Source organism: Procambarus clarkii, chromosome 7 (assembly GCF_040958095.1).
Source record: "Procambarus clarkii isolate CNS0578487 chromosome 7, FALCON_Pclarkii_2.0, whole genome shotgun sequence".
In the NCBI taxonomy this organism is placed as follows: Eukaryota; Metazoa; Arthropoda; class Malacostraca; order Decapoda; family Cambaridae; genus Procambarus; species Procambarus clarkii.
The window spans coordinates 41,789,440-41,933,618 of NC_091156.1; the positions used below are offsets into that span (position 1 = coordinate 41,789,440).

Consider the following 144,179-nt stretch of genomic DNA (forward strand, 5'->3'; position numbering starts at 1 on the left):
GGCGTGGAATGGAACACCAGTACTGACAAGATGAACGTCAAGTCAGTACAAACTGATAATTCAACCCTTACCATGAGAACACTGCTCTCGTTTGTCAGTTAACCATTTGACCCTTTAGGCCTACTTAGTCCTATATTAATAAGGGGCAAACTCCTAATGCAGGAGTGCTGGCAGAAACATATGGGATGGGATGATCCGTTACCAAGTGAGTTACAAGCTAAATGGCAAATACTCTCAACGGATTTTAATCAGTTAGGCGTTTTGAAATTTCCTCGTAATGCTTCAGGACCAAACTTACCCACCAATTTGCACGTTTTCTGCGATGCCTCTGGCAAAGCATATGGCGCAGTAGCCTATTTAGTTAATAGTGCACAATCAATTTTGCTCACATCTAAAGCAAGAGTTGCTCCCATTAAAAAGAGATCTTTACCTCAAATGGAAAATTTAAATTTTTAAATTTTGCCCCGAGGGGCGAGTTTATTGGGCAGCGCCACTCATCTTGTGAGTGAACATACCGCCATAGCAGAATGTACAACACTCCCCAATAGGAAGAAAACCCGCTGGGTTGTTCATCCTGTCACTTGTACCCAGACACAGCTGGGACTTGCTTAACTGTCTCAAGTGAACAGCTCCTCAAACAAGAAGATTAACATTTATCAACCCTTAAAAGCTTACGTTATCTTGCGGGTGCAAAATGGGGAAATCTTTTAAGAACAGTATCAATATTTGACAAATAGTGTTTTCCTAACTCAAACAATGTGGGGTTTATTATTCTACAGTTATTCCTAATGTCTCTCAGGTGTTCACATTCACGTAGATAGTGGTCAAGGCGGTGTCCATCACTCTCACCACAGATTCTGCAACTTCGCTGATCAACTGTTGTTTCCATTCCAAATCTCCATGGATATTTGTATCCAAGACGGATTCTCGCTATTACAGATTCTCTCACTCGTCGTCCTCCTCTTCGGCCATACTGATTGGGATTGCCAGCTGCAACCATGTTGTACCATCGTACAGATTCACTGGTTTGTGCTTCTATCCTCCTTTCCTCAGTTACCTTGTCACGGTGATGTTGCCTGATAATACCTCTAATTTGTAGTTGAGTCTTGGGTATGAAGTATTCAATATGGTCTCCTTCAGCGCCTTCAGCAGCCAGCACATCTGCTCGTTCATTCCCACATATTCCAACATGGGAGGGGATCCACTGAAACTTGATGACTCTTCCCTGATTGGTAAGTACTCTCACAGCTCTCTTGATTTCAGCGACTATTGCAAGATTTTCTGCCTGATTTTTACTTAGGCTTTGCAGTGCTGCTTTTGAATCGGTGCAAATCACTGCACCATTAGTGTTCCGTTCAAGAAACCTTAACGCCATAACAATGGCAGTTAGCTCTGCTTGCGTTGAAGAGGCATAGTTCTCAATACGTGCTTTTTCTTCATTTCTGCGTTGGAAGGTATTATCCTTGATTACCGTGTATGCTGCACCAGCCCTGCCATTGATAGGATTAGATGACCCGTCAGTGTAGATTTGATCTAGTTCATCTCCGGCTTCTTTATAAATGTCCTCGAGATACTTGTGCCTCATTTCTTGTGGTATCATGTTGGATTTTTTCATTGCCATTTCATTGATGATGATCTTACATGAGTCATCCTCCCAGGGAGGTAACCTCTCTACAGGCAGGAGCTCACGGGCTTGCTCAAGCAGGTGGAGCTCTTCAAGGTAGCAGACTGCTCCCTTGATGCCATTTTTTGCTTCTCCTGTTTCCCCCTGAAAGTAGCACAGAGCTCAGTTTTTTCTTGGCAATATCATTGTAATGGGGATCTCTGGCTATCCTAATTGCAAGCTTAGCATTCAGCTCCTGAATTCTGCTTTTAATACTGGGAAGGGACAACTCCTCTCGTAGATTAGACGTTTTGGCAGTTCTTGGGACTCCAAGAATGATTGTCATGGCTTCATTTTGAATGCTTTCAAGCCTTTTCATATCGGTTTGGGAGTAGGTGCACAGTACTGGTGCGGCATAGTCTATGACGGAGCGCACATAGGCTGTGTACATCATTTTGAGCACGGCAATAGAGGCTCCATGTCCATTCCAGGTCATAGCTTTCAGTGCCCTGAGTCGACTTTTGCATGTTCCTATGAGTTGATTGAGCTCCTCTTTCTTTCCCTTGTTAGAGCCGACAGTGACGCCAAGGTACCGGTAGTGGTCAACCCATTCAAGTGTTACACCATTAATTTGCAGTTCTTCATTTGCTCTCCGCTTGTGATGGGAGTATGCCTTCGTCTTGTTTGTGGAGAGAGTGAAACCGAGCTCAATACATTTCCTTCCGAGGAGTTCAATGGACTGTTCAATTTTTCCCAAGGTGGGAGCTTGTATTAGGACATCATCTGCATATCCCACTTGTTGTGTTCCTTCCGGAAAATCAATATTTGCAATGGCGTTCATAAGTACATTGAATAGTGTAGGGCTTAAGACTCCGCCTTGGGGGGTCCCGAGTTCCATACTCATTGTTCTGGAGACTGCTCCATTGAAGCAAACCTTGGCTTTCCTTCCTGTGAGGTAGTCTTCAACCCATTTCATGAGTCTCCCCTTGACACCCATGCATGCAAGCTCGTCCAGGATCGCAATCCCCTGTGCTTTGTCGAAGGCTCCTTTGATGTCAACAAATACAGAGTACCTAGCCGTGTCATTAACCAAGTAATTAACTATACAATTTGCTGTGCTCCGTCCTTTAACAAATCCATTGACCCCCTCCCCTAACCTGCCTATTTTGTGCAACAGTCGGTTTAGGATGATCCTTTCAAGCATCTTGCAAGTGCATGACACGAGGCTGATAGGTCTGTAATTACCAGGGTCATTAGGCTTCGGTATGGGAATAATTATTGCGTGTTTCCATTGTGTGGGCAACACTCCACTTAGGAATGACTTGTTAAACAGGTGGAGTAGTGGATTCCCAGACACTTCACACAGTGCATTGAGTATGTCGTAGGTGACGCCATCTTCACCAGGTGCTGTACTTTTACCCTTTTTCATAGCGCCCCTTACTTCTTGGGCTGTGATTGGTTCCCCATACTCGTCATCACTAGACAGTGCTCTTGTTATCCTAATTCTTCTGTCATCATGTCGCAGGAGCTGTTCCCTGCTGATTTCTGCAGGGAGGGAGGAGGAGGATGCTGCATCACTCCACTTGTGAATTAGTTCCTCAGCCTTACCCTGGGGGTCTTTGTGAGCCGCAGGCCGGGCTCTGCCCCCCTTAGCTATCTGAATTTTTGCCCACACTTGTCTTGCAGATGTTTCCCGTCCAATAGAGCTAGTGAACTCAAGCCATTGTCTTTCCCGCTCTTTAATCTTCTCTTCCCTGGCTACTTGACACACTGTCTTAAACAACTCTTGGTTACTTTCAGTGGGATGTCTCCGGTACTCTCTACTCATGACTCGCACATTTGCGTTAAGCATCTTTATGTAATCATTCTCATACCATTTTACTTTCTTCCTCTGAGGGTTACTTCGCCCAGGCGTACGGCGCGGAACTCTTAGACAGCTCTCAATTTGGTGGTTAAGGTCATCAACAAATGTGTTAATGTCTTCTGGGATTTGGTATTCCGTGAACCAGTCACTCATCCTGTTTATGAAGTGCGGCCTCATATCTGGTCCGAGTGATAACCTTTTTCTTTTATTTGTCTCTTTCCTTCTCTTGCTCATGTCGACGGTGGTAATCAGTGCCCAATGGTCACTACATAAACTGTGCACAATGTGTGTACTGGCATCCGTGTCCTGTGCATTCAGCAGGAGAACATAATCTAATCTTCCTCCTCTGAGGTGAGTTGGCTGTTCATCACCCAGGACCCTAAGGTTTTCACTTCCCCTGACAAAGAGTGACAGTTTCCGTCCATTGACATTGGGCTGATGACAGTTGGCACCAAAGTGTGGGTGTCTGGCATTCAGGTCACCAACCAGCAGGGTAGGTTCTTCATTAACAAACTCAGGCAGTGCGTCAAGGTCAAGTTTACTCTGTGGCACATATAGGTTGATTATATGTAGAGCATTATTGTTTAAGTAAAGGGTTACTCCCAGTGATTCAAACTCATCCCCCATGTGCAGGTCATCAATAATCTGTGCGGGAATGTTGTTATTTACATAAGTGATGAGACCCCGTTTCCTTTCCCCATGTGGCAGGGAGAACTTGCGATAACCGCTGAACCTTGGGTTGAAGTCATCACCTACCATTGTCTCCTGTAGCACTATGACTCCTGTAGCACTCCTGTAGCACCTCAAATGGAGTTGACTGCATTGCTGGTGGGAGTAAGATTGGCTCGTTGCCTGGCAATGACACTCAATAATATACACTTTGGTGGGATTGTAGTGTGGTCAGACAACGAGGCAGTCTTACAATGGGTAAGAAACAATAACAACAAAACTCCCTATGTCAGTAATTGTGTCAGGGAGATTCATGAGTTATCTGCTGGATATAAATTTAGACATGTTCCTACTAAGGACAATCCTGCAGATTATTTATCTCGAGGGTTAACATTAAAACAACTTGTCAAGTCTTCGCTGTGGTTCAATGGACCTTCATGGCTTGTTGGTGGTCAGTGGCCCAAACAAAAGCCACAAGTCATAGTGACCAATATCACCACTCCCATGAAAGAACCAGAACCTCAACGAATATTAGCCATTGATCCTCACCATTATTCTAACCTAAGCAAATTATTACGAGTGACTGCACATGTTTGATTTTCTTGCTAAGGTAGGAATTCGACATAAGTTTCCCAATCCTATCCTCTTCTGGATCAAACGTGCATAACAAGAGACATATGGAGGCGAATATGAAAATCTTCCAGATAAATTAACTAAGTCTCTAGGTATCTGGTATGATGCCAACACTCATAACATACTAAGATGTGGAGGACGTTTGCTTCATGCAAAAATTGACTTGGACACAAAGAATCCAATTCTTCTACCTCGTCACCACATCATCACTAAACTTCTTGTCTTACATCACCATCAATATGGTACCTTACATGGTGGAGTTTTAGATACTCTCACCGACCTTAGACAAAAGTACTGGCTTCCTCAAGGTCGTCAGACAGTTAAGTCAATTATTAAATCTTGTGTAATCTGTAAGAGATACGACGCTAGAGTATGTCCTTACCCAGGACCTCCACCACTCCCCGAAGAGCGAGTGGTTCATCTTCGTCCTTTCGAAACCACTGGTGTTCATTACACAGGAGCCTTACTTCTCACTGGTAACCCAGATAATATACCAGTGAAAGCGTACAATTGTCTCTTTACGTGTGCTACAACCAGAGGCGTACATTTAGAAGTCACTTCAGACATGAGTGCTGAAGCCTTCATCCAAGCCTTCCGCAGATTTGCTGCTCGCAGATCTTGTCCCAAATTAATGATATCGGACAATGGTTCCAATTTTGTGGCAGGAGAAACTTGTTTGCGAGAAGTCTGGAACCACCCAGGAGTACAGTCGGTCCTACAGAGACGACAATGTCACTGGAAATTCATAGCACCGAGAGCCCCTTGGCAAGGTGGGTTCTATGAGCGAATGGTAGGCACAGTCAAGAAGTGTCTAAGGAAAACTTTACACCGACAAAAGGTCAGTTACTCCGAACTCCAAACTATTGTTGTGAAAATCGAGGCGCGAGTCAATAACCGCCCAATAACCTACCTGTCTGATGATTTCACCCAGAGAGAACCTCTGAGCCCCTCACACTTGATCCATGGAGGTCTACTGAGCCCTCTCATCCCTTTAGCCGAAGAGGACCCTGTAGACCCGTCACATGTGACCAGAGGAGACTTGGTGGAAAGCTACCAGCATCTCTCCAGAGTTATTAACAGGTGGAATGAGGTGTGGACTCGAGAGTACCTCACAGCTCTATGAGAGTACCACTACGGAGCTTCGAGTCCTTACAATAAGGTGCAATTAAAACCAGGGGACCTAGTACTAGTCGACAGTGATGGACCAAGGTCAGAGTGGCCTCTAGGCAAAATTGTTACCATTCATCCAAATCATCAAGGTGTCCTGAGAGTAGTTAAAGTTTTATGCCGAGGCAACACTACTCTAAAAACTTTAGAGAAGCTGGTTCCCCTTAAATTGACTGAGCAAGAATATCAGCCAGATCCAGTTTCCCCAGTAATTTCCGAGGACAATAATCCTGATCCTCCAAGCAACCGCCCTACTAGAGCTGCTGCTCAACAATGTAGGCGGAATTTGCAAGCCTATTACAACTCTGAACAAGAGTAATTCCCTTTACATCCCACTCAGATAACTATGATGATGCTGCGATGTGATATCACGTAACAAACCATTACAAGTCACTATGACCCAGGATATTCCCATCACAGTAGATTCTGTTGTTTAAATTGTGTGATTTAAAATCTTTAATTATTGTGTAGGCTATAAAAACATGTTTCATTTGACATGTAAATAGCAAGACTTGAGTTCTTGTAAGTCCTTGATAAATACGGGACGTTCGTTATGTGTGTACTAACATACTAACATATTAACCTACTAATATACTAATATTAATCTCAACTTCGGGATAGGTCAGTACTCCACAGTACACTACGACCTTAGAATCCTCCCCCCGGAGTTATGTTGGAAATTTCCAACATGGAATACAACCCTGTTATATTCTCATTAATTATTACTAATTCTACTAATTATTGTAGTAAGTAAAATTAACACAACGTAGAATTCACATGTACTAATAATCACATCTGTACAATAGGCTAGAATTCTTACGTCACCCGACGCCAGTATTGCGTCAGATTTCATTGTAATAAACACATTTATATCCAATGTGCCTGAGAATTGAATTCGATTCTCTATAACAAATGGTGTTCTGTGTGATAATTAATTACAGATAAATTGACCTCCAACTAAAGCCGAATAGAGCGTTAAAGTCATAACAGTTATCTAGTAATAAAAATTAACGTCACACGTGAATGCCCTGGAGAGACATTAATTCTTCTCCATTATCTGTTTACTCTCACTGAACTGGCAAATAATAATATTTAACTCTTCCAAATGATAAACCCGTCCTAACTCGAGCATTTCAAGCACAACCTCGAGAAATGCTAATATCCATAATAATAACTTGGTTAATGAAAGCGAGACGAGGAGCGGGGAGAGAGAGGACGCCAGTGCACGTGTTGAGACGCTCCCGAGCGGACCTGTTCACGTGGTGCTCACGAGGAGACGCCATTACCCAGCCATCAGGGTAAACGCTATCCATTCTCCCGAAGAAAGTCGCCACTGTGAGGCGTGAAGAGCTTTGCAGACAATATCTTCACCTGGTGTCAGTGTCATACAAGGAACCTATTTAATCTGGTTCTTTGTGACTCCACGTGATCGGCCAGTGAAGCGCGTCATTATCCAGGATAGGCTAAGCCAGAGCCTGGGACGCGAATTTCGGCAAACTTAAACTTACACAGTGCCCATATTAGCTAAGTATCTTATCCTTATTTGATGCATCTGATAGGGTGTAGAATTATAGCTGGGTAGTTTGTCGTGACGACGCATAACAACAACAAATCACAGGTCATTATCCTTCACCTATTATTAATATTAATTTATTGAACATAGAAATTCAGTAGTTTAATTAGTTGCTACTGTAAACATTTATTTTGCAGCATGTGAGAAGAATTCTCCTAGCTGCCCACTCCCATGTTATCCAGTTCCTAAGGGTTCCAAGCCGAGCCCAGGAGAATTAGAGGAAGCGTCGTGACTCACTTTAAGGAATCGTCATTAAGCTAAGATTCCTTTGTATTCCTCTAATTTATTATTTGTAATTCTTTACATGCAGAACTCTGTTTATTGGATTGACATGTGTTTATTATGATTCTCTTTATTATATTCATAATCTATGTTCCCATTAATGATAATGACAATGATTTCACAATTATTCATAGGATTAGATTATTATATCTTGGATTAGTGAACGAACCACACTAGTTCCTGGACGTACTGAGTTCCAGTAATAACCCCCCAATGTAGGTGTTTGAGGTTTGATTCATTTAATTATACAGCCCATTAATTATTTCTATGATCATATTCTCTAGTATTTTATCCATAGTTACTGGTTCATCTAGGAATTATCTAATGATCATAATTTCTCAGTTTCCCTCTTTACTATAAAAGCGGGTGGTCCTTCGTAATTTATTTTACTACATTAATATTTAAATAATTAGATTCAAGCCCCAAATGTCCCACAACGCCAACAGCCTGAAGGGCACTCAACACCACACAAACAAGCGCACGAACAGCATCATACAACCATAGAACCACAAAGCGTAACATAAGAACATGACACCCACAACCAGACACACACAAACCAAACCCCGGACCGCACAGGAACTGGACACACACACACAAGCCACACAAAAAACCCACAACCACAAACCGGAGCACGCAGGAACCGGGAAACAAACCCACCCCACCCACTCACACACACCCGACCCGCACCCCACACCCATGCACACTAATGGAAACAACCCACAACACACAAAGGAATCACGAGTGAGGAACACATTCCTCAGAGACAAGACCATACGTCTCTGCAGCCCAGGGATACCGTCGCTTGTAGGCCTCCCAAATCATATATTCCCTGTCGGTAGGGGGACAATTCCCCTGCCGCCGCGGGCCCTTCATAAACTCGGGAACCACCAGATCAGGTGGAAACGGTCACTCCTTAAGCTCACTGACGCAAGTCGCATAACGAGGCTGGGGAGCGCAACCCACGTCCTTCGAGGTAGCAGACGACACCGCTGAAGCGTACGAGGGCTGCCGAGACGGCCGCGTCGCCGTGCGCACAGGAGCAGGGGACAATCGACGAGATGGCAACTCCACCGAGACCGCAGGAGACACTGAAGAGACGGCCGGAGACGGAAGAGGCGTCGAGACCGCAGCCGATGAAACGGGGACCGAGGAAGGGGTTACAGAACCCCCAGAACAAGCAGTCTTTTTCAACACCATCACCAGGCCACCCCGCTCACCACGAACCTCGGCAGGGGGAACCACCCCCCATGAAAAACCGGAGCCATCCGATGCAGGCGACGCACTCGAAACAGGAACCTCAGTCACCATATCTGCAGTGAAGGCCGAAACACTGGCACGGGCATCCTCAGGCAAATGCACCTCCGCCGTCACCGTAGTACGCAACATAACCGAAGCCACCCCTCCGTCGCCGGCAGATTCACAAGCGACGAAGTCGCCAACATCTGTCCATGCCGAAGACGAACGCCGAGAACGCTTAGGCTCGGGCCGCACATCATCCGACCCGGAGGCAGACTCCGAGACACGCGCAACACAAGCAGGGCGAACCGATGCACGTCGCAGAACGGCAGCATCCTCAACCACATGGGGCACCAGGCCAGGCACAGGAGGAAGCGCCGGATCCACCCCAACACCCAGCACAGCCGGAACAGACGGCAAGGGTGCAGGGACAGGGTCAGATGCAGCAGAGGACGAACTGGAAGACGAGGGAAACGAGCAGCAGGCAGTCTGAAGAACCCCAGGGACAAGTCGGAGCAGGACGATCAGCCTGCGACGCCACCACCTCTTTAGGAGAGGCGACAACAACAGGGGGCGCACCAGGCGGCGCAACAGGCGACACAGGGGGCACATCCGGGGCTGAAGAGACGGCCACATCCACTGAATCCTCCTCCACAGGAAGCGGCGGAAAATCCACCTCACTGAAGAGGTTCACGGGTGCAACGGCAGGCGCAGAACAGTCAGCAGCCTGATGGCCCAAGAGGCCACAACGATAACACGTCCGAGGCTGGCGGGCGTAAAATACCCGAACGTTGTAGCCCATAAGCCGCACAGAGGACGGAATATCTTCTTGGAGCCTCATGCCCAGGGTGCGAATGTTGGTCCTCACACCCTTAAGTGGACTGGAAGACACCACGTTCACCCGCACACTAATCACTGCGCCATACCGGCCGAAGTACCGCCGTAGCAGACTCTCTGGAAACTCCAACGGAGCCCCATGCACACTGACGTACGTGAGGGCACCACTCCGATCAGATAGTGACACAGTGCCCGCACCATCCAGCAGGGGAAATGTCCGCCCCTCGTAACGACGGAGAAACTCGCGATATGCCAATTCCTCGGTAAACTTCAATATCGCTCGACGAGCCGTCACCAGCTCGACACCATAAATGTCGATCACAGGGACATGAAGCACCTCACACACCAGCACTATCTCTGGGTACCCAGCCCGGCCGGAAAATTCGAGGCCCACAGACTGAGCCCGCAGTACAGGGGGGAGGGGGACCCCCATCGTTAACTCCACGTCAGCACAGGCAGGCAGAGACACACCCGCCCTCAACCGGCCAAATTGGTAAACACCACCAACAGCCGGAGCACAGATTCACCACGTCCTTCCCCTACCGAAGCTAGGGCTAGACTTCCTGTTCTGATGTACCTGGTACTGTTTAGCTGTTGGAGTGAGACTCTGGAAGTAACGTAACGTAACATTGTTATTGCCGTGTATTACTAAGTTTTGTTGAATAAATTGTTGTTACAAAAGTATCTTTTCGTCAACAACCTTTGAGTACTGCTCCATTATTTTGCTTTGCTAGAGCAACTTCCATTTTTTTTAATTTAACGGGATTAAGCTCTTTGATCAAGCCCAGAGTTTCAAACATTAAATACTAAGTTTGGTGTTAGAACCCATTTGTTACCCCTCTAGATTGATTATTCAATTGAGGAGCTAACGACCTAGGGATTGGAGAACGATTGTTGGGCCTCGGCGTTTGCTCTCTCCTCCTAAACTAACATTATCACATGTGGCACCCAATCTGGAGTTAAGACTTGTGGAGGGAAAATTTAGTAGTATCACATGGAGGCAACTTCACTAGGACGACAGTTACAGGGAATTGGGGAAAGAGAGAGAAAGAGAGAGAGAGAGAGAGAGAGAGAGAGAGAGAGAGAGAGAGAGAGAGAGAGAGAGAGAGAGAGAGAGAGAGAGAGAGAGAGAGAGAGAGAGAGAGGGGGGGGGTGAAGTGAATTATCAGGAGAAAGCGCCAAGCCATTACAACTATATAGCACTGGGAAGGGATCAGGATAAGGATTTGAGATGGGACGGGGGAAGGAATGGTGCCCAACCAGAGTGAGAGGATGTCACTGAGGAATGTCCCACCCTTACTGTAGTCTCCGTGTCTGTAGATTGTCATATTCTTTAGCATATTTCTAAACAACTAAACAGACAAAAAACATACTAAACAACAGGAGGCCTGAAAGAAATAGGAAAAGCAGCCATGGTGGTACGAGGAGCGAGAGACAGAATGCTAATACTTGGGGATTTCAATCACAGAGAAATAGATTGGATAAGTAAGAATCCCCATGGTGGTGAAGAGACATGGAGAGCAAAACTGGTAGAAGCAGCAGATAAGCACTTCCTGAAGCCACATATTACAGAACCAACAGGAGTAAGGGGGAGATAACCCACCATCAACACAAGACTTGGTGTTTACCCAAAATGAGGCACATATGGAGAAGATAGAGTATGAGATGCCTGGGGAGCAAGTGACCACTGTATTATTTTGCTGCAGTACATATTGAAGCTAAAGAATCTGAATAAACCAAGAAATATGCTAAGGAATATGAGAATATACAGACATGCAGACTACGCTAAGGTGAGGGACTTGCTGAGTGATGTCCAGTTGGGGAGGGAACTGGACGGTAAGACAACAAATGAAAATATGGAGGTTATTGCTCAGAAATGTACATATAAAACGGAGCTGTACATCCCACTCAAGAAGGAGGTTGATGAAATAGGAAAAATAAACCCCAGGTTTAATAGGCATTACAGAGAAGAAAAAGAGAGGAACAAAAAAGCATGGAAAAGTACCGAGAGCTGGAATCAGAGGAAAATAGAGACTCACTAAAGAGAACCAAAAATGATTATAGAAGAGTCTGGAAAGAAGCTGAGAGTCAATTTTAAAATTACATAGCAGCAAAAGCTAATGGCCAACCAAGACTCTTTTATAGCCATATAAGGAGAAACACAAATCAGAGACCACGTGCTAAGGCTAAAGAGGCGTGGTGTAAGTCTTATGGAAAACGACAAGGTGGTGTGTGAGGACCTAAACAAAAGATTCCAGGAAGTACACGCAGAAATCACAATAGTGTGATGCATCAAATGTGATGCATCCTCATCACAGCCCATGTGGATTTGTTCATTCCAGGAGGTGTTTTCAATGGAACCAAGGTGGAGACCAGAGTTTTGTGATGAAAAGTCAGAGGAAACACTGGATGACATCACCTGGAAAAACACCTGAAAGACCCAGAAGTAACAAAATCAATTGGGCCAGATTTAATATCACCATGGCTACTGAAGGAGGCTGCAGATTTATTATGTTGCCCACTAACGAGGTTTTTATTAAAACACTCGAAACAGGAATTCATCCAGAATTATAGAAAAGGGCAAATTTTGTCCCAGTATTCAAGAAGGGGACAGACAGGAGGCACTAAATTACAGACCAGTGTCACTAACAAGTATTCCTTGTAAAGTGCTAAAGAGAGTCATCAGGTTGAGAATAGTGTACCATCTAGAAGGAATAAATTCTGTAAGAGAACGGCAACATGGATTTTGAAAGGAAAAGTCATGCCTGACAAACTTGATCGAGTTCTATGACAAAATTACGCGTAGTTCACCTCTTCGAGTCTGTGGCCGAGGAGATGAACTAGTACCTATAACTTCCTGTACCACATCCCAGGGAATGGCTCCGAACTATGAATTTCTGTACCACATTCATTTGTAAGGTGCCGACCTATGACTGTCTGAACTACATCCCCGGGTAAGACGCCGAATATAATTAAGTATCCATGTTGATGGTAGTGGGTGTTGTCAATCAGTCTGGATAACACTGCTTAGTGTACTCTGTTGACGCTAGACAATTCTCTGCTTGATGCTCGTTTGTCTAACTTCTAAAACCTTCACTCTGCCACTTTACCTATTGATGCTGATGCTGTTTAAGATGAGAAAACCTACAAATTTACACGCTTGTATTCTCTATAAAGCATGTTAATGTTTACATTTCCTTCCATAGTGCACATGTAAAGATTCATTAATTGTTAGGTCCGGTTTTGGTGAGATCGCTGCACAGTTCCCTCGTTCTCACACGTAATGACCAGTGACCCGCACACTATAGATACCAGCCACCAAAATGCGTCCTCCAATTACAGGTCATTGTTCTCTAGAGTTAAGGGTTTTACACTTATTGTGGAGTAAACCCCTTTAATTTATACGTTTGTTCAAGCGTGAGAACGGGCGAGATTTTGGGAACCAACCGGAATTAATGCTCACAATTATTTAGACGAAGCGTTCTACTGTTCTTCCTTAACATAACTTTTGTGCCTCATTTTGCTCTATGTCCACTTACAGCTGGTTTATTATCATCTTTAAAATAAAGACTAAGCGTTAATTTTTACACGGAATTATTATCTCTAGATGGATGCGAGCACTTCATTAGCCGAGTTGGTAACACTGGGGTGTTGACTTGGGTGGAGCCTCAGCCAATGGCAAGTCATATGTGTTGCTTGTGTTGGTGTGATCTGTTGTGCTGCTGCTCCTCCTCCCTCCTTCAGTGTTACCTTCAGTGTCCGACGATGAGCTGCAGTGTGTAGACGTATTTATATGATTATTCTTCAGGGAAGACTATAGTTAAACTGATCATAATTTAGGGACGGTATAATTAACTGCTTTAATAACTTTTTGTAGATACAGTATTAGCCAAGTGTAGTAGTTCTCTTGGGGTGAGCAGAATGTATTTGCATTGTATTTGTTGCGAGAGGCACTGTGATTGGTGTAATTATGCAATATGAGTAAAGAAATTTACAAATGGTTGTAATTCTTGCCAACACTGTTAGGAGGGAATATTATGTTGAAGGGTCTGAAAGACCGGGAGCGTGTACTGCTCATCGCGGACAATGGTTCATGCACGCTGTAAATACTACCTTCCTTGTCATATGATCTTCCGCTTATTATGTAGAGCAACTCGTTGGTGTTTGGTGTCGTGCAGGAATAGGATAACAGTACAGCGGATGGCACATTTAACCCGGAGAGAATGTAATTTTGGTCCATCTCTATTATGGGTTAAGTTGACTTCTGTGAGGACTTCAAATAACGCAGCGTGAAATCAGCAACGTAAAAAAATTGCTGGTAACGAGCCTCGCCAATGGCGGAGTTTATACTATTTAAAAAATTTTATATATATATTTATCGCTGCCATTAAGCAAATTCTTGACAACGTGACTTGTGTGTGTTTAAAATAAATACCACCTCTTGATCGGTCGGCTTGTGATAGTAGGTTGACTTTAGTGTTGTGAAGGTAATATAGCAACTGTGTAGTTGTAAGTAGGAGTTCCTCCTAATAAAGTTTTGGCAGAATTAGTGAAGCTACTTGTACCTAATTCATCCAGCTTGTCGAATTTTGTTTGATATATCTAATAAATATTTACTTGTATAAACTTTTATTGGCAAGTGCGGCATTTGTGTACATCGATCATATTATTACTTCGGATTGCAGTGTTAACTTGCCCGGCATTATTTAGATATACTGTGACTTTGTGACACTTGCACAGGCAAGTGTTGCATGCATTGTTCAGTATTTAGTGTGGTAGTTCTGGTGACGGATGTTTAGTAGTTTTCTCTCTGCCCAAACATTCCCACTCCGCGAGTGGTGACTGGTGGCGTTGGTGACGCTCTATTACCTATTTTAAGATTTTATTTTCAAATAACTACTCGAATTACTTAGTGTTTGGGTAGAGTAGTCCTATTGTTATAAAATCTGAACGAAGTGCAGGAACCGGCTCATAACTGGTGGAGCTTTGACTCCTCTCCCCCCCCCCCCATTCCCCGACCCTCGTAATCTATAAATCTTCCATAATATTCCCCACCTAATACCCTTATGAGATAATTAATACAGCCCGTCCTAACAAAGACCCAAAAGTGATTCCATGCACCCGACAAACCCCGTTTATTAATGGAAAAACGATTTACACAAGACTTTCAACTGGTGACATTTGAACACTTCTGAACATGTTTACAAACTGATGGCGAGGATGATGAAGGGTTGAGCATAGGTGATATGACTAGTGGTCAGGGCTGTGTCGGTAGATTTCCTGTGTGTTATACGTGTCCCCAGGGAAAGGGGATACGAAAAATATTAATTCAGCCCGTCCTCGACTCTAGTCCATTCCATCCAGCAGACGACCCCAGACACTCATTTTTTTTTACATATTGTTCATTCAAACTGTGAGGACGGGCTGAATTAATATTTTTCGTATCCCCTTTTCCTGGGGTCACGTATAACACACAGGTAATCGACTGACACAGCCCTGACCACCAGTTATGTCACCTATGCTCAACCCTTCATCATCCTCGCAATCAGTTTGTAAACATGTTTAATAAAGTATTGACATTATACCTCACTGTTGTAATGCCTGACATAGACGAGGAATTTTAATGAGTTGACCGCTATAACGACCCGTTTAGGTGCATCTATGCATACGAAGCTGGCTAGTGGTCACTGGGTGGAGGCCATGAGCGAGGAGTGGCTGGCCAAGATGGAGGAGGAACAGACGCTCTACAACCATGGTATGGTCCGCATCAGGCCTGGAGGCTGGCTCTACCCGACGCTCTTCACCAAATATGCTGACACCATTTACAACTTCAAGGTGTGTTGTCATTGTTACTCTGATGACCCTTGAATATGGTTAATGTACGTGGTCGTGGGGACGGTGCTTGGATCCCTCGCCCCTGGTATATATGTGGGTGACAAATGTATACACTTGTGTGTTCTCTAATGTATACTACAATAAGGTTTCTCTCCAGTTCACTGAAGGTGACGTACTTGTGATGGGAATGCCCAGGTCTGGGACGACCTGGATGTTGGAGTTAGTGTGGACGATGCTTCACAACCCCGACCTGGACAACCAGAGGGCCGACCTGCCCATCTTCATCAGAGCACCGCATATAGAGTATGACATTTATTATTAGTTTATCAGTGTGATTGTCTTCGTAACGCCCGATATTAGTGGTATAATTATTGTAGTCTGATTGCTCCTAATAAATCAGTAGGCAAAAAAAAGTTAGTGTTAAGGGGGCGTCTGAGGATTATAGATGAAAGTTGTTCAATGTCGACCAATATTAATTTTTTAGTTGTATATGAAAAGTGCTGAAATTGTCAGTTTCAGTACTGCAGCGTAAATAGAATGGAATTTTTTTTGTTTTTTTCCCTCCAACGTTTTTTTTACACATTTTAAAGTCTACACTTTTTTTTTTTTTTTTTTTTTTATATATATACAAGTTGTTACATTCTTGTACAGCGTTTATATCTGAAACCCACGTTTCAGATATAATTATTGTGACACTTTTCTGACACATTAGTATATAATAAAGGATTTGGGGCTTTAGAATTTCCAAAACATCTTTAGTTTTCCTAATACAAATGTTCAAAGTTCCCCAAATTTTTTTTGCAAATATGGCATGTTTATTGCTATTATAAAATCAATAAATGAACTTAGAGAAAAATGAAAGCCCCCAATGTAGAGACATGCCCTCCACATATACTGTGTAAGTTTCATGTAAATTGAATAAAAAATGAATCGGTTTTGTAAACGTTTGTGTCAATTGAAAAATAAAAACAGAAATGAATAAAGTCTAAGGTTCTAAAATCTTTGGCTGAAGTTGACATCAACCAATTTTCTCCAAAATTGGCATCCTTACAGATAGGCTTACGTACAGTCAGGTGTGTAAGTTTGATGCAAATCGCCCGAAAAAAAAAAATTCCTTTTTTCTTAATTTTTTCCAATTAAACTAATTATAATTATTTGTTTAATATATGCTATTGTGATAGCAAAGAGTTATAGCTATGATTTCAGTTGACACTTTTGATAATCGATTTTGACTATTTTTGGCATAATTTTCACAACTACTTCAATATTTTTTTTCTCCCTTCCTATTTATGCTACGATGCTGAAACTTAGACCAGATGAAACACTTTTCATATAGAACTTGTCAAAAAAGTTTGAAATCGAACGAGTTTTCATTTTTGCATTTTTGGACCCAGATGCCCCCTTAAGCTGCTTCGTTTTAAACGAACCCTAATTTGGATCGCTCTTTTATGGAAACCAATTTTTTCGTAATGCTAGTTTAGCAAATGGCAGTAAATTGGCTGATTTGCGGACGTACCTTAGAATAATTATCATTTTGAAGACCAGATAAAATTAGCGAAGATTTTAAGTCTGTATGACTCCATCCTGTGTGACTGTGTGATGGGGATTTTTTAGCATAAAGTAGTTACATTTTTTTGACACTCTGTACTCCACTTCATATAGTATAGGGTAGCTGCACTAAGGCAGATGTACCTCGTGTATTAATACAAAAAATAATTAAAATATGGCAACAAATATTTATGAACCATTTTATATCTTGACAAAAGATATAATGTCTTGGCAATTTTTTAAATTTTTTAGATTAAATTTCATTAAACGGTTAATCTTGCATAACATTGCGCCGGGTGTGGATGAAATGTAGTGTTGCATGTTTGAAACCCAATCTGAATCGGATTGGGTTTCAAATCGGTATTATTCCTTGTAGCATTTCCTGTGTTTGTACTTTACGTTGGTAGAATACAGACCTAAGCTGGATTGTTCGATGGTTGGTGGTTTTGGTTAGTGCTAGTTATATTATTTTTTATTTTTGAGAGGGGGGGGGGGGAAAGGGAAGAGATTATTTTGGAAAAGCGCAAAGCCATTACGACTGACTTGGGAGGGTTCAGGATATATCTTGAGAGTTTGTGCTTGTTTGTAATTAATAAGGCATCGCCCTTGTTTGACTGTATACTTGGGTAATGCATTATGCTCTAATACTGTTTACCTTTTAACTTTATCTTGTATTACACGGCATAATTTCTTCAGCCTCTAGAGTTGTGTGAACATTGCAACTGATTTTTATTAGTTGTAAAACGGGGGGGGGGGGAAGAATTGTAAGTCATTAATAGGTGAATATTTCTTAAAGTGGTGCTGGGCGAGGCAATATGCCACATCATAAATGTTCCGTGGACACAAGGCCTGGCAGACTAAATACTTGTAGTTGCAAGAAATAAATACATCACAAATTTCAAGCTATGTAAATACTGGTAGGGGTGCTAACTCCGTCAACAGGGTTAAATGCATTTGTAAAGTCACTAGAAACTAATACCTTCCTTATGTGCTATAGTGAAAATTTTTGGTTCATTACCAAATCAATATTTGAACCAGTCATCTTCATGATTGGTCCAAATACTTTGGCTCCGTACTGTAGTTAAATAAATTCAGGTCTTTCCTGTGAAGCAATTGCTTCAGATGTCTTGGAAAAATATTTCTCTGCCCTCTAACACGTGTCTTGTGTAAGCAAGATTATCATGTCTCTAACTCAGGTGATTGGTTCTCTTATTAGTCATTCGATAATTTACCATTGATGCCAAACTGTCGAATTTACTTTTCACTCTCACACCAAATTATTTTCAGGAAATGGGACCTTTTGACAATTAAACCCATTCCCCCTGTATTGAGAGTACTTGTAACGTAATTAGACAGTAGGAATCGGTGCTATTTGAATTTCGGAAAAAACTATTTTCTACTTTAGTTGCAAAGTAAAGCTAACCTAACCTTCCCTTGACCTAATACACGCAGTCTGCGGTTTAATATTGTAAATGTGTGCTATACTAGGCGTTGGCATATTTGATTTTTCTTTAGTTAAATATTTTCAGACTAAAAAGTGAGGTAGAACTTTGTACTATTAACTGCTTAGAACGCCAATCTTTGTGCTATGGTGCACAGTTACAAAAACTGTCTTAACAGGAGAATGGGTTACACAATAGTGACTGATATCCTATGGCAGAATATAGGCTGTGGGTATAGATCATATTCCAGTTGTAAAGTGAAGCCTAATATTGTTTTCGGATAGTGATGGTTTTGTGACAATTAGTGTTTGGTTTAAATGTCTTTTTATTACCTCATATGTAGAGCGCATGTTTACGCATGTGATATTGATGCGTGCTTGAATGTGAAATTTAGTGTAAACTGAACTATCGAGTGCAACATGTCATGTGATTAGTAAAATACCATTCGGGTATGGGTTGCAATGTATGAAGGCTCATTATATTGGTGCTGCTGGATGGTTTATATGAAGAAATATATTACTAAAAGGTATCGCATAACTGGTGACCGTTTAAGAAGTTACTCTTAATGTATTTATTCTGCAGCAATGAAAGATACGTATTTCTGCTGTGGGAAGTGTAGTAATAACAAACATTCCAGCTTTGACATGATGCTTGATAGCAAGACCATAAGAAGCACTGTTGAGAATCCTCAGCAGATCACAGAAATGTTTCGCCAAATGTGTCCAGGGAAGAAGGTAGAAGACGGAGTGTTTCTGCAGATTAGCGAGGCTTTACCTGCTCCTAGAGTGATGAAGACCCACCTGCCCAGCACCCTCCTATCGCCTAGCCTTCTTCAAACCACAAAGGTCAGAGTTGGCTACTGTTCTCTAATGGTTTAATGGGAATAAAATGGTTGGATTTGCAATCTCTGCTTCATGAAGCGTACAGGAAAGTCTTGGACTGTTTGGAATCAAACGATTAAATTAATAATTAGTTAAAATAGTTAAAAAAGATAGTAAGTAAAATGTTGAAAGTTCCCTAATCCTGCAGGTTCTAATGCTTCATTTAAAGATTAATATTAGTCTTAATCTAGATACTGACAAGACTGTTTACTTAAATAATTGGATCAAATTTTAAACGTGGGAGCCATGTGTAGTGGACATGTCGTGACCTTTTCCTTTCCCTCCTTGAGCCGCCGCCACCACCATCTGTGGTTTACTTGTTGACAGGTTCCAATAACCCTGCTCGGCACAGAACCAGTATTTCTTGTTGTTGCTCGATAAGGTAGTGGGTAGAAGACTCCCCAGGCCTGCACGCACCCAGATTATCTTGCCGTAACCTGTACAATTTTGGATAAACTTTTACCTTTTTTCTAGGGTTGGAAAATATGACTTGTGCAAGGAAGTGTTTTACGTCTATATATATATCGGTCCCTCCACTCTTCACTGGGCAGACCATCCTTCGAATAGACAGTACGGTTTAATACTAAATGTAATAAGTACAATCCTGACTATTGGCATAGTACATACACTTGTGCTACATTTACCTCCCCATATATTCTCCTAATATCGTGTTGATACACTCAAACTTCTTAAGTTGAAGTTTTCATGTTCAATTCTATATACATAAGTTTAAATTTTTTTTTCAATTTTATTCAGCAATAGATTTTATACAAAATTTGAATATCCTGAGTTGCTTTATAATTTACTGAATAGTTTTGTTTTATTAGTTTTATAAAATTGTAATATCAATATAGCTATAGGTTAAGTACTAATTGTAATTAAGGAGCAATAGATGCTATTTACATGCTTGTCCTCCCATACTCCCAAAGTTAGGTTAGGTAGTGGTTTTCTACAGCTTTGCAGGTACTCTAATATTCACTATTTAGGTGTGATGCTGGCGATTAAGTGTTTATGTACTATGCCGATAGGATTGTATTTATTACATTCAATATTAAAACGTATTCTCTATTCGAAGGATGGGCTGAATTGTGTATCTTGTTTATCAACCTGTCAACTGAGGCTTTAGTTTATTGGTATTAAAATGTTATGTGCTCGAAAGTGTCGTCCACAACACGTAATTTCGTGGCTAATTAACCATATTAGTTTCCTCCAGCTCCACAATTCATGCCTCCCGTGTTACCTGGTCTAAGGTGCACTAAATTATTGAAGTTATAGCAGACATTATTTTCCTCCTTTGTCTACATTGAGCACTTGAGGTTATCTTGAGATGATTTCGGGGCTTTGTGTCCCTGCTGCCCGGTCCTCGACCAGGCCTCCACCCCCAGGAAGCAGCCCGTGACAGCTGACTAACACCCAGGTACCTATTTTACTGCTAGGTAACAGGGGCATAGGGTGAAAGAAACTCTGCCCATTGTTTCTCGCCGGCGCCTGGGATCGAACCCAGGACCACAGGATTACAAGTCCAGCGTGCTGTCCGCTCGGCCGACCGGCTCCCTATCTGTACCCGGCCACACGTTGTTGTGGTTCGGCAACACGACCGCTTTGGTGAGCCTCGGCAACCCCCCCCCCCCCCTCCCATCGTCCTCTCCACAATTTCCCACTCCCTCGTTCAATGCGTTCCCAAATTATCTGATGTTCCCATTTTTCTGATGAACATAAAATAATCTGATGTTCCCATCACTGAAAAAAAAGTTAAAATAACGAAATGGAAAGGAATGAAAAATATAAAATTCTCACAATGAACGGTATGGTAATAAACACGGCTCAATTCAAACGCAACGTCACACACAATTAAATAAAAAAGTAGAAATCTATGAAAATTCAGTTAATCAATGCAATCGGAAACATTGAAATGGAATTATACCATTAAGTATAGTGAGTGTTGCTTTTATGTGCAACAGATGGCCCTGTTTTTAAAAAAAAACGTTTCTTTACCAGTCACAGGTGTGGCATCTATAGAGTAGGTATATAAAAACCATGTGCGTATTCAAATGAAACTGTCAAAATTTCATAACAATCGGTGAGGAACTTTCGGAGATTGGCGACTTTGAACAGACGAACATCTATGTTTTTGTTGTTGAATATGACCGAAAGGGCATGATTGATTCTAACACGAATCTTCTTTGTTTTTTCTTTAATGTCGAGGGTACTTGAAAAATTTACTCTGCAAAAAGTTCCTATTCACACTTTATTTATGATCCGACGCCTAGAAGCTTTTCACAAGAACTTCTTACATTTTCAGACAATTGTACGTTCTCAGATCGTGTTTATATTCGTTTGGGTGAGGTGATAGGATGCATATCAATGGGAAAAGACAGAACATGAAACAGTGGGTATATTACGTGTTTTATCTTCTTGCTTCTGTGCTGGTTCGGGGTCTTCAAGTGCGTAGAATGTAATTGTGTTAATTGGCTGTTGATTGCTGGTTTTGACTGTGTAGGGCCTCGCTGATGTCTAGTCTCCTGCTATCGTTGTACATGTCGATAATTTTTCTCTTAAGATTTCTCTGATGGTCTGGTTGTGTGAGGAGATATGCTCCTTGATGGAGTCCTGTTTGTGCATTGTTAATTGCCTAGAAAGAAACGTTGTCTTGCCTATATACTGAGATCTTTGAGGCTGACAGTCCCAAAGTGGGCATGTGAAGGCATAAACGACGTCGGTTTCTTTCAAGGCGTTCGGTTTGGTGTCTGGAGAGTTCATGAGCAGGTTGGCCATTTTCTTTTGTAGTTAATTGTATCTTCTGATTCGTCTGTGGGGATAGCGTTCCTATAAATATCTTTCAAGAAACTTTAACTCGGTTTTATGAGTTATCGAAAACTTCCTGTAAAAGTCAAATAGGAGGTAAAAGTGTTCTGTTATTTGACTCTTCAGAGGTTGCCTGGCGTTTCACTTTTTGATGTCAACATAACCGTTAGAGAAGCCATTGTTGACTAGGACCTGCCTTACTCTAGAGTTCTTCGTCGACCTGCTTACAACCAGAGCAGTGAGCGAGAGCTTGGTTGACACAAGCATTGGCGACACTCCTTTTGTACCTGTCTGGGCAGTCACTATTGGCATCGAGACACATTTCTAGGTTTCCTTAGTGTAGACTGCCGTGTGGAAGCCACCATTCCTTTCAGTGACTTACAGCTAAAAAGGGCAGCCTCCTATCACTCCATCTTGTAAGTGAAAATTGATGCCAAATTTTGCCAGAATGCCTCCTTCAGCTGCTGCAAACATGACATCGGGTATCTGCATAAATAACCATACCTGCAGTATATGGCGGGCTTTAAAGTCAATGTCAATTAAGTCGACAAATTTTATTTATATAGATATCGATGGTACATTGTTAGGGCTAAGTTTGACATGGCAACCAGTTTTTCATCTTAAACTGAATTTATAGTTAGATAAATGCACAAAGTTGTCTGCCGAATGTGTACTTTGTCTTGTACACTCGGCGTTGAGTGTATAAAGTGCGTGAAGCTAAATAAGAATTTCCAAATGGTTCGGTTAAGGATAATTGCTTTCAGACTGTTAATCACTGCATACTTTCGGTGATCACCTAGATTGTCCCTCGCAAACCTGCAATACACTTTACCCCACACACTTCGTAAGCAAGTTTGATAGCTTCTTAAACTGTGTGTGTGTGTGTGTGTGTGTGTGTGTGTGTGTGTGTGTGTGTGTGTGTTATGCAGTGCTGGCAGCTTCCACTTTTCCTTTAGTACACGACCACTATACAATGCCCTCTGCCAATGTTTTTACAAAAGTTGCTTTTACACTTCCTACAGCCCTCTAAAAGCCTGCAGATGAGATTAAAACACCCCTTCCCCCACGATTATTCCACCTGTCTTGCATAAAAAGACTGACCCAATGACTACTTTGCCTAATACTATTCCTTTACCGTAATCGTATGCAAAGCAGTGTCAATGTTTATGGTTATTTCTTTATTATTTTTAGGAAAGTGGTTTACATATGAATAGTGCCATTGAATATTATTACAGCAAAGTAGCCACTGGGGTCAGCCTGAATATGTAAGATGGGTGAAAGTTGATTTCACCTCTAACCTGCCAGTCAGTATTTGCTACTCTTGCCAGTAGCAGTCCATGGGGAGAGCCCCCCCCCCCCCTGTATTCTCCCACCAGATCCACCTCCCCTGTCTTGTGGCCAAATAATGTGATCACAACAGAGGTTATTAAATTTAATTTAATGGTTTCCCTGAGGGCTGAGTTTAGTAGGCACCGTCATTTCAACGAGTCTCCGTACCACCATACCAGCATGTAGACCGCCCCCCCCCCCCCATCAATAAGAAAACCCCCGTGTGTTATTCCTGTACCAAGACATCACTCGAGACGGTTAAAGTCCCAGCTAACATCTTCTCAAAGATTCTCATAATTTGTCATTACTTAAGATTTTAAGTTTCTATGCAGATGTAAAATGTGTGGAGGGATCCCAACATCATATTTTCCTAACTCAGTGATGGGCTTATTATTCAACACATTTTTCTAATGACTTAAGATACACATTCTCTTGTAGTTGTCAAGGCGGTGTCAGTCACTCGCCACAGATTCTGAAACTGATGTTCATCCATTTCCATCCCGAATCTCCATGGCTATTTGTATCGGATGGATTCTCGATATTACCGATTCCCTCCCGCAGCCACCTCTTCGTTCATAATGATGGCGATTGCCAGCTGCAACCCACATTGTACCAGTGTACAGATTCACTAGTTCTTCTGTCCTCCTTTTCTCGGTTACCTTGTCACGGTGATTTTGCGTGATAATACCTCTAATTTGTAGAAGTCTTGGGTATGAAGTATTCAATATGGTCTCCTTCAGCAGCCAGCACATCAGCTCGTTCATTTCCAGATTCCAACATGGAAGGGTCCACAAATTTGACTACTCTTCCCTGATATGTTAATACTCTCGCAGCTCTTGATTTCGGCGACTATAGCAAGATTTTCTTCCCGATTTTGACTAAGGCTTTGTAGTGCGGCTTTTTGAATCGGTGCAAATCACTGCACGGTTAGTGTTTTGTTCAAGGAATCTTAACATAATAATGGCAGTTAGCTCTCTTTGAATTGAAGTCTTTGTTCTCAATTGTTGCTTTTTCTTAATTTCCGCGTTGAAAGGTATTATTCCTAATTAGTGTATGCACAAAGCCCTGCCATTGAAAAGATTAGATAACCCAACAGTATAGATTTTATCTAATTTTAGTCATGTAAATTTTCTAAACATACTTGTGCCACATTTCTTTTGTTAAACTATTTTGTGGTGATCTCATTGATATTTCCAGCATGGGTCATCCTCCCAGGGAGGAAACGCTCTTCTACAGGGATGACCTCACGGGCTTGCTCAAGCATGTGAAGTTCTTAGAGATAAGTTACATTACCTTGATTTTTTTTCGGGGTTTAGCGTCCCCGAGGCCCCATTGTCGACCAGGCCTCCTCGTTGCTGGACTGGTCAACCAGGCTGTTGGACGCGGCTGCTCGCAGCCTGACGTATGAATCACAGACTGGTTGATCAGGTACGCTTTTGGAGGTGCTTACGAATTCTTTTGAACACTGAGGGGTCGGCCAGTTATACCCCTTACGTGTAGTGGAAGCGTGTTGGAGTTTTTGAACCTCTGATGTTGATAGTTCTACCTATTGCAACTCTGCTATACATCGGGTATTCTGCGCTTCCTACAATGCCTTCTGGTTTCATGTGATGTTATTTCTGAGGTAGCAGATTGATCTAATGAAAGGTTTTTGCTATTTGTCTTTCTGTAAGCACAGAACTAGTTTTTTTTCTTGTCAATATTATTGTCAATGTAAGCTAGCCAAAGATGCACAAGCTTGCATTCAGTTCCTAAACTTCTGCTTTAACACTGGAGAGGGACGACAACTCCTGTAGATTACATATTTTGGCAGTTTTTGGGATTATGACTCATGGTTTCATTTTGTATACTTAACCTTATTCATATTGCTTTGGAAATAAGTGAAAGACTGGTGTGGCATAGTTCATGACAGAGTGCACATACTGTTTTAATTTTAAGCACGACAATATAGGCCCCAAGCCCATACCAGGTCATGGCTTTCAATGCCCTGAGTCTACTCATTCATGTTCCTATGAACCGGTTGAGCTCCTCTTTCCCTTGTTAGAGCAGACAGTGGAGTCAAGGTACCGATAGTGGTCATAACATTGCGTTTCACCATTAACTGTAGTTCATTTTCTCCGCACCTGTGATAGTATTCACCAAATTTTTATAATGGCTCTATCGGAGGCCTTGCTTACAGGTGTTACCATTAGTTAAAACAGACTAGGGCCACTTTGCCTGGTGATTTTTAACTGTAAACAGTTTGTGTAGGATTAGTTACCAGTCTTTCCCCTACAACTCCCCCCTCCCTTCATCCCCTTGCATAACTATTAATATAACATACAACATGGCGAGTCTGGATGTGGATCAATCTTGAGTGGTGTGGTTTGAGTGGAAGCCTCGGGGAAACACTAGAACTCAGCAGCACTGCACGTTGCAATTTTTATTACCCTGTGGTGGTGGTGGTGGTGTAGAGCGTGTGCTTGGGAACGCCCGTTTGTATAGGTTCCAACCCTTGTCACAGCTCCTCCAGAGTTTCTCTGATACATAGTTAGTGAGCACTGTCATCTCTTCACTATGCTAGTAGTATTTAAAATCTAATATAGTAAACCTGCACGTTCATAGTTCTCGCTCAACCCTTTGTCTTGGGTGACATGCATGTCTTCTCTTGTGGGTCATTATTACCTCTGCTACGTTCCCGCCAAACACACACCGGAACTACGACATTGGTACAACGTTCGAACAAGTTTTAACACTTCCTAACCAGTTATAAACACCAATATAGCAAGTTGTAACAACGTTCTAATACGTCATAAACACGTTAAGCAAAGATATAACAACTTTATTACAAACTAGCAGTACCCGGCCACGCAACGCTGTGGCTCAGCAACGCACATGCTGAGCCACGGCATGCTGCTGAGCCACGGCAACCTTTCCTGTCCCCCAGTCCTCCACACCATTCTCTCCTTGTCCGTCTCCTGTGCTTCCCAACCATTTGCCACTCCACCCTCCCCCCCCCCCCCCATTCCCCACTCCACCATCCTCTCTTCCTTCCCACCATGCCCCACTTCCCTATCCCTTTGCCCTCTCCACCATTCTCCAATCCCCCATCCCCTCGTCCCCATCATCTCAAACTCCCTTGTCCCCTCATGCTCCCCACCATCTCTCTTCTGCCCCTCGTCCGATGCCTTCCCAAATGGTCTGATGTTCCCATCAGAAAATTGGGAACATAAAGTGATCTGATGTTCCCATCACTGAAGTATAAGAAAGTTAAAAAAAATGAAATTAAAATATGAAAAAATAAAAAAAATAAACCATGCTCACGAAATAAACGGTATGGTAAACACAGTTGAATTCCAACGCAAATCACATAAAATAATCAAATGGAAAATAAATAAAAATCTGACAATTCAATTTATCAATGCAATCAAACATTGAAATGGAATTAACATATTTAGTATAGCGTGTGTGTAGCTCTTACATTTAACCGATGGCACTGTCAAGAAAAGCATAGTTTTACCAGTCACACCCTCTCACTGTCTGGCTCGTTGTCGTCGTGAGGGGGCTTGGTGGGCAGCTGCCGGAGTGTGATGCTCCATGGGTCAGTCCTCTGTCCTTTTACAGCCGTATGCTCCTGCTGCGGCCTTTACCAATTTTGCCAGACCCCTTTTCCTTTTACTCGTGTTTCGTTTTTCTTCCCCCTCTTCTATCAAATTGTCATTTCCTGCCGACCTTTTGCATGTTTTGATTATTCTTTCGACCTTCTTTTGTTTTGATGCCCGGGTGTTTGAGAAGGTATACTCATGCACCCGTAGAACTGTAGTACCCAACGTCTCGAGCAAGGGGACAGACTCACGGTTCTTAAGGTGGCGTTTGTCGGGCGTATACTCATGATGCACCCCTGGGGGGCCCTGGCAAGATTGGCGATAGCTTCTTGTTGGGTGTCCTGCCTCTAATTGTGGCTCCATGGTGGGTGTGGGGGCACATTCGTGAATGAAAGTTTTCCCTCGTTTTCAGGGCTGATAATGTTTCCCTTGTACTTTCTCAGGCTCGTGGGGTGGGCGACCAAGCCCCCGAGTCAGACTGTGTTGGAAGACCAGGCCCTGTAGCCCCTGCTGCATTGGGCCCCGACGACCTGACTACTCCCCCTCAGCTCCCCTCCGTCTGCGGTATGGAAGAGTCCCCAGCCCCCAGTGGTGACCACCTCGTCCCTTGGCACGGCTTCGTCTCTCATTGTGACTACTGCGCCTTTTACCCCCCCCATGAACTCTTGGGGGTTCTCAACGCCGTTCACGCCACGGCCCCACTCGCACGATCCCTTCCCGTAATGCTACTTACAACACCTTGTTTGGTCCAGCTACGTGGGCTAAATACTTTGATCTCCTCCATCTGGATTCAACTCCTCCTGACGATTTCTCCCTCCATAAAAACCTTGTTGATTCGGCAGATGCCTCTGTTACTTTTAACTCCACCAGTTACGGTACGCATGTCGTCGCTGCTCCCTCTTGGGATGCAGCTACTCGCTTAGCCGCTTTGTCCTGCATTGGAGAGACCCCTGTTCGGGTCTTCAAAAACGCTCGGTTAAATGCCAGTTATGGGACTTTTCTCCTCCCTCACCATGTTGCAACTGGTGTTTGGGACCACAAAGATTGTCATGAGGATATTAAACATATGCTCGAAGCCCAAGGCCATTCTATCCTCCAGGTGGATACGTTTACTCGACCCCCTCGTGGTCGTCGCCGTCAGCCCCTTCGAGTTGTAAAAATCAACTTTGATAGTAGGACCCTTCCGTCCTCTATTATTCTTGCTGGTGCCAGATGCTCCGTTCAGGAGTACATTCCCCCTCCTAGACTTTGCAATAAGTGTTGGAAGTTCGGGCACGGTGTCCTCAAATGCACCAGTACTGTGTATCTGTGCCCTATGTGTGGAGACGATAGTCATTCTAAGTCCGAGTGCACTTCTCCACAGGCTCGCTGCCTGAATTGCAGTGAGGCCCACCCTACCCTCTCACGCTCGTGTGTACACTACAAACTTGAAGCCCCCCTCAACTTGAAGCACCGTGATCGTCTGTATTTTCCTGAAGCGAGACGTCAAGTTCGTCGTCTCGCCTCTTTTGCGGGCGTATCCTACGCTCGCGTGTTGTGTTCTACCTCTCCTCGTTCTTCCCACCTTCCTCAGTCTCACAACCTATTCCAGGCCTTAAACCTGACCACACCCACCACCTCCTCCCCTATTCCTTTGCCTCCTGTCCCAGATGGTCTCCCTCCTGGTTCTCCATCTGGGGTTTCCCCCCCCCCCCTTCCTATCCAATCCACCATATCTCCTTTGTCTTCTTCCCCATCTCCACCCCCCCCCCCTCTTTCCTCCCAACCCTTCCCCAGTCTCTTGACCCTCCACGCCACCTGTCTGTCCAGGCTGATATCCATCATCCTCCCAGCAGTCTTCGTGTTATTCGCTCTCGCTCCTCTTCTGCTGGGACCATTGAGTCTGTCGCCCGATATGTTGCTATGAAACGCCTGTCTCTTCGTGTCAGAAACGTAAGCCTGGCTCCTCTCCTTCCTCTCCAGCGGGTAAGAAGGCTTCGCCCTCTTCCTCACCCCCTCCCTCTGACTCTGTCACTACATCCCATCCCATTTAAGTGGTCGAACTCCCCTGTCCCAGATATGGAGGTTTCTTTCGCCCCAGATTCCCTCTCGGTTGCTGCCCTTGCTGAGGCGCACTCCCTGCCTTCTGTCTCCCCCCTCCCCTCCTCCAGCTGTCCTTGCCTGCCCCTCTCGGTTGTCTCCTCCCCATCCGGACCCCGTAAGTCCGCCTCTGGTCTGTCCTCTTGCTCCCTTCCCTCTATACTTACTAAGTTTACCCATGTCCCTTAACCTTGATTTTGCCAACCCTGATCCTGAGATTCTTTAATAAACTGTGTTCTTCTATACCTTCATTTCATTTTTTGTTCTGTTCCTGTCCTTTCTCTTTGGTAATGTCTATTCTTCAGTGGATTCGTGGATTTTATGCTAAATTCCATGAACTCCTACTTCTATTTACAGTTTTCACCGCTTTGTGTTTGTCTCTAGGAACCCATGCTTGGTGCTCGTCCTGGTCACTTTCGCGGTTATTCTTTTCTCCCCCCCCCCCTCCAGCTATTGCTGGGACCCGTAACTCTACTGCTCTCTTATTTCGATTTGATATTACCTTCGTCCCCCTACTTCTTCCGTCACCTATCCATTGCTCTGCTGCCCGTGTTTTTGTTGGTAAATGATAGTCTGTTCCATTTATCTCCCCCCCCCCCCAAATGTCCCGCTTTCCCTTCCTGATCTTGAGCACCTCCTGGACTCCTTGCCAGTGCTCCTTTTGGGTGATTTAAACTGTCGACATTCCCTCTGGGGTGATGTTCTGACAAACACCCGAGGCTGTCTTCTCGAACCGTTCGTCCTCGCTTCTTCTCTCTCTCTTCTGAAATCTGGTGAGCCCACTCATGTGAACTCTCGAACTCGCACCCTTTCCTGTCTTGATCTTTCTCTCTTGCTCGTCGTCCATTTACTTAGATTTCACGTGGCAGGTTTTTGATGACCTCCATAAGTGATCATTTCCCTATCCTCGTTTCCATTTTCTCTTTCAACCCTCCCCTCTCCTTCCCTAGGTGGCAGTTTGCCAAGGCTGACTGGTGCCTATTCACCCTCCGTGCTACTCATTCTGACCTCTCCCTCTCTGCCTCTTCCTCGCGCCCTCCTCCTCTTTTATGACACTGTCTTTAGCACTGCCCTCCACTCTATTCCTCGCTCTTCCTCCCGGGGCACACGGAAGTACGTTCCCTGGTGGAATGCGGAATGTGCTCGGGCTGTCCGCTGTAAGCGTGCAGCCTGGAAGAAACGCCGCCGCCGGCAGACGCCGTCCAAAACAGAATAAAAGAATCAGCCAAGTGCGGTGGCCTGTAGGACCATCCGTACAGATAAACGTGAGAGTTGGAAATCTTATGTTTCCACCATTACGTCCGATACTCCTCTGCCGCAGATCTGGAAGAAGATCCGCAAGATTGCAGGCAAGTTCGTTCCGGATGTCTTGCAGGTTCACTGCATCCGTGGTACACTTGTGGCGGATCCAGTGCAGGTCGCGACCGAACTGGGTTCCCACTTTTCTTCTGTTAGCTCTGGTTCTCATCTTCCTCAATACTTCCTTCTTCATAAGCCTGTTCTTGAATCTTATCTTTAGATTTCCGCACTCGTCTCCGCCTTCCCTATAACGATCCTTTCTCTCTTTCTGAACTTCAGTCTGCCATGGCCCTCTGCGGATCTACAGCGGCGGGCTCGGATGACGTTCATTATGAGATGCTTCGCCATCTCTCCGTGCACGTTTCGGTATTTACCGAGTCTTTATAACCAGGTCTGAGAGTCGTCGTCCGTCCCTGAGGACTGGCTTGATGCCATTGTACTCCCAATTCGGAAACCAGGGTCTCTCGGAACGTCCCCTAAAGACTTCCGCCCTATTGCTCTAAAGAGTTGTGTTTGCAAGCTCTTTGAACATATGGTAAATGACCGTCTGATGTGGTTCTTGGAACACCATCGCCACCCCTCTCCTTCTCAATTTGGTTTTCGTAAGTGCCGCAGCATGACTAATGTCCTGGTGAACTTGGAGGTCTATATTCGTACTGCTTTTGCTGCGAAGTCCTCCGTTGTTGCTGTCCTTTTTGACCTTGTTAAGGCTTATGACACGACTTGGAGATACCATATTCTATCCCAACTTCGTTCTTTTGGCCTTCGTGGTAATCTCCCTCTCTTCCTTCAAAGCTTTCTCTCTCGTCGTACCTTTCGAGTCAGGCTTGGTGCCACTCTCTGCCTCTTTTCAGCAATACGAAGGTATGCCCCAGGGTGGTGTTCTGAGCACTATTCTTTTTCTGGTTGCCCTGAATGGTCTTCTTTCCTCCCTTCCTTCTGGCATCTTCTCTGCTCTTTATGTTGACGATCGTACTCTTTGTTGTCAGGGTGGTGATTCGCCTCTCCTTCAACGGCGGCTTCAACTTGCGATTGATGCCGTGTCATCTTTTGCCACCAATCATAGCTTCAAGTTCTCTAGTACTAAGACTTGTGCAATGACGTTTACTCGGAAGTGGGTTGTTCTTCGTCCCTCTTTGTCACTTTATGGTCATCTCCTTGAGTACAAAGATTCCGTGAAGCATTGGGGTTATTCTTTGACACTCGTTTGTCTTGGTCCCCCCCATGTCTCTTACTCCGTGTTGAATGCTCTAAAGCCCTGAACCTACTTAAGGTTTTGTCTCGTACTACTTGGGGAGCGGATAGGCGCACACTCCTCGATTTGCATTCCTCTCTCGTCCTGTCTAAGCTAGATTATGGTTGCCCTGCATACTCTTCTGCTTTTCCTCCTACTCTTCGCCGTCTTGATCCTTTGCACCATACTGGGTTGTGCCTCAGCTCTGGTGCTTTTCGTTCAACTCCTACCCTCGGCTTGTACGATGACACTGGCTTTCTCTCCAGGATCTCCGTGATCGCTACAGTCTTCGCTATCTTGCACGATCCTTACTGCATTCCCCCACTCGCTTCTATCGTGCTTTGACTTTTACCCCTCCTGTATTTCCTGTTCCTCTTCACTTCCTTCCTCTTTCTGACCGTTTGTCTCGCTTACAGGGTTCTCTTTCAGCTAACATTACCAATGTTTCTCCACGTATTGTTCCATCCTTGCCCCCCGTGGAGGGTCCCCCTTCCCAAATTTTGTACTTCTCTGACCCGCATCACTAAAGTTTTTACCCCTCCTTCAGTTTTGAAACGCCTCTTCCTTGATCACTTTTCTTCTCACTCCCACTCCGTTCCCATATTCACCGATGGGTCTGTCTGCTGACGGTGTGGGTTACTGTTGTTTTTCCTGACCACTCTTATATGCGTCGCCTTCCTCCGGAGGCTAGCATCTTCACAGCAGAACTTTGCTATTCTCTATGCTCTTTGTCTCCTGCTTTCCCAGTGTCAATCCTCCTTTGTGGTGATAGTTTACTCTCGTAGTGCCCTCATGGCGTTAGGGTCCTTTAATCCGGTCCACCTGGTGGTTGTCGAGATTCAGCATTGGCTGTTTCGTATCTCCAGTAAATTTAAGTCGGTTGCATTTTGCTGGGTTCCCAGCCAAGTTGGTGTCTCAATAAATGAGCGTGTGGATGCTGCCGCTAAGGAAGCTATCCGCGCTTGTCCCATTTCTCGTGAAAATATTCCTTATTCCGACTTTTACCCAGTTATTCATGCCTCCGTCCTTGCACGCTGGCAGAGTTGTTGGTCTTCTGTTATTGGTAACAAACTGCGTACTCTTAGAGTCGTGTGTCCCAGTGGCCTTCCTCCTGCCACCGTAACTGGCGGTGGGAAACGGCTCTGGCTAGGTTACGTATTCGCCATACCCGTTTAACTCGCGGTCACTTAATGGAGCGCCGCCTTGCTCCTTATTTTCCACATTGCATTGTCCCTCTTACGGTCGTGCATATCCTTGTTGAATGTCTCGATTTCCAGGACGAGCGTGTCTTGTTTTCCGACCGTCCCCCACGGTCACTTGTCCCTCGATAAAATTCTTGGCAACTTGGATACTTTTGATATCGTTCGCCTTGTGCGTTTCTGTTCCCGTATTGGCATCCTTGGTGATATTTAGCGCCCTCTGATTATCCCGCACATTTGATTGTGATACATAGCCTTCCCGGTTTGGTGCCTTCTATTGATACACTTACTTTACCAGTCACAGGTGTGGAATCTGTACTTACGAAATGAATGGTATGGTAAACACAGCTCAATTCCAACAAAATGTCACACAATAGTTAAATAACAAATTAAATAAATAAAAATATGAAGTTTTTTTTTATCAATGCAATCGGAAACATTGAAATGAAATTCGTGACATATTTAGTATAGCATGAATGTTGCTATTATGTGCAACAGATAGCGCTGTTTTTTTCAAAAACGCATGTTTATTACCTATCCCAGGGGTGGCATCTATATAGTAGGTATATAAAAAGACGCGGGTATTCGAATGCAATGTTGTATCAAAATTTCAAAGCAATTGAAGAACTTTTGGAGATCAGTGTTTATTGCTCTTAGTCCAGGCGTCATCTACGTTAAAATCCGAAAAAATTCGAAAATTTACGAAATTCTGAAAAATACTACAACGTTCTGGCAACACTGGTGCAAACAGTTTTATGTTATCTTGAAAAATAACGTAATTAGTCAAATTTCCCGCTGCAAGTTTCCCCAATCCGGTTCTCGCGGCCTGGGTGCGCCGTGGGGTATTGTCTTACATTGTAGAAGTCTAATATTTCGTAATAGCGTGGAAAATAACGTGTTATGCATAAAACTAATATAAACTCGCTCATTTTCAAGAGTCTCGTGTGAGAGAGGGGTGGGCTTGCTGGCTAACAGTCAGTCACCCTTTGTGTCCCTCAGCTGGTGGATCTATCGTGGAAGCGCTCTCACAATTTGTGCTATTTTTACTGCAAAATGACGTACAAAACGAAGATGAGGAAAACTATGAAAGCTGAAAGCATGCTAGCTGCCCGTAGAAGGTGCAAGCTGGCTAGAATCTGTAGATTACGCACTTTGACAAGTGAAGATCGAGGCGGCCACTTGGCCCCAAGTGTGAGGAACTTGTCGCAGCCCGCTGCCCCCCGCCCCCCACAATCCCACCCTCTGCCACCGCACATTTTCCACCTTCTACTCCAGGTCTTGCACCTGCTACTCCAGATCTAACTGGACTGGTACTTGAACAAAAAGGACAAGGATATGCAGAGACCAACGAGACGCACAACCAAACCAAGAAAGGCCCCTGAGGGAGCTGACCCCAGCTATGGCGCAGGTGCCTACTAGTGCCACTCCAGTGCCACCTTGAGGACCCATATTTCTGACCAATTATATTAGGTTAGTATGTTTTAGTGTTATATTGTGATATTACTTCATAAATATTTGTACATATAAAACTGGTGGCAAATATATAATTTTATTTTTTTATATTTTTTTTTATTTTTATTTTATTTATCAGGCGATCTGCATGTAACTTGCACACCTTACTGAACCCATGCCTATCTACAAGGGTGCAAATTTTGAATGATATTGGTCAACATCAACCTCAGCTAAAGGTGGCTGAACTTACCTCCGTTTATGCAGGTAAATATTTTACAATTTTATCTGATTTCAGACTTTATTTATTATTCAATTTACATGAAACTTGCACAATATATGTAGAGTTTATGCCTCTAAAACATTGTGGTGGCTTTTCTTTCTACGTAGATTTATTGATTTTATAAATATAAATATCATATTGTTGCATAGGATTTTTGGGAAATTTACAAAATCTGTATTATTGCACTAAATACATCTGGGATAAAAATCTATCAGACAAATCTTTATTATATAGTAAGGTCATAGCTAAGTGTCGTAGAACTGATTTCGGTTCACAATTGTGGGTTGTGAAATGATTTGAACATTGTTGAAAAATTGTCTAAAAAAAGGTTATTTTTTTTTCTCCCTCTCTATTTAGGCTGCGATGCTGAAACTTGGCCCAGTTGCAGCACCTTTCACATGTATCTGGATAATAAATTTTCAATGCCCTACAACAACTTTCAATTTTCATCTAGCCAACTCCTTAGTCCAACAGATGGCGCTTTTAAAAAAAAAAAAAAAAAAAAAAATTCCTGTCACAGGTGAGGCATGTATATAGTAGATAAATAAAAAGACGCGCCTATTCGAATGCAACGTTGTCAAAATTTCAAAGCAATCGGTAAAGAGGTTTCGAAGACTTCCCTCGCATGGAAAAAGTTTTTCAGAAAAAAACATGTTATTTTACTGTCACTGATGTGGCATCTATATAATATGTATGTAAAAACCTGGCCGGATACGAATGGAACATTGAGTGAAAATTTCAAAGCAATCGGTGAAGAACTTTCGGAGATTAGCGATTTTGAACAAACGAACATTTCCATTTTTATTTATATAGACTGGACGTTCTTGATAGATATGTCTGTAGTATGAGTTTGAGATATTTGAAAGATGTGGGTCAATTGTGGACTCGTGGACTCGGAAATGGTGTCGCTCCCGGCTAGCTTGGCTCTGGGTGGTCACTCTTTTGATCATCTCAGTTGAGCACATGTGTTGGCACTACGGTCCTAGTTTTGTGACCTTATTTGTGTTGACTGCTAGGATATTTGTCATGTTGCAATAATGTATACTATGGATATTTTCTTCCATTGTGCATCATTTATACCAGGTGGTAGGTACTTTTATGTCTTTGTGAGGTGTGTACCTGAGAATCTTAAATGTCATTATGCTGAGTGTGATATAGATTCCTCATACCTCATTTGCTAAAGATTGTGACACCACCATCCTGTTCTGGTATTAGCAGCATAATAGACGCTAGTGTCCTACTGCGCCAGGATAGAGCCTGGTGTCAGTGTTGATTGTATGCAGTTTTGAGACCTGTTGATGATCATGCCCAGTTTTGAGAAGCTGGACAGTTTCGGTTTGTTTCCAGGGTTGTGTGGTCCCTCCGACACGCCTTCAGATTACAGAGTAATCTGGACCGCTGCCCAGATTGTGAACCTTGATTGCAGTCTATAGTATTTCACTGGATATTAGACCATTACATAGTTTACTTTAGTATCTGATTAGCTATCATTTAAGTAATGATATGCATAGCCTTGAATGTCCTATCCCCATTACCCGTTTCCTACCCCAGTAAGAAGCTGAGAAATGGCTCTGGCTAAGAGGAGTATTGGCCACACAACTAAACTCGTGGGTCATAATATAGTGTGATCCAATCTCTAAACTGCATTCCTCCATTTACTGGTGCACATGAAGGAAGTTTCCCAGCAGGTAGATAAATAAAAAGTATTTGATAGTGGACCTGAAAAAATGGGCTATGTTAAAATTCTGGACTTAGGCTGTTACCCTTTATACACATCTTGGAGGGGAGGGGGAATTCAGTGGTAGCCTATCTATCGATAATTCTCGATTGATGGGAAAATGTAAGTGGTTAGTTAACTATGCCATTGGTATTTTAAATACTCAAATGGCCTTGCCTGTTTAGGTTTCAACAAGAGTACAAATGGATATTGGCTTAATCAACCGAGTATGCAGCTCGTGGCCTATGGCAGCTGTCCCACGTGTATAGACTGGTTGATGTCGTCAGGGTACCTATTGATCACCACAGTTCTAACAGTTTTACAAATGTAACTACTGCAAATATTCCCCCTCCCCATCCGGCCCGTTGGCGTCGTGAGGGGGCTTCGTGGTCGGCTGCCGGAGTGTGATGCTCCGTGGGACAGTCCTCTGTCCTTTTATGGCCTTGCACTCCTGCTGCTGTCTTCTCTAATTATGCCGGATCGCTTTTCCTTTTCATTATGTTTCGTTTTTGTCCCCCCTCTTCTCCTATCTGCTTGTCGTTTCCTGCCGAACTTTTGCTTGTTCTGGTTCTTCCCTTGGACTTCTTCTATTTTGACGCCCGGGTGCTTGGGGAGGCATACTCTTGCACCCGTAGAACTGTTGCACCTAACGCCTCAAGTGAGGGGAACCTTTTATTGACAATCCCCCTTTCGTCACTGAACCCGATCTCGACGGACTGACGGTTCTTAAGGTGGCGTTTGAAGGGCGTATACTCACGACGCACCCCTAGGGGGCCCCGGCATGATCGGCGATAGCTTCCTGTTGGGTGTCCTGCCTCTAATTGTGGCTCCATGGTGGGTATGGGGGCACATTCGTGGATGAATTTCTTTCTCTGCGTCTCTTTGTCGATGAATGTTTCCGTTGTACCCTCTCAGGCTCGTGGGGTGGGCTACCAAGCCCCCGAGTCGGCCTGTATTGGAAGACCAGGCTCTGTAGCTCCTGCTGCGTTGGGCCCCGACCTTGCTCCTCCTTTGACCGTCCTGACTTCTTCCCCCAGCTCCCCTCCCTCCTCTGTGGTTGGGTCGAGACTCCAGCCCCCGGTGGTGACCACTTCGTCCCCTGGTGCGGCCAAGTCTCTCGTTGTGACTACTGCCCCTTTTGACCCCCTCTCTCTCTAGGGGTTCACAACGCCGTTCGCGCCCCAGCCGCACTCGCTCGGTTCCTTCCCGTGCTGATGCGTATCAGGCCTTGTTTGGTCCTGCTTCATGGGCCAAATACTTTGATCTCCTCCCTCTTGATTCTGCACCTCCTGACGATTTCTCCCTCCATCGGCATCTTGTAGATTCCGTGGATGCGTCTGTTACTTTCAACCCCACTCGTCTCGGTACAAGTGTCGTTGCTGCTCCTTCTCAGGATGCAGCTTCTCGCTTGGCTGCCGTATCTTGCCTTGGCGAGATTCCTGTTCGGGTCTCCAAGAACGTTCAGATGAATGCCAGTGTTGGCACTATTCTCCTCCCACCCCATGTTCCAACCGGTGTTCGGAATCTGCAGGATTGCCACGATGATATTCGGCATATCCTTGATGCCCAAGGCCATTCTGTCCTCCAGGTTGACTCGTTTACTCGTCCCCCTCGTGGTCGTCGCCGTCAACCCCTTCGCGTTGTGAAGATCACCTTTGATGGTAGGACCCTTCCATCGTCTGTCATTCTTGCTGGTGCTAGGTGCTCTGTCTAGGAGTATATTCCTTCTCCTCGAGTTTGTAACAAGTGCTGGAGGTTTGGGCATGGTGCCCTCCGCTGCTCTGGGACTGTCTCACTGTCCTTTGTGTGGGGGTGAAGGTCACTCTAAGTCGGAGTGCACTTCTCCCCAAGCTCGCTGCCTCAACTGTGGTGAGACCCATCCTACCTTCTCCCATGCCTGTGTCCATTACAAGCTTGAGGCAGCCGTCCTCAACCTGAAGCACCGGGAGCGTTTCTTTTCCTGAGGCGAGGCGCCGGTTCGCAGGCTCCCACCTTATAATAGCATCTCTTATGCTCGCGTGTTGCGCTCTTCCTCTCCTCGTCCTTCCCTCCTTCCTCAGACTCACAACCGTTTCCGGGCCTTGGACCCTGATACGCCCACTGCCCCCTCCTCTGTTCCTTTGTGTTCTGTCCCGAGGGGTCCCCCTCCTGGTCCTCTGTCTGGGGTTCCCCTTCTTTCTACCCGGTCTGTCATGTCTCCTGTGTCTTCTTCCTCGTCCCCCTCTGATCCTCCTTCCCATCCTCTTCCTCCATCTATCGGCTCTCCCCGCCGCCTGTCGGTGCAGGCGGATGTCCATCGCTCTCCTAACGGCCGTCGTGTGTGCTCTCGTTCAGCTTCTGTTGACACTGGAATCCGTTGCCAGGTACGTAGTTGCTGGGACACCAGTCTCTTTAAGTCAGAAGCGTAAGCCGGGCTCCTCTCCTTCCTCCTCCCCGGCGGGTAAGAAGGCTTCGCTTTCTTCCTCAGCTCCTACTTCTGGCTCTGCTGCTCCTTCCCCTCCCGTTTCAGTGATTGCGCCCCCTGTTCCTGCTATGGAGGTTTCTTTGGCCCCTGCTTCCCTTTAGGTTGCTGCTCTTGCTGGGGTGCGCTCCCCTCTTTCTACTCCCCCTCTTCCTGCTGCTGTCCTTGACTGTTCCTCTCCGTTGTCTCCTCCTCTTCCTCCTCCTCCTCCGGACCCCGCCCGCCCACCTCTGATCTGTTCTCCCGTTTCCTTCCCTCCGTCTTTGCTCAGTTTACCCATGCCCCCTAACCCTGACTTTGCTGATGCTGATCCCGACCCTGATATTCTTTAACGTGCTCTGTTGCTCTTTCGCCTTTGTTTCTTCCTTGTTCTCTGTTTTTGTCCTTTCTCTTCTCGTCGTTGTCCATTCTTCAATGGAACGTTCGAGGTTATTACGCCAATTTCCTCGAACTCCAACTTCTGATTTCGCGGTTTTCGCCCCTTTGTGTCTGTCTCCAGGAGCCGATGCTTGGTGCTCGTCCTGATCGTTTTCGTGGCTATTCCTTTCCCTCCCCCCCCCCCCAGCCGTTGCTGGGGCTTCTAATTCTTCTGCTCTCTTGATTCGTACTGATGTTCCCTTTGTTCCTTTATTTTTTCCTTTGCCTCTCCATTGTTCTGTTACTCGTATCTTTGTGGGGAAATGGTACACAGTTTGTTCCATTTATCTCCCCCGAGTGTCCCGCTTTCTCTTCCTGATTTGAAACACCACCTAGACTCCTTGCCGGAGCCTGTGCTCCTGCTGGGTGACTTCAATTGTCGTCAATCTCTTTGGGACGTTCTGACGAATACCCGAGGTCGCCTTCTTGAGCCGTTTCTCCTCTCTTCTTCCCTGTCTCTTCTGAATTCTGGTGAGCCCACTCACTTGGACTCGCACCCTTTCTTGTCTTGATCTTTCTCTCTGCTCTTCTTCTTTCCTTGGATTTCACGTGGCAGGTTCTTGATGACCTCCATGGAAGTGATCATTTCACCATCCTTGTTTCCTTTTTCTCTTTTCGCCCTTCCCTCTCTTTCCCTAGGTGGCAGTTTGCTAAGGCGGACTGGACCCTATTTACCCTCAGTGCTGCTCTCTCTGACCTCTTCCTTCTGCCTCTCTCTCGCGCTCTCCTCCTTTTTCATGACACTGTCTTCAACGCTGCCCTCCGCTCTATTCCTCGCTCTTCCTCTCGGGGTCCACGGAAGTGCGTTCCCTGGTGGAATGCGGACTGTGCTCGGGCTGTCCGCTGTAAGCGTGCAGCCTGGAAGAGGCACCGCCATAGGCAGACGGCCGATTCTTTTCTTTTCTTTCGGAAAGCGAGTGCGGTGGCCCGTAGGGCCATCCGTACGGCTAAACGTGAATGTTGGGCATCTTATGTCTCGACAATTACGTCCGAAACCCCTCTGACCCAGATTCGGAAGTGTATCCGCAAGATAGCGGGTAAGTTCGTTCCCAATGTTTCACCGGTCCTTCACCTCCATGATACTCTTGTGGCGGACCCGTTGCAGGTCGCTTCTGTACTGGGTTCCCACTTTTCTTCTGTTAGCTCTGGTCTTCATCTTCCCCAATCTTTCCTTCTTCGTAAACCTGTCCTTGAGTCTCGTCCTTTAGATTTCTGCACTCGTCTTCAGCTTCCCTATAATGATCCCTTCTCTCTCTCTGAACTTCGTTCTGCCCTGGCCCTCTGCGGTTCTACGGCGGCAGGCTCCGATGGTATTCATTGAGATGCTTCGCCATCTCCCTCCGTGCACGTCTTGGTATTTACTGAGTCTGTATAATCTGATCTGGGAGTCGTCGTCAGTCCCTGAGGACTGGCTCGATTCCGTTGTCCTCCCTGTTCGCAAACCGGGGTTTCTGGGTACTTCCACTAAGGACTTTCGCCCTATTGCCCTCACAAGTTGTCTGCAAACTCTTTGACCGTATGGTTAACGTTCGTCTGATGTGATTCCTGGAACACCATCACCTCCTCTCCCCTTCTCAATTTGGTTTCCGCAAGTGCCGCAGCACGACAGATGTCCTGGTGAACTTGGAGGTCTATATTCGTACTGCTTTTGCTGCGAAGACCTCCATTGTTGCCGTCCTTTTTGACCTTGAAAAGGCTTACGACACCACTTGGCGGTATCATATTCTATCTCAACTTCATTCTATTGGTCTTCGTGGTCGTCTCCCTCTCTTTCTCCGCAGCTTCCTCTCTCGTCGTTCCTTTCGGGTGCGCCTTGGTACTGCTCTCTCTGCCTCTTTTCGGCAATACGAAGGTGTGCTCCAGGGTAGTGTTCCGAGCACTACTCTTTTTCTGGTTGCCCTCAATGGTCTTCTTTCCTCTCTTCCTTCAGGTGTCTTCTCCGCTCTCTATGTCGATGATCTTACCCTCTGCTGTCAGGGTGGTGATTCGCCTCTCCTTCAGCGCCGGCTTCAACTTGCAATTGATGCAGTGTCGTCTTGGGCCACCGATCATGGCTTAAAGTTCTCTACTTGTAAGACTTGTGCCATGACTTTTACGCGGAAACGGGTCGTTCTTCGTCCCTCTTTGTCACTTTATGGTCATCCCCTTGAGTACAAAGATTCCGCGAAGCTTTTGGGGTTATTCCTTGACACTAGTTTGTCTTGGTCTCCCCATGTCTCTTACCTCCGTGTTGAGTGCTCTAAGGCCCTTGCCCTCCTTCGGGTCTTGTCCCATACTTCTTGTGGGGGCAGATAGGCGCGCACTCCTTGCTTTACATTCCTCTCTCGTCCTGTCTATGCTCGATTATGGTTGCCCTGCTTACTAGTCTGCTTCTCCTTCTACTCTTCGCCGTCTTGATGCTTTGCACCATACTGGTTTGCGCCTCAGTTCTGGTGCCTTTCGTTCGACTCCCGTCCTTAGCTTGTATGTTGACACTGGCTTCCTGTCTCTCCAAGACCGCCGTGATCGCTACTGTCTTCGCTATCTTGCGCGGTCCTTACAACATCCTTCCTCTCGCCTATGTCGTGCTTTAACTTTTACCCCTCCTGAGGTTTCTGTTCCTCTTCACCACCTCCCTCTTTCTGTCCGGTTATCTCGCCTACAGAATTCTCTCTCCGTTCGTATTTCTAATGTTTCTCCTCGTGTTGTTCCTTCTTTGCCCCTGTGGAGTCCCTCTTCCGCGGTTTTGTACATCCTTGACCCGTATCACTAAAGCTTTTACCCCTCCTACGGTTCTAAAACGCCTTTTCCTCGAGCACTTTTCTTCTCACTCCTGCTCCGTTTCTGTCTTCACCGATGGGTCTAAGTCTGCGGATGGTGTTGGCTACTGTTGTTTTTCCTGATCGCACTTTATGTGTCGCTTACCTCCGGAGACTAGCATCTTTACAGCGGAGCTTTATGCTATTCTGTATGCTCTTCGTCTCCTGCTTTCTCGTTGTCAGTCTTCCTTTGTAGTTGTTGTTGACTCTCGTAGTGCCCTCATGGCTCTCGGGTCCTTTAATCCGGTTCATCCAGTAGTTGTCGAGATCCAGCATTGGCTGTTTCTTGTTCACAGTAAATTTAAGTCGGTTGAGTTTTGTTGGGTTCCCAGCCATATTGGTGTGTCTTTAAATGAGCGTGCGGATGCTGCCGCCAAGGAAGCTGTCCGCTCTTGTCACATCTCTCGTAAAGGTATTCCATATTCAGACTTTTACCCGGTTATCCATTCCTCCGTCCTTACCCGTTGGCAGGCTTCTTGGTCGTCTGTTACTGGTAACAAACTACGTACTCTTAAGTGTTGTTTCCTCGTGGCCGTCCTCCTTCCACCGTAACCGGCGTTGGGAAACGGCTCTGGCGAGTTTGCGTATTGGCCATACTTGCTTAACCCATGGTCACTTGTTGGAGCGCCGCCCTGCTCCTTATTGTCCTAGTTGCATTGTCCCTCTTACGGTCGTGCATGTCCTTGTTGAATGTCCTGACTTCCAGGACGAGCGTGTGTCTTGATTTCCGACCGCCCCTCGCGGTCACCTGTCCCTCAATAGAATTCTTGGTGACTGATACTTTTGATATCGTTCGCCTTGTGCGTTTTTGTTCCCGTATTGGCATCCTTGGTGATATTTAGCGCCCTCTGATTATTCTGCACATTTGATGGTGCTACATAGCCTTGCCGGTTTGGTGCCTTCTTTTGATAATTACTTACTGCAAATATTACTTATTACAGATATATCGCGTTCAGTAGAATGTTATTTAATTATAAGAGGCTCGCCATGATTTTTGGGATTATAACTTATAATAGCTTGTCATCTAGCAATTATACTATTAAAAGGCCAATTTACAAGAATAGACTAGATACTAGACAAACCGATATGGGGTTCACTCGTAATTTGAGGTCGCAGCAGCTGTAGGACACTGTAATGGCACGGATGTCATAGACGATCATAGCTGCTAAGTTCGCTGCCTCACGAGATTGTATCTAGATAAACAATGTCTTCTCTTCCTCCCCAGGGCCTCGACACGTTTAGTCACGCCACTAATTTCTGCCCATTTAATAACGGACGGGGAGGTGTTATTTTATGCATGACTTTATTGGTTCCAATCACAGAAAAGTGTTTGTAACGCTGGTTTGGACGTTTCCAGGAGTAAATTGTTTATATAAAGTTTATGGCGTGACCATTTCATTTCAAATTGACTTGACTACTCACGTCGGGTATATTTCGCCTCGGAGAGAAAGTTGCTTAGTTCTAGCTAAGCAATACCAAAGTTCAGTCTTGTGAAATATTTTAAAAGTGTAATTAAATTGTAGATTGAAATTTCTCATTCTTTTAAGTCATGTGGCAGTACTCTGTGCTTTCCAGGAAGCTTTTAGACCTTTCCTCACTGGAAAATTAATGCAGTTAATATGGCTACTTTTCTGACAACGAATTTAGCTTATTATATCAGGGGGTTAGTAATTGGGGTGTTGGAAATTTCAGACGGCACCACCTTGAACAGTCTTGATTTAAGATTAAATTTTCTTGCCCAGAAGACTATTATCACTCGATGGGATCTTTATAAAGTGACAATTGACTGCTGTTGCTAGAAAGTGATAATTCTGACTCGTAGCTCTTAACAATTGCTACATTTCCCTGCCACACCCTTTGAAGTATTCCTGTGACAGGGCCCACGCACGACTTCCTAGGTCTGGTGAAGATTACCTTGGTGCCTTCTACCCCTCTTTGGGTGTTGTACATTCAAAGGTACACACCCATAGAGACCTTTGTTCATTTCAATGAACCCCCTGTTGGAGGGGCCGTATGAGAGGGGGGGGGGTCCCCCTTGATGGATGGCCGAGTATCCAGGCAGGGGAGAAGGAAGGCTTCCCACCAGTGTGGGAGAATGTAGGAAGCTGTAGGTCTGTTTAAAAGGGGAAGCACTGCTGAAGACGACGCACCCCCTCCTTCACTGGCCAGCACTTAGCCTCTCTAGCTGCCCTGGTAGATAGTATCCTTTCGCTCACACCTAGGCTTTTGAAATTAAAGCTGTATGGATACCGAACTGAATGCTTACTCAGACTCGTGGGGGATCAGAACCCTCTCCCTCCCAGAGTCGGCTTGTGATGGGAGACAGGGCTCGTAACACAGGCTGTTAGGCCCAGACCTGGTTGCAGTGCTGACTCCCGACTGACCCTCTTCGCTCCCATCCCACATCCGCGGTAGGGTTGAGCTACTGACCCCCCACCCCCCCACCCCCACCCCCAGTGGTGTCCACCTTCACCCTGGAGTGACTCTTGTGACATCTTGTAACGCTCCTCATACAGGAAGTTCGGTGCCTTACCTCCCACGCACTTAGTGCATGATTCCTCCAAACTCGTCTGTTCAGTGATTTGTTTTGTCCTGCCAAGGGGACTAAGTATTTTGATCTCTCACATTGATCATACATGTCTGGATGATTTACACATCCATAAACACGTAGTGTATACCCTTGTCGGTTTTAACCCAACCTGCACTGGCACACTTCTAGTTGCAGCCATCTTCTCTAGAGGCGACACACCGCCTGGCATCGTTGTGCTGCATTGGTGAGAGTTCGGGTCTCTAAAATTACCAACTTAAATGTCAACATTGGCACAGTCAGTCTCCTGCACTGTGTCACGACTAGAGTAAAGCCTTAAGAGACTGCCTGGAGGATATTAAATAATTTTAGTGGCCATTTTATCATCCATATTGACAAGTTTGCTGGATTCTGTTGTAGTTTTTTCACTCTTTAGGTAATCAAAATCGCCTTAGATGGTAGTTACCTTGTTCTCCATTATTCTTGCAGGTGCCCGTTGCTTTGTTCAGGAACACATCCCCCTCTTCTCGCCTCTGCCATAGGTGTTAGAAACTTGCACATTCCCCTGCGATGCTCTTGCGACTTGTCCTTGTACCCCTTGTGTGAGTCGAAGGCTATTCTAAGATGGTATGATCTTCTCCACAGCCTCGCTGCATCAATTGCGGTGACGCCCACCCTGCCTTCTCACGCTCATGCATACCCGGCGAATTTAAGGAAGACTTTCTCAATTTAAAACATCATGATCGGATTTCTTTTCCCGAGGCCAGATGCAAAGTTAAACACCTGAACTCCTCTGATATTACTTGAGCTAGCATTACATTCTCCTCACCATTCACTTCGTTCTAGATTCCACAACCGTTTCTAGGCCTTAGCACCCCAATACCTCCTCTAACTCTGTCTTCGTCTCCATTCTGACCCCCAGAATCTTCCTTATGGTTCCTTCAGTCTTCTGCCGTTCAGTTCAGTGTTACTTCTCCACATTTTCCCCTCTTCTATGTTCGCTGTAGCTTTCCTTTCCCATTCTCATGTCTATTCTCGGCCCTCCATTCTCTTTTTGGCATTTCACGACACCTGACCGATGTCTCTCCTCCTGCTAGCCATCTTCGTATTGTACTCTCGTCCTTCCTCTCCCACTGAGACTGTGGCGGCTATCGCACAGTACATTGCTGCTGGTACACTTGTATCTCGGTCAGAAGTGTAAACGTGGGGTCTGCTCCCATCCCCCCCCCCCCCAGCTGAACAGAAGCCGTCGGTCGATCCCCTACTTGCCATGGTCGGCTTTGTCCCTGTCTCTCCTCCCATCTCTGTGGCGAAGTAGACTTGTCTGGCCTCGACACACCCTCCTGCTCTCTCGACTTGATCGTCTTTGCTTAATTTACCTATGCTCACTCCCTGATTTTGCTAAACTTGATCCTCATTCGTACCCTCTGTTCATCATTGAATTAGTTATTTTAGTTTTCCTATTTGGTTGTTACTGTAATTGATAGAATATTCGTGGCTCTTATGCTAACTTCCATGAACTCCAACTTCTGATCTGTTTTCGCCGTTTTATCTCTCCAGAAGTCAATGCTTACCACTCGTCCAGGTTGTTTCCGTGGTTATTTTTTTCTCTTCTACAGCTTTTTGCTGTGGCTCATAACTCTACTACTCTTGATCCTTCATATTACCTTCGTTCCCCTACTGTCAGTCACGCATGCAGTCCTCTGCTGCCAGTATCTTTGTGAGTAAATGGTAAAGGCTATTCCATTTACCTCCCCACAAATGTCCCATGTTTATTTCCTTACCTTAAACACCTGCTGGACACTGCTGGAGCCTGTGCTCCTTTTGAGTTAAAGTAACTGTCGGCATACCCTCTGGAGCGATATTCTAACAAACGTCAGGGGTCGCAGGCGATGAGTCACAACGTGGCTAAAATATGTTGACCAGACCACACACTAGGTGGTGAAGGAAGACGAAGTTTCGGTCCGTCCTGGACCATTCTAGAGTCGATTGTGAATGGTCCAGGACGGACAGAAACGTCGTCGTCTCTTCACCTCCTAGTGTGTGGTCTGGTCAACGTCAGGGGTCGCAGTCTCCAACTATTTGTCCTCTCTTCTGTCTTTTGAATTCTGGTGAACCCATTAATGTTGAATGGCACACTGTCACAGTCCTCTCTTGATCTTTCTCTGCTCATATTCTCGTTATCTGGATTTCACATGGTAGGTTCTTTACCTCCTTAACATTTTCAAACATTTGTTACCTTTTCCTTTCACCCTCCCTAGGTGGCAGTTTGCTACCTCTGATCTGCCCCTTTTTTCTACTTTTACTACTACTACTTCTACTTCGAGGTAGGAAATCAGTGTGGCTAAGCATGAGCTGAATCTTTTCATTCAGTATGATTGACACTCTATCCCAGATCTGAAAAACTGTGCAAGATAAAGAGTAAGTTTGTTCCATGTATATATCCAGTCCTTCACCTCCACGGTTCTGTTGTGGCGGATCAGATGTCGGTCGCTTCCGAACTCGGTTCACATTTTTCGGCTGTTGGCCCTGGTTTACTTCTTCCTCCCTCTTTCCTTTTTCCTCCCTCTTTCCTTTTTCCTCCCTCTTTCCTTTTTCCTGCTATCCTAAGTTCCTCGTGCAACTCCAGTCAGCCCTGATTTTAAGGTACTAAGGCACCGGGCTCGGATGACGTTCATTGATGCTATGCCATCTCCCTCCATGCACAGTATTCACCGAATAGTTACTTTGGGCGAGATATCCTGGATATGACACCACCTGGAGATAACATAGTCCTAAGGCCTAGTTTGGCCTTCGTGGCAATCTTCCTCTTCCTGCAAAGCTTCCTCTCGGTTGTTCCTTTAGAGCGAGGTTTGATACCACACTCTACCTATTTTCGACAATATGAAAGAGTACCCCAAAGCAGTGTTCTGACTTCTATTTTTCCTGGTTGTATTCAGTGGTCTTTCTTCTTGAGTTTCCTCTGGGAATTTCTTCACTTTCTATGTTGATCTTATCCTCTGTCGTCGAGATGACTCTTTCCTCCAACCGTGGCTTCAACTTGGAATTGAAGCAGTCGTCCTGTGGCGTCAGTCATGGCCTAAGTTCTCTGCAACAGGTATGTAGAAGCTGAAACTTTTACTAGGAAGCGGGTCGCTCTTCCTTGGTATTTTATTGTTCTTGTAGTCCTCTTTTGAGTAAAGTTTCAGCTAAACTTTTGGGGTTAATTTTTTTACAAGATTGTCTTGGTGGGCTCGTATCTCTTACCTCAGTTGAATGTCTTAAGGCCAATATTAAGGCCCAATATTTAACTTAAGATCCAATATTTCATGTAGAGATGATACTCAGGCTCCTCTATTTACATGCCTCTCGTGCGCTGTCTAAACTGAATTATGGCTGTTCCGTTTACTCTTCTGTTTCTCCTTAAACTTCTCGTCTTGATGTTCACCATACTGGGTTACACCTCGGCTCTGGTGTATTTCGTTAAAAACTTACCATGACCCTGTATGTTGAAACCATCATCCTGTCTCTACGGGATCATTGTGATCGCTAGCGTCTTCTCGCAAGATAGCGGTCTCCTATAACACCCTCACCGACTCGTGTCTTGCTTTGATCGTTGCCTCTCCAGTCAGTCCCTGTTCCTTTTCCCGTTTTGTTCTCTCGCTTGCAAGATTCTTGGTTACCAAATTTGTCGGTTCATCTTGGGGCCCCTTCCCCCCCATTGAAGGGTCCCTCTTCCAAGCTTTGCAAAACCTTGACCCACATTGCAACGACGGCTTCTCTCCTACAGTTCTAAAACACTTTTTTCCTTGCACACTTTTCTTCAGACTGCTTCGTTGTAGTCTTCACAGATGGGGTCTGCCGACGGTACAAGCTACTGTTATATTACCTGACCTAACCTATGTTTGAGCTTGCGAATGCTGCCGGTGAGGAGGCAATCTGTACTTGTCCTATTTCCAACAAAGGCTTTTCTTATTGAGATTTCTTGGTTATTTATTCCTCCGTGTCCGTTGTCAGGGTCGTTGCTCTTGTTACTGGTAATAAACTGCATGCCCTTAAGGGTAGTGTCTTCCTTTAGCTTTTTCCCCACTACCGTAACTGACGGTGGGAAACGGCTCTGGCAAGATTACATATTGGCCATACACGTTTAACTATCGGGCACTTAATGGCGCGCCGCACTGCTCCTTATTGCCCGAACTGCATTGTCCTTCTTAGTCATGCATATTCTTGCTGAATGTCCTGACTTCCAGGATGAGTGTCTTGCTTCCTGCCTGCCACTGTCATTTGTCCTATGATATAATCCTTGCCTTGCAAACACAATGCAAGTATCTATTGTTACGAAGCTGTTATTATAAACTGGAAAAATGTGCATAGAAACTCTTCATTGCAGTGAGTGTCCTTTTACTAGTTTACTACTATTCCAGGTGGGAATGTCCTCCTCCAAAAGTTATTTGCATAAACTATGGTGATGCTCACTGTACATTACTTGCTCAAGTATGCAATATATAATTGTCAACCTGGTCCAGAAGTTGTATCATTGTCTAAGGTAAAAGACTGGGCATGATGGTACTTACGACCATGCATTGCATCGCTTCTCTTCCCTCCCCCCTCTCTTTAAGCACTTGGGCTGGACGGCGTCGCTTCATGCAAGCCGGCGTTCAATCCTTGACCTTCCAAGTGGTTGGGACCATTCCTTATCCCCGTCCCGTCTCAAATTATTCTTCTGGTCTCTTCCATGTGCTATATAGTGATAATGACTTGGCGTTTCTCCCTGATGTGTACCTTCTCTTAACCCCCCCCCCCCCCTCCTTTCACTACTCTTCTTCCCCTACTCGGTTCCACAAGTTTCTAAGACTTTAACTTTTACCAGCTACTCTATGAAGTAAAATGTACTTCCGGACTGCGTTGCTGCAATTTACTGTTTTCCCTGCCAACACAACTTGCACTGATCCCCTATGGCCCATGGTTTATCTCGTGCCAACCTGTTGTGCAAAGGCGATCACTACGCGATTTGCCACAGCTGTCCCCGCAGACAAGAAATAAACGGGCTGAATCCAAACAATCGGGCTATTCCACTACACCCTTTGGTGCCTCCAGCACCTCGACTAACAGCCAACCAACCAGAAGCCTTCCCAGTCCTACCAAATGGAGCCCCCACCCACCAAGCAACCCTGCCGACCCATTGGGGAACAAAGGAACAACCAACACCCCTCGCAGCCCCTCGCGATGCATTATTCCTGGTATTATTCGACTAGCAGAGAGGTTGGCCGACCAAATAATCGACGAATAGTTACGGAACTCTACACGCTGTACCTCACCAACAGCCTGGACCCCATCATCGCCTCCTGAAGCCAGTATCGCTGTCTCCTTTACTACCGTGGGGACTACAACGATGACAATTAAGTGGACGATCTCAATGCAGACTCTAGTGCCACCCAAGATCCAGGCTGCACAAATGGAAAAACTTTCCTCTTCAGCTTCCAATGCTTCTACGATCTCTGCCGACGCGCTTGCTGACGTAATGTCAACACCTACTAGCAACACAGAATGCTCCCACGGTAGCTTCAACCACCAACCCACGACATCAAATCCCATCTTAGTATGTGCGACCGTAGACAAAACCACCGGCTACAGATGACGCTTTGGACTCTTCAGGCGAGGAAATCTCAGTAGGAGCTCCATCGCCGCAACACCAATTAAACGCCTACTCCGTTCCAGACTTCCTCATGCATGTCTCCTCGCCAAACTCCAACAACAGTGTGGATATGTCAGCACGAAGAAAGTAAAACTGAAGCAGTAAAACAGAGCCCCTGTGCGACGTTAACAGATACAATTGGACAATGAGAACGACCTACATTATTGCTGCGACGTCCCAACAGACGATGGTTGGGCAAGAGCTGTGCATATCTCCTCAGACCTGATTCCTGTTCCCTGCTAAAATTTCCCGCATCCTCGCTCCAGCCTTCAGTCCCCTGCTTACCTGCCCTAGGGTATTGGATTTGATTGGATTCCTAAATCTACTATCTTGGTCAGGAGTGATGTTCCTTTTGTCCCCCTTTATAAAGTTAATTGAATTTGGCTTCTTGTATATTGTGTGAAAACAACGAAAAAGGTATACCAATTGTTAAAAAGCACCTCTCTCGTTATATTGAGAATCTTCACACTAAAACAATTCTTGGACTCTATTAGAGTATAGGGTTCCTCTGGCACACTTATAACTGTTGGCCGGGGCCCCATGCTCGATGCTTTACCCAATACCCAAGGCACTTTTGACCTTGATTTCCCTTCACCATGGCCTTTTGAATGCAGGGCAGACTTGGGTTGGCTAGCACTTTCCTGAATTGATCCTCTCGGCTTCTTTATTTTACAGTTTAGTCCTTCATGACCTTAAGAGTAACAATTTCCTCTTCCTCTTGTCCTTTTTTTCCATCATCTTCTCTTCCATGGCAGTTAGAAAAGGTGGACAGTGAGCTTTCTCGCCCTTCCCTGCTTGTCTCTTCTATATTGCTAAGTACTTTTCACGACAACTTGAGACACTTCCCTGGGCTCTGTTCATCGCTGTGCCTCATGTGTCGTGCGGCAATGTATCTCGTGATGGATTTCGGACTGTGCTCTCTGTAAACGTGAGGCCTGGAATAATCGGCAAAGCTAATAGATGGCTGAATCTTCTGTTTTCCAGGGAGTGGTGGCCCATATGGTTCTCTACCTTTCATGTTTAGTTGTACAAAGTCTAGTTTCCACCAATATTCAGTTTCCCTCAGGTCGAAGAAATCGGTAATACTATGTGTAAATTTTAGACATAATGTCTGTGCTGCTTCTTCAATGATCCATGAACGAGGGAGGGGGGGGGGGGCAAATCGGGTGCTGGTTCACAAGAATTGGGGTTAACTTTTCATCCGTTGACTCTGACACTCTTGCTTATAAACCCTTATTGAATACTAGCTGTACCCAGCCATGCGTTTCTGTGGTTCAGCAACGCATGTGCTGAACCACAGCTGTGATTCAGCACAAGTTGCTGTGGCGTTGTTGAGTCACAGCAACTTTCCTCTGTCCCCTCGCCCTCCCCACCATTTCCCACTCCCTCCGATGCTTTCCCAAATGATCTGATGTACCCATCAGAAAATTGGGAACATCGAATGGTCTCGTGTTCCCATCACTGAAATATAAGAAACGGTTAAAAAACGAAATGAAAAAAAAATATACTCGTCAAATGAAATGGTAAACACGGCTAAATTCCAATGCAATGTGATACAAAAAATTTAAAAATTGAGAAATTAATCTAAATATATGAAAATTATCAATGAAATCGGAGACATTGAAATGGAATCGTAACATACTTAGTATAGCGTATTTCTCTTACATCTAACAGATGGTGTCATTTAAAAAAAAAAAAAAAAAAAAAAAAGTCACAGGCGAGGCATGTATATCGTAGGTATGTAAAAACACACCTAATCGAATGCAACGTTGTCAAAATATCAAAGCAATCGGTAAAGACGTTTCAAAGATTTCCCCCGCATGGAAAAACTGTTTTTCCAAAAATGCATGTTTTTCCTCAGACGTGACAAAATCAAGGGAAGGGATAGCGGACCAAAGCACGACTCTCGAGATAGTTAGTGCCCACAAAGGTCGGGTTTAGGGGGTGGGTGACATCTATATATTCTTTATTAATAAAAATGCAAATATTTGCTGAAAATCGCAAATCTCCAAAAGTTCTTCACCAATTGCCTTGAAATTTTCACACACTGTTCCATTCGCATCCAAGCGGGTTTTTATATACATACTATATATGTCACATCGATGATGAAAAAAACATGTTTTTTTTTTTTTTTTTTTTTTTTTTTTAAAAGCTGTGTTTATCGGGTATTTTTCATGCAAGGGAAATCTTCGAAACCTCTTCACTGATTGCTTTGAAATTTTGACAAAACATTGCATTCGAATAGGCGAGTGTTTTTTACATATCTACTATATACATGCCTCGCCTGTGACTGGGAAAAAACATGCTTTTTTGAAAGTGCCATCTGTAGGATGTAAGAGCAACACACGCTGCAATCTCCGAAAGTTCACCAATTGCTTTGAAATTGACACAACGTTCCATTCGAATACGTGCATGTTTTTATATACCTACTATTTAGATACCACACCTGTGACAGGGAAAAATATGCTTTCTTTGAAAAACGACGCCATCTGTTGCACGTAAGAGCATCATATGATATACAAAATGTTAAGATTCCATTTCAGTGTTTCAAATAAATTGAATTTTCAGAGATTTTTATTTTATTTTTTTTTAATTTTGATTTGATTGTTGCGTTGCATTGGAATTGAGCTATGTTTACCATACCGTTCATTTCGTGGGTATAGCTTATGTTTTTCATTGTTTTTCATTTATTTTTTTAACTTATTTTTCAGTGAAATTGGTGGTGAAATTGGGGCGTGTCGATTGATCTGCGTTTGAATTGAAATATTTCGTTAGTATTTTTTTATTTTGAAAACAAGAAAATGGACAACTCTTATTTCACAGCCACAAATGTACAACAAATGGGTATGAATCCACCGGCTACAACGTTAACTGCGTTCTTCACGTTGTCAAAATGACGCGTTTGTGAAAACTGCTGTATTCGGAAGTGCCTACGTATTACACATAGAATGCCAGTAGAAAATAATTTTAACGACGCAAACGAGGAGAGTCGACTGACAACCTGGCATATTCAAATAGACTATGATAGGCAGGCTGCATGCGGTGCATCCCAATCAAGATGAATGCTTCTTTCTTCGCATGCATTTGTTAAATGTCCCCGATCCAACTTCTTTCCAGCCACTGAGATTTGTCAACAGCCTAACGCATGCCACTTTCCGTAGTGCATGTCATGCTCGGAATTTACTGGAGAACGACCGACACTGGGATGTATGTATTCAACCCGTTCTCACACTTTCGTAGTCAATATTAAATACGTGCATGTGACATACTAAATTTATTTAGTATGTCACATGCACGTGTGACATACTAAATAAATACGTGCATGTTACATACTAAACATACTAGTTTACCTTGAAAAGCTTCATAGAAAACACCGACCTTACCTAACCTTCTTAATATGTTATGATAAGCATCTTATTCCTTCGTAATTACAATTAAGTAATAATTGTAATTACGAAGCCATAAGATGCTTATCTTAACATACTAAGAAGGTTAGGTAAGGTCGGTGTTTTCTATGAAGCTTTTCAAGGTAAACTAGTATGTTTAGTATGTCACATGCACGTATTAAATAAGTCAATATTGACTGTAAGAAAGTGTGAGAACGGGTTGATGTATTAGTGACGCATCCAACACGTCACATCCAACTCGAATTTATGCATTGTTTGCAATCATAGTGACTGCCTGCTCTCCTTCATCTCCAACAGAGTTATGGGAAAAATATAAATCGCACATAGCTGAAGATATTATCTGACGAATACGATGGAAAATTCAAATATGAACATGGATTTCAAAACAGAAATCTACAACAAAGTGTTGATAATGATTGAAGATTTGTGCTTAGAAATCCCGAACAAAGTTCTAAATAAATTGGGAATGCCATCACCGAATCGATCTGCTGCTGTTTAGTTCGATGTAGAATTGTGTCGTGAACAAAATTACAACACGAGTGATCTGTTGTCGTATGTGCAATCAAATATTCCTAAGCTAATGCTTGAGCGAAAAGGCATTTACAATCAAATAATTCAAACTATCAATAACGGGTTTGGAGAAATCTTCTTAGATGTGCCAGAAGGAACTGTAAATCCTTCCAGATTAATGATTCTGGCAGAATTTCGATTCCAAAATGGCATAACATTTGCTCTTGCATCGTCTGCAATAGCTGGGACATTGTTACCAGGTGGAAGAACTGCTACTTCAGCTTTGAAATTGCCGTTGAACATGCAATTCATTGAAGCTCCCATGTGCAACATTTCCAAAGTATCCAGCATGGGAAAAGTATTGCAGAAATACAAACTTATCGTTTGGGATGAATGCACAATGGCCCACAAAATATCGATCATTGCAAAATTTGCGTGGAAACGTCCGACCATTTGGGAACGCATTAATATTGCTTGCAGGAAACTTCAGGCAAACATTACCTGTAATTCCTCGATAGAAGTCCGTCGACACTGTTGAGAAAGCAGATGAAGCAGTTAGTTATCCAACAATTTTCTAATTCACAAGATCTGCCAGGGATACCATGACATATACGGCAATTGAAAATCGGCGTGACAATTATGTTGCGAAATATCAGTCGGCTAAAGCCTTGCAACGCCATCTGTCTTGTAGTATAAAAATTAATCAGCAACGTCGTAGAAGCAGCAATATTGACAGGACCTTTCAAAGGTGAAAATGTCCTCATTCCTCGCATTCCGACGATTCCAACAGATATGCCATTTCAATTTAAGATATTATAATTTCCAATTTGATTGGTCATTGCAATCACCATCAACAAAGCTAAGGGCCAATCTTTAAAATTGTGCCTTTTATATCTAGACTCGGAATGCTTCTCATAGGGACAATATGTTGCGTGTTCTAGAGTCGGCCAACCATACAATCTCTAAATCTCCACAGACAATGAAACAAAACATATTGTATATCCACAAGCATTGTAAAATTAAACATATTTGAAACGTACGCTTTCTCTTTTCTTTCTTTTCCATTTAACCAGACTGAGCCACAGCAACGCGTGGTGGGTACATCTAGTATGTGTATAAAAGCCTGCTTTGATGTGAATGGAACGTTGAGTGAAAATTTCAAAGCAATCGGTGAAAATGATTAGCGATTTTGATCAAACAAAATTTTTTATTTATATAGATTTTTCCTTGTCCTGTCTTGCTCATTTATAACAATGTAGTCACTTCCAGAACTCCAGTTCGCCTTCTCCTTTGCAGTCTTAATGTGGTGGTCTCTAATGGAATTTCGGTAGAGATGCTTTCTACCAGTGTGCCTTGCAGGTTTTACTGAAACTAAGTACTTGTTTCCCCTCCCCAAATATGTAAACCCGTATTTGCAAGATTCTGATCCAGAGGGATGGCTCGAGGCAGTTACCCACTCAAGGAAATTCGGTATTAGACCAAATTGCCCAAAGGATTTTATCCCCTCCCCCCTCCATAAATGTACTGAAGGGTTTCTGGCAATTGTTTAAATGTACAGTTAATGTAAGTCTTGTGTAGTTCATAAAACTTCTTATTCTCGTAATCTTTAGCAAGTGTCTCAGGATGACTTTTTTTTTTCAAATGCCTCCTATGTGGTAATTATTTTCCACCTGGAAAATAATTTTCATAGATATTTTAACTTTTTTAATATTTTGACTATCTCTTCCATCAAATGTAACGTTTTAGTGTTTAAAGCGAAGGTTCATAGTTTTCTCTGCCACAGTTCAATAACAAAAAGCTATTTCTCGGTGTTCTGAGCTCGTTTCCATGATTGCCATCAATGATTATTCCTTCCCTACAACCCCCTTCCCCCAAAAAAATGGCATATTCTCAGCAATTCTTGACGAGCTTCTCTGATGTCGCAGTTATGACTCGTCATTACACCAACTCGAACTTGAGATCCTTAAGATGTCGTCTTTGGCCGTCAGTCGTGGCTTACTTCTCCACATAAAGACTTGCTATGAAATTTATTCTAAAGAATGTAGTTCCTTCACTCCTAATTGTAAATAACTTCTCAAGTGAAATACTGAACTTTGTTTCTTTGTTGCCCACTTGTCTGGATCACTGCAATGTTGTCTTCTCTACTTCCTGGAGAGACGGTAGATGCATATGCCTCATTTTGCATTCATCTGGCGTTCTTGTCTAGATGATTCCTGCCTCTCCTCCTCTCCCCCTGCTTCCTCCTCCTCCTTCCCCTGCTTCCTCCTCGAACAATAGTCTATATACTCTGAATGAAACTGGTTTATGCTTCTGCTACAACCCGTTCTCGCACTTTCTTAGTCAATATTGACTTATTTAATACGTGCATATGTGACATACTGATTTATTGTGAATATTTTAGTTTACCTTGAAAAACTTCATAGAAAACACTGACCTTGCCTAACCTCCTTAGTAAGTTAAGATAAGCATCTTATTGCTTCGTAATTACAATTATTACTTAACCTATTATAGATATAGGTTAAGTAATAATTGTAATAACGAAGCAATAAGATGCTTATCTTGACATACTAAGGAGGTTAGGCAAGGTCGGTGGTTTTCTATGAAGCTTTTCAAGGTAAACTAAAATATTCACAATAAATCAGTATGTCACATATGCACGTATTTAATAAGTCAATATTGACTTACAGAAAGAGCGAGAACGGGTTGTCTATATGGTTATTTTCTCGTTCTAGTCATTTAACCGTTTGCATGTTGATAGAAAGAAATTACTGGAAGTATATTTTTTAGAGATTTGACAATCGAATTTTGTTGGGGTCCCAGCCATATTAGTGTTTGTCAAAGTCCATTTGACGTAACGATGAGGTTATTCTTGTTTGGTGACATTCCACCATTCTGACACAGCCGTGACCAGAGTTTACCTTCTGGGCTCGGAAGGAAGCACGTGTCCAATAAATTACTTACAATAACTCCTATTAAACCATGGGTACAGTGAACAGTGTTGCCCAGACATCTATTTTAAATATTTCTTGAAAAAACTTGATTCTCTTTTTTTAACCTAATTTTCCATATTTCATTGGTTGAATTTTTTTCAGGTGGTGTACATTGCTAGAAATCCCAAGGACGTGGTTGTATCGCTATTCTATCACTTTTGCAATGTCAGGTTCCACAACTATACTGGCACCTTCGACAACTTCGTCAAACATTTCATAAACAATGATTGTAAGTAAATCAGTTGTGGTGTTTGAGAAGCCTCGACAAAGTGGCACAAATTAAATGCTTGGATAAAGCTAACACGATCAGAACGTAATATTTAAGGTGTAAAAATTACTACTATTCGTGCGACTTATATCATTGTCAACACATTGGTTAATATGTACAAAAGTATAGCACCACGTGAGGACAGTTGGTATGCTACGGCGAGTCTCAAACACACAGTGGCAGACACTTGACATACTAGCTAGCACTTGAGCGCTGGGGAGTTAACTGAATACTATCTGGAAGATTTGCCGTTCATTTCGGGCGACCGCGCGGCGACACTAAAATGTTTATAATCTTCTCGGTCTGCTCACCTTAATATTCCATGTATGTATTAAATTGGGTATCGATTTGTTCGCAAGAGAATGCTCTAGAGGAATATATATGTAAAATTTCACCAAACCTGACAAGAATCCCGCACCAAATAAAAAAACTATGGCAATCATTAACCGTGAGCATCAAACCGCGCTGAAATGTTTATGATCTTTTCATGTTTGTCAATCCCCGAATTGTGCTACGTCGTTAATTTTGGTATCACTGTGACCGCAATAAAATTCCCTTCACGGACATGTACATATAAATGGAGAATCATGATCGCGGCCCACCCGCAAGAGTGTGGGAAGTGGCTGAAGTGTTACCTCTTAAGGCACACCCGATGGCAAATGGGCGAAACACCTTTTGAAAAGTGTATATTCTTTTCACTGTCCTGACCCTAATTTTCGATGTACGTACTTAAATTTTGTACCAATATGTTCGCAATAGAATGTTCTAGAAGAACATGTGTATAAAATGTCACAAAAGAATGCGTTTGACCGGCACCAAATAAAGAAACTTCGTAGATTACACTCGTCGGGTCAATATTTTACAATAGTTTTACCACAAAGATACAAGGGAACTCAGTTCTCCCAAATAGGCTGTGACTTTTAGAGAAAACGAAAATTTAATGGCAAACGTGCTTAAATTATCCTCAAGTCGAACGGATAAGAATTGGATTTTATAGCAATATTTTTTCAATGCACCTCTTGAGGTGCATTAAAGGGAAAAATGTGTCCTGCTAAAGTGACATATGGGTGCTAAATTGTGTGCAATCTAAAGGCTCTCATTTTAAAACCACTACCAGATTGATCTGATAAAATTAAAATTTTTAACAAATTTTAATGAGCGACTCAGCGCCGCGTCGTCAGAGAGGAATCGGGAGAAAAATGAGTGACGAGAGGTTTAGTCGTTAACGCGTCAAAGTGCTAGTATGCACGACTCTCCAAAACTTGTAATTTGATAGTTGCAAGTTTGTAATTTGTTTCCATCCTGGGCATAACTTAGAAAATTGCTACGGTTGTTAGTGCTTGTAGTTGGTTTTAAATATATCAGTTCTCATGCCGAATGGTAACTTCAGCGAGTTAAGATTCTTCTATACTGCGTTATAGGTCTGGTGGGTTACTAGAGGCACTTGGTAGTGTGTTTGGACTAATTGGCAGATGTTTTAGAAGCCGACTTAAGCAGTCTAGTGAATGGTACCACCCATATATTTGCTTATTATTTGTAAACTAAAAGCTTCTTTGGTGTCGTGGTAAGATGAGTTTAATTGCTGCTCCTATGGGATTTACTAATATAGTTGTACTAATAGTTAGCAGGCATAACATCCGCAAATATGGACTCTGGTGACATCCGCCTCGCCATTAGTGACCTGACCTGTTATCTTGACGCGTGTGCTGCACCTAGTCATGGTAGGCCCCATGTTGCGGTGGACATGTTGAAACTGTGTTCATTTGATTTTTGCATGATTTTCTGCAGTGCACGTGATTAGACCACATCCAGATAGTTACCTAATGGCCCCATGCCTTTATGGTAACTTCCCTACCTCACGATTTCTAATACTTAGACTGTAGTTGTTACGTTGTCATCTACTTCAGCCAATGTTTTGGTTCCTCTATTACAAAACTGGCAGTAATTTATTTTACAGTTGTATGTATATAGTAGCATTTATGGTGCAGAAAAGTAAATTGTTGACTTCGGAATTCGTAAACTTCAGTCGGTACACCAATATTATCTTGCACCTCACAGTTTAGCATGGCAGTTGACGACGCGCCATATTGCTTAGCACCTAACGATGGTGTCCTGCCACCCTCGCCAAACATGGCAAGCTGGATGCTAGTGTCGCTACTATAGTCCACTTTACACTGAGCAGTGTCTTAAGTTGCTACACATTAGTCCTTTTAAAGTTGTTAATGGTTAGGTTCCTACTGTTAGATTTACCACCACCTTGCATTTCTCTATTTAATAAATTTAGTCAAACCATCGAAACAAGTTGGAAAAAGGGAGTGGGGTGTCGACTAACTTATCGGGTGGGAAGTTGGGATGTGGGTGGCGTTAGTCGTGGAATCCTAACAAACAAAAACAAACAAAAAAAAACTCTGCATTAAGTTTGTTTGGCTGGCGTTGGTGCTCTGGCTTATCATAATGGGTGGCCACTTTGCATTCACGTTAACAAAAGTATGCTAAGGACGACGAGAACAGAAGCGAGGCGTTGACTGGCCCCTTTGCTTTTTTCAACCATTTTACATTACTGTGCTGCCCGTTCATGTTGCCAGCTTCAGATTGGGTTCAATGTTAAGTTTACATTAGACTCCCCCCCCCCCCCTCCCTTTTCAGCTCATTGATGATGAAGATTAAGCCATCCAAAAGGTGGCACGGGCATGAATAGCCCGTAAGTGGTGGCCCTTTTGAGCCATTACCAGTATAAAGAGCTGATACTGGAGATCTGTGGAGGTGCAACTGCACCCTACGTGACGGGAGATGTCTCCCGTGAGCTCGTTGATGTCGTGAGGGGGGCTTAGTGGGCGGCTGTCAGTGTGATACTCCTTGGGACAATCGTGTCCTTATGGAGCCTCGTGTTCCTGCTGGTGTCCTCTCAAATTGTGCTGAACAACTTTTCCCTTCTGTTTCGTTTTTCTCCCCTTTCTTCTCCTATCAGCTGGTTTCCTGCCGACCTTTTGCTTGTTTTTGGTTATTCCTTTGGACTTCTTCTATTTTGACGCCCGGGTGCTTGAGGAGGCATACTCTTGCACCCGTAGAACTGTAGTACCCAACGTAGAGAGCGAGGGAAACCTTTTATTGTCAATCCCCCTTTTGTCACTGAACCCAATCTCGACAGACTGACGGTTCTTAAGGTGGCATTTGTGGGGCGTATACTCACGACGCACCCCTAGGGGGCCCCGGCATGATTGGCGATAGCTTCTTGTTGGGGTCCTGCCTCTAATTGTGGCTCCATGGTGGGTGTGGGGGCACATTCGTGAATAAATCTTTTTTTTTTTTTTTTTTTTTTCGTACCTATGTTGTATTCTGTTCCTCCTCTACCTTCTCAGGCTTGTGGTGTGGGCGACCAAGCTCCCGAGTCGGTCAGTGTTGGATGACCGGGCTCTGTAGCCTCCGCTGCATTGGCCCCTCAGCTCCCCTCCCTCCGTCCCTCTGTGGTTGGGTCGAGCCCCAAGCCCCCAGTGGTGACTACCTCGTCCCCTGGTACGGCTCAATCTCTCGTTGTAACTACTGCGCCTTTTAACCCCTCTCTCGGGGGGGTTCTCAACGCCGTCCTCGACACGGCTGCACTCGCTCGATTCCTTCCCGTTCTGCTGCCTATCGAGCCTTGTTTTGTCCCGCTTCGTGGGCCAAATACTTTGATGTCCTCCCTCCTGACTGCACCTCCTGATGTCCATCGACATCTTGTGGATTCCGTGGATGATTGTTACCTTAAACCCCACTCGTCTGGGTACAAGTGTCGTTGCTGCTCCTTCTTGGGATGCAGCTTCCTGCTTGGCTGCCTTATCCTGCCTTGGCGAGACCCCTGTTCGGGTCTCAAAGAACGCTCGGTTGAATGCCAGTGTTGGCACTATTCTCCTCTCGCCCCATGTTGCGACCGGTGTTCGGAATCTGCAAAACTGCCACGATGATATTCGGCATATCCTCTATGTCCAGGGCCATTCTATTCTCCAGGTGGACACGTTTACTCGTCCCCCTCGTGGTCGTCGCTGTCAACCCCTTCGGGTTGTGAAGATTACCTTTGATGTTAGGACCCTTCCGCCCTCTGTCATTCTTGCTGGTGCCAGGTGCCCTGTCCAGGAGTATATTCCTTCTCTGCTCTATAATAAGTGCTGGAGGTTTGGGCATGGTGCCCTCCGCTGATCTGGGACTGTCTCTGTCCTTTGGGTGGGGTCGGAGTGCATTTCTCCACAGGCTCGCTGTCTTAACTGCGGTGAGGCACATCCTACCTTCTACCGTGCGTGTATCCATTACAAGCTTGAGGCGGCCGTCCTCAACTTGAAGAACCGGGAGCGTTTATCTTTTCCTGAGGCGAGGCGCCAGGTTCGCCGGCTCCCGCCTTATGCTAACATCTCTTATGCTCACGTGTTGCGCTCTTCCTCTCCTCGTCCTTCCCACCTTCCTCAGACTCGCAACCGTTTCCAGGCCTTGGACCCTTATACGCCCACTGCCCCCTCCTCTGTTCCTTTGAGTTCTGTCCCGAAGGGTCCCCCTCCTGGTCCTCTGTCTGGGATTCCCCTTCTTTCTACCCGGTCTGTCATGTCTGCTGTGTCTTCTTCCTCGTCTCCCTCAGATCCTCCTTCCCATCCTTCTCCTCCATCTATTGACTCTCCCCGCCGCCTGTCAGTGCGGGCTGATGTCCATCGCTCTCCTAATGGCCGTCGTGTGTGCTGTCGTTCAGCTTATGTTGAGACTCTGGAATCTGTTGCCCGGTACGTAGTTGCTGGGATACCGGTCTCTAAATCAGAAGCGTAAGCCTGGCTCCTCTCCTTCCTTCCTCCTCCTCGGCGAGTAAGAAGGCTTCGCTTTCTTCCTCAGCCCCTACTACTGACTCTCTTGCTCCTTTCCCTCCCGTTTCGGTGGTTGCGCCCCCTGTTCCTGCTATGGAGGTTTCTTTGGCCCCCGCTTTCCTCTCGGTTGCTGCCCTCGCTGAGGTGCGCTCCCCTCTTTCTACTCCCCCTCTTCCTGCTGCTGTCCTTGACTGCTCCTCTCTGTTGTCTCCTCTTCCTCCTCCTCTGGACCCCGCCCTCCCATCTCTGATCTGTTCTCCCGCTTCCTTCCCTCCGTCTTTGCTCAATTTACCCATGCCCCCTAACCCTGACTTTGCTGACCCTGATCCCGACCCTGATCTTCTTTAAAGTGCTATGTTGCACTTTCACCTTTTTCTTCCTTGTTCTCTGTTGTTGTCCTTTCTCTTCTCGTCGATGTCTATTCTTCAATGGAACGTTCGAGGTTATTTCGACAATTTCCTCGAACTCTAACTTCGGAGTTAGTTTTTTGCTCCTTTGTGTGTGTCTCCTGGAGCCGTTGCTTGGTGCTCGTCCTTGTCGCTTTCCTGGCTATTCCTTTCTCTTCCCCCCCCCCCACCCTCAGCTGTTGCTGGGGCTCCTAATTCTTCTGCTCTCCTGATTCACTCTAATGTTCCCTTTGTCCCCTTACTTTTTCCTTTGCCCCTCCATTGTTCTGCTCGCATCTTCGTGGGGGGGAGAAATGGAACAAACTGTGTACCATTTCCCCGAGTGTCCCGCTTTCTCTTCCTGATCTGAAACACTTACTGGACTCATTGCCGGAGCCAGTGCTCCTACTGGGTGATTTCAATTGTCATCATTCCCTTTGGGGTGATGTTCTGACGAACACCCGAGGTCGCCTTCTTGAGCCGTTTATCCTCTCTTCTTCCCTGTCTCTTCTGAATTCTGGTAAGCCCATACATTTGGACTATCGGACTCTCTCCCTTTCCTGTCTTGATCTTTGTCTTTGCTCATCTTCTCTTTACTTAGATTTCCTGTGGCAGGTTCTTGATGACCTCCATGGCAGTGATCATTTCCCCATCCTTGTTACCTTTCTCTTTTAGCCCTCTCCTCTCCTTCCATAGGTGGCAGTTTGCTAAAGCGGACTGGAATCTATTTACTCTCGGTGCTGCTCTCTCTGACCTCTCCCTCGCTCTCTCCTCCTTTTTCATGACACTGTTTTCGACGCTGCCCTCCGCTCTTTTCCTCGCTCTTCCTCTCAGGGTCCACGGAAGTGCGTTCCCAGATGGAATGCAGACTGTGCTTGGGCTGTCCGTTGTAAGCGTGCAGCCTGGAAAAGACGCCGCCGTCGGCAGACGGCTGGTTATTTTCTTTTCTTTTGGAAAGCAAGTGCAGTGGCCCGTAGGGCCATCCGTATGGCTAAACGTGAATGTTGGTCATCTTATGTTTCCACCATTACGTCCGAAACTCCTCTGCCACAGATCTGGAAGCGTATCCGCAAGATAGCGGGTAAGTTCGTTCCCGATGTTTAACCGGTCCTTCACCTCCGTGGTTCACTTGTGGCGGACCCGTTGCTGATCGCTACCGAACTAGGTTCCCACTTTTCTTCTGTTAGCTCTGGTCTTCATCTTCCCCAATCTTATCTTCATCGTAAACTGTCCTTGAATCACGTCCTTTAGATTTCTACACTCTTCTTCGACTTACCTATAACGATCCCTACTATATCTCTCTCTCTCTCTGAACTTCGTTCTGCCCTGGCCCTCTGCAGTTCTACGGCAGCGGGCTCCGATGGCATTCATTGAGATGCTTCACCATCTCCCACCGTGCACGTCTCGGTATTTACCGAGTCTGTATAATCGGATCTGGGAGTCGTCGTCAGTCCCTGAGGACTGGCTCGATGCCGTTGTCCTCCCTGTTCGCAAACCAGGGTCTCTGGGAACTTCCCCTAAGGACTTTCGCCCTATTGCTCTCACAAGTTGTGTCTGCAAACTCTTTGAACGTATGGTTAATGTTCGTTTGATGTGGTTCCTGGAACACCATCACCTCCTCTCCCCTTCTCAATTTGGTTTCCACAAGTGCCGCAGCACAACAGATGTCCTGGTGAACTTGGAGGTCTATTCGTACTGCTTTTGCTGCGAAGACCTCTGTTGTTGCCGTCCTTTTTGACGACACTACATGGCGTTATCATATTCTATCCCAGCTTCATTCTTTTGGCCTTCGTGGTCATCTCCCTTCTTTCTTCTGCAGCTCATCATTCCTTTCAGGTGCGCCTTGGTACCGCTCTCTCTGCCTCCTTTCAGCAATACGAAGGTGCGCCCCAAGGTAGTGTTCTGAGCACTACTCTTCTTCTGGTTGCCCTCAATGGTGGTCTTTCCTCTCTTCCTTCAGGCGTCTTCTCCGCTGTCTATGTTGATGATCTTTCCCTTTGATGTCAGGGTGATGGTTCGCCTCTCCTTCAATGCCGGCTTCAATTTGCGATTGATGCCATGCCGTCTTGGGCCACCGATCATGGCTTAAAGTTCTCTACTACTAAGATTTGTTCTATGACTTTTACTCGGAAACCGGTCTTTCTTCGTCCCTCTGTCACTTTATGGTCATCCCCTTGAGTATAAAGATTCCGCGAAGCTTTTGGGGTTATTCTTTGTCAGGGTTCACCCCCCTTCAAACCTGGGGTTGGGGTCGGGGTCGTCCCATGGGTCTTAGCCCCTCAGTACTGGACGCCACTACTCGCCTTTGGGCTCCCCCAGTCATCTAAGGGCTGGCCTTATACACCCCTAGCGAATGGGGAGGTTCAAGCTTCCTATAACTCGCCTAAACCTTCCTGTCCTGACACTGGGACATTTTCTCTTGCTTTATCTGGTCAGTCCTGAGGTCGCCAGCTGGGTGTTTATACTCACGTCCCAGCAACACGTCAGTGGTCTCATTAATTATCTTGGCTAAGGATGCAATGTCACGTGCAGTGCAAGGTGTCACTAATGGTCTCATAAATATATATATATAGCCCTAGAGAATGGAGGCTCACTTAAACTCAATTAGTTTATAAGGTTTACTGAAGAAAAACATATACACATATAAATGGCATAAAGACATGTCTGTTTGGAATCATCCGCTGGCGGCAACATTTCTCGATGACACGTCTCTGGCAACATAGTCAGCTGACTGGGTCCACTCCTCCAGCGCGGGCACTCACCTCGCGCCTCTGGCAGCACAATCGGCTGACAGCTCCAGCTGTCAGACGTCGTGATTTTCCCACACGTCTAGCAATGAGATCAGCTGGACGTTTCAGAGTACGTTGCTGGCTCCTTGTAGACCAACTACCCTTTCAGGATTACTAACATCCCCGCCTTAATGCTCGCACACACCAACTCATGCTTACACGAGTTTTTGGCTCCTAGCCTAATGTCCTGTCACTTGTACAAAAAAATGATGAGTAGAATTATTCACAACATACAAAATACTCTAGCTCGCCTAGCTCAAAAGTGGTAAGGGAGGGACAATTATCTACGTTATTTCACTCCAACCACGAAGTTGACTCGTCCTCTGTTGAGGGATGTTGAGGAGCCTGGTCCTGGCTTTTGGTCTCCTGATGAACAGTTCCCACACACAGGTTCCTCCATCGTCCTCGTGATAACGCGTCCTCGCCGTGCTCACATTAAACAGGTACTGCCTTCCTCCTATTCTCTGGGGTACTGGAGACGGGTACCTCCGTCGTCATCCTCACTCACTGGCACTGTCGACTCCTCACAGTCCAACACAGCTTCCCCTCGCCTCACTGTCAGTAGATTTGGCCCGGCCATAACTACTCGCTTGATGTAGCATACGTGGTCCTCATGGGCGTCCCAGACGTCACCAGCCTGACGTTCCCTCTGCTGCTTACTCTTGATGGGGCTCTTGGCTCTCCAATCCGGTCCGTCCTTGCCTCTGGGCACTCCACGGAAGTTGGATGGCTTCTCAGACTGTCTGCAGAATCGAAGCAGAGCTTAAATCTACTGGTAAGAGCTCTCTAGGTCCGGAGCTCGCTCGAGCACGTCTCCTCTCTGACGGCTCGTGACGTACTCTTCCCACCCAGGCACCCGCCGCTCCGGGCCCTCCGCCTCATGACGTCGCATAGCCCGAGGGCTCTCGTCATTGGCCACTTCCTGCACGGGACCTCAATCTGGCCAATCAGGTGCCGGGAAGCGTCAGGACGTCTTGGTGGGAAACAGGATGGCTCGACACCGTCCTGTGCCTCAAAAGGCTTAAGCCCCCTATCATTATCAAACTTAGCTGGCTATTTTACAGCCAGCTTAATCACGCTCCACGCTTTCCCACATACGAAAATGTTCCCTGAACATTTGGGAATACTTAGGCTAGCAGATATGACTCTTCTAAGCTGGGAAGGAAGAAATACAGGGGTAGACACCGTCACATCTTTAACACTCGTTTGTCTTGGCCTCCCCATTTCTCTTACCTCTGTGTTGAGTGCTCTAAGGCCCTTGCCCTCCTTCAGGTATTGTCCATACTTCTTGGGGAGCGGATAGGCGCGCACTCCTTGCTTTACATTTTTCCCTCGTATTGTCTAAACTCGATTATGGTTGCTCTACTTACTCGTCTGCTTCTCCTCCTACTCTTCGCCGTCATGATGCTTTGCACCATACTAGGTTGCGCCTGGGTTCTGGTGCCTTTCGTTCGACTCCCGTCCTCAGCTTGTGTGTTGACACTGGCATCCTGTCTCCTCAGGACCGCCGTGATCGCTACTGTCTTCGCTATCTTGCACGATCCTTGCCACATCGTTCCTCTCGCCTCTGTCGTGCTTTGACTTTTACCCCTCCTACGGTTCCTGTTCCTCTTAAACACCTCTTTCTGTCCGGTTATCTCGCTTATAGGATACTCTTTTCCGTTTGTATTTCTAATATTTCTCCCCGTATTGTTCCTGCTTTCCCCTCCGTGGAAAGTTCCCCTTCCAGTTTGGTGCATCCTTGACCCACATCACTAAAGCTTTTACCCATCCTACGGTTCTGAAACGCCTTTTCCTTGAGCACTTTTCTTCTCACTCGCACTTCGTTTCCGTCTTCACTGATGGGTCCAAGTCTGCGGACGATGTTGGCTACTGTTTTTCCTGATCACACTTGTGTTGCTTACCTCCGGAGACTAGCATCTTTACAGCGGAGCTTTATGCTATTATCTCTGCTCTTCGTATCCTGCTCTCTCGTTGTCAATCTTCCTTTGTAGTTGTTGTTGACTCTCGTAGTGCCCTCATGGCTCTAAGGTCCTTTATTCCTGTCCATCCGGTGGTCATTGACATTCAACATTGGCTGTTTCTTATTTCTAGTAAATTTAAATCGGTAGAGTTTTGCAGGGTTCCCAGCCATATTGGTGTTTCTTTCAATGAGCATGCGGATGCTGCCGGTAAAGAAGCTATCCGTTCTTGTCCCGTCTTCCGTAAAGGTATTCCTTATTCCGACTTTTATCCTGTTATTCATTCCTCCATCCTTGCCCGTTGGCAGGGTTGTTGGTCCTCTGTAGTTAGCAACAAGCTGCGTACTCTCAAACGTAGTGTCCCCCCGTGGCCTTCTTCCTACTACCGTAACCGGCGGTAGAAAACTGCTTTGGCACGGCTGCGGGTTGTCCATACTCGCTTAACCCACGGTCACTTAATGGAGCGCCGCCCTGCTCCTTATTGTCCGAATTGCGTTGTCCCTCTTACAGCTGTGCATATCCTTGTTAAATGTCCTGACTTCCAGGACCAGCGTGTCTTGCTTTCCGACCGTCCCTCGCGGTCACTTGTCCCTCGATATAATTCTAGGAGAATCTGATACTTTTGATATCGTTCGCCCTATCCGTTTTTGTTCTCGTATTGGCATTCTTGGTGATATTTAGCGCCCTCTGATTATTTCGCACTTTGATGGTACTACATAGCCTTCCCGGTTTGGCGCCTTCTTTTGATAATTACCTTGCCTTATGAATTGAAAACAGAAATATGGTAAATTGTTGTATATAGTTAAACAAGGTATGATGAATGTATAATATGCATAAATTAAAATTGGCACCTGGGTCGTAAAAGGGTCAAGGTCTGCGTTTGCGGCAGAGCTTTACGCAATTTTATTCGCTCCTGTCCAACTACTTGATGAACATTGCAAAGGTCAACCTCAACAGTGATCTCATAGCTTGTGAACATTTTGACCCCTTGCATTCTGTTGTTCTGAAATCCAACATTTATATTTTCAGATGTTCAAACTAAAGTTGGTCTAATGTTGCAGAGAACCCACCATACTGATGTTTAATGCAATGAACTTGATGCCGCCACTAAGTAGGCCATTCATGCCAATCACATTTACAGTAAAAATTCATTGTTCATGATTTTACCCAGTCCTTCACTCTGCGATCCATGGCGGTTGTTTGCACGATAGATGATCTAGCATTTCATGTAACACTGGCCTTCCGCATACCATGGTATTGTGGGAGGTGGGGGATGTGATGAAACACGGCTCTTGCTAGGCTGCACATTGGCCGGACACCAACTCGTGAACCCTGAAGGAACGGGGCGTCGTTCCATTACCAGAGCAACAGCATTCCACTCGCATTCATGCACCATTTTGTAGAATGTTCTGATTTTCTGTATTTTCTTTCCCTCAACCTGTTAATATAATCCTTGGTGAATAGTGTAGTCGCCGTCGGTCTAGTAGATTCTTGTATTATCATGGTTGATATCCAGCGTCTTAAGCAGATCCCATGATAGTGCTCTAGTCTTCAGAGTGGTGCATATTGACAAATGGTTGTTAAAGGTATGGTAGCCTGGAATGCTGGCACAAACGACAGATGTAGTGTTGAGAGGTTTATAAAGTGTTTGGGCATAGTAATTTGTAATGGTGGTAAGTCTTGTACTGTTGGTGTTGTCTTTCTGGGTACTGTGTTGCCCAAGAATATAGTGTGGTGGTAATAGTATTTTTTACTGAAAGTACTCGGTCGTCAAACTAAAGATGTGTTGATGGGTTGGGTGTTTGACTTCCAATGGTGCAGAATCTTGCCAGTCTGCTAAATATCGTCCTCGGGAATGTTCTGTATTTGGCATTATTCCTTATTGGAAGGAAAGCGGGTAAGTGTTGTAGGTAGGCGAATTATTAACATTGTGGTAAGGTGTGTGTTGCCTAGTTGTGCTTCCGCGGATTGAGCTCTGGCTCTTTCGACCCGCCTCTCAAATGTCAATCAACGGATATTTTTCTTCTCTTCCCCCCCCCCCTCCCTCCACATAAGCAACCCCCAACTAACACCCAACAAACGGCTCCCCCACCCCCTTCCCCCAAACTAACCAGCAGCCCATAACGGCTGTCTAACTCCTCGATACCTATTTACTGCTTAATAACGAGGGCGTCAGGGTGAAAGAAACTCTGCCCATGTGTTCCTACCTGAACTGGGGATACAACCCTGGCCCACAGGACTACATATCCAGCGTGTTGGCCACTCGGCAACCAGGTTCCCACTGTGTGCACGTGTGTGTAGTTATAGCTTGGAGAAGTTTAATACTATGAGCTTCCTGTAGTCTTTATTTTAAGGATGTCCCAGGCAAGCAATGGTGGTTGTGGAGACAAGTGAAGGATCACCAGTATAACTGCAGTCATAGTTGCGTTAATTGTAGTATGGGGGATGGGTTTTGTGTAGTTTGCCTAGATAGACCTCTCTCAACCAGTGTAATGTGGTAAAGATAGGCTCATTGCCATGGTGTCGTTTTAACGTTGACGACCTAACTGTTCGTGCCGGTAATTTATGATGTAATAGGTCAGAAAGGTCACTAGTGTAGAAGGTATTCTTGGAGCTATGACAACCTTGTGGGACTAAACCATTAACGTAAAGTCAATGAAGGAAGAATGCAAATTAAATGTCAGTTGTTAGTTACTATTTCCTACTTACATACTTGTAATGTCAATCCTGATCTTCAACGCTTCCTAGAAGGTTGTAACGGAACTTGTTACGACCCTGTGTTCCTTAGTTGGAAACCAGAGGTCAAATTGAGCTCTAAATAATTTACTTTACATTATTTGATACGATTGCTGATGCGCGTTTGTTCCTATCTTTCTTGCCAGACGTAAGACAAATCATGTTTCTCAGAGCATTCAGACTCGAGCTTGTTGATTAATTATAACAGTGAAGTAATTATCAACTATTCTTAGAACTAGTAAAGTAACGAAGGCCGATGAAGACTTGTATTGTTTGTAGCTGCACGATCACTTAGGTTATCTTCCGGCAACGACAACTGGGGAGCTCGGAGACGGGACGCCCAGGGTGCTTTCTTTTCTGTTCTGGTTGTGTGGTGGAAACATCTTCCCTGTGGGGCTCTGCCTCCTGCTCCTCCTCTTTCTCCTCTTCTTACCTTATCCTGTGTCTAGTTTACAAAGCTAAATACTGTGTAGCATGTACGTTTTCTGGCACAAGTGTGTAGTAATGTGTATAGGCTGCGCTAGTGTTTATATTGCTAAGTTACTCTAAGTGGTCTCGGTGGAACCACGTGTGCTCTAGTGGTACCAAGCTACCTAGAGTCCTTGCTAGTGTCTCTTGCCAAGTAGACTTTTCCCTAGCTTGTCTTAATTGTAGAACCTTGTATCCTGCCTACGTGGACCAAGGCTTTTAACGTAAGATAGTATGGTAAAGTAGATAATGTTGTTAATGTATATGGGGGTTGTTAAGAGGGTTAATAAATAAGTTAGTTTTAAAGAAATATCCTTTCTTCCTGTGTAGGGGATCAGTGATCAAACCTCTAGGCTGACGTATTGACCTTAAGCCACTAAATTAATATTGTTCGTTCTTATTGGGGGCCGGGCCTATCTGATCTCCACAAATTTTGATACACCCTGATTCTAGCTGTTGGCCCTTCTCTTTAATACTCTATACCCCCCCCCCCCATAACAGCAACTAAATTTGTATCTGAACTCATGGGCACCAGACCAGAAACAAATGCCTATTTGATATTCCAAGAGTACGACTTGATCAAACTAGAAATGTTCTACAAATCAAGGGACCCAGAATGTGGAATGAACTTACCAATCATGTCAAAGATTGTCCCCTTCTCAACCAGTTTAAGATGAAAACTATGTACTACCTAATTAACTCAATGTAACCTACCTTACTTCTAAATGTCAACCCATGTCTTACTATTATTAAAAAAAAAATGCCGTTTGTTGACCAACTTGTATATTGGCTATTTTCTACCATGTTCCCCTTTTTTTATCTTATTAATTTTTCTTTCAACACAATTTATACTTTTAAGCTCAATTACTGTTAAGTTTGTCAGTTGTTTTTTTTCCCCAGCTCATCTTGCCCGAAACGCTATGCGTACTAGTGGCTTTAGATATTGTATGTACTACCTCTATCTTTAAATCAAACAGAATATTGTACTGTAACTCTGCAACTATGTGTGTACTTTTCCTAAATAACTTATTATTATAATTATTTGGTAAACTATACATAATATTTGGTATTGAATATTGGGATGTAATTACATCTTTATACTGTCATGTGCGAATATAATGTACTTTATATATTTTTTTGCAACCCAAATTAAAAAATGAATGAAAGGTTAGCGACGTAATGTCGCTTGTCGAGTGCCAATAGGTAAATTATATTTTATAATTTGTTAGTTCTTTAACTTACACTTTTTTTTTTAACTTTAAATGCTCTATTCACTCTTTCGATGGCAGTGAATCATGTTAACCAGTGTGGTGTGTTTTGACCAATGACTGTTTCAAAGCGCCTATTCATTCATAATCTAACGCATTAAAAAAGTGCAGAATTTCCATTTTGCACATTCCAAGGACCCGAGTCGAAGGATACTTTTTCCTCTCTGTGCCACAGTATTGGTCGGCGGGTTTTTTTCCTTGTAACGTTTAGAAGCCTGAATATAGTGGCATATCGAAATGAGGCGTGAAATTAATGTGTAACTTCTGGCATGCAATTTGCCGCTTGTGCTTATTAGTTTGGATTTTTTTAGCTGGTTCTGTCTTCCAATTGTTGTAACGGTGATGTTATGTTGAACTTTCCCGTTTGCTGTCTCGTGTGGCCTTTATTGGAATAGGACGTGTGATTGATGAGATGAGACTCCACGAGTCCCGGGTGATGTGTCGTGTTGTAGGTGGGTACCTTCTGTGTACAGGCTCGGGTGTTGTCCCGTGTTGTAGGTGGGTACCTTCCATGTTTGGACAAGTGGGATCGGGCTGCTCTTGCCCATGAGCGTAGGATGTTTAGTATTGGCTATGAGTGAAAGAACTCTTTATTTTCTTAAGTTTAGCTAGAGTTCTCCTTGGTAGTTTTGTGATATTGCAGACCTTAACATTGCACACTAACTCCTTGTCTTGTTGCAAATTTTAACTTCCAAATTCTCGCATTAAATTAATGCGTTCTTAAGATAATTAAGAAAGTGCCGTTAGCTCTAAATAGAATATTATACAATTATATTTCGGAAGTAGCTTGATACTGTTAGTTGCAAACCTTAAAGGCTAAACCTCTTGTTTATATATGTAAAAAGTTGAGTTATATGTAATTCGTATCTACAGTGTTGTACTGTCCGTACTGGCCGAACTTGATGATGGCGTGGGAGAAAAAGGACTACCCCCATATGCACTTTGTGTTTTATGAAGACTTGAAAGCTAATATAAAGAAGGAACTTGGAACACTGAATGAGTTCTTGGGCACCAACCTCTCCCAACAGCAGCTTGATAATGTAAGTGTCATGATACTCTAACTATTAATGATTTAACATCTCGAAGTTAACTCGTGGTAATAGGGGTAGCTCGTGGTATTAGGGATGCAGTCCCAAGTTGAACCTCAGAACTAATCAGGAGTATAGAATAAATGAGGATAAAATGTAGTGGGAAAGAGAGAAATGTGTGTTGTCCAAAGGCACGCAATGCTCTGGGACCTCCATATAGCAATGTAAAATTTTAACATTGATACATCATTATTTGGTAATGTTCAAACTATACAAATAGGGCAAACATGAAATGTGAACACAAAGGCAAAAAGATTAGGTAAAGTTTAACAAATTTGCAGAAGATTGGCAGATGGCGTTTATACCTTGGAAAAAACAAATGGAGGATTGTTTGCTACAGAAATAGCAGTTGGTCATTGGAACTTTTAATGAGATTGATCTGTAGTGATATTTGATGAGTCTCCTAATAAACGGATGCATAAATGTACCAAGAGGTTAATTAATTTCTTGAAGAATTAGCGGCAAGGTGTTGGATATTATTCGTGGGAATTTCGCCCATCTTAGGAATTTTATTATGCTGTTCAGTTATTTTGGAATGCACATATTAACTTGATGGTGCACAGATAAGGAGGATGATTTAACCAGGCATTGGAAACGTATATTAGCGATTAAAATAACTACATAGTTTTAGTTAAAGATTAAAGTGATGTGATGGAAGTTTGTGAAGGGGAAGGGGAAAGTATAGTAAAACTTCGTTTGAATATTGTGACAATATACTGAGTTATATATTGACCTGGGTAAATACTTGTTTCGAAAGGGGATGTTTTGGAATCTACTACTGGGCAACGTATTAACATCACTAAAATGGGTGGAATTAACTGGGGGTTTGGTTAATAGACCACTTGCAGTTAACCTTTATTCTTCGTATTAAAGTATTGCGAAATGTTAAAAGTATCTGGCATCTTTTTAAAATTTAAATTTCATGGCGAATTCTCTCCTGGGTAGAAGTAAGCTGTTATTGGGATCAGGTTTAGTAGTATAAATGTTATTGGCAGACTAAATTGCTTTTAATAATTATTAATGACGCTAAATATGAACAGTAACGCTGAAATGTTTGTGTGGAAGATTGAGATGCAACACCAAACTTTAGAAAAATTGTTGTGGTCGTGTTTTGTATTAGTTAATGTCGCTCGCCACTTAATTGTAATGATGGAAGATGTCGAGTATGGTAATTATCAAAGTATGTACATGAAAGCATGACGGGTTCAACTAAAGGAATGGAACAAAGGAAAGTTAATTTGGTGTTGGAAGATTGATGGTGGGGAAGAGAGGCTGTAAGAATAAATGAAATAAGCGTGAACTTTTAAACATCTTTTTCTTAACGAATATACTTTCTTAATCATATTCATGTTTAAAGCAATCCGTCCTCGACTAGAGTCAATTACATCCAGCGGTCGATCCACCCCACGCATACAAATTTGTACATGCTGTTCATTCAAAACGGGAATTTTCTTAAATATAAATTAATATTATAATGGCGCATTATGTGTATATAGGCATAGGTTAGGTGTTTAGGTTCTGTTGGCGATTATCTGTATTTGTAGTACTGGGAAGATTATCGGCCCACTTACAAAATATTTTAAATTTTTGTCAGGCTAGGTATATCTATAGTAATTACTTCAGTTAACTGGGATGACATGGAATTAGCAGCCACTAGTGCTAAACGTTGTGCTCCCTTAACCTACCCCCCCCCCCCCCTCCACCCATCTTTATGCTAGGGAACACTTCAGATTACATCATGATTTAAATTTTTTTGTTATTGGTGGTGGCAAAGTAGTTTGAGCCTGTTATGGTATTAATATTGGTTCCTTTCTCCAGGTAGCCGAAAACTCTTCTTTCTCCTCGATGAAAGCTCGAAGTGAAAATGATGCTGCAAATTACCACCAAGGTGCCCAGAAGAGGGAAGGAGACTTCTTCAGGAAAGGTTTGTGGAAATGGTTAAGATTCTAATTGGCAAGTCATCTGTAATACTTAGCGTAGTTGCTGGAGCTTTTGTATTTTGTGAACATTTTGGCTTGTTCGGGTCAAGCAGTTTTCTCTTTCCCTAGAGACACATGTTAAGACATAATCCAAGTGATTGGATGTTTTAGTTGTTTCTCACTTTAATCAGGTGAGATAACTGACCACCATCAGAATACTTGTAATGCTTCATGGGATCATACCATGACTGAATCGACCAAACAAATGAAAGTAAAATATTCTTGAGGAAAGAACGCCAATTCCCTTCAAATGTTTTAGGCTCTACTCTGATGTACCCTGTTGAACTGGAGCCTTTATAACCACTAATTAAGCGCAACAGGTGCCGTTGTGGCAGAGGTTTTTGTCATTGGCGACTGTGATGGTTTCAGCGGAGCTGTGATTAGTACGACCCAGGTGAGAAATATTTGCTAATGATAATTTCATGGCATAACATTTGGCTATGGTAGTCAAAGCCTCTTAATACTTGGACTGCCCTAGGCTAGATTTCTGTGTGGTGTTATGGTTTTACAATATTACATGCATCTGCCTATATTATAGTTAGAATATTACATAGGCTTGAATGAGGTTGTTATTTTTTTCCGTTCGTGGGTGAATCACATCAATTAAATTATAACATGGTATTGTGGCTGTGGTACACAGGCTCCTGTACCAAACGGCAAGATATGTACCTTAACTAGATTGGTATGCTTGCTTGTGATTTTTTTTTTTTTAGTTACTAGTGGCACAAATAGGTTTTCTAAACTAGCTGAATTTTAGATTGAATGCTATTTGTCACGTATGGCTCATCTTGGACACCAGGAACACCTCTCTTGTGGTCAGACTTGCTGTGGCTGCTGGACCATCTCTGGATAATGTGGTAAAGCCTTTGCCTTCCGTCGACCTTGAGCACCTTAATGGTTGCCATACCTTCACCTTGACCATCCCGGAGAACAATATTTGGACGGTGTTGTACTACCACCTGCTGGAGGTGGTCCTTTCCCACCGTTTCCTTTTTCCTATTGAGCACATCCAACGTTTCCTTTGTTTTGCTCGGTAGTTCGAGCAAGGGTTTGCTAGAGCTAATCATACAATTATAATTGATAGTTTAAATTATGGTTAATCCAGCTTCCATACCCTTGCTAAAGCTTAATGGCTGCCGACCCCGAAGAACTTCATAAACATTTAGCATAGTGTTATTTTTTTCGTATATAAATTATTAGTTTAGGCTACGACCTATAGTTATATACATAACTAATCCTTTGTATAGGTAGGCAAATATGTTTTATTTTTTTTTTGGCAAATTACTTGCCTTTTGACGTACACCAGCGAATCATTTATGGAGTAGATTTGAACAGCGATTCAGTGATGAACATTTTGAGATGCTAGAATGTCATGAGTCATGAGCAAACACCTATTCATAAATTGTTCGGCTGCTGGATTAAGAAGCATTTGACCTTTAACAACGCCAGTGTGATAAATGGGAGAAAAAGCTAAAATTGAATTTAGTTTGAACGCTGCTCAAACGATATCTTCTCCAATTAATCGAAGCATACAACTATTAGTGCCTTTCTGAGTATAGACTAAAAATAAGTTTGAATAAAAGCCTGAACACCTAACCTACCATACTGTACACAATCCCAATAAAAATGATACTCTGAATGCGTAGTAAAACTGATCGCTGCCTCTAAGAGTCTGCTGTAACTTGAAAGTATTGCTGGTGGATGGTTTGCCCCGTGTTGCTAGTTGCTTAGACTCGCAGGCTCCCTTGTGGCCCCCCCCCCCCCGATTACCTGTCGATGATTGAGGATTAACGGCCCTGTGGCCCGGTGTCTGACCAGGCCTCCTGGTTGTTGGTCTGGGGTCAACCAGGCTGTTTGATGAGGCTGCTTGCAACCTGGCTGATCAGGTATACATTGCAGGAGTTTCAAAAGTTTTTAGAGCACTGGAAAAATTTACCTCCTTGTTCCCTTAATTTCCAGTAAAATGAATTCTATAGACATAGTGAATTTATAAACTAATACGAAATTAACTGAAATATTTATTTAAATAGACTGCAAATTAGAAGATTACTCGGGGCGACCAACAAATTCACAACTGATCAATTAGTGCAGACTCAAAGTATTTTCCTGCAATGGAAGGTCACCTGGAGGGTCAAATGGCTGATCATGTCCACCTTGCGAGAGGTCCACATCTATAATTTATAGTAAATTGAGGAATACAATTTTTAAAGCGAAATCGCTAGTTTGCATCTGCGCATGCTCTGAATCTCACAATCAGAATTAACATAATCTAATAAATCTATTATAAATTTCACCCTCCTTGTCCAGCTCGTTGCTGCCGTGGAGGGGCTTGGTGGGCGGCTGACGGAGTGTGATGCTCCTTGGGATGAACCCCTGTCCTTTTGTAGCTTTGTGCTCCTGCTGCTGTCCTCACAGATTTTGCTGGACGCCTTTTCCTTTTCCTTCTGTTTCGTTTTTCTCCCTCTTCTCTTTTCTCATTGTCATTCCCCGCCGACCTTTTACCCGTTTTGATTCTTCTTTCGGCCTTCTTTTATTTTGACGTCCGGGTGTTTGGGGAGGCATAGTCTTGCACCCGTAGAACTGTAGTACCCAACGTCTCGAACGAGGGGACCCTTTTTTTTTTTTTTTTTTTGTTAATCCTCCTCTCGTCACGGAAGCCGCTCTCGACAAACTGAATGTTCTTAAGGTGGTGTTTGTGTGTGTGTGTGTGTGTGTGGGGGGGGGGATACTAAAGACGCACCCCTGGGGATGCCCCGGCATGATCGGCGATAGCTTCTTGTTGGGTGTCCTGCCTCTAATTGTGGCTCCATGGTGAGTATGGGGGAACATTCGTGAATTAAAGTTTCTTAGTTTTTATAGCAGATAACGTTTCCCTTGTACCTTCTCAGGCTCGTGGGGTGGGTGACCAAGCCCCCGAGTCGGACTGTGTTGCAAGACAAGGCTCTGTAGCCCCTGCTGCATCGGGCCCCCGATCTTGCTCCTCCTTTGACCCTCCTGACTACTCCCCCTCTGCTACCCTCCCTCTGCGGTAGGGTCGAGTTCCCAGCCCCCAGTGGTGACCCTCGTCCTCTAGCAGTTCCATCTCTCATTGTGACTACTGCGCCTATTATCCCCTCTCACTCTGGGGGTTCTCAACGTCGTCCCCGCCACGGCCGCACTCGCACGATCTCCTCCCATACTAATACTTGCAACGCCTTGTTTGGTCCCGCTACGTGGGGTAAATACTTTGATCTCCACCATCTGGATTCTACTCCCCCTGACGATTTCTCCCTCCATAAACACCTTGTTGATTCAGTAGATGCCTCTGTTACTTTTAACTCCACCAATTATGGCACGCGTGTCGTTGCTGCTCCTCATTAGAATGCAGCTACTCGCTTAGCCGCTTTGTCCTGCATTGGGGAGACCCCTGTTAGGGTCTCCAAAAACGCTGGGTTAAATGCCAGTGTTGGTACTGTTTCCCTCACACCATGCTGCAACTGGTGATAGGGACCTCGAAGACTGCCATGAGGATATTGAACATATCCTCGAAGCCCAAGGCCGTTCTGTACTCCAGGTGGACACGTTTAATCGATCCCCTCTTGGTGGTCGCCGTCAGCCTCTTCGAGTTGTAACTATCACCTTCGATAGTAGGGCCCTTCCGCCCTCTATTATTTTTTTTTTTTATTTTGAGATATATACCAGAGTTGTTACATTCTTGTACAGCCACTAGTACGCGTAGCGTTTCGGGCAAGTCCTTAATCCTACGGTCCCTGGAATACGATCCCCTGCCGCGAAGAATCGTTTTTTCATCCAAGTACACATTTTACTGTTGCGTTAAACAGAGGCTACAGTTAAGGAATTGCGCCCAGTAAATCCTCCCCGGCCAAGATACGAACCCATGACATAGCGCTCGCGGAACGCCAGGCGAGTGTCTTACCACTACACCACGGATTATTCTTGCCGGTGCCAGATGCTCCGTTCAGGAGTACATTCCCTCTCCTAGACTTTGCAATAAGTGTTGGAAGTTCGAGCACGGTGTCCTCAAATGCACAAGTACTGTTTATCTGCGCCCCCATGTGTGGGGACGATGATCATTCCAAGTCAAAGTGCACTTCTCCCCAGGCTTGCTGCCGGTGAGGGCCACCCTTCCTTCTCACGCTCGTGTATACACTACAAACTCGAGGAAACCGTCCTCAACTTGAAACACCGTGATCGTCTGACTTTTCCTGAAGTGATATGCCATGTTAGTCGTCTCGCCCCTTTCGCGGGTGTATCCTGCGCTCGTGTGTTGCGTTCAACCTCTCCTCATCCTTCCCGCCAAACACACCGAAACTACGACGTTGGTACAACGTTCGAACAAGTTTTAACCCCTCCTAACAAGTTATAACAACCAATATAGCAAGTTGTAACAACGTTCTAATACGTCATAAACACGTTAAGCCAAGATGTAACAACTTTATTACAAGTTGTAACAAGCGGAAAATAGACAGTTTCGGTTTGTGTTTCCAGGGTTTCCACCTTCCTTGGTCTCACAACAGTTTCCAGGCCTTAGACCCGAGCACAACCTCCACCTCTTCCCCTATTCCTTTGCGTCCTGTCTCGAAAGGTCTCCCTCCTGATTTTCCACCTGGAGGGGAGGGAGTTTTCAGGGGAAAGCGCAAAGCCATTAAGACTATATAGCACTGGGAACGGGTCAGGATAAGGATTTGGGGATGGGACGGGGGAAGGAAGGAACGGTGCCCAACACTTGGACGGTCGGGAAATGAACGCCGAGCTTCAAGAAGCAAGACCGTCGCTCTACCGTCCAGCTCACGTGGTTGGGACTCTCCACCTGGCGTTTTCCCCATTCCTACCCAGTCCACCATGTTTTCTTTCCCATTCCACTCCCCCCCCCCACTTTCTTCCCCCCCTCCCCCCCACTTTCTCCCCTACCCCCAAGTCTCTTAACCCTCCACGCTGCCTGTTTGTCCAGGCTGATGTCCATCATCCTCCCAGCAATCTTCGTGTTGTTCACTCCCGTTCCTCTTCTCCTGCTGAGACCATCGAGTCTGTCGCCCGGTACGTTGTAACTGGAATGCTTGTGTCTTAGAGTCAAACGTAAGCCTGGCTCCTCTCCTTTTTCCTCCCCAGTGAGTAAGAAGATATCTTTCTTCATCGCCCCCCCCCCTCCCTCTGATTCTATCACTACGTCCTCTCCCACTTTAGTCGGGCCCCCTGTCCCAGATTTGGAGGTTTCTTTCGCCCCCGATTCCCTCTCGGTTGCTGCCCTTGCCGAGGCGCGCACTCTGCCTTCTCCCTCCCCCCCCCCCCCCTCCTCCAGCTGTCCTTGCCTGCCTCTCGGTTGTCTCCTCCTCCTCCTCCGGACCCCGTCAGTCCGCCTCTGGTCTGTCCTCTTGCTCCCTTCCCTCTATCCTTACTAAGTTTATCCATGCCCCCCTAACCCTGATTTTGTCGACCCTGCTCCTGATCCTGAGATTCTTTAATAAACTGTGTTCTTCTATACCTTTATTTTTTTCTTTGTTCTGTTACTGTCCTTTCTCTTTGGTAATGTCTATTCTTCAGTGGAATATTCGTTGATTTTATGCTAACTTCCATGAACTCGTACTTCTAATTACAGTTTTCACCGCTTTGTGTTAGTCTCCAGGAACCCATGATTGGTGCTCGTCCTGGTCACTTTCGTGGTTATTACTTTCTCTCTCCCCCCCCCCACGCTCTTGCTGGGGCCCTTAACTCTACTGCTCTCTTAATTCATTCTGATATTCCCTTCGTCCCTTTACTTCTTCCATCACCTATCCATTGTTCTGCTGCCCGTGTTTTTGTGGGTAAATGGTATACAGTCTGTTTCATTAACTTCCCCCAAATGTCCCGCTTTCTCTTCCTGATCTTAAGTACCTCCTGGACTCCTTGCCAGAGCCGGTGCTCCTTTTGGGTGATTTCAACTGTCAATATACCCTCTGGGGTGATTTTCTGACAAACACCCGAGGCCGTCTTCTCGAACCGTTCGTCCTCGCTTCTTCCCTCACTCTCCTTAATTCTGGTGAGCCTACTCAAGTAGACTCTCGCACTCGCACAATTTCCTGTCTTGATCTTTCTCTCTGCTCGTCGTCCCTTTACTTAGATTTCACGTGGCGGATTTTTGATGACCTCCATAAGTGATCATCTCCCCATCCTCGTTTCCTTTTTCTTTCCACCCTCCTCTTTCCTTCCCTAGGAGGCAATTTGCCAAGGCTGACTGGAGACTATTCACCCTCCGTGCTACTCTCTTTCTGACCTCTCTTCTCTGCCTCTTCCTCGCGCCCTCCTTTTTTGACAGTCTTCGATGCTGCCCTCCGCTCTATTCCTCGCTCTTCCTCCCGGGGCACGCAGAAGTGCATTCCCTGGTGGAATGCGGACTGTGGTCGGGCTGTCCGCTGTATGCGTGCAACCTGGAAGAAACACCGCCGCTGGCAGACGGCCGATTCTTTTATTTTGTTTCGGAAGGCAAGTGCAGTGGCCCGTAGGAGCACCCGTACAGTTATATATGAATGTTGGAAATCGTGTTTCGACCATTACGTCCGATACTCCTCTGCCGCAGATCTGGAAGAAGATCTGCAAGATTGCGGGCAAGTTCATTCCAGATGTCTCGCCGGATCTCCACCTCAGTGGTTCTCTTGTTACGGACCCAGTGATGGTGGCGTCCGAACTGGGTTCCCACTTTTCAACTATTAGATCTGGTTCTCATCTTCCTCAAGCCTTCCTTCTTCGTAAGCCTGTTCTTGAATCTTATCCTTTAGATTTCCACACTGATCTCCGCCTTCCCTATAACAATCCTTTCACTCTTTCTGAACTTAAGTCTGCCCTGGCCCTCTGCGGATCTACGGTGGTGGGTTCGGATGACGTTCATTATGAGATGCTTCGCCATCTCCCTCCGTGCACGTCACGGTATTTAGTCTGTATAACCAGGTCTGGGAGTCGTCGTCCGTCCCTGAGGACTGGCTCGATGCCGTTGTACTCCCTATTCGGGTCTCTTGGTACGTCCCCTAAGGACTTACGCCCAATTGCTCTCACGAGTTGTCTGCAAGCATTTTGAGCGTATGGTAAATGTCCCTCTGATGTTTCATGGAACACCACCATCACCTCTTTCTCAATTTGGTTTTCGCAATTGCCGCAGCACGACTGGTGAACTTGGAAGTCTATATTTGTACTGCTTTTACTGCGAAGACCTCCGTTGTTGCTGTCCTTTTTGACCTGGAAAAGGATTACTACATGACTTGGAGATACCATATTCTGTCCCAACTTCGTTCTTTTGGCCTTCGTGGTAATCTCCCTCTCTTCCTTCAAAGCTCTCTCTAGTCGTACCTTTAGAGTCAGACTTAGTACTCTGCCTCTTTTCGGCAGTATGAAGGTGTACCACAAGGTAGTGTTCTGAGCACTATTTTTATGGTTGCCCTGAATGATGATCTTTCCTCCGTTCCTTCTGGCCTCTTCTTTTCTTTGTTGACGATCTTACTCTTTGCTGTCGAGCTGGCGATTTGCCTCTTCTTCAACGGCGGCTTCAACTTGCGATTGATGCCGTGTCATCTTGGGCCACCAATCATGGCTTAAAGTTCCCTACTACTAAGAATTGTACCATGACTTTTACTCTGAATCGTGTCGTTCTTCTTCTTCTGTCACTTTATGGTCATCCCCTTGAGTACAAAGATTCTGCAAAGCTTTTGGGGTTATTCTTTAACATTAGTTTGTCTTGGTCGCCCCATATCTCTTGCCTCCGTGTTGAATGCTCTAAGGCTCTTAACCTACTTTAGGTTTTGTCCCATTCTTCTTGAGAAGTGGATAGGTGCACGCTCCTCTATTTGCATTCCTCTCTCGTCCTGTCTAAACTCGATTATTGTTGCCCTGCATACTCTTCTGCTTCTTCTCCTACTCTTCGCCGTCTTGATCCTTTGCACCATACTGGGTTGTGCTTCAGCTCTGGTGCTTTTCGTTCAGCTCCTACCCTCAGCTTGTACGCTGACACTGGCTTCCTGTCTCTCCAGGACTGCTGTGATCACTAGTCTTCGCTATCTTGCTCGGTCCTTACAGCATCCTCACTCTCGCATCTATCGTGTTTTGACTTTTATCCCTCCTGTAGTTCCGGTTCCTCTTCACCACCTCCCTCTTTCTGTCCGTTTCTCGTTTACAAGATTCTTTAGGTTTGTATTACCAATGTTTCTTCTCGTATTGTTCCATCCTTGCCCCCATGGAGGGTCCCCCTTCCCAAATTTTGTACTTCTCTGACCCGCATCACTAAACCTTTTACCCCTCTTACAGTTCTGAAATGCCTCTTCCTGGAGCACTTTTCTCACGCCCACTATGTTCCCATCTTCAATGATGGGTCCAAGTCTGCTGATGGTGTGGGTGGTTTTCCTGACCACACTTATGTGTCGCCTTCCTCCAGAGGCTAGCTTCTTCACAGCAGAACTTTATGCTATTCTCTCTGCTCTTCGTCTCCTGCTTTCCTGGTGGCAATCCTCCTTTGTGGTGGTAGTCTCTCGTAGTGCCGTCTTGGCTTTAGGGTCCTTTAATACGGTCCACCCGGTGGTCATAGAGATTAAACATTGGCTATTTCTTATCACCAGTAAATTAAAGTAGGTTAAGTTTTGCTGGGTTCCCAGCTATGTCGGTGTCTCTTTAAATGAGCATGTGGATGCTGCCGCTAAGGAAGCTATCCGCACTTGTCCCATCTCCTGTAAAGGTATTTCATATTCAGACTTTTACCCAGTTATTCATGCCTCCATCCTTGCCCGCTGGCAGAGTTGCTGGTCTACTGTTATTGTTAACAAACTGCGTACTCTGTCGTGTGTCCCAGTTGCCTTCCCCCTACCACTGTAACCGGCGATGGGAAACGGCTCTGGCTAGGTTATGCATTGGCCATACCTGTTTAACTGTCACTTAATGGAGTGCTGCACTGCTCCTTATTGTCCAAATTGCATTGTCCCTCTTACGGTCATGCACATCATTATTCAATGTCCCAATTTCCAGGACGATTGCGTCTTGCTTTCTGACTGTCCCTCGCAGTCAATTGTCCCTCTGTAGAATTCTTGGTGAATCGCATACTTCTGATATTGTTCGCCTTGTGCATTTGTTCTCGTATTGCCATCCTTGGTGATATTTAGTGCCTTCTGATTACTCTGCACATTTAGTGGTGCTACATAGCCTTCACAGTTTGGTGCCTTCTTTTGATAATTACTATTATAAATTTAATTAATCTCTACAGAAATTGTTCCACTTATTTACATGAACAGAAATCACTATTCGGGATAAATTTACTTTGTTTGGTGTAAGACCTCGCTTAGTAACCAGGCTCATGAATTTACATTGTAATCACAATACTTGGTACAGAATCCCGGGTGCTCGGGTCAGGGTCTTTTGTCGACCCTATATCTTCTGGTTGGCTGTTGCATGTGGCATTCACCTAGTTAGTACCGTTTACAGAACTGTTTGTAGATCGCTTCTAGCATTTTGTTCGGTTCTAAATTTTCTCGAACTGAGATTTTCAAACATTGAATGAATAAAAACTGAAAATTAGGGCGCATATTAAACTAGGAGCTAGGCTGGTGGTGCATCTTGTTGCAGGTTGTACGTCTTGTTGCAGGTTGTACCTTCTTGTTGCAGGTTGTACGCGCGAGACTAATGGCGTCAGTCGCCTCCCTCCATGCATCCCTCGTACGTAAGTTGGGAACACGAATATTTGACTTCATTTAATTGGTTTATTCACTTGTCATATAATTTAATCTTGTATAACATTAATGTAACAAACAAATGTTAAAGATTTGATTTAAGAGTTCGCATGTTAAACCTCGTCAGGGAGGTTTCCAGGGCCGCCCAGGTAGTCGTCCTCTCGGGAAGCGTCACACATGAATACTTGTAATAAGTTGTGGATTATTGCCCACTCTGAGGTCGATCTTTGTGTTGGTGTTGAAGTCGTGGGCCTTTGATGTTGGTGTGCATCAGAGAAGGAACCTGTGCGATTTTCAGGAATCTTCAGTCTGTCCCTCTCCCGTGGAGCTCCATTTCTTTACTTCAATTGTATATTAATAGTCGAGCACCTTAAGAGGACTTGTTGCTGTGGTGGCAGATACTCTGGCTAGGCTCGTATATTCATTCTCCGTTAAATGGTAAATATGTTGAATATTCGTGGTATATTGCATTTTCCCGTGAACAGGTTTGTCAGGCTTATATTTGATGCATTCTGGCATCCTCTGACGAATCTCCTGACTGGGTGGAATACTAGGTTTCCCGTTTCTTAATTTCTTGATTGTCAATGAATTGACTTGTCAATATATTTGTTCTCTGGGGTTCATATCCTGTCTTGTGCAGACTCCAGCATTCAGGCTGTATTCACGGTATCTTCATTGTAACAATCAGACCTCATATTCCTAGCCCTACCTGCTAGTTTTCAGTTTTTTTCTCTCCCCTCGGCTATTTGCTTCTGGAAGATGTGTATCAGACTTACCTGGAGTGTCGTACAACCGTTCATAGCGACTGTTTGGAAAGTTTGCTCAGCCTTCTTAATGGGTACAATGAGACAGCTTTTAGTGTAGCATTTGTATATGAAGGTGGTTTTGTGGCGTTCTGAAGCCTCTACTGTGATATATGCGTGCTATTCAAGTTTTCAGATATGTCGCCTTGCAAATATTGTTTGTGTAGTTTTTTTTTTGTGTGTGTATGGGGGGGAGGGAGACTTCTGTTGGGTGGTTCACGTCGTCGGATGTTTCTTATCACTGTTCACAACCTTTGTATTAATGCTGACTTTGCTAATGTCTTGATAATATTGGTTTGGTCTTAAGATCCTAAGAGTTTGCTCCTTTATGTTTTACACGTTTTCAGTCTTAGCTGGCACGTTTTTATTCGGGTACTCCTACCCCAAGCCCTGGGTTTACTGCGTCTTGGCTTGCAGGTCTCCATTCCCCTCCCCCGTCCCCCTCCACATAGTATAATTGTCAAAATACTGGTTCATATCATGGGTGCTGTTGAGGATATACAGTGGAACTATAGAGAACCCACCCAGACTTTGATAGTATAGTTTCTTTTTCAAGGTTTCCTCGGAAGATTTCCATATCCGGGGTTATAACAATGTTCAGTCTGGTGCGTTTTGGGGGCAGCCTGGGGGAAGGTGCGCTTGTGAAACAGCATGTGGTTTGTTGACGGGATCCAATCCGCTATTTGTTAGTCTTTTCTCTTTTAAAGGTACTTGGCTTTGCTTCGCATTTTTTAAAATTTTATCGGCTGAGAGACGCTGATTTAGAATGCTCTCAAAGCCTTAGCAATCAAAGGGCCAAGTAGTTTGATAGGTGTGGTGCCAGAACCCATGCAAAGGAGCAACTTGTGCAGTCTAGGAATGGTTAATAAAATGCTTGGAAGAAGCCAACTGTGCATGATTCCCTGTAATCTTTTTTCTGAATTATGTTTTCCCAGGTGAAATTGGAGACTGGATGAACCACTTTTCGCCAGAGCTCGAGCAAGAGATGAATCGGTGGATCGAGAAGAAGTTTGGAAACCTTATTTTCAAATGATACTCTGGTCTCTGCACATGGCACCGAAACACCTGGTTTACCGACTTATGTTTTAATGGCTGATAATTTGTTTACAGGGAAATGTTGTGTAGTTTGAAGTGATTTCTAATGCCTTCAATAACTTTACTGTACAAAACTCAACCATTTGTTTATTAAACATAATTTACTGCAATAGAGCACCTGAACCTTCCTGTTCTCAGATAATTCGCTTCAGTAATACATAAATCATAATATTACTATAGCATGCAGCTGAGAATACTTAATTTGGATTCAACAGAGCCAGCATAGCTCTAGAATAGAGCTTTAAAATAAGTGTTGGGCATTGAACTACATGGCTATTAAAGTTTTAAACCCTCTCAGATTAGTTTAAAGTTTAACGAAATCCGTTTTCCAATACTCGCTGCCCTGGCCGAGGCCGTGACTCTTGCCCACAGCCACCCCCTCCCCGCTCAGCTCGTTGTCGCCGTGTGGGGGCTTCGTGAGCGGCTGCCGGAGTGTGATGCTCCTTAGGACAGTCCTCTGTCCTTTTCTAGCCTTGTGCTCCTGCTGCCGTCCTCTCCAATTCTGCTGGGCACCTTTTCCTTTTCCTTCTGTTTCGTTTTTCTCCCCCCTCTTCTCCTATCTGCTTGCCGTTTCCTGCCGACCTTTTGCTCGTTCTGGTTCTTCCATGGACTTCTTCTATTTTGACGCCCAGGTGCTTGAGGAGGCATACTCATGCACCCGTAGAACTGCAGTACCCGACGTAGAGAGCGAGGGGAACCTTTTATTGTCAATCCCCACTTCGTCACTGAACCCGATCTCGACGGACTGTCGGTTTCTTAAGGTGGCGTTTGTGGGGCGTATACTCACGACGCACCCCTAGGAGGCCCCAGCATGATCGGCGATAGCTTCTTGTTGGGTGTCCTGCCTCTAATTGTGGCTCCACGGTGGGTGTGGGGGCACATTCGTGAGTGAATTCTTCTTTTCGTCAAGATGATAACCCCTGTTTCGGCTGCTTCTGGCTTACCTTCTCAGGCTCGTGGGGTGGGCGACCAAGCCCCCGAGTCGGTCCGTATTGGAAGACCGGGCTCTGTAGCCTCCGCTGCATTGGGCCCCGACCTTGCTCCTCCTTTGGCCTCTCTGACTCCTTTCCCTGGCTCCCCTCCCTCCTCTGTGGTTGGGTCGAGCCCCAAGCCCCCAGTGGTGACTACCTTGTCCCCTGGCGAGGCTCCTTCTCTAGTTGTAACTACTGCGCCTTTTAACCCCTCTCTCTGGGGGTTCTCACCGCCGTCCTCGTCACGGCCGCCCTCGCTCGATTCCTTCCAGTTCTGCTACCTATCAAGCCTTGTTTGGTCCCGCTTCGTGGGCCAAATATTTTGATCTCCTCCCTCTTGATTCAGCGCCTCCTGACGATTTCTCCCTTCATAGACATCTCATTGATTCCGTGGATGCCTCCATTACTTTCAACCCCACTCGTCTCGGTACACGTGTCGTTGCTGCTCCTTCTCAGGATGCTGCTTCCAGCTTGGCTGCCTTATCCTGCCTTGGCGAGACCCTCGTTCGGGTCTCGAAGAACGCTCAGTTGAATGCCAGTGTTGGCACTATTTTGCTCCCTCCCCATGTTGCAACCGGTGTTTGGGACCTGCGCGACTGCCACGACGATATTCGACATATCCTCGCTGCCCAGGGCCATTCTATTCTCCAGGTGGACACGTTTACTCGTCCCCCTCGTGGTAGTCGCCGTCAACCCCTCCGGGTTGTGAAGATTACCTTTGATGGTAGGACCCTTCCACCCTCTGTCATTCTTGCTGGTGCCAGGTGCTCTGTCCAGGAGTACATTCCTTCTCCTCGGCTCTGCAACAAGTGCTGGAGGTTTGGGCATGGTGCCCTCCGCTGCTCCGGGACTGTCTCTCTCTGTCCTTTGTGTGGTGGCGAAGGTCACTCTAAGTCGGAGTGCACTTCTCCCCAGGCTCGTTGCCTCAACTGCGGTGAGGCCCATCCTACCTTCTCCCGTGCGTGTGTCCATTACAAGCTTGAGGCAGCCGTCCTCAACCTGAAGCACCTGGAGCGTTTATCTTTTCCTGAGGCGAGGCGCCAGGTTCGCCGGCTCCTGCCTTTGCTAATATCTCTTATGCTCGCGTGTTGCGCTCTTCCTCTCCTCGTCCTTCCCGCCTTCCTCAGACTCTCAACCGTTTCCGGGCCTTGGACCCTGATGCGCCCACTGCCCCCTCCTCTGTTCCTTTGGGTTCTCTCCCGAAGGATCCTGCTCCTGGTCCTCTGTCTGGGGTTCCCCTTCCTTCTACCCGGTCTGTCGTGTCTTCTGTGTCTTCTTCCTCGTCCCCCTCTGATCCTCCTTCCCATCCTCTTCCTCCATCTATCGGCTCTCCCCACCGCCTGTCGGTGCGGGCGGATGTCCATCGCTCTCCTAACGGCCGTCGTGTGTGCTCTCGTTCGGCTTCTCCTGTTGAGACACTGGAATCCGTTGCCCGGTACGTGGTTGCTGGGACACCGGTCTCTTTAAGTCAGAAGCGTAAGCCTGGCTCCTCTCCTTCCTCTTCCCCGGCGGGTAAGAAGGCTTCGCTTTCTTCCTCAGCTCCTCCTTCTGGCTCTGTTGCTCCTTCCCCTCCCGTTTCAGTGCTTGCGCCCCCTGTTCCTGCTATGGAGGTTTCTTTGGCCCCTGCTTCCCTTTCGGTTGCTGCTCTTGCTGGGGTGCGCTCCCCTCTTTCTACTCCCCCTCCTCCTGCTGCTGTCCTTGACGGCTCCTCTCCGTTGTCTCCTCCTCTTCCTCCTCCTCCTCCGGACCCTGCCCGCCCACCTCTGATCTGTTCTCCCGTTTCCTTCCCTCCGTCTTTGCTCAGTTTACCCATGCCCCCTAACCCTGACTTTGCTGACCCTGATCCCGACCCTGATATTCTTTAACGTGCTCTGTTGCTCTTTCGCCTTTGTTCCTTCCTTGTTCTGTTTTTGTCCTTTCTCTTCTCGTCGTTGTCCATTCTTCAATGGAACGTTCGAGGTTATTACGCCAATTTCCTCGAACTCCAACTTCTGATTTTGCGGTTTTCGCCCCTTTGTGTCTGTCTCCAGGAGCCAATGCTTGGTGCTCGTCCTGGTCGTTTTCGTGGCTATTCCTTTCTCTCCCCCCCCCCCCAGCCATTGCTGGGGCTTCTAATTCTTCTGCTCTCTTGATTCGAGCTGATGTTCCCTTTGTTCCTTTACTTTTTCCTTCGCCTCATCATTGTTCTGCTGCTCGTATCTTTGTGGGGAAATGGTACACAGTTTGTTCCATTTATCTCCCCCCGAGTGTCCCGCTCTCTCTTCCTAATTTGAAACACCTCCTGGACTCCTTGCCGGAGCCTGTGCTCCTGCTGGGTGACTTCAATTGTCGTCATTCTCTTTGGGGCGACGTTCTGACGAATACCCGGGGTCGCCTCCTTGAGCCGTTTCTCCTCTCTTCTTCCCTGTCTCTTCTGAATTCTGGTGAGCCCACTCATTTGGACTCTTGGACTCGCACCCTTTCTTGTCTTGATCTTTCTCTCTGCTCTTCTTCTCTTTACTTAGATTTCACGTGGCAGGTTCTTGATGACCTCCATGGAAGTGATCATTTCACCATCCTTGTTTCCTTTTTCTCTTTTCGCCCTTCCCTCTCTTTCCCTAGGTGGCAGTTTGCTAAGGCAGACTGGACCTTATTTACCCTCAGTGCTGCTCTCCCTGACCTCTCCCTTCTGCCTTTCTCTCGCGCTCTCCTCCTTTTTCATGACACTGTCTTCAACGCTGCCCTCCGCTCTATTCCTCGCTCTTCCTCTCGGGGTCCACGGAAGTGCGTTCCCTGGTGGAATGCGGACTGTGCTCGGGCTGTCCGCTGTAAGTGTGCAGCCTGGCAGAGGCACCGCCGTAGGCAGACGACCGATTTTTTTCTTTTCTTTCGGAAAGCGAGTGCGGTGGCCCGTAGGGCCATCCGTACGGCTAAACGTGAATGTTGGGCATCTTATGTCTCAACAATTACGTCCGAGACCCCTCTGGCCCAGATCTGGAAGCGTATCCGCAAGATAGCGGGTAAGTTCGTTCCCGATGTTTCACCGGTCCTTCACCTCCATGATACTCTTGAGGCGGACCCGTTGCAGGTCGCTTCTGAACTGGGTTCCCACTTTTCTTCTGTTAGCTCTGGTCTTCATCTTCCCCAATCTTTCCTTCTTTGTAAACCTGTCCTTGAGTCTCGTCCTTTAGATTTCTGCACTCATCTTCAGCTTCCCTATAATGATCCCTTCTCTCTCTCTGAACTTCGTTCTGCCCTGGCCCTCTGCGGTTCTACGGCGGCGGGCTCCGATGGTATTCATTGAGATGCTTCGCCATCTTCCTCCGAGCACGTCTCAGTATTTACTGAGTCTGTATAATCGGATCTGGGAATCGTCGTCAGTCCCTGAGGACTGGCTCGATGCCGTTGTCCTCCCTGTTCGCAAACCGGGGTCTCTGGGTACTTCCCCTAAGGACTTTCGCCCTATTGCTCTCACAAGTTGTCTGCAAACTCTTTGAACGTATGGTTAACGTTCGTCTGATGTGGTTCCTGGAACACCATCACCTCCTCTCCCCTTCTCAATTTGGTTTCCGCAAGTGCCGCAGCACGACAGATGTCCTGGTGAACTTGGAGGTCTATATTCGTACTGCTTTTGCTGCGAAGACCTCCGTTGTTGCCGTCTTTTTTGACCTAGAAAAGGCTTACGACACCACTTGGCGTTATCATATCCTATCTCAACTTCATTCTTTTGGCCTTCGTGGTCATCTCCCTCTTTCTCCGCAGCTTCCTCTCTCGTCGTTCCTTTCGGGTGCGCCTTGGTACCGCTCTCTCTCCCTCTTTTCAGCAATAAGAAGGTGTGCCCCAGGGTAGTGTTCTGAGCACTACTCTTTTTCTTGTTGCCCTCAATGGTCTTCTTTCCTCTCTTCCTTCTGGTGTCTTCTCCGCTCTGTCGATGATCTTACCCTTTGTTGTCAGGGTGATGATTCGCCTCTCCTTCAACGCCGGCTTCAACTTGCAATTGATGCCGTGTCGTCTTGGGCTACAGGTCATGGCTTCAAGTTCTCTACTTCCAAGACTTGTGCCATGACTTTTACGCGGAAACGGGTTGTTCTTCGTCCCTCTTTGTCACTTTATGGTCATCCCCTTGAATGCAAAGATTCCGCGAAGCTTTTGGGGTTATTCCTTGACACTCGTTTGTCTTGGTCTCCCCATATCTCTTACCTCCGTGTTGAGTGCTCTAAGGCCCTTACCCTCCTTCGGGTCTTGTCCCATACTTCTTGGGGGCAGATAGGCGCGCACTCCTTGCTTTAAATTCCTCTCTCGTCCTGTCTAAGCTCGATTATGGTTGCCCTGCTTACTCGTCTGCTTCTTCTTCTACTCTTCGCCGTCTTGATGCTTTGCACCATACTGGGTTGCGCCTCAGTTCTGGTGCCTTTCGTTCGACTCCCATCCTTAGCTTATATGTTGACACTGGCTTCCTGTCTCTCCAGGACCGCCGTGATCTCTACTGTCTTCGCTATCTTGCGCGGTCCTTGCAACATCCTTCCTCTCGCCTCTGTCGTGCTTTAACTTTTACCCCTCCTGCGGTTCCTGTTCCTCTTCACCACCTCCCTCTTTCTGTCCGGTTATCTCGCCTACAGGATTCTCTCTCCGTTCGTATTTCTGATGTTTCTCCTCGTGTTGTTCCTTCTTTGCCCCCGTGGAGGGTCCCTCTTCCGCGGTTTTGTACTTCCTTGACCCGTATCACTAAAGCTTTTACCCCTCCTACGGTTCTAAAACGCCTTTTCCTCGAGCACTTTTCTTCTCACTCCCGCTCCGTTTCTGTCTTCACCGATGGGTCTATGTCAGAGGACGGTGTTGGCTACTCTGTTGTTTTTCCTGATCGCACTTATATGTGTCGCTTGCCTCCGGAGACTAGCATCTTTACAGCGGAACTTTATCGTATTCTCTATGCTCTTCGTCTCCTGCTTTCTCGTTGTCAGTCTTCCTTTGTGGTTGTTGTTGACTCTCGTAGTGCCCTCATGGCTCTCGGGTCCATAATCCGGTTCATCCAGTAGTTGTCGAGATCCAGCATTGGCTGTTTCTCGTTCACAGTAAATTTAAGTCGGTTGAGTTTTGTTGGGTTCCCAGCCATATTGGTGTGTCTTTAAATGAGCGTGCGGATGCTGCCGCTAAGGAAGCTGTCCGCTCTTGTCCCATCTCTCGTAAAGGCATTCCGTATTCCGACTTTTACCCGGTTATCCATTCCTCAGTCCTTGCCCGTTGGCAGGCTTCTTGGTTGTCTGTTACTGGTAACAATCTACGTACTCTTAAATGTTGTGTTTCCTCGTGGCCGTCCTCCTTCCACCGTAACCGGCGGTGGGAAACAGCTCTGGCGAGGTTGCGTATTGGCCATACTCGCTTACCCCATGGTCACTTGATGGAGCGCCGCCCTGCTCCTTATTGTCCTAGTTGCATTGTCCCTCTTACGGTCGTGCATGTCCTTCTTGAATGTCCTGACTTCCAGGACGAGCGTGTGTCTTGCTTTCCGACCGCCCCTCGCGGTCACCTGTCCCTCGATAGAATTCTTGGTGACTCGGATACTTTTGATATCGTTCGCCTTATGCGCTTTTGTTCTCGTATTGGCATCCTTGGTGATATTTAGCGCCCTCTGATTATTTTGCGTATTTGATGGTGCTACATAGCCTTCCCGGTTTGGTGCCTTCTTTTGATAATTACTTACTTACTTACCTTTTGACATCCTGACCCCTGCATACCCCACCAAGAAACTAATCACAAGCAACCCTCATGCTCAGCTTGCTGCTAAATTAAGCACCATAGAACACATTCACAATATTCAAGCTGAAAACAACATTGCACAGACCATATACACTGACGGATCACTCAATACAGCTACAGGGAGGGCAGGAAGTGGTGTTATTGCTCATCAGCCCGATGGCAGAATAATTCAAAGAAATATCAGAATTAGTAACTGGGCGTCCACAATGCAAGCCGAGTTGGTAGCGGTACTGGTAGCACTCGAAATTATTGACAACACTGAAGTAGACAGCTTAATTATTTCTGACTCCCTATCCTCACTACGAGCAATAAACAGTTTGCAATCAAGTAATAACGTGCTTGTCTTGGAAGCTAGACGTAGATATGTAAGAATACTTAGCAAGAGGGTAAATATAAAAATGTTGTGGATTCCTTCTCACATTGGCATGCAGGAACATGACAAAGTTGACGCCCTTGCTAAGGCTGCAGTAAATAAAGACGGTATTGAATGGAATCTTGAGTTATCAAATAGGTCCCTTAAAAGTGTCATTAGACGAGAACTCCTGGATGGATTTGAAGAAAGTACAACAGTGCAAACTGGAACTAGTAGCTCCATTGTTCATCACAATGCAATGTGTGAAGTAAAACATGTGTATGGGGCAAGTAACAAAGTCAGTAGACTAACATGTTGTCACAGCTCGTATAAGACTTGGCTAAAAGTATCTCTGGCAGTTCGGCTTGTATAGGGATCTAGATGAAGTAAAGTGTAAAGTGTGTGGATATAGGCAGGGACACACACTCGAACACTATATCTTGGATTGTTGTAAAATTGAGCCTTTTAGAGATAAATCTAAGCTCACTCTGTATGATATGGCAACCTATCTTATTACCATGGATAAATTACCTGAAATCCTTGCACTGTACCCACATTTTGCTTCCAGTAGATGAACGACATATGAGATTCAGAAACAAGTAGTGTATTGTGAGGACTAATAATAAACAGAAGCTCCCCTATGACTCTGTAATATCCCCATTGGCCAAACTATTATGTATTAACGACAAGACCTACCATTAATGTATGATGACTTACTGTAAATATGTAGCTCTTGTAATGGCACTTTCTCTGTAACTAGCTGACATTGTATCTATAAGGTGTGAAGGATTGAAGAAATTGTTTATGTAATAATCTAAGATGAGGTCTGATAAAGACCTTTTGTGCCCTCTGTAATGCTTTTGCGCTACCGCTCACAGGATGAGGGTGCACAATAAACTAGCCGCCTTCGACGGCAACAATCAAAAACCAATACTCGCTTTACATTCCTCTCTCGTCCTGTCTAAGCTCAATTATGGTTGCCCTGCTTACTCGTCTGCTTCTCCTACTCTTCGCCGTCTTGATGCTTTGCACCATAATGGGTTGCGCCTCAGTTCTGGTTCCTTTCGTTAGACTCCCGTCCTCGGCTTGTATGTTGACACTGGCTTCCTATCTCTCCAGGACCGCCGTGATAGCTGCTGTCTTCGCTATCTTGCGCGGCTCTTGCAACATCCTTCCTCTTCCTTCTGTCGTGCTTAAACTTTTGCCTCTCCTGCGGTTCCTGTTCCTCTTCACCACCTCCCTCTTTCTGTCCGGTTATCTCACTTACAGGATTTTCTTTCAGTTCATATTTCTAATATTTCTCCTCGTGTTCCTTCTTTGCCCCCATGAAGAGTCCCCCTTCCGCAGTTTTTTACATCCTTAACCCGCATCACTAAATCTTTAACCCCTCCTACTGTTCTAAAACGCTTTATCCTTGAGCACTTTTCTTCTCCCGCTCCGTCTTCACCGATGCGTCAAAGTCTCCAGACGGTGTTGGCTACTGTTGCTTTTCCTGATCGCACTTATATGCGTGTCTTACCTCCGGAGATTGGCATCTTCACAGCGGAGCTTTAGGCTATTTTCTGTGCTCTTCGTCTCCTGCTTTTTCGTTGTCAATCTTCCTTTGTAGTTGTTGACTCTCGTAGTGCCCTCATGGCTCTCGGGTCCTTTTATCCGGTTCATCCAGTGGTTGTCGAGATCCAGCATTGGCTTTTTCTTATTTACAGTAAATTTAAGTCGGTTGAGTTTTGCTACGTTCCCAGCCATACTGTTGTCTTTAAATGAGTGTGGATGCTGTCACTAGGGAAGCTGTCCGCTCTTGTCCAATCTCTTGTAAAGGTATCCCTTATTCAGATTTTTATCCGGTTATCCATTAGTCCATCCTTACCCTTTGGCAGGCTTGTTGGTCTTCTGTTACTGGAAACAAAATGTGTACTCTTTAAGAGTTGTCCTCTTGGCCGTCCTCCTACCATTGTAACCAGTGATGGAAAACGGTTCTGGCGAGGTTGCGTATTGGCCATACTCGCTTAACTCGTGGTCACTTGATGGAGTGCTACCCTGCTCCTTATTGTCCAAATTGCATTGTCCCTCTTACGGTCGTGCATATCCTTGTTGAGTGTCTCGACTTCTAGGACGAGCGTGTCTTGTTTTCCGACCGTACCCTGCGGTCGCTTCTCTCGATGGTGTTCTTGGTGACTTGGATGCTTTTGATATCGTTCGCCTTGTGCATTTCTGTTCTCGTGTTGGCATCCTTGGTGATATTTAATGCCCTCTGATTATCCTGCACATTTGATGGTGCTACATAACCTTCCCGGTTTGGTGCCTTCTTTTGATAAGTACTTAGTTACTTCTTACCTGTGCTAGATATATTATTGCTGAACAAGGGTCTTTGAACCATAACATTTTATAAAGAGATCAGACTGCAAAAATGTGGTAAAATGAATAGTGAAGATAGGTGGCCCCTTCTGTGGATGTTGCTGAGGGTTGTAAATTTTTGTTGGTTTCTGGATAAAAAAAAAATAAAAAGTCTTGTTGGAATTCTCGAAAGTTTTTGCCAACTTGTGCAGATATTAAGAAAATTTTACCAAAATTTACCAGTGTCGTTAGGTGTTGTACGTGCTAAGGAACACACAGGGTTCTCCCATAGACGGCTTGCCTGCTGGAGTAACTGCCCGTGAGGGGACTGCCCTTGGTGGATGAAAGGGTGTCCAGGCTGGGTTGAAAGAGGTTTCACCACTAGTATGGGAGACTATGCGAGGCAGTAGGACTTCCTTGTTAAAAAGGGGTGGAACACCATTGATGACGCACCCCCTTCCTGCACTGGCCAGCGCTTGGCCACCCTGGTAAGTGGTATCACTTGGTTCAGAGACCCAGATTTTCAGAATTTATGCTGTATGGAAACTGAACCGACTTCTCTTACCCAGGCTCGTGGGGGTGGGCGACCAGACACTAGAGCCAGACTGTGATGGAAGGCCAGACCCAGGAAGGTAAAGCCACATAGAGCCCAGACAAATCTGCTTCTGACCCACCTGACTACCCCTCTGATCCCCTCCCACCATGGCGGTGTTGACGAGCCTCAAGCCCCCCTCCCCCACCTGCGATGATTACCACATCAAAGGGAGCGGCAGCTCTTATTGTAACCACTGCACCTTTTACGAATTCCATTTTACTGGGGAAGGGGGGTGCTCAGTGCCATTCCCTCTGCGCGTGCACACGCTCGCACGATTCCTTCCAGTTCTAATAAGTTTCCAAGGTTTGCTTGGTCCTGCTACATGGAATAAGTATTTCGATCTCAACCATGTTGATTCTATACGTCCTGGTATTTTTTCCTCCATAAACATTTAGTCGATTCAATGCGTACCTTTGCACCTTTAACCACTCCCGTACTTGTACACTTGTCATTGTAGCTCCTTCTCGGGAAGCAGCTGCCCTCTTGGTCCCATGGTTGTGCATTGGGGAGACTCCTATTCGGATCCTCAAAACTTCCCAGTTAAAAGCCAACTTTGGTAGTTATTCCCCCCTCCCCGCTCAGCTCGTTGTTGCCATGAGGGGTGCTTAGTGGGCAGCTGCCGGAGTGTGATGCTCCTTGGGGCAGTCCTCTGTCCTTTTCTAGCCTTGTGCTCCTGCTGCCGTCCTCTCCAATTGTGCTGAGCACCTTTTCCTTATTCTTGTTTCGTTTTTCTCCCCCCTCTTCTCCTATCTGCTTGTCGTTTCCTGCCGGCCTTTTGCTTGTTTTGGATCTTTCTTTGGACGTCTTCTATTTTGACGCCCGGGTGCTTGAGGAGGCATACTCTTGCAACTGTAGAACTGTTGTACCCGACGTCTTGAGCGAAGGGAACCTTTTATTGTCAATCACCCTTTCGTCGCTGAACCCGATCTCGACGGACTGACGGTTCTTAAGGTGGCGTTTGTGGGGCGTATACTCACGACGCACCCCTAGGGGGCCCCGGCATGATCGGCGATAGCTTCTTGTTGGGTGTCCTGCCTCTAATTGTGGCTCCATGGTGGGTATGGGGGCACATTCGTGGATGAATTTCTTTCTTTTCGTCTCTGTCGATAAATGTTTCCGTTGTACCCTCTCAGGCTCGTGGGGTGGGAGACCAAGCCCCCGAGTCGGCCTATATTGGAATTCCAGGCTCTGTAGCTCCTGCTGCGTTGGGCCCCGATCTTGCTCCTCCTTTGACCGTCCTGACTTCTTCCCCCAGCTCCCCTCCCTCCTCTGTGGTTGGGTCGAGCCTCCAGCCCCCAGTGGTGACCACTTCGTCCCCTGGTGCGACTAAGTCTCTCGTTGTGTCTACTGCGCCTTTTAACCCTTCTCTCTGGGGATTCTCAACGCCGTTCGCGCCCAGGACGCATTCGCTCGATTACTTCCCGTACTGCCGCGTATCGGGCCTTGTTTGGTCCGCTTCATGGGCCAAATACTTTGATCTCCTCCCTCTTGATTCTGCGCCTCCTGACGATTTCTCCCTCCATCGGCATCTTGTTGATTCCGTGGATGCGTCTGTTACCTTCAACCCCACTCGTCTCGGTACACGTGTCGTTGCTGCTGCTCCTCAGGATGCAGCTTCCCGCTTGGCAGCCTTGTCTTGCCTTGGCGAGATCCCTGTTCGGGTCTCCAAGAATGTTCAGATGAATGCCAGTGTTGGCACTATTCTCCTCCCGCCCCATGTTGCAACCGGTGTTCGGAATCTGCAGGATTGCCACGGTGATATTCGGCATATCCTTGATGCCCAAGGCCATTCTGTCCTCCAGGTTGACTCGTTTACTCGTCCCCCTCGTGGTCGTCGCCGTCAACCACTTCGTGTTGTGAAGATCACATTTGATGGTAGGACCCTTCCATCCTCTGTCATTCTTGCTGGTGCTAGGTGCTCTGTCCAGGAGTATATTCCTTCTCCTCGGCTGTGTAACAAGTGCTGGGAGTTTGGGCATGGTGCCCTCCGCTGCTCTTGGAGTGTCTCTCTCTGTCCTTTGTGTGGGGGTGAAGGTCACTCTAAGTCGGATTGCACTTCTCCCCAAGCTCGCTGCCTCAAATGCGGTAAGGCCCATCCTACCTTCTCCCGTGCCTGTATCCATTACAAGCTTGAGGCGACCGTCCTCAACTTGAAGCACCGGGAGCGTTTATCTTTTCCCGAGGCGAGGCGCCAGGTTCGCCGGCTCCCGCCTTCTGCTAATATCTCTTATGCTCGCGTGTTGGGCTCTTCCTCTCCTCGTCCTTCCCGCCTTCCTCAGACTCACAACCGTTTCCAGGCCTTGGACCCTGATGCGCCCACTGCCCCCTCCTCTGTTCCTTTGAGTTCTGTCCCGAAGGGTCCCCCTCCTGGTCCTCTGTCTGGGGTTCCCCTTCTTTCTTCCCGGTCTATCGTGTCTCCTGTGTCTTCTTCCTCGTCTCCCTCCGATCTCTCCGGCGGATGTCCATCGCTCCCCTAAGTTCAGTTTCTCCTGTTGAGACGCTGGAATCCGTTACCCGGTACGTAGTTGCTGGGACACCGGTCTCTTTAAGTCAGAAGCGTAAGCCTGGCTCCTCTCCTTCCTCCTCCCCGGCAGGTAAGAAGGCTTTGCTTTCTTCCTTGGCCCCTACTTCTGGCTCTGTTGCTCCTTCCCCTCCCATTTCTGTGCTTACGCCCCCTGTTCCTACTATGGAGGTTTCTTTGGCCCCTGCTTCCCTTTCGGTTGCTGCTCTTGCTGAGGTGCGCTCCCCTCTTTCTACTCCCCCTCTTCCTGCTGCTGTCCTTGACTGCTCCTCTCCGTTGTCTCCTCCTCTTCCTCCTCCTCCGGACCCCGCCCGCCCACCTCTGGTCTGTTCTCCCGCTTCCTTCCCTCCGTCATTGCTCAGTTTACCCATGCCCCCTAACCCTGACTTTGCTGATGCTGATCCCGACCCTGATATTCTTTAACGTGCTGTGTTGCTCTTTCGCCTTTGTTTCTTCCTTGTTCTCTGTTGTCGTCCTTTCCCTTCTCGTCGATGTCTATTCTTCAATGGAACGTTCGAGGTTATTACGCCAATTTCCTCGAACTCCAACTTCTGATTTCGCGGTTTTCGCCCCTTTGTGTCTATCTCCAGGAGCCGATGCTTGGTGCTCGTCCTGGTCGTTTTCGTGGCTATTCCTTTCGCTCCCCCTCCCCCCAGCCGTTGCTGGGGCTTCTAATTCTTCTGCTCTCCTGATCTGCGCTGACGTTCCCTTTGTTCCTTTACTTTTTCCTTTGCCTCTCCATTGTTCTGCTGCTCGTATCTTTGTGGGGAAATGGTACACAGTTTGTTCCATTTATCTCCCCCGAGTGTCCTGCTTTCTCTTCCTGATTTGAAACACCTCTTGGACTCCTTGCCGGAGCCTGTGCTCCTGCTGGGTGACTTCAATTGTCGTCATTCTCTTTGAGGTGATGTTCTGACGAATACCCGGGGTCGCCTTCTTGAGCCGTTTCTCCTCTCTTCTTCCCTGTCTCTCCTGAATTATGGTGAGCCCACTCATGTGGACTCTAGGACTCGCACCCGCACCCTTTCCTGTCTTGATCTTTCTCTCTGCTCTTCTTCTCTTTACTTAGATTTCACGTGGCAGGTTCTTGATGACCTCCATGGCAGTGATCATTTCCCTATCCTTCTTTCCTTTTTCTCGTTTCGCCCTTTCCTCTTTTCCTAGGTGGCAGTTTGCTAAAGCGGACTGGAACCTATTTACCCTCAGTGCTGCTCTCTCTGACCTCTCCCTTCTGCCTCTCCCTCGCGCTCTCCTCCTCTTTCATGACACTGTCTTCACCGCTGCCCTCCGCTCTATTCCTCGCTCTTCCCCTCGGGGTCCGCAGAAGTGCGTTCCCTGGTGGAATGCGGATTGTGCCCGGGCTGTCCGCTGTAAGCGTGCAGCCTGGAAGAGACACCGCCGTCGGCGAACGGCCGATTCTTTCCTTTTCTTTCGGAAAGCGAGTGCGGTGGCCCGTAGGGCCATCCGTACGGCTAAACGTGAATGTTGGGCATCTTATGTCTCCACCATTACGTCCGAAACTCCTCTGCCACAGATCTGGAAGTGTCTCTGCAAGATAGTGGGTAAGTTCGTTCCCGATGTTTCACCGGTCCTTCATCTCCATGGTACTCTTGTGGCGGACCCGTTGCAGGTCGCTACCGAACTGGGTTCCTACTTTTCTTCTGTTAGCTCAGGTCTTTATCTTCCCCAATCTTCCCTTCTTCGTAAACCTGTCCTTGAGTCTCGTCCTTTAGATTTCTGCACTCGTCTTCGACTTCTCTATAACGATCCCTTCTCTCTCTCTCTCTCTCTCTGAACTTCGTTCTGCCTTGGCTCTCTGCTGTTCCACGGTGGCGGGCTCCGATTGTATTCATTATGAGATGCTTCATCTCCCTCCGTGCACGTCTTAGTATTTGCCGAGTCTGTATAATCGGATCTGGGAGTCATCAGTCCCTGAGAACTGGCTCGATGCCGTTGTTCTCCCAGTTCGCAAACCAGGGTCTCTGGGAACATCCCCTAAGGACTTTTACCCTATTGCCCTCACAAGTTGTCTGCAAACTCTTTCAACGTATGGTTAACGTTCGTCTGATGTGGTTCTTGGAACACCATCACCACCTCTCCCCTTCTCAATTTGGTTTCCGCAAGTGCCGCAGCCCGACAGATGTCCTGGTGAACTTGGTCTATATTCGTACTGCTTTTGCTGCCAAGACCTCCGTTGTTGCCGTCCTTTTTGACCTGGAAAAATCTTTCGACACCACTTGGCGATATCATATTCTATCCCAGCTTCATTCTTTTGGCCTTCGTGGTCATCTCCTTCTCTTTCTCCGCAGCTTCCTCTCTCGTCGTTCCTTTCAGGTGCGCCTTGGTACCGCTCTCTCTGCCTCTTTTCAGCAATACGAAAGTGTGCCCCAGGGTAGTGTTCTGAGCACTACTCTTTTTCTGGTTGCCCTCACTGGTCTTCTTTCCTCTCTTCCTTCAGGTGTCTTCTCCGCGCTCTATGTCGATGATCTTGCATTTGCTTTCAGTGTGATGATTTGCCTCTCCTTCAACGCCGGCTTCAACTTGCGATTGATGCCGTATCGTCATGGGCCACCGATCATGGCTTCAAGTTCTCTACTACTAAGACTTGTGCCATGACTTTTACTCGGAAACGGGTCGTTCTTCGTTAATCTTTGTCACTTTATGGTCATCCCCTTGAGTACAAAGATTTCGCGAAGCTTTTGGGGTTATTCCTTGACACTCGTTTGTCTTGGTTTCTCCATATCTCTTACCTCCGTGTTTAGTGCTTTAAGGCCCTTACCCTCCTTCGGGTATTGTCTCATAATTCTTGGGGAGTGGATAGGCGCACTCTACTTGCTTTACATTCCTCTCTCGTCCTGTCTAAGCTCGATTATGGTTGCCCTGCTTCTCCTTCTACTCTTCGCCGTCTTGATGCTTTGCACCATATTCGGTTGCGCCTCAGTTCTGGTGCCTTTCGTTCGACTCCCCTCCTCAGCTTGTATGTTGACACTGGCTTCCTGTTTCTCCAGGACCGCCGTGATCGCTACTGTCTTCGCTATCTTGCACGGTCCTTGCAACATCCTTCCTCTCGCCTCTGTCGTGCTTTAACTTTAACCCCTCCTACGGTTCCTGTTCCTCTTCACCACCTCCCTCGTTATGTCCGGTTATCTCGCTTACAGGATTCTCTTTCCGTTCGTATTTCTCATGTTTCTCCTTGTGTTGTTCCTTCTTTGCCCCCGTGGTTCTCAAACGCCTTTTCCTTGAGCACTTTTCTTCTCACTCCCGCTCCGTTTCTGTCGTCACCGATGGGGCCAAGTCTGCGGAAGGTGTTGGCTACTCTGTTATTTTTCCTGATCGTACTTATATGTCGCTTACCTCCGGAGACTAGCATCTTCACAGCGGAGCTTTATGCTATTCTCTATGCTCTTCGTCTCCTGCTTCCTCGTTATCAGTCTTCCTTTGTAGTTGTTGTTGACTCTCGTAGTGCCCTCATGGCTCTCGGGTCATTTAATCTGGTTCATCCAGTAGTTGTCTAGATCCAGCATTGGCTGTTTCTTGTTCACAGAAAATTTAAGTCGGTTAAGTTTTGTTGGGTTCCCAGCTTATTGGTGTTTCTTTAAATGAGCGTGCGGATGCTGCCGCCAAGGACGCTGTCCGCTCTTGTTCCATCTCTCATAAAAGTATTCCATATTCTGACTTTTTCCCGGTTATCCATTCCTCTATCCCTACCCGTTGGTAGGCTTCTTGGTCATCTGTTCCTGGTAACAAACTATGTACTAATAAATGTTGTGTTTCCTCGTGGCCGTCCTCCTACCACCGTAACCGGCGATGGGAACCGGCTTTAGCGAGGTTGCTTATTGGCCATACTCGCTTAACCCATGGTCTCTTGATGGTGCTCCGTCCTGCTCCTTATTGTCCTAATTGCATTGTCCCTCTTACGGTCGTGAATATCCTTCTTGAATGTCCTGACTTCCAGGACGAGCATGTGTCAAGCTTACCGACCTGCTGTCCTTGACAGCCCTTCTCGGTTGTCTCCTCCTCAGGACCCTGCACGTCCGCCTCCCGTCTGTCCTCCCGCTCCCTTCCCTCTTTACTCGGTTTACCTATTCCCCCTAAACCTGACTTTCTTGATCCTGAGCTTATTTGACATGGTGTGTTCCTTTCTAACCTTTGTTTCTTCATTGTTCTCTGCTGCTGTCCGTTCTCTTTTTCTTGATGTATATTCTTCACTGGAATATTCGTGGCTATTACGCCAATTTCCATAAACTCCAAGTTCTGATTGCACAGTTTTCGCCCATTAGTGTGTCTGTCTCAAGGAGCCGATGCTTGGTGCTAGTCCTGGTTGCTTCCGTGGCTATTCTTTTCTCTCCCCCCTTCCCAACCCCAACTTTTGCTGGGGCCCATAATGCTACTGCTCTCTTGATTCGTTCTGATATTCCCTTTCACCCCCTTACTTTTTCAAGTGCCTCTCCAACGTTCTGCTGCCCGTGTCTTTGTGAGTAAAGAGTATATGAATTGTTCCATTTCTCACCCCATTTCTCTGGAAAGGGCTTTCGACACCACTTGATATCATATTCTGTCCTAACTTTATTCTTTTGGACTTCGTTGCAATCTCCTTCTCTTTCTCCAAAGTTTCCTCTCTCGTCGTTCCTTTCAGGTGAGGCTTGGTGGCACTCTCGCTGCCTCTTTTTAGCAATACGAGGGTGTGCCTCAGGGTAGTGTTCTGAGCACTATTTTTCTGGTTGCCCTCAATAGTCTTCTTTCCTCTCTTCCTTCTGGCATCTTCTCTGCTCTCTCTGTCGACGATCTTATCCTTTGCTGTCGAGGTGATGATTCGCCTCTCCTTCAACGGCAGTTTCAAATTGCATATAATGCTGTGTCGTCTTGGGCCACCGATCATGGCTTCAGGTTCTCTACGTCGAAGATTTGTGCTATGACTTTTACTCGGAAGCTTGTCATTCTTCATCCCTCTGTCGCTTTATGGCCATCCCCTTTGTGTACAGGGATTCTGCTAAGTTTTTGGGGTTAATCTTTGACATTCGTTTGTCTTGGTCGCCCCATATCTCTTGCCTCCGAGTTAAATGCTCTAAGGCCCTAACCCTCCTTAAGGTTTTGTCCAATACTTCTTGAGGAGCGGGTAGGCGCGCACTCCTTGCTTTACATTCCACGATCGTCCTGTCTAAACACGATTATGGTTGCCCTGCTTACTCGTCTGCTTCTCCTTCTACTCTTCGCCGTCTTGATGCTTTGCACCATACTTTATTGCGCCTCAGCACTGGTGCCTCTCGTTCGAATCCCGCCCTCAGCTTGTATGTTGACACTAGCTATCTCTTCAGGACTGCCGTGATCGCTACTGTCTTCGCTATCTTGCGAGGTCCTTGCAACATCCTTCCTCTCGCCTCTGTCGTGCTTTGACATTTACCCCTCCTGTAGCAACTGTCCCTCGTCACCACCACCCCTCTTTCTGTCCGGTTATCTCGCTTACAGGATTCTCTTTCAGTTCGTATTTCTAATATTTCTTCTCGTATTGTTCCTTCCTTGCCCCCGTGGAGAGTACCCCTAACAAAATTTTGTACATCCTTGATCCTCCTCACTAAAACTTTTACCCCTCCTACTGTTCTGAAACGCCTTTTCCTTGAGCACTTTTCTTCGCACTCCCGCTCTATTTCCATCTTCACCGATGGGTTCAAGTCTGCGGACGGTGTAGACTACTATGTTGTTTTTCTTGACCGCACTTATGTCGCCTACCTCTGGAGACTAGCATCTTCACACCTGAACGTTATGCTATTCTATATGGCCTTCGTCTCCTGCTTTCTCGCTGTCAATCTTCCTTTGTGGTTGTCGTTGACTCTCGTAGTGCCCTCATGGCTCTCGGGTCCTTTAATCCGGTCCATCCAGTGGTCGTAGAGATTCGCCATTAACTGTTTATTTCCAGTAAATTTAAGTTGGTTGAATTTTGCTGGCTTCCCAGGCATATTGGTGTCTCTTTAAATGAGCATGGGATGCTGCCGCTAGGGAAGCTGTCTGCTCGTGTCCCATCTTCTGTAAAGGTATTCCGTATTCCGACTTTTACCCAGTTATTCATTCCTCCAGACTTACCCGTTGGCAGAATTGTTGGTCTTCTGTTACTGGTAACAAACTGTGTTCTCTTGAGAGTACCGTGTCCTCATGGCCTTTCTCCTACCACCGGAGTCGGCGGTGGGAAACAGCTCTGGCTAGGTTGCATATTGGCCATACGCGCTTAATTCGTGGTCACTTAATGGAGCGCCGCCCTGCTCCTTATTGTCCAAATTTGCCTTGTCCCTCTTAATCATGTATATCGTTGTTGAATGTCCTGACTTCTGGGACGAGCATGTCTTGCTTTCCGACCGAAAAAACTCTGGTTATTTCGGTTGTCTAACGTCGTAATGGCCAGGTATTCCAAATGGTAAATATGGCATTAATAAACCCATAGAAAGACAATTACCGCCTGGATGCAACGTTTCTTTGATGGATGAAGCAAGCAGCGTCTGGGAGTCATAAGTGAGCAGATGATCCCAAAACAACGCGATGCAAATTTTCTAACTTCACAAGGATGATGTTCATACGAGTCTCGGAGAGTAAGTCTCGCGCCCTCTACCTCCTCTCACGGCGCAGGCCTGGGAATATAAGTCACGACATTCTTCTTTGTCCTTTTATCTAACAAGACATTATCGACGCCATTTTACGTCTTAATAATACACCACAGATATCAGCAGACAATTTTCCACTGTATTACTGGACCAAAGTGTCTGTAATTTAAAACACCATACGTAAATGTTGTAGTGACGTGACTTTTATACTAACCGGGAATCGGCTAATCGCAGCTGTGGGAATTTCCACCTTGAGATGGAGGTATAATTTGTTTTAAATGAATTAAATCAATTTCCATTCTAAATTACTAGGCAAATTAAGCAGTGGCTAGACTGGGTTTAATTTGATTTAAATAAGGACTTCTTCACCCCATTTAAAATTTAGGAATGCATCTTAGAGGTCGACCGCTGGATGGAACTGACTTGGTCTGAGCATGGATTACATTTTCAGAGACAGACGACTGCTTTGGAGAAAGTTCAATACCGGGCAACAAAACTCATTCCAGAGCCAAGTCAAGTCGCATACCAGGAGTGGTTGAGGGCCACAGGACTAAACACTACAAACCAGACAAGACAGGGCTAATCTCATTGAAGCTTTTAAAATACTGAACGATTTGGAGATATTGCTCCAGACAACGTCTTCAAAAGATCAGAATGTAACACAAGCAAGGAGCAAGTGTTTCAAGCTTAACAGGACACAATGTAGGACTGAGAACAAAAGATACTTCTTATGGTTATAAACCCATGGACCTACCTACCTACCCACCGAAGCCATAAATGCCAAAACACTGCTGAATTTCAAAATCCAACTCTATAAAATCACCAAGACAAATTGGGGGACCTTTTGAAAAGCTGCCGGCTTCCTGTCCTTGTCGAGGCCATTAGAAATATATTGGCCCCCTCGAGTAAATAAAACTTTTAATTAAATATTTACCTTATATGGGTCCCCCCCCTCCCCGCTCAGCTCGTTGTTGCCGTGAGGGGGGCTTAGTAGGCGGCTGCCGGAGTGTGATGCTCCTTGGGACAGTCCTCTGTCCTTTTCTAGCCTTGTGCTCCTGCTGCCGTCCTCTCCAATTATGCTGAGCACCTTTTCCTTTTCCTTCTGTTTCGTTTTTCTCCCCATCTTCTCCTATCTGCTTGCCGTTTCCAGCCAACCTTTTGCTTGTTCTGGTTCTTCCCTTGGACTTCTAACATTTTGACGCCCGGGTGCTTGAGGAGGCATACTCTGGCACCCGTAGAACTGAAGTACCCGATGTCGAGAGCGAGGGGAACCTTTTATTGTCAATCCCCCTTTCGTCACTGAACCGATCTCGACGGACTGTCGGTTCTTAAGGTGGCGTTTGTGGGACGTATACTCACGACGCAAACCTAGGAGGCCCCAGCATGATCGGCGATAGCTTCTTGTTGGGTGTCCTGCCTCTAATTGTGGCTCCATGGTGGGTGTTGGGGTACATTCGTGAATGAATATTCCTTTTCGTAGTGATGATAACCCCTGTTTCGACTGTTTCTGCTTTACCTTCTCAGGCTCGTGGGGTGGGCGACCAAGCCCCCGAGTCGGTCCGTGTTGGAAGACCGGGCTCTGTAGCCTCCGCTGCATTGGGCCACGACCTTGCTCCTCCTTTGGCCTCTCTGACTCCTTCCCTTGGCTCCCCTCCCTCCTCTGTGGTTGGGTCGAGCCCCAAGCCCCCAGTGGTGACTACCTCGTCCCTTGGCGCGACTCCATCTCTAGTTGTAACTACTGCGAGTTTTAACCCCTCTCTCTCTGGGGGTTCTCACCGCCATCCTCGTCACGGCCGCCCTCGCTCGATTCCTTCCCGTTCTGCTACCTATCAAGTCTTGTTTGGTCCCGCTTCGTGGGCCAAATATTTTGATCTCCTCCCTCTTGATTCTGCGCCTCCTGACGATTTCTCCCTCCATCGACATCTCGTTGATTCCGTGGATGCCTCCATTACTTTCAACCCCACTCGTCTCGGTACACGTGTCGTTGCTGCTCCTTCTCAGGATGCTGCTTCCCGCTTGGCTGCCTTATCCTGCCTTGGCGAGACCCCTGTTCGGGTCTCGAAGAACGCTCAGTTGAATGCCAGTGTTGGCACTATTCTGCTCCCGCCCCATGTTGCGACCAGTGTTCGGGACCTGCGCGACTGCCACGACGATATTCGACATATCCTTGCTGTCCAGGGCCATTCTATTCTGCAGGTGGACACGTTTACTCGTCCCCCTCGTGGTAGTCGCCGTCAACCCCTCCGGGTTGTGAAGATTACCTTTGATGGTAGGACCCTTCTACACTCTGTCATTCTTGCTGGTGCCAGGTGCTCTATCCAGGAGTACATTCCTTCTCCTCGGCTCTGTATCAAGTGCTGGAAGTTTGGGCATGGTGCCCTCCGCTGCTCCGGGACTGTCTCTCTCTGTCCTTTGTGTGGTAGCGAAGGTCACTCTAAGTCGGAGTGCACTTCTCCCCAGGCTCGTTAACTCAACTGCGGTGAGGCCTATCCTACCTTCTCCCGTGCGTGTGTCCATTACAAGCTAGAGGCAGCCGTCCTCAACTTGAAGCACCGGGAGCGTTTATCTTTTCCTGAGGCGAGACGCCAGGTTCGCCGGCTCCCGCCTTATGCTAATATCTCTTATGATCGCGTGTTGCGCTCTTCCTCTCCTCGTCCTTCCCACCTTCCTCAGACTCTCAACCGTTTCCAGGCCGTGGACCCTGATACGCCCACTGCCCCCACCTCTGTTCCTTTGGGTTCTCTCCTGAAGGATTCACCTCCTGGTCCTCTGTCTGGGGTTCCCCTTCTTTCTACCCGGTCTGTCTTGTCTCCTGTGTCTTCTTCCTCGTCTCCCTCCGTTCCTCCTTCCCATCCTTCCCCCTCTGTCTCTTGACTCTCCCCGCCGCCTGTCGGTGCGGGCTGATGTCCATCGCACTCCAACCGGCCGTCATGTGTGCTCTCGTTCAGCTTCTCCTGTTGAGACGTTAGAATCCGTTGCCCAGTACGTGGTTGCTGGGACACCTGTCTCTTTAAGTCAGAAGCGTAAGCCTGGCTCCTCTCCTTCCTCCTCCCCGGCGGGTAAGAAGGTTTCGCTTTCTTCCTCGGCCCCTACTTCTGCCTCGGCCCCTACTTCTGCCTCTCGCTCCTTCCCCTCCCATTTCGGTGGTTGTGCCCCCTGTTCCTGCTATGGAAGTTTCTTTAGCCCCCGCTTCCCTCTCGGTTGCTGCCATTGCTGAGGTGCGCTCCCCTCTGTCTACACCCCCCCCCCTCTTCCTGCAGCTGTCCTTGATTGCTCCCCTCCGTTGTCTCCTCCTCTTCCTCCTCCTGACCCCGCCTGCCCACCTCTGCTCTGTTCTCCCGCCTCCTTCTCTCTGGCTTTGTTCAGTTTACTCATGCCCCCTAACCCTGACTTTGCTGACCCTGATCCCGACTCTGATATTCTTAAAAGTGCTCTGTTGCTCTTTCGCTTTTGTTTCTTCCTTGTTCTCTGTTTTTGTCCTTTCTCTTCTCGTTGATGTCTATTCTTCAATGGAACGTTCGAGGTTATTACGCCAATTTCCTCGAACTCCAACTTCTGATTTCGCGGTTTTCGCCCCTTTGTGTCTGTCTCCAGGAGCCAATGCTTAGTGCTCGTCCTGGTCGTTTTCGTGGCTATTCCTTTCCCTCCCCCCCCCAGCCGTTGCTGGGGCTTCTAATTCTTCTGCTCTCTTGATTCGTACTGATGTTCCCTTTGTTCCTTTATTTTTTCCTTTGCCTCTCCATTGTTCTGTTACTCGTATCTTTGTGGGGAAATGGTACACAGTTTGTTCCATTTATCTCCCCCCCGAGTGTCCCGCTTTCTCTTCCTGATTTGAAACGCCTCCTAGACTCCTTGCCAGAGCCTGTGCTCCTGCTGGGTGACTTCAATTGTCGTCATTCTCTTTGGGGTGACGTTCTGACGAATACCCGGGGTCGCCTTTTTGAGCCGTTTCTCCTCTCTTCTTCCCTGTCTCTTCTGAATTCTGGTGTGCCCACTCATTTGGACTCTTGGACTCGCACCCTTTCTTGTCTTGATCTTTCTCTCTGCTCTTCTTCTCTTTACTTAGATTTCACGTGGCAGGTTCTTGATGACCTCCATGGCAGTGATCATTTCCCCATCCTTGTTTCCTTTTTCTCTTTTCGCCCTTCCCTCTCTTTCCCTAGGTGGCAGTTTGCTAAGGCGGACTGGACCCTATTTACCCTCAGTGCTGCACTCTCTGACCTCTCCCTTCTGCCTCTCTCTTGCGCTCTCCTCCTTTTTCATGACATTGTCTTCAACGCTGCCCTCCGCTCTATTCCTCGCTCTTCCTCTCGGGGTCCACGGAAGTGCGTTCCCTGGTGGAATGCGGACTGTGCTCGGGCTGTCCGCTGAAGGCTGGAAGTGGCACCGCCGTAGGCAGACGACCGATTCTTTTCTTTTCTTTCGGAAAGCGAGTGCGGTGGCCCGTAGGGCCATCCGTACGGCTAAATGCGAATACTGGGCATCTTATGTCTCAACAATTACGTCTGAAACTCCTCTGCCCCAGATCTGGAAGCGTATCCACAAGATAGCGAGTAATTTCGTTCCCGATGTTTCACCGGTCCTTCACCTCCATGATACTCTTGTGGCGGACCCGTTGCAGGTCGCTTCCGTACTGGGTTCCCACTTTTCTTCTGTTAGCTCTGGTCTTCATCTTCCCCAATCTTTCCTTCTTCGTAAACCTATCCTTGAGTCTCGTCCTTTAGATTTCTGCACTCGTCTTCAGCTTCCCTATAATGATCTCTTCTCTCTCTCTGAACTTCGTTCTGCCCTGGCCCTCTGCGGTTCTACGGCGGCGGGCTCCGATGGTATTCATTGAGATGCTTCGCGATCTCCCTCCGTGCACGTCTCGGTATTTACTGAGTCTGTATAATCGGATCTGGGTGTCGTCGTCAGTCCCTGAGGACTGGCTCGATGCCGTTGTCCTCCCGGTTCACAAACCGGGGTCTCTGGGTACTTCCCCCAAGGACTTTCGCCCTATTGCCCTCACAAGTTGTGTCTGCAAACTCTTTGAACGTATGGTTAACATTCGCTTGATGTGGTTCCTGGAACACCATCACCTCCTCTCCCCTTCTCAATTTGGTTTTCGCAAGTGCCGCAGCACGACATAATGCTTTGGTGAACTTGGAGGTCTATATTCGTACTGCTTTTGTTGTGAAGACCTCTGTTGCCGTCCTTTTTGACCTGAAAAAAGGCTTACGACACCACTTGGCGATATCATATTCTATCTCAACTTCATTCTTTTGGCCTTTGTGGTCATCTCCCTCTCTTTCTCCGCAGCTTCCTCTCTTGTCGTTCCTTTCTGGTGCGCCTTGGTACCGCTCTCTCTGCCTCTTTTCAGCAATACGAAGGTGTGCCCCAGGGTAGTGTTCTGAGCACTACTCTTTTTCTGGTTGCCCTCAATGGTCTTCTTTCCTCTCTTCCTTCTGGTGTCTTCTCTGCTCTCGATGTCGATGATCATACCCTTTGCTGTCAGGGTAATGATTCGCCTCTCCTTCAGCGCCAGCTTCAATTTGCAATTGAAGCCATGTCGTCTTGGGTCACCGATCATGGCTTCAAGTTCTCTACTTCTAAGACTTGTGCCATGTCTTTTACTCGGAAACGGGTCGTTCTTCGTACCCCTTTGTCACTTTATGGTCATCCCCTTGAGTACAAAGATTCCACGAAGCTTTTGGGGTTATTCCTTGACACTCGTTTGTCCTGGTCTCCCCATATGTCTTACCTCCGTGTTGAGTGCTCTTAGGCCCTTACCCTCCTTCGGGTATTGTCCCATACTTCTTGGGAAGAGAGTATTCGCACTCTCCTTGCTTTACATTCTTCTTTCGTCCTGTCTAACCTCGATTATGGTTGCCCTGCTTACTCATCTGCTTCTCCTTCTACTCTTCGCTGTCTTGATGCTTTGCACCATACTGGGTTGCGCCTCAGTTCTGGTGCCTTTCGTTCGACTCCCGTCCTTAGCTTGTATGTTGACACTGGCTTCCTGTCTCTCCAGGACCGCAGTGATCGCTACTGTCTTCGCTATCTTGTGCTGTCCTTTGAACATCCTTCCTCTCGCCTCTGTCGTGCTTTAACTTTTACCCCTCCTGCGGTTCCTGTTCCTCTTCACAGCCTCCTTCTTTCTGTCCGGTTATCTGGCCTACAGGATTCTCTTTCCGTTCATATTTCTAATGTTTCTCCTCGTGTTGTTCCTTCTTTGCCCGTGTAGAGTCTTTCTTCCGCGGTTTTGTACTTCCTTGACCCGTATCACTAAAGCTTTTACCCCTCCTGCGGTTCTAAAACGCCTTTTCCTTGAGCACTTTTCTTCTCACTCTCGCTCCGTTTCTGTCTTCACCGATGGGTCTAAGTCAGCGGACGGTGTTGGCTACTCTGTTGTTTTTCCTGATCGCACTTATATGTGTCGCTTGCCTCCGGAGACTAGCATCTTTACAGCGGAACTTTATGCTATTCTCTATGCTCTTCGTCTCCTGCTTTCTCGTTGTCAGTCTTCCTTTGTGGTTGTTGTTGACTCTCGTAGTGCCCTCATGGCTCTCGGGTCCTTTAATCCGGTTCATCCAGTAGTTGTCGAGATCCAGCATTGGCTGTTTCTCGTTCATAGTAAATTTAAGTCGGTTGAGTTTTGTTGGGTTCCCAGCCATATTGGTGTGTCTTTAAATGAGCGTGCGGATGCTGCCGCTAAGGAAGCTGTCCGCTCTTGTCCCATCTCTCGTAAAGGCATTCCGTATTCCGACTTTTACTCGGTTATCCATTCCTCAGTCCTTACCCGTTGGCAGGCTTCTTGGTTGTCTGTTACTTGTAACAAGCTACATACTCTTAAATGTTGTGTTTCCTCGTGGCCGTCCTCCTTCAACCATAACCGGCGGTGGGAAACAGCTCTGGCGAGGTTGCGTATTGGCCATACTCGCTTAACCCATGGTCACTTGATGGAGCGCCGCCCTGCTCCTTATTGTCCTAGTTGCATTGTCCCTCTTACGATCGTGCATGTCCTTCTTGAATGTCCTGACTTCCAGGACGAGCGTGTGTCTTGCTTTCCGACCGCCCCTCGCGGTCACCTGTCCCTCGATAGAATTCTTGGTGACTCGGATACTTTTGATATCGTTCGCCTTATGCGTTTTTGTTCTCGTATTGGCATCCTTGGTGATATTTAGCGCCCTCTGATTATTTTGCGTCTTTGATGGTGCTACATAGCCTTCCCGGTTTGGTGCCTTCTTTTGATAATTACTTACTTACTTTCCTTTTATATCTCCAGAGGAAGGTGTACATGTAAAACAGCTTCAATCTGGCTAAAGTGATGAAATATGCAATAAAAATAGGATTTCTATCTCATTCAGTATCTCATTGATTTTTTTTTTTTGTGAGATAGTTTGCTGATCAAAAATGTTGTATTTAATAGGAATTTCTCTGTAATATACGGTTTTGAACTATATTTATCTTAATAAATTATTAACATTTAATTTGATATTCCTAATAACGTTGAAAAAATGCAAAATGCTCCTTATTTTGATGATATTTGGCTCAAATCATATTCCATAAAAAAGGACAAAAAAGTAAAAACATAAATAAATTCCAATGTTTTTTAGTTCAAATGAAAAAGCAAGAAATCACGTGAAAAACACTTATATTGTGAAGATCTCTAAAATGTAAGTCAAATCACATATCGGGAGAAAACAAAATAAAATCGAAATATTGCTAAATACTATGATATTTTGGTAATCAACTACCCAGAAAACGTGAAATAAACGTCAAAATATTGCCAAAGTTGATGATTTTTATTTCAAATCACAAAGCAAGATATCCAGTTAATATGATCATTAAAATGCATTTGAAAACATTGCTTTCGATACAGATGATTAAAACCAATAAGCTTTCATTAGAATTCACGGTTATAACAAATCACTGGAGCCTTGATGACGGTTCGAATCTATGAGCCGAGTGTTCCCAGACACGCTCTAGTCAACTGTACCACGGAATGGTTAAAAGAATTGCAATCTGGAGTGCAACTGCACTCACAAGGATCCCGAAGCATCCACTGAAGCCTAACCGGGGGTTTCGTACAAGTTCCCCATTCCCCACCGGCTCTGTCAACCAGTAGTACTGCTTCTGACGCTCCTACTTCAATACACAGAGAAATCACATTAACGTGAAATATCAAAGAACAAATCCACAAGAGCCTATTTTTAGATCATATGAAAAAAATGGTGAAAAAGGGCAAATCCTGCAAAGATCTGTCATGTACGTCAAATCACATATTGGAAGAAAAAGTGAAATAATATAGAAATATTGCTAAGTACTAGGACCCCCTCCCCGCTCAGCTCGTTGTCGCCGTGTGGGGGCTTAGTGGGCGGCTGCCGGAGTGTGATGCTCCTTGGGACAGTCCTCTGTCCTTTTCTAGCCTTGTGCTCCTGCTGCCGTCCTCTCCAATTCTGCTGAGCATCTTTTCCTTTTCCTTCTGTTTCGTTTTTCTCCCCCCTCTTCTCCTATCTGCTTGCCGTTTCCTACCGACCTTTTGCTCGTTCTGGTTCTTCCCTTGGACTTCTTCTATTTTGACGCCCGGGTGCTTGAGGAGGCATACTCATGCACCCGTAGAACTGCAGTACCCGACGTCGAGAGCGAGGGGAACCTTTTATTGTCAATCCCCACTTCGTCACTGAACCCGATCTCGACGGACTGTCGGTTTCTTAAGGTGGCGTTTGTGGGGCGTATACTCGCGACGCACCCCTAGGAGGCCCCGACAGGATCGGCGATAGCTTCTTGTTGGGTGTCCTGCCTCTAATTGTGGCTCCATGGTGGGTGTGGGGGCACATTCGTGAGTGAATTCTTTCTTTCGTCAAGATGATTACCCCTGCTTCGGCTTCTTCTGGTTTACCTTCTCAGGCTCGTGGGGTGGGCGACCAAGCCCCCGAGTCGGTCCGTATTGGAAGACCGGGCTCTGTAGCCTCCGCTGCATTGGGCCCCGACCTTGCTCCTCCTTTGGCCTCTCTGACTCCTTCCTCTGGCTCCCCTCCCTCCTCTGTGGTTGGGTCGAGCCCCAAGCCCCCAGTGGTGACTACCTCGTCCCCTGGCGTGGCTCCTTCTCTAGTTGTAACTACTGCGCCTTTTAACCCCTCTCTCTCTGGGGGTTCTCACCGCCGTCTTCGTCACGGCCGCCCTCGCTCGATTCCTTCCAGTTCTGCTACCTATCATGCCTTGTTTGGTCCCGCTTCGTGGGCCAAATATTTTGATCTCCTCCCTCTTGATTCTGCGCCTCCTGACGATTTCTCCCTCCATCGACATCTCATTGATTCCGTGGATGCCTCCATTACTTTCAACCCCACTCGTCTCGGTACACGTGTCGTTGCTGCTCCTTCTCAGGATGCTGCTTCCCGCTTGGCTGCCTTATCCTGCCTTGGCGAGACCCCCGTTCGGGTCTCGAAGAACGTTCAGTTGAATGCCAGTGTTGGCACTATTTTGCTCCCGCCCCATGTTGCGACCGGTGTTCGGGACCTGCGCGACTGCCACGACGATATTCGACATATCCTCACTGCCCAAGGCCACTCTATTCTCCAGGTGGACACGTTTACTCGTCCCCCTCGTGGTAGTCGCCGTCAACCCCTCCGGGTTGTGAAGATTACCTTTGATGGTAGGACCCTTCCACCCTCTGTCATTCTTGCTGGTGCCAGGTGCTCTGTCCAGGAGTACATTCCTTCTCCTCGGCTCTGCAACAAGTGCTGGAGGTTTGGGCATGGTGCCCTCCGCTGCTCCGGGACTGTCTCTCTCTGTCCTTTGTGTGGTGGCGAAGGTCACTCTAAGTCGGAGTGCACTTCTCCCCAGGCTCGTTGCCTCAACTGCGGTGAGGCCCATCCTACCTTCTCCCGTGCGTGTGTCCATTACAAGCTTGAGGCAGCCGTCCTCAACTTGAAGCACCGGGAGCGTTTATCTTTTCCTGAGGCGAGGCGCCAGGTTCGCCGGCTCCCGCCTTATGCTAATGTCTCTTATGCTCGCGTGTTGCGCTCTTCCTCTCCTCGTCCTTCCCGCCTTCCTCAGACTCACAACCGTTTCCGGGCCTTGGACCCTGATGCGCCCACTGCCCCCTCCTCTGTCCCTTTGGGTTCTCTCCCAACGGATCCTCCTCCTGGTCCTCTGTCTGGGGTTCCCCTTCCTTCTACCCGGTCTGTCGTGTCTTCTGTGTCTTCTTCCTCGTCCCCCTCCGACCCTCCTTCCCATCCTCTTCCTCCATCTATCGGCTCTCCCCGCCGCCTGTCGGTGCGGGCGGATGTCCATCGCTCTCCTAACGGCCGTCGTGTGTGCTCTCGTTCGGCTTCTCCTGTTGAGACACTGGAATCCGTTGCCCGGTACGTAGTTGCTGGGACACCGGTCTCTTTAAGTCAGAAGCGTAAGCCTGGCTCCTCTCCTTCCTCTTCCCCGGCGGGTAAGAAGGCTTCGCTTTCTTCCTCAGCTCCTCCTTCTGGCTCTGTTGCTCCTTCCCCTCCCGTTTCAGTGCTTGCGCCCCCTGTTCCTGCTATGGAGGTTTCTTTGGCCCCTGCTTCCCTTTCGGTTGCTGCTCTTGCTGGGGTGCGCTCCTCTCTTTCTACTCCCCCTCTTCCTGCTGCTGTCCTTGACTGCTCCTCTCCGTTGTCTCCTCCTCCTCCTCCTCCTCCGGACCCTGCCCGCCCACCTCTGATCTGTTCTCCCGTTTCCTTCCCTCCGTCTTTGCTCAGTTTACCCATGCCCCCTAACCCTGACTTTGCTGACCCTGGTCCCGATCCTGATATTCTTTAACGTGCTCTGTTGGTCTTTCGCCTTTGTTTCTTCCTTGTTCTCTGTTTTTGTCCTTTCTCTTCTCGTCGTTGTCCATTCTTCAATGGAACGTTCGAGGTTATTACGCCAATTTCCTCGAACTCCAACTTCTGGTTTCGCGGTTTTCGCCCCTTTGTGTCTGTCTCCAGGAGCCAATGCTTGGTGCTCGTCCTGGTCGTTTTCGTGGCTATTCCTTTCTCTCCCCCCCCCCCAGCCATTGCTGGGGCTTCTAATTCTTCTGCTCTCTTGATTCGGGCTGATGTTCCCTTTGTTCCTTTACTTTTTCCTTCGCCTCTCCATTGTTCTGCTGCTCGTATCTTTGTGGGGAAATGGTACACAGTTTGTTCCATTTATCTCCCCCCGAGTGTCCCGCTCTCTCTTCCTGATTTGAAACACCTCCTAGACTCCTTGCCGGAGCCTGTGCTCCTGCTGGGTGACTTCAATTGTCGTCATTCTCTTTGGGGTGACGTTCTGACGAATACCCGGGGTCGCCTCCTTGAGCCGTTTCTCCTCTCTTCTTCCCTGTCTCTTCTGAATTCTGGTGAGCCCACTCATTTGGACTCTCGAACTCGCACCCTTTCTTGTCTTGATCTTTCTCTCTGCTCTTCTTCTCTTTACTTAGATTTCACGTGGCAGGTTCTTGATGACCTCCATGGAAGTGATCATTTCCCCATCCTTGTTTCCTTTTTCTCTTTTCGCCCTTCCCTCTCTTTCCCTAGGTGGCAGTTTGCTAAGGCGGACTGGACCCTATTTTCCCTCAGTGCTACTCTCTCTGACCTCTCCCTTCTGCCCCTCTCTCGCGCTCTCCTCCTTTTTCATGACACTGTCTTCGACGCTGCCCTCCGCTCTATTCCTCGCTCTTCCTCTCGGGGTCCACGGAAGTGCGTTCCCTGGTGGAATGCGGACTGTGCTCGGGCTGTCCGCTGTAAGCGTGCAGCCTGGAAGAAGCACCGCCGTAGGCAGACGACCGATTCTTTTCTTTTCTTTCGGAAAGCGAGTGCGGTGGCCCGTAGGGCCATCCGTACGGCTAAACGTGAATGTTGGGCATCTTATGTCTCGACAATTACGTCCGAAACCCCTCTGGCCCAGATCTGGAAGCGTATCCGCAAGATAGCGGGTAAGTTCGTTCCCGATGTTTCACCGGTCCTTCACCTCCATGGTACTCTTGTGGCGGACCCGTTGCAGGTCGCTTCCGAACTGGGTTCCCACTTTTCTTCTGTTAGCTCTGGTCTTCATCTTCCCCAATCTTTCCTTCTTCGTAAACCTGTCCTTGAGTCTCGTCCTTTAGATTTCTGCACTCATCTTCAGCTTCCCTATAATGATCCCTTCTCTCTCTCTGAACTTCGTTCTGCCCTGGCCCTCTGCGGTTCTACGGCGGCGGGCTCCGATGGTATTCATTATGAGATGCTTCGCCATCTCCCTCCGAGCACGTCTCAGTATTTACTGAGTCTGTATAATCGGATCTGGGAGTCGTCGTCAGTCCCTGAGGACTGGCTCGATGCCGTTGTCCTCCCTGTTCGCAAACCGGGGTCTCTGGGTACTTCCCCTAAGGACTTTCGCCCTATTGCTCTCACAAGTTGTGTCTGCAAACTCTTTGAACGTATGGTTAACGTTCGTCTGATGTGGTTCCTGGAACACCATCACCTCCTCTCCCCTTCTCAATTTGGTTTCCGCAAGTGCCGCAGCACGACAGATGTCCTGGTGAACTTGGAGGTCTATATTCGTACTGCTTTTGCTGCGAAGACCTCCGTTGTTGCCGTCCTTTTTGACCTAGAAAAGGCTTACGACACCACTTGGCGTTATCATATCCTATCTCAACTTCATTCTTTTGGCCTTCGTGGTCATCTCCCTCTCTTTCTCCGCAGCTTCCTCTCTCGTCGTTCCTTTCGGGTGCGCCTTGGTACCGCTCTGTCTCCCTCTTTTCAGCAATACGAAGGTGTGCCCCAGGGTAGTGTTCTGAGCACTACACTTTTTCTGGTTGCCCTCAATGGTCTTCTTTCCTCTCTTCCTTCTGGTGTCTTCTCCGCTCTCTATGTCGATGATCTTACCCTTTGTTGTCAGGGTGTTGATTCGCCTCTCCTTCAACGCCGGCTTCAACTTGCAATTGATGCCGTGTCGTCTTGGGCCACAGGTCATGGCTTCAAGTTCTCTACTTCTAAGACTTGTGCCATGACTTTTACGCGGAAACGGGTTGTTCTTCGTCCCTCTTTGTCACTTTATGGTCATCCCCTTGAATACAAAGATTCCGCGAAGCTTTTGGGGTTATTCCTTGACACTCGTTTGTCTTGGTCTCCCCATATCTCTTACCTCCGTGTTGAGTGCTCTAAGGCCCTTACCCTCCTTCGGGTCTTGTCCCATACTTCTTGGGGGGCAGATAGGCGCACTCTCCTTGCTTTACATTCCTCTCTCGTCCTGTCTAAGCTCGATTATGGTTGCCCTGCTTACTCGTCTGCTTCTCCTTCTACTCTTCGCCGTCTTGATGCTTTGCACCATACTGGGTTGCGCCTCAGTTCTGGTGCCTTTCGTTCGACTCCGGTCCTTAGCTTGTATGTTGACACTGGCTTCCTGTCTCTCCAGGACCGCCGTGATCGCTACTGTCTTCGCTATCTTGCGCGGTCCTTGCAACATCCTTCCTCTCGCCTCTGTCGTGCTTTAACTTTTACCCCTCCTGCGGTTCCTGTTCCTCTTCACCACCTCCCTCTTTCTGTCCGGTTATCTCGCCTACAGGATTCTCTCTCCGTTCGTATTTCTGATGTTTCTCCTCGTGTTGTTCCTTCTTTGCCCCCGTGGAGGGTCCCTCTTCCGCGGTTTTGTACATCCTTGACTCGTATCACTAAAGCTTTTACCCCTCCTACGGTTCTAAAACGCCTTTTCCTCAAGCACTTTTCTTCTCACTCCCGCTCCGTTTCTGTCTTCACCGATGGGTCTAAGTCAGCGGACGGTGTTGGCTACTCTGTTGTTTTTCCTGATCGCACTTATATGTGTCGCTTGCCTCCGGAGACTAGCATCTTTACAGCGGAACTTTATGCTATTCTCTATGCTCTTCGTCTCCTGCTTTCTCGTTGTCAGTCTTCCTTTGTGGTTGTTGTTGACTCTCGTAGTGCCCTCATGGCTCTCGGGTGCTTTAATCCAGTTCATCCAGTAGTTGTCGAGATCCAGCATTGGCTGTTTCTCGTTCACAGTAAATTTAAGTCGGTTGAGTTTTGTTGGGTTCCCAGCCATATTGGCGTGTCTTTAAATGAGCGTGCGGATGCTGCCGCTAAGGAAGCTGTCCGCTCTTGTCCCATCTCTCGTAAAGGCATTCCGTATTCCGACATTTACCCGGTTATCCATTCCTCAGTCCTTACCCGTTGGCAGGCTTCTTGGTTGTCTGTTACTGGTAACAAGCTACGTACTCTTAAATGTTGTGTTTCCTCGTGGCCGTCCTCCTTCCACCGTAACCGGCGGTGGGAAACAGCTCTGGCGAGGTTGCGTATTGGCCATACTCGCTTCACCCATGGTCACTTGATGGAGCGCCGCCCTGCTCCTTATTGTCCTAGTTGCATTGTCCCTCTTACGGTCGTGCATGTCCTTCTTGAATGTCCTGACTTCCAGGACGAGCGTGTGTCTTGCTTTCCGACCGCCCCTCGCGGTCACCTGTCCCTCGATAGAATTCTTGGTGACTCGGATACTTTTGATATCGTTCGCCTTATGCGTTTTTGTTCTCGTATTGGCATCCTTGGTGATATTTAGCGCCCTCTGATTATTTTGGGTATTTGATGGTGCTACATAGCCTTCCCGGTTTGGTGCCTTCTTTTGATAATTACTTACTTACTTAAGTACTAGGATATTTACTTGTATTCAACAAAGAAAATTTGAAATAACGTCAAAATATTACCAAATTCAATGATTTTTACTTAAAATCACAAAGCAAGATTTCCTGTAAATTTCATTAAAATGCAGATGAAAATGTTTCTTGCAATAAAAATTGTAATAATCAATTGAGAATGCTGCTTTAAATACAAATGATAAAATTCAATGTGTTTTCATTTAAATTCACTATAACGCACAAGGCAATCACTGGATCGTGATATATGAATGAGAAAACCCATAGGAACAGTGATGAGGATTCGAACTTATGCTCTAGGTATTCCCAGACGCGCGCACTAGATAACTAAGCCAAACCATGGTCAAAATAATTGAATCCTGGGGTCCTGCTGAACCCCCGAGGCTTCCCGATTCTTCCACTGAAGCCGAACCACTATTTCACCAATTTCCCCCCATGCACTCTGTGGTCACACACAGTGATTCCCCATTACACGTTACTGTGTATTGAAGCAGGAGCGTCAGCGGTAGAACATTCCCAAATGACAGAGACAGAGTGCACAAGGTGATTGTGTGAAACTCTGGTTCGGATTCAGTGGAAGCCCCAGGAATCCTAGAAGGTGCAGTAGTACCCCCAGGTTGCAATCCTTTTACCATGTTGTGGCATAGTTTTCAGATCGTGTGCCCGGGAAAAAAAAAAAGCGCATATATTTGGACCTTCATCAAGACTCCTACGGATTTGCTCATTAATGAATCACGATAGTGTGATTACTCTGTGTATTAAAAGACAAATTATTAAACACGTGAAAGACACAAAATCTTGCTTAATTCGACAATATTTGGGTCAAATTGCATTCCGTGGAAAAGGATGAAAATGGTCAAAATATTGATAAATTCAATGACTTTTAGTTGAAATAAAAAAAACAAGAAAACGGGAAAAACGTAAATATTACAAAGTTCTGTGACTTGTACGTCAAATCACACATCGGGAGACAACGTGGATTAATATGGAAACGTTGCTGAATTCGATGATATTTACTTTTAATCATCAACCTGAATATATTTTTTCGGTAAAATAAGAATAACGTCTCAGGAGTGTTCAGTTAAGAATTTATAATAACAATTATGTTCCCTGACAGTAAACACACACACCTTATAATTATTGAGCGTGGTAATAGATATATCATATGTGTTAAGTAAATTGCATCCAGATAGCAGTAAACATAATTAACAGTTAACACAGTTAATTATAATCACAGTTAATTAACATTATTCACAGTTAACAGTAAACACAGTTAACAGTAAATACAGATAACAGTAAACACAGTTAACATTTTTAATAGTAATTACAGTTAACAGTAAACACAGTTAACATTAATCACAGTAAACACAGTTAACAGTATACACAGTTAACAGCAATCAGAGTTAACAGTAAACTCAGTTATCAATAATATCAATTAACGGTGAACACAGTTAACAGTAATTACAGTTAACATTAATCACAATAAACAGTAATCACAGTTAATAGTAATCACAGTTAATAGTAATCACAGTTAATAGTAATCACAGTTATCAGTAAGCACAGTTAACAGTATTCACAGTTATGAGTAATCTCAGTTAACAGTAAACATAGTTATCAGTAATACCAGTTAACAGTAAACACAGTTAACATTAATCACAGTTGTGGGAACCGACCTGTGAGGTTTATATTTATTCGATTTATATGAATTTATATTTACGTTAATTTATATACTTCGATAGCAATTTGTATAATGATAAGTGGACTGTATTTCTGCAATAATCTCATAATCTCACAAATCGATCCTCTACACATTAGGGGGGTTTATATTAATTTAATTTATATATATGCAGCCAATCAAACTACAGTATTAACTACATACATTGAAGAGGTTCCTTATCTTATAGTACAGCAGGTCTTAGTCCATCAGGTATAACTAGGGTGTAGACACCACATTTTCCCTCTTTGAGGTAGCTTCCATCACCCTGGTAACTGATGCACAAAGCATGCTTCCTCGTCTTGACCTGTCAAAAGGGCGCTAGCTGTAAAGCCAGAATCCTATATATGACAGGTATATCAGAGAAAACACTGTACATGGAACCTTAAAGACCTGGCTTAATTGCCTTTAGTATGAGGCTATGTCGTGCTCTAACCGGACCCTACCCAATGACATTAATGGCCACTAATGATAGATAAATGGGTTTCGGTAGAACACTTAACTTGAATTTGTTGACAGCGTGTGATAATGGTACACCTTTGGTTTCCATAACACTTCGTCCAAGTAAAATTAACAGGAGCCGAATTTGCTCCTGTGAGCCTCTGTGGTCTCAGTATAAACAATGGCTGCCCCTCCCTCACCACTGACGCCTGGCTTACATTGTCCAGATGACAGAAAGTGATAGAAGGGTCACATTTACTCTACTTTAATATTGATAATTAAGTTAATTTATATGAGATGTTTTTCTGATGGTAAAGTCCAAAGACTAATGTATTTAAGAATAATTCCCAGCAGAATAGCTGGTGAATTTATAATAGTATGTGGTGATGATATCCCGTTTTCTATAGACGGTAATTCCACTACAAGTTACGTTTTCTATGGGTTAACTTGTTTATACAATACAACAATTATTATCTGTCTGTATGTTATATTAAATGGTGTCGGATTTTCCGACAACAGTAAACAGTAACACAGTTAACAGTAATCTCAGTTAACAGTAAACACAGTTAACATTAATCTCAGTTAACAGTAAACACAGTTAACTGCCTTTACTGTTGACTGTAATTAATGTTAACAGTAAACAGTTAACACTAATCACAGGTAACAGTAAAGGCAGTTAACAGTAAACGTTGACCAGACCACACACTAGAAGAAGGGACGACGACGTTTCGGTAAGTCCTGGACCATTCTCAAGTCGATTGTGATGAGGAAGTAGATGCAGGCAATAAATAGGCTAAAGAGAGAGGTGAAGAGCAAGGTGTAGTGGTGGAGATAGTAGTAGAAATAAGAACTGCAGAGGGCCTATTGGCCCATACGAGGCAGCTCCTATTAACCACCGAATGAGAAGGAGATAGTAATAGGAATAAGAAGAGTTTAGTAAGGGAACGTAAAGAAAACAAAGAACATAAAAGAGAGAAGAGAGAAAGAAAAGGAAAGAGAAATAAAGATAAACGGAAGGGCAAGCTATGTTAGGTCACGTTAGTTAGAAAGATTAGAGCATTTAAGTATATACTGTGAAAGGGAAGAGTCCACAGCAACAAAGCCAGGACTCAAGTTCATGTTGGGTACATTGTGTATTAGAGCCGATTCAACAAGACGGCGTCTGTGTAGAGTAGAGGCAGGAAAGATTATTTTGGAGGAAGACCAATCAATAGGATGATTGGAATCCCTCACATGACAGAAGAGAGCACTGTTAGTGTCTGCAGACTTAACACTTCTCTTGTGTTCTTTAAGTCTGTCATTCAGTGTACGGCCAGATTCACCAAAGTATTGGAGAGGACAAGACGAACAGGAAATAGAGTAGACACCAGAAGCATTAGAAGCAGGAGGAGCAATGTGAACTGGATTGCTACAAAGTGTGTTAGTTTGTCGAAAGGCGAGCTTTATGTCAAGAGGACGAATGATATTGGTAAAAGTTTTGAGTTCAGATATGAAGGGTAGACAGTACAGTGCTACTAGTGTTGGAAGCAGGTTTAGAATGAACGAAATTGCGTTTTGCTCGATAGTAGGCACAGTTGATGAAATGCAAAGGGTAATCAAGGCGAGAGAATGATTTGTAGATAAAGGCAATTTCAGAATCAAGAAAATGAGGGTGGCTGAGGCGTAGAGCGCGGAGGAAGAGAGAGACGAGGAGACTTTTCTTAACAGAAGGAGGATGGTAGGAAAAGAAGTGAATGTACATGTCACTATGCATGGGTTTATGGTAGACAGAGAAAGAGAACCCGGACACAGAGCTGTGAACGTGAACGTCAAGAAAAGGAAGGAGGGAATTTGATTCCCACTCAACTTTGAAATGGATAGAAGGAGCCAGATTGTTAAGAGAGGAGAGGAAAGGCTGGAAAAGACTAAGGTCATGAGGTTAACAGTAAACATAGTTAACAGTAAAGACAGTTAACAGTAAGCACAGTTAACAGTAAACACAGTTAACAGTAAACATGTTAAAGTGCTAACCATAAAATCCCAGCAAACACAAAACATATCGAAAACTTTTATTTTCGTTTTCCCTTAGGTGTAGCAATAACTTGTCTTGAGAATGGTGCAGGAGAGAATTTGAGAAACTTTTACTCCAAAAATCCAAACACATATCTTTTAATATATATGATTTTTCTAAAACTATTTTGTTCCTAATGTATTACAAATAGTTTTTACATGTTTGAATATAAAATTTATGGTCTTTTTTTGTAAAATTCATTAATAAATTGTGAATGATATTTAATGGCTGTATGAAACATTCAAATTACATTTAGTTATTCTATGATCAGAAAAAATTAGTTCTCATAATTTTGCTAAAAATCGCTCTTTTAACACAATTTGACTCCTTATGTATTACATTAAACACTAATATCATGTTTAAATATAAAATTTACATATTATTCTCAAAAATAATTTAAATAAATTGTAAATGTTGCTTGATTGATGTGTGTGAAACATTCTTAAAACTTTTTGTTGTCTTATATATTGACGTGTGCTTATTTTAACTGTCTCAAGTGAACAGTTCATCAAACAAGAAGTATACAGTATAGTGTCGTGAGTATAGTGTCCAGGAGTATAGTGTCGTGGTGTAAAGTGATATGGAGTATAGTGTCGTGGAGTATAGTGTAGTGGAGTATAGTGTCGTGGTGTTCAGTGTTGTGGAGTATAGTGTTGTGGAGTATAGTGTTGTGGAGTATAGTGTTGTGGAGTATAGTGTCGTGGAGTATAGTGTCGTGGAGTATAGTGTCGTGGAGTATAGTGTCGTGGAGTATAGTGTCGTGGAGTATAGTGTCGTGGAGTATAGTGTCGTGGTGTTCAGTGATGTGGAGTATAGTGTTGTGGAGTATAGTGTCGTGGTGTTCAGTGTTGCAGAGTATAGTGTCGTGGAGTATAGTGTCATAGAGAATAGTGTCGTGGTGTATAGTGTCGTGGTGTATAGTGTCATGGAGTATAGTGTCGTGGAGTATAGTGTCATGGTGTATAGTGTCGTGGAGTATAGTGTCGTGGAGTATAGTGTCGTGGTGTAAAGTGTTGTGGAGTATAGTGTCGTGGAGTAAAGCGTTGTGCAGTATAGTGTCGTGGAGTATAGTGTCGTGGAGTATAGTGTCGTGGAGTATAGTGTCGTGGAGTATAGTGTCGTGGAGTATAGTGTCGTGGAGTATAGTGTCGTGGAGTATAGTGTCGTGGTGTAAAGTGTTGTGGAGTATAGTGTCGTGGAGTATAGTGTCGTGGAGTATAGTGTCGTGGAGTATAGTGTCGTGGAGTATAGTGTCGTGGTGTATAGTGTCGTGGTGTATAGTGTCGTGGTGTATAGTGTCGTGGTGTATAGTGTCGTGGTGTATAGTGTCGTGGTGTATAGTGTCGTGGAGTATAGTGTCGTGGAGTATAGTGTCGTGGAGTATAGTGTCGTGGAGTATAGTGTCGTGGAGTATAGTGTCGTGGAGTATAGTGTCGTGGAGTATAGTGTCGTGGTGTATAGTGTCGTGGTGTATAGTGTCGTGGTGTATAGTGTCGTGGTGTATAGTGTCGTGGAGTATAGTGTCGTGGAGTATAGTGTCTTGGAGTATAGTGTCGTGGAGTATAGTGTCGTGGAGTATAGTGTCGTGGAGTATAGTGTCGTGGAGTATAGTGTCGTGGAGTATTGTGTTGTGGAGTATAGTTGTGTGGTGTAGCACGTATGTACTCTGTGTGTGTGTGTGTGTGTGTGTGCGTGCGCGCGCCTGGGTACATGTTGGAGGTGTAGTCAGGCGACAAGACATGCTAACGGTCATTGTGGTGACGTGTCTCAACACTCGCGAGAGCTTTGTAATTATGAAATGAAATGTTGTAAATATTAAATAAGTCATAAATATGCAGCAAGGAAATAAGACATGTCAATGCAATATTAAATTTGCGGGTTTAAAAATTAAAAAATTGATGGAAATATTTCTGAAATCAGATTCTATAATGTTGAGATATAGTTTGAGATTTATAACGCCGCCACGGGACCTCCAGAGGCCGCCTTCAGTCTGCCTATAGGCCTTGTCGTGTGAACACGTGGTTGCTGCTCCTACACGCCCCTACACGCCCTAAACGCCACTACACAACCCTACACGCCACTTCACGTCCCTACATGCCACTAAACGTCCCTCCACGCCACTACACGCCCCTACACGCCACTTCACGCCCCTACACGCCACTACACCACGCCACTTCACACCCCAACACGCCACTTCACACCCCAACACGCCACTTCACACCCCTACACGCCAGTTCACCCCCCTACACGCCACTGCACAACTCTACACGCCACTATACCACGCCCATACACGCCACTTCACGCCCCTAAACGCCCCTAAACGACCCTAAACGCCACTACACAACCCTACATGCCACTACACCACGCCACTACACCACGCCAACACACGCCCCTACACACCCTACACTCTACAACACCACGCAACTACAAGCCAACACACGCCCCTACACAACCCTGTATGCCACTATATGCCACTGCACAACCTTACACGCCACAACTCTCTCCTACACGCCCCTTCGCCTCTACCCATCCCTGCACGCCACTACACGTCACTACATGTCACAACACGCCACTACACGCCACTACACGTCACTACACGCCACTACACGTCACTACATGTCACAACACGCCACTACACCACGCCACTACATGTCACAACACGCCACTACACGTCACTACATGTCACAACACGCCACTACACGTCACTACATGTCACAACACGCCACTACACGTCACTACATGTCACAACACGCCACTACACCACGTCACTACATGTCACAACACGCCACTACACCACGTCACTACATGTCACAACACGCCACTACACGTCACTACATGTCACAACACGCTACTATACGACACTACATGTCACAACACGCCACTACACCACGCCACTACATGTCACAACACGCCACTACACGTCACTACATGTCACAACACGCCACTACACCACGCCACTACATGTCACAACGCGCCACTACACGTCACTACATGTCACAACACGCCACTACACGTCACTACATGTCACAACACGCCACTACACGTCACTACACGCCACTACACGTCACTACATATCACAACACGCCACTACACGTCACTACATGTCACAACACGCCACTACACCACGCCACTACATGTCACAACACGCCACTACACGTCACTACATGTCACAACACGCCACTACACCACGCCACTACATGTCACAACACGCCACTACACGCCACTACATGTCACAACACGCCACTACACGTCACTACATGTCACAACACGCCACTACACGTCACTACATGTCACAACACGCCACTACACCACGCCACTACATGTCACAACACGCCACTACACGTCACTACCCCCTCCCCGCTCAGCTCGTTGTCGCCGTCTGGGGGCTTAGTGGGCGGCTGCCGGAGTGTGATGCTCCATGGGACAGTCCTCTGTCCTTTTCTAGCCTTGTGCTCCTGCTGCCGTCCTCTCCAATTCTGCTGGGCATCTTTTCCTTTTCCTTCTGTTTCGTTTTTCTCCCCCCTCTTCTCCTATCTGCTTGCCGTTTCCTGCCGACCTTTTGCTCGTTCTGGTTCTTCCCTTGGACTTCTTCTACTTTGACGCCCGGGTGCTTGAGGAGGCATACTCTTGCACCCGTAGAACTGCAGTACCCGACGTCGAGAGCGAGGGGAACCTTTTATTGTCAATCCCCACTTCGTCACTGAACCCGATCTCGACGGACTGTCGGTTTCTTAAGGTGGCGTTTGTGGGGCGTATACTCACGACGCACCCCTAGGAGGCCCCGACAAGATCGGCGATAGCTTCTTGTTGGGTGTCCTGCCTCTAATTGTGGCTCCATGGTGGGTGTGGGGGCACATTCGTGAGTGAATTCTTCTTTTCGTCACGATGACAACCCCTGCTTCGGCTTCTTCTGGTTTACCTTCTCAGGCTCGTGGGGTGGGCGACCAAGCCCCCGAGTCGGTCCGTATTGGAAGACCGGGCTCTGTAGCCTCCGCTGCATTGGGCCCCGACCTTGCTCCTCCTTTGGCCTCTCTGACTCCCCTCCCTCCTCTGTGGTTGGGTCGAGCCCCAAGCCCCCAGTGGTGACTACCTCGTCCCCTGGCGCGGCTCCTTCTCTGGTTGTAACTACTGCACCTTTTAACCCCTCTCTCTCTGGGGGTTCTCACCGCCGTCCTCGTCACGGCCGCCCTCGCTCGATTCGTTCCAGTTCTGCTACCTATCAAGCCTTGTTTGGTCCCGCTTCGTGGGCCAAATATTTTGATCTCCTCCCTCTTGATTCTGCGCCTCCTGACGATTTCTCCCTCCATCGACATCTCATTGATTCCGTGGATGCCTCCATTACTTTCAACCCCACTCGTCTCGGTACACGTGTCGTTGCTGCTCCTTCTCAGGATGCTGCTTCCCAGTTGGCTGCCTTATCCTGCCTTGGCGAGACCCCCGTTCGGGTCTCGAAGAACGCTCAGTTGAATGCCAGTGTTGGCACTATTTTGCTCCCGCCCCATGTTGCGACCGGTGTTCGGGACCTGCGCGACTGCCACGACGATATTCGACATATCCTCGCTGCCCAGGGCCATTCTATTCTCCAGGTGGACACGTTTACTCGTCCCCCTCGTGGTAGTCGCCGTCAACCCCTCCGGGTTGTGAAGATTACCTTTGATGGTAGGACCCTTCCACCCTCTGTCATTCTTGCTGGTGCCAGGTGCTCTGTCCAGGAGTACATTCCTTCTCCTCGGCTCTGCAACAAGTGCTGGAGGTTTGGGCATGGTGCCCTCCGCTGCTCCGGGACTGTCTCTCTCTGTCCTTTGTGTGGTGGCGAAGGTCACTCTAAGTCGGAGTGCGCTTCTCCCCAGGCTCGTTGCCTCAACTGCGGTGAGGCCCATCCTACCTTCTCCCGTGCGTGTGTCCATTACAAGCTTGAAGCAGCCGTCCTCAACTTGAAGCACCGGGAGCGTTTATCTTTTCCTGAGGCGAGGCGCCAGGTTCGCCGGCTCCCGCCTTATGCTAATGTCTCTTATGCTCGCGTGTTGCGCTCTTCCTCTCCTCGTCCTTCCCGCCTTCCTCAGACTCACAACCGTTTCCGGGCCTTGGACCCTGATGCGCCCACTGCCCCCTCCTCTGTCCCTTTGGGTTCTCTCCCGAAGGATCCTCCTCCTGGTCCTCTGTCTGGGGTTCCCCTTCCTTCTACCCGGTCTGTCGTGTCTTCTGTGTCCTCTTCCTCATCCCCCTCCGATCCTCCTTCCCATCCTCTTCCTCCATCTATCGGCTCTCCCCACCGCCTGTCGGTGCGGGCAGATATCCATCGCTCTCCTAACGGCCGTCGTGTGTGCTCTCGTTCGGCTTCTCCTGTTGAGACACTGGAATCCGTTGCCCGGTACGTTGTTGCTGGGACACCGGTCTCTTTAAGTCAGAAGCGTAAGCCTGGCTCCTCTCCTTCCTCTTCCCTGGCGGGTAAGAAGGCTTCGCTTTCTTCCTCAGCTCCTCCTTCTGGCTCTGTTGCTCCTTCCCCTCCCGTTTCAGTGCTTGCGCCCCCTGTTCCTGCTATGGAGGTTTCTTTGGCCCCTGCTTCCCTTTCGGTTGCTGCTCTTGCTGGGGTGCGCTCCCCTCTTTCTACTCCCCCTCTTCCTGCTGCTGTCCTTGACTGCTCCTCTCCGTTGTCTCCTCCTCTTCCTCCTCCTCCTCCTCCGGACCCTGCCCGCCCGCCTCTGATCTGTTCTCCCGTTTCCTTCCCTCCGTCTTTACTCAGTTTACCCATGCCCCCTAACCCTGACTTTGCTGACCCTGATCCCGACCCTGATATTCTTTAACGTGCTCTGTTGCTCTTTCGCCTTTGTTTCTTCCTTGTTCTCTGTTGTCGTCCTTTCTCTTCTCGTCGTTGTCCATTCTTCAATGGAACGTTCGAGGTTATTACGCCAATTTCCTCGAACTCCAACTTCTGATTTCGCGGTTTTCGCCCCTTTGTGTCTGTCTCCAGGAGCCAATGCTTGGTGCTCGTCCTGGTCGTTTTCGTGGCTATTCCTTTCTCTCCCCCCCCCCCCCCCCCAGCCATTGCTGGGGCTTCTAATTCTTCTGCTCTCTTGATTCGGGCTGATGTTCCCTTTGTTCCTTTACTTTTTCCTTCGCCTCTCCATTGTTCTGCTGCTCGTATCTTTGTGGGGAAATGGTACACAGTTTGTTCCATTTATCTCCCCCCGAGTGTCCCGCTCTCTCTTCCTGATTTGAAACACCTCCTAGACTCCTTGCCGGAGCCTGTGCTCCTGCTTGGTGACTTCAATTGTCGTCATTCTCTTTGGGGTGACGTTCTGACGAATACCCGGGGTCGCCTCCTTGAGCCGTTTCTCCTCTCTTCTTCCCTGTCTCTTCTGAATTCTGGTGAGCCAACTCATTTGGACTCTCGGACTCGCACCCTTTCTTGTCTTTATCTTTCTCTCTGCTCTTCTTCTCTTTACTTAGATTTCACGTGGCAGGTTCTTGATGACCTCCATGGAAGTGATCATTTCCCCATCCTTGTTTCCTTTTTCTCTTTTCGCCCTTCCCTCTCTTTCCCTAGGTGGCAGTTTGCTAAGGCGGACTGGACCCTATTTTCCCTCAGTGCTACTCTCTCTGACCTCTCCCTTCTGCCCCTCTCTCGCGCTCTCCTCCTTTTTCATGACACTGTCTTCAACGCTGCCCTCCGCTCTATTCCTCGCTCTTCCTCTCGGGGTCCACGGAAGTGCGTTCCCTGGTGGAATGCGGACTATGCTCGGGCTGTCCGCTGTAAGCGTGCAGCCTGGAAGAGGCACCGCCGTAGGCAGACGACCGATTCTTTTCTTTTCTTTCGGAAAGCGAGAGCGGTGGCCCGTAGGGCCATCCGTACGGCTAAACGTGAATGTTGGGCATCTTATGTCTCAACAATTACGTCCGAAACCCCTCTGGCCCAGATCTGGAAGCGTATCCGCAAGATAGCGGGTAAGTTCGTTCCCGATGTTTCACCGGTCCTTCACCTCCATGATACTCTTGTGGCGGACCCGTTGCAGGTCGCTTCCGAACTGGGTTCCCACTTTTCTTCTGTTAGCTCTGGTCTTCATCTTCCTCAATCTTTCCTTCTTCGTAAACCTGTCCTTGAGTCTCGTCCTTTAGATTTCTGCACTCATCTTCAGCTTCCCTATAATGATCCCTTCTCTCTCTCTGAACTTCGTTCTGCCCTGGCCCTCTGCGGTTCTACGGCGGCGGGCTCCGATGGTATTCATTATGAGATGCTTCGCCATCTCCCTCCGAGCACGTCTCAGTATTTACTGAGTCTGTATAATCGGATCTGGGAGTCGTCGTCAGTCCCTGAGGACTGGCTCGATGCCGTTGTCCTCCCTGTTCGCAAACCGGGGTCTCTGGGTACTTCCCCTAAGGACTTTCGCCCTATTGCTCTCACAAGTTGTGTCTGCAAACTCTTTGAACGTATGGTTAACGTTCGTCTGATGTGGTTCCTGGAACACCATCACCTCTTCTCCCCTTCTCAATTTGGTTTCCGCAAGTGCCGCAGCACGACAGATGTCCTGGTGAACTTGGAGGTCTATATTCGTACTGCTTTTGCTGCGAAGACCTCCGTTGTTGCCGTCCTTTTTGACCTAGAAAAGGCTTACGACACCACTTGGCGTTATCATATCCTATCTCAACTTCATTCTTTTGGCCTTCGTGGTCATCTCCCTCTCTTTCTCCGCAGCTTCCTCTCTCGTCGTTCCTTTCGGGTGCGCCTTGGTACCGCTCTCTCTCCCTCTTTTCAGCAATACGAAGGTGTGCCCCAGGGTAGTGTTCTGAGCACTACTCTTTTTCTGGTTGCCCTCAATGGTCTTCTTTCCTCTCTTCCTTCTGGTGTCTTCTCCGCTCTCTATGTCGATGATCTTACCCTTTGTTGTCAGGGTGATGATTCGCCTTTCCTTCAATGCCGGCTTCAACTTGCCATTGATGCCGTGTCGTCTTGGGCCACAGGTCATGGCTTCAAGTTCTCTACTTCTAAGACTTGTGGCATGACTTTTACGCGGAAACGGGTTGTTCTTCGTCCCTCTTTGTCACTTTATGGTCATCCCCTTGAATACAAAGATTCCGCGAAGCTTTTGGGGTTATTCCTTGACACTCGTTTGTCTTGGTCTCCCCATATCTCTTACCTCCGTGTTGAGTGCTCTAAGGCCCTTACCCTCCTTCGGGTCCTGTCCCATACTTCTTGGGGGGCAGATAGGCGCACTCTCCTTGCTTTACATTCCTCTCTCGTCCTGTCTAAGCTCGATTATGGTTGCCCTGCTTACTCGTCTGCTTCTCCTTCTACTCTTCGCCGTCTTGATGCTTTGCATCATACTGGGTTGCGTCTCAGTTCTGGTGCCTTTCGTTCGACTCCCATCCTTAGCTTGTATGTTGACACTGGCTTCCTGTCTCTCCAGGACCGCCGTGATCGCTACTGTCTTCGCTATCTTGCGCGGTCCTTGCAACATCCTTCCTCTCGCCTCTGTCGTGCTTTAACTTTTACCCCTCCTGCGGTTCCGGTTCCTCTTCACCACCTCCCTCTTTCTGTCCGGTTATCTCGCCTACAGGATTCTCTTTCCGTTCGTATTTCTGATGTTTCTCCTCGTGTTGTTCCTTCTTTGCCCCCGTGGAGGGTCCCTCTTCCGCGGTTTTGTACATCCTTGACCCGTATCACTAAAGCTTTTACCCCTCCTACGATTCTAAAACGCCTTTTCCTCGAGCACTTTTCTTCTCACTCTCGCTCCGTTTCTGTCTTCACCGATGGGTCTAAGTCAGCGGACGGTGTTGGCTACTCTGTTGTTTTTCCTGATCGCAATTATATGTGTCGCTTGCCTCCGGAGACTAGCATCTTTACAGCGGAACTTTATGCTATTCTCTATGCTCTTCGTCTCCTGCTTTCTCGTTGTCAGTCTTCCTTTGTGGTTGTTGTTGACTCTCGTAGTGCCCTCATGGCTCTCGGGTCCTTTAATCCGGTTCATCCAGTAGTTGTCGAGATCCAGCATTGGCTGTTTCTCGTTCACAGTAAATTTAAGTTGGTTGAGTTTTGTTGGGTTCCCAGCCATATTGGTGTGTCTTTAAATGAGCGTGCGGATGCTGCTGCCAAGGAAGCTGTCCACTCTTGTCCCATCTCTCGCAAAGGCATTCCGTATTCCGACTTTTACCCGGTTATCCATTCCTCAGTCCTTACCCGTTGGCAGGCTTCTTGATTGTCTGTTACTGGTAACAAGCTACGTACTCTTAAATGTTGTGTTTCCTCGTGGCCGTCCTCCTTCCACCGTAACCGGCAGTGGGAAACAGCTCTGGCGAGGTTGCGTATTGGCCATACTCGCTTAACCCATGGTCACTTGATGGAGCGCCGCCCTGCTCCTTATTGTCCTAGTTGCATTGTCCCTCTTACGGTCGTGCATGTCCTTCTTGAATGTCCTGACTTCCAGGACGAGCGTGTGTCTTGCTTTCCGACCGCCCCTCGCGGTCACCTGTCCCTCGATAGCATTCTTGGTGACTCGGATACTTTTGATATCGTTCGCCTTATGCGTTTTTGTTCTCGTATTGGCATCCTTGGTGATATTTAGCGCCCTCTGATTATTTTGCGTACTTGATGGTGCTACATAGCCTTCCCGGTTTGGTGCCTTCTTTTGATAATTACTTACTTACTTACACGTCACTACATGTCACAACACGCCACTACACCACGCCACTACATGTCACAACACGCCACTACACGTCACTACATGTCACAACACGCCACTACACCACGCCACTACATGTCACAACACGCCACTACACGTCACTACATGTCACAACACGCCACTACACGTCACTACATGTCACAACACGCCACTACACGCCCCAACATGCCACTACACAACCCTGCACGCCACTACACAACCCTGCACGCCACTACACGCCACAACACCACGCCAACACACGCCCCTACACAACCCTGCACGCCCCTACACAACCCTGCACGCCACTACACAACCCTGCACGCCACTACACAACCCTGCACGCCACTACACAACCCTGCACGCCACTACACAACCCTGCACGCCACTACACAACCCTGCACGCCACTACACAACCCTGCACGCCACTACACACCCCTACTCGCCACAACACCATGCCAACACACGCCCCTACACAACCTTCCATGCCACTACAGGCCCCTACACAACCTTGTATGCCACTACACGCCACTATACCGGCACCCCCCAACACCACTGCCGCCAACCTCAACACCACCACCGCCGCCACCTCCAACACCACCACCACCCCCAATACCACCACCGCCGCCACCCTCAACACAACCACCGCCGCCACCCCCAACACCACCACCGCCGCCACCTCCAACACCACCACCACCGCCACCCCCAATACCACCACCGCCGCCACCCCCCAACACTGTTGTAATCCACAAGTTAGTAGGAATTATTAGCTAGAGGATCATTACTACAACACTTAACGAATGATGATTGGAAGTACATGTAAGTAGACAGACTATGGATCACATATCTAAGAAAGGTCAATGGATTAAGACCGAAGCTGTTTAGCCAAATTAATAATTCCTGGAAAGAGGAATTATTCTTCGTCAGGCTTCTAGGATCAAGGTTACCGCTCTAGGGATAAGGTTAATCGGATTATACCTTCCTTGAGAGGCGGGGTGAAATGTTTGAGGCCATGGCTGACTGGAGCCAGTCTTGTTGTGGGAGTTGAACTGGCAAGTCCTCGGAGGTCTCCGTTTGTGGCAGCAGCGAAGTGTAGCAGCCAGCTATGCGAGAACCTGTTGTGATCTTAGTGACCAAGTTAAGTCTGCAGTATGTGAGTATTGAATGTAAGACTAACCGGGTGTGGAGCGTTGTAGTAATCATTCCGTATTAGGGACTTAGGCGGAAGTTACGAGTGTGGGTGGTGATCGCAGAGGTCAAGTGGTCTATGGGTATTGGAAGTGTATTGACCTAATAAAGTATGTTAATATGTATTTATTTGTCAGAGTCTATTCTTTGTAATTAAATGACAAAACCCGACGGCCTTTAAATACCTTCCATATGTCCCCTCATAGTGTTCCTGGTTTGGTTGGTGAGGGAATGTTAGGGAATTGGTAGACGACATATTTGGTGGCAGCGCAAACTGGTTTTGGAACACTGTACGAGATAAAGGAAGTGTGGTTCTGGTTTAGTTGGTGAGGGAATGTTCGGGAAATGGTAGACGTCGGGTTGTGGTGAGAATGGTGGTTACTAGATGGAGGAAAGAAGGGTCAGGTGAGACCAGGTCAGAGGAGTTAGTTAATTAAAGGGACTAGGCCATTGTGGGGCACATGTGGGGTTTATTTCTTTCTTTCTTTCCAGATTCCCGCAACGAGAGACGGCTAAGAGGCAAGTCTGGACCACTGAAGCATCGGGATCCAAAACAAGTGCAGTGTTCGTAGTGCGGATTATACAGTGTTCGTAGTGCGGATTATACAGTGTTCGTAGTGCGGATTATACAGCGTGGCGAGGTAAACTAGCGCGGGTGAATGTGGTCCAGCGTGGGCCATGTGCGGCCAGGTGCGGGCCAAGCGAGCCGCACCTTGGAGCTTGTTTTATATCGTTGATAAGGCGGAGATAGTGAGAAACCATTGCTAAGGTGAAATTAAGCGTGAAAACTACATAATTTAAAGTTAATTAAATTTCATGTAACGTGTAAATCGAATATTTTAAGGATAATGAAATATTACCTAAAGTACTGTGCGAGTTCCGGCGTTGTCAGGTGTAGATACAGAAAATAGGCGCAGTGAATTATGGACGCCTTGGCATAGCGAGCGACGCATAATTTGACGTCTGGGGTTCACCGTCTAGTGTACCCTGGAGAGGGCCATGGAGATTTTTAGTGGGTGCAGGTGGCATTATGGAAAGTGTTAGCGTGGGACACGGGGAGCGCGTCCCGTTGGTGGTGGTGTGTGGCGCCGGGAGTAGTGCATGGTCGTGTATTGGCGTTTGGACGCCGGGCAGTGCATGGTTGTATATTGGCGGTTGGACGAGGGGTGAGTAGTGTAATGCATGTGTAGTGGCTTATTAGACGCCAGCGTAATGCATAGTATTTACTGTAGTGAAATGTGCATGTTTTGACTGTTGATATTATAGATGTAGTATAGTGCATGACATTGTTGGCATTGTAGCGCCAAGGTGTAGCATGTGTAGCATAACTGGTTGTTGTAGCACCAAGTATATTGTAGACATTAGCGTTGAAGTATGTTAACGCAGGTGGTAGTGTGTGGCGGGTGGCCACTACACAAGAAATTATGCCTGACGAGTGTTGGTCAGGTAAGTAACGGATTACGAGAGAAAATGGAGTGTGTGTGGCGTCTGGTTACTTATTGGTGGTGACGTCTGGTGGTGTTTTGATGCGCTCTGGCGCAAGGCATATGCCTGTGGTGGTAATGGTGTTGGGGGACGCCGTGTGTGTTGTGTTGAGGGCGTTGGGGACGCCGTGTGTTGTGTTGAGGGCGTTGGGGACGCCGTGTGTTGTGTTGAGGGCGTTGGGGACGCCGTGTGTTGTGTTGAGGGCGTTGGGGACGCCGTGTGTTGTGTTGAGGGCGTTGGGGACGCCGTGTGTTGTGTTGGGGGCGTCGTGTGTTGTGTTGGGGACGCCGTGTGTTGTGTTGAGGGCGTTGGGGACGCTGGGTGTTGTGTTGAGGGCGTTGGGGACGCCGTGTGTTGTGTTGAGGGCGTTGGGGACGCCGTGTGTTGTGTTGAGGGCGTTGGGGACGCCGTGTGTTGTGTTGAGGGCGTTGGGGACGCCGTGTGTTGTGTTGAGGGCGTTGGGGACGCCGTGTGTTGTGTTGAGGGCGTTGGGGACGCCGTGTGTTATGTTGAGGGCGTTGGGGGCGTCGTGTGTTGTGTTGAGGGCGTTGGGGACGCCGTGTGTTGTGTTGAGGGCGTTGGGGACGCCGTGTGTTGTGTTGAGGGCGTTGGGGACGCCGGGTGTTGTGTTGAGGGCGTTGGGGACGCCGTGTGTTGTGTTGAGGGCGTTGGGGACGCCATTGGGTGGTGTAGTGTAGTGGCGTTTGGACGCCTGGTATGGAGTGTGGAGTATATGGTGGCGCAGGGGCGCCAGGTAGTGGTCGGTAAGGTGAGTATTGGCGTAGCAAGGTCGGTGCGTTAGGACGCAGGAAGTGGTTGTGGGGATGTGTGGCGTTATAATGAGGTCATCAGTGGTTGGTATGACCAGAGGTGATGGTGTGTCGGAGTGGGTAAGTCCTATGGATAAGATGAAATGTGGATAAGTGCAGGAGTTGGTGGCTGCAGTAGGCGACCCAAGTCGATATATCTAGCAAGACTCATAAAAGACTAATAAAAATTCATTATTTTCATTAAAATTTTCATTAATTAAGTCGGAGTGGGTAAGTCTTATGGATAAGATTACAATGTAGAATTTCAAAATTTCAGGTGATTGGTGGTTGCAGTGGGCGAGCCGAGTAGATATACTAATGTCTCATTAATTAAGTTGTTACAGGAATCTCGCTAGAAGCGAGCCAGTGGCAGTATGATGCTTTAGTGACATTAGTTGTGAAATTATTTTAATGAGGTATTTATTGTGATAATGTTTGTGTATGTATATACTGTATATTACCTCATCGGCACCATTACTGAGTGTTAGGCTTGAGAAGGTCCCCCGGGATCATGTCACAGAGCTTCAGGTAGAGTAGAAGGGAAGCTATGACGCTACACTCAATAATTCCAGAAAAAAAGGGGTGGAAGTGAAGCCAACGTGATGTTATAGGCGAAATTCGCCCCCTGACATCAAAGCGGGGATAAGGGCCAGCTGCAATGGTTTTGCAGCTGCGCTCAGGCTATATACGGGGAGAGAGTAATGAGCCGAGGGGGTTATGTAATAATGGAATCGAGCCAGGGGGCTCCGAGGGAATATTTTGCAGGTACAGCGGTCGGGAAGGTGTGAATACAGGTGGACACACTCTGGGCGGATGGATCTAGAGTAATGTGCTACAGCTGTGGTGAGCACAGCAAGGAAGGATGACCAGAGAGCTGTGAAGTATCTACAGCGTTCTGGGGTTGGTGCCCTGGAATGAGACGTCAGCACAGACCCAAGGGAACATGACCCTGGGGTAGGGATCTCCGCTGCTCTGGAGGCCAGGATCACGTTAGCTCAGAGCAACGATGGGACATTGACAACATTCACCAGGCTGGACAGCCTGGGTTTTGTCTGGGTCATGGAGGATCTATGACCTAGCAACCATGGGACACGAAGACAAGAGAAGTGATGCTGCCAATTGTGGAGGAGGCCAGTGAAACATTGTGTGATCATTGTAAGCCCTTATGTCAACAGTACAGGGCAAGATGTTAAATTATAATTAACTTGTTACTAAGGATGAAGAACCTTAGATATATATGTGTTGTGTATATATTAATGACTAGTGTCATTTCTGTTTAAGTGCCAGCATTCTGGTCAATGTAATTTTATGTTTATGTTTGTATGTAATTATATGTCAGCAGTTTAGGTATAGGTGCATTGTTGGAGATGGGAAAAATTATTACAGACTATATTTATGCCCGAAACGCTTTGCGTAATAGTGGCTTTAGGCATTGTATGTACTAGCTCTACCTATAAGTCAACCAATCTTTGTAAAAATTTATTGTATGTATGTACCTTACCTAAATAAAATATTATTATTATTATTATTATTTAACCTGTGATATGATGTGAATAAAATGTATATGTTGGAGAAGTGTTGTGAGTCATGTCGGGGAAAATTTTAATTTATTTCATCGTGTGTATAATGAACTTATTGGATGATTTCTTAGTTGTACACATATGGTTGGTGCATCCTCCAGGTCCTTGCACTAATGGAACCATTGCAATGATGCATATGGGGACATATGCGTGTTTAAGGAGGGGAGTGGTGTTGTAATCCACAAGTTAGTAGGAATTATTAGCTAGAGGATCATTACTACAACACTTAACGAATGATGATTGGAAGTACATGTAAGTAGACAGACTATGGATCACATATCTAAGAAAGGTTAATGGATTAAGACCGAAGATGATTAGCCAAATTAATAATTCCTGGAAAGAGGAATTATTCTTCGCCAGGCTTCTAGGATCAAGGTTACCGCTCTAGGGATAAGGTTAATCGAATTATACCTTCCTTGAGAGGCGGGGTGAAATGGTTGAGGTAGATGGCTGACTGGAGTCAGTCTGATTGTGGGAGTGGAACTGGCAAGTCCTCTGAGGTCTCCGTTTGTGGCAGCAGCGAAGTGTAGCAGACAGCTATGCGAGAGCCTGTTGTGATCTTAGTGACCAAGTTAAGTCTGCAGTATGTGAGTATTGAATGAAAGACTAACCGGGTGTGGAGCGTTGTAGTAATCATTCCGTATTAGGGACTTAGGCGGAAGTTACGAGTGTGGGTGGTGATCGCGGAGGTCAAGTGGTCTATGGGTATTGGAATTGTATTGACTTAATAGAGTATGTTAATATGTATTTATTTGTCAGAGTCAATTCTTTGTAATTAAATGACAAAACCCTGTCGGAAAATCCGACACCATTTAATAATCATACAGATAATAGCTGTATTACCAACAAGTTACCCATAGAAAACGTAACTTGTAGTGGAATTACCATCTATAGAAAACGGGATATCATCACCACATACTATTATAATTCACCAGCTATTCTGCTGGGAATTATTCTTAAATACATTAGTCTTTGGACTTTACCATCATAAAAACATCTTATATAAATTAACTTAATTATCAATATTAAAGTAGAGTAAATGTGACCCTTCTATCACTTTCTGAAATGTGGACAATGTAAGCCAGGCGTCAGAGTGGGGAAGGAGGGCAGCCATTGTTTGTACGAGACCAGAGGCTCACACGGGAGCAAATTCGGCTCCTGTTAATTTTACTTGGACGTAGTGTTATGGATACCAAAGGTGTACCATCTGTCAACACGCTGTCAACAAATCAAGTTAAGTGTTCTTTCCGAAACCCATTATTTATCATTAGTGGCCATTAATGTCATTATATAGGGTGACCCGGTTAGATCACATGGAAGCCTCAAACTAAAGGTAATTAAGCCAGGTCTTCATGTTCCATGTACTGTTTTCTCTGATATACTTGTCATATATAGGTATCTGGCTTCACAGCTAGCGCACTTTTGACAGGTCAAGACGAGGATGCAAGATTTGTGCACCAGTTACTGGGTGATATGGAAGCTACCTCAAAGAGGATAATTTGGTGTCTACACCCTAGTTATACCTGGTGGACTAACCTGCTGTACTATAAGATAAGGAACCTCTTTAATGTATGTAGTTATTTCTGTAGTTTGATTGGCTGCATATATATATTAATTTAATAACCCCCCCCCCCTAATGTGTAGAGGATCGATTTGTGAGATTATGAGATTATTGCAGAAATACAGTCCACTTATCATTATACAAATTGCTATCGAAGTATATAAATTAACGTAAATATAAATTCATATAAATTAAATAAATATAAATCTCACAGGTCGGTACCCACATTATTTGGTCATCTTCGAACCGGATGACGGATTATTTGATCCTTTGAACCCACATTTGGTCATCTTAGTACCGGATGAACCAGTTAACCAGTGGATTCATTAAATATACTAGTGCAGTGTTATTTAAACAAAGCCAGCCAGTCATAGACAGCGGCGTTGCCTCGTGGGAGCTCAGGAGCCTCCCTCAGCCCAGTTCAGCTTCGTCAGCGGTTTCATGCACACCCACAGATATTTGGTGGCGTGTTATTTCGTGAAATGACAGCGCTAATATAGAAGCCAGCCTAATTAGTGACTGTGTCTTCGCGATATTGTTCACGGATTTCGTGGTGTTACATTTCGCGAGAGATTATCCACGAATTTTGTGGAGTTTATTTCGCGAGGTCACTAATAATATTTAATACTTCTAGATAATATTAGAAGTTTCATAGAGGCTAATTAAGAGGCTATTATCAATAATTGTGTATATTATTTCTCCAAATAGAGAATTATTTAATATATACTGCACTAGTGTTCACAGTATAATATTTACTAATTGCCAACCCACAACAGGGTAGGATATTAACCATTGACTAGTTGAACTATTATCGTTCATCCTAGTCCCATTATTACCATAGTCAGTTGTACTATATTGAACAACCTAACACCATTAATGAATGGTCAAGACCCTATTTTGGGTGTAATTTTTATCAACTCGAGTTGAGTTGTGTATATATAATAATTTACTTATGATCATTACACCTTTGAGTGATTAATTAGTGTCTCTACCATCCTAGGGTGATATAGAAGAGCTAACCTAAAGGTACTTCCATGACACTGGTTTATCACTCAAATCATTAGTGTGTATGATTGTATATATATAATGTGTATTAATTTTAAGTGCTAACCTCTAGTAGAGGTAGGATTATTGCCTAGTGAGTGCAGAATTTACCCTAGGCTACCATTAGTATTTGTTCAGTACTATGAGCAGCCCAAGTACAAGTCCCACAAGGCTTCACCAACGAGCCAGTATGGATAATGCAGGGAGAATGAAAAGAACCCTTGCAGGTCTTAAAGGCCACTTAACAAGACAGATCAAGAAATGTGAAGATTTGTCACAACAATCAACAGTTGATTATGCTGACCTGGAAAGCTATTATCAAGCAGCTGCAGGTAAATTTGAGCAAATCAAATGCCAAATGGCTGTCCTTGTGGGGACAGACTACTACCATCAATTCATTGGTAGCCCTACTAAATATCAGGGTATAACCATGTTAAACTCTGCAGGAGGTAAATTACTCTCAGGCCCAGTATCAAGCCTGAGGAGACCTAAGCCTGCAGATAAACAATACCAATAGAAATCTAAATTTGTCAGCTGATTATATTTCTCCAGTAGCATTATACTAAGGAGATTACAGCTGACTATACCAACAGAGGTTGATGTTAGTATCATCATTTAAAGCTGAAGATGAGTTCATGAGGCCTCAGTGGCAAATCAGTGAACAGTAGCCTAAAACAGCTACAAGTCACTGCGACCAATGTCACTGAACCCACTGCAGTCTCAGAACCATACTTTACTTTAATGATGAGCTATTCAATCTTCTGAATCAATTAATTAAATTAAACCCCAGTAAATCTGATGACTGATTTGATACATTTATTATTTAATCAAGATGTATTCCATGGGCCTCAGTGTTTATATATCAGTGACCAGTTACCTGAAGAAACTTCAAGTTATATCTGATGTCACTGATCTCACTGCAGTCCCTGAATCATACTTGACTGTAGTACTTGATCACATCCAGTCTTCTGGGTTAAATAATATGTAATAAGGCTTGAATATTAGCCTTTCAAGAGTTGACAGGGAAATGAAATCGCATTAGACTTCTAACCCCTGCAACTCTAGTACGGGACATCCGTCCTGTACGAACAGACGCACAAATGTGTGATTACTAACTACTAACATCAAATTAATGTAATAATTCGAAGGAGGAGTATCGGTGTTCGTCTGTTCTAAATAGGACTTCGACCCGTGAGCAGCCCCCTGGGGAATTATGTCGGAAAATCCGACACCATTTAATAATCATACAGATAATAGCTGTATTACCAACAAGTTACCCATAGAAAACGTAACTTGTAGTGGAATTACCGTCTATAGAAAACGGGATATCATCACCACATACTATTATAATTCACCAGCTATTCTGCTGGGAATTATTCTTAAATACATTAGTCTTTGGACTTTACCATCATAAAAACATCTTATATAAATTAACTTAATTATCAATATTAAAGTAGAGTAAATGTGACCCTTCTATCACTTTCTGAAATGTGGACAATGTAAGCCAGGCGTCAGAGTGGGGAAGGAGGGCAGCCATTGTTTATACGAGACCAGAGGCTCACACGGGAGCAAATTCGGCTCCTGTTAATTTTACTTGGACGTAGTGTTATGGATACCAAAGGTGTACCATCTGTCAACACGCTGTCAACAAATCAAGTTAAGTGTTCTTTCCGAAACCCATTATTTATCATTAGTGGCCATTAATGTCATTATATAGGGTGACCCGGTTAGATCACATGGAAGCCTCAAACTAAAGGTAATTAAGCCAGGTCTTCATGTTCCATGTACTGTTTTCTCTGATATACTTGTCATATATAGGTATCTGGCTTCACAGCTAGCGCACTTTTGACAGGTCAAGACGAGGATGCAAGATTTGTGCACCAGTTACTGGGTGATATGGAAGCTACCTCAAAGAGGATAATTTGGTGTCTACACCCTAGTTATACCTGGTGGACTAACCTGCTGTACTATAAGATAAGGAACCTCTTTAATGTATGTAGTTATTTCTGTAGTTTGATTGGCTGCATATATATATTAATTTAATAACCCCCCCCCCCCTAATGTGTAGAGGATCGATTTGTGAGATTATGAGATTATTGCAGAAATACAGTCCACTTATCATTATACAAATTGCTATCGAAGTATATAAATTAACGTAAATATAAATTCATATAAATTAAATAAATATAAATCTCACAGGTCGGTTCCCACAAACCCGACGGCCTTTAAATACCTTCCATATGTTCATTCATTGTGTTCCAGTACAAC

General features: G+C 46.0%; 1 protein-coding gene across 3 annotated transcripts; it reads left to right on the plus strand.

Moving 5' to 3' along the window:
• Positions 1-13,569: 13,569 nt before the first annotated feature.
• Positions 13,570-86,780, plus strand: LOC138357412 (sulfotransferase 1A1-like). 3 transcript variants are annotated; one of them, XM_069314267.1, is made up of 9 exons: positions 13,570-13,639; positions 15,518-15,699; positions 15,857-16,002; positions 19,327-19,534; positions 57,435-57,561; positions 72,902-73,068; positions 74,935-75,040; positions 84,708-84,762; positions 86,511-86,780. In XM_069314267.1, exons 1-9 carry the CDS (start codon positions 13,630-13,632, stop codon positions 86,512-86,514), a joined length of 1,005 nt encoding a protein of 334 aa, XP_069170368.1. In that variant the 5' UTR covers positions 13,570-13,629; the 3' UTR covers positions 86,515-86,780. The 3 variants fall into 3 exon arrangements, with proteins under 3 accessions (XP_069170368.1, XP_069170349.1, XP_069170358.1); XM_069314248.1 differs by having other exon boundaries at positions 84,708-84,758; XM_069314257.1 differs by lacking the exon at positions 84,708-84,762.
• The last annotated feature ends 57,399 nt before the right edge of the window (positions 86,781-144,179 follow it).

Coding starts and splice junctions, on each gene's coding strand:
- LOC138357412 (XM_069314248.1), top strand. Junction 19,535..57,434: donor GCCTTCTTCAAACCACAAAG/GTCAGAGTTGGC, acceptor AATTTTTTTCAG/GTGGTGTACATTGCTAGAAA. Junction 57,562..72,901: donor ACATTTCATAAACAATGATT/GTAAGTAAATCA, acceptor TCGTATCTACAG/TGTTGTACTGTCCGTACTGG.